The following is a 115,239-nucleotide window of genomic DNA, read 5'->3' on the forward strand; positions in this document are numbered from 1 at the left end:
ACTGCAGAGTTGCTCACAGCTAATAGTGGAACACCTTAAAACTCTCAGAAGCTGGTGGGCTAAAGGCAAACAACCTGGGAGTTAACACTTACTGGTGGAAAAAGTAAGAGCTGACATACAGTGTAAGCATAATCTCAACCAATAAAGAAAAAAGGCTTCAAGGTGGTCACTGAAAGCCCCATGGAGCTGAGCAAGGCATCAGACACCCCTACAACACAGAGCATCCAGAATCTGTTGCATTTGTTAGACACCTGCTTCTAGTCCCATTCAGTGCTTCACTTACTCAGAAATATTTTCTGAGCAATAAAGAGTTTTGAGGAGTTAAATAAGCTCCAGGTAAATAATACAGCCAAAACAACTCCAGAAGAGCCAACAGCTGTACTGGTCAGTTAAATCACCTTGTCTGTCCACGCCTCTATTTGACAGATGACCTGTCACAGCAAAGACACGTAACCCTCAACCCAGACTCCTCAGACTAATGCTGTGGCACGTTCCACAACTGCTTGGAAGCCACCCCACAGACGCCATACCCTTGCTGCTGTTTCTGCAGCACTCGAGACAGAAAACCAGAGTAAGGCAAGGAAAAAACTACAGAAGTCTCTGAAAGAACAGTAAATAGACACTGAAATATGACCTTCCTATAACAAGGTCTCTTCTGATTCATCGGAAATTAAATTTCTTCGACATGTAGGGGCAGCGTGACCTATCCATCATTGCATTCCCATCCTGAGCCATGCTGAATAAAGTCGTGCATTTTTGCCATGGGAGGCCCACCACATCTGTTTGTGCTCCACGCTCCTGGAAACCTCCTGCATAATTTAGAAACCTTAGAAAATACTGGAATTTACTCTCAGTTCAGGGCGAGGGGGAAAAAACTATCAAACAAAAGACCTGTGTTTGGGTATTTAGTTCCTTCCCCCCACAGGCAAATGTCTCACTGATGATGCTTAAGACTTGGACTGAGACACTGCATCTTTCCCCATCCCTTTGTTCCTTTAGCCAAAGTAAAGGAAAACCCACAGCGGTAACTTGGCATGTAGTGAGAAAGAAGAAACCAAGAGCAGTGTCACTAAGCCCGAAGAAAAACACGAGGCAGATGAAATGCAGGAGAAAAGGGGATATCCATTTCAAAGGCTGAATTCAGGTAAGCTTTGCTCAGCCCAGTCCGGGTCACAGCACCTGCCAGCCTCAGCACCGAGGCTTCTTTCTACTGAGCACTGGAACTGTGCTGTTTGGCTACATTCAAAATAACCCTCCGGGATGTGGAAAAATTCTTAGTTCTAATGCGCAATAGGAACTAGATAAACACTACCAGGGCTTTTACATTTGAATACACAGATACATCTGTCCTGCAAAAACTACAGGTCAGTGTGGTCTGAAAACACCAGTTCCTGCACACCAGCTCAGCAGGACTTGGTAAAAGCTTACAGTACAGCCTGTGAACAACTCCTACTTTCCGTATTTCCCTATAGGACTGCTCCTCTAATGCAAACATGGAATCATAAAGGAATATTAAGTCACTCTTCTCTCATATATTATATATATCTAAAAGAATAGTGGTTTTCTAAAAATGTCTTTTTTTTTTTAGTTTTAATTAAATTCAGAACAGTAATGTAACACTACATTACAGCTTTACTCACTACAGATTGTTGCTGCCACTCATTCTTTTTTCTTCTTGTTCTCAAAGTGCCTTTCCCTACACTGTAGTCTCCTAGTCACACAAGGAAATCACAAGGATTGGGATGGATCAAGGAGCATGAATTCTTTTCCTACTAGAGACAAATCAACCTCTGCAGCGATAAGCACAGAAAGGAAAACAGTACCTTGCCGCAGGCAAACAAACCTTGCAAGGAAAATCTAACCCAAACTTACTGTGTTAAACTTGGCAAGGTGGCTCTTGAGTAGTCACAAACAACTTCAACCTTAAATTTTAGCAGCAGCCATCCTGTAAAATGTTACGAAGAAAGAACGAAAGCCACAAGAGAGAGAAAGGTCTAAGTTAGCAGCGATCAGAAGCACCAACTCATTATTGTAACACAGCTTTTGCTGCGGCTTCTACACACCTTAATTAACCAGACTTATATGACCATACAGTATTTCACTACGGAAACACTGATTTTTAGGAGTGTAGACTGGTTGTTCAGCCATGCCTACTTGCAACAGGTAGTGCTGAAGTCACTGCAGGAAGAAACTTAATTCAAAAATATTTCACAGAGCAGCTGATCATCAAGAGTACTAATGGGAGGTGAGGACACGAGCTTTGTGTTAGTGACCATCACAATACTACGAAAATGATCAATACCTTTTAAGACGAGAAAGGCTATGGACTAGTTTCACTTCCTACCATCTGTCTTTAAAGGTGTGATTATGTTTTAGAATGCAAATCAGACTTGAAACCCCACAAGAACATATCACAACAGTCTTCCCATTTAAGATCTTTACAAACATTAAAACTCAGTCTATTAATACATGTAGAACTAACACTATTAACAAGCTGCTGCTATGGAAGTCATATTTCTAAACATCCATTAGCACCCATAAGCTAAACCAAACCTTTTATATAAATGTGGGCAAAAAGTACTTGGTAATGTACATTGGTCTTAAGCTAACTGGTGCACTTGCAGCTGTAGAGCTGCTGTTCTGACACATTTTGTGAAGAATCAGGGAAGCACCAGTTGCAAGCCCAATGCAGTTTGCAGAAATGACACAGTAATCTGGATGCACACATAAATGTGCTGTCTCTTTACCCTCATTATGCAGCAGTCTCATTAAAAGACACTTGCTGCACAAAAGGACTTAGTTAAAGGCTTCACAATCTGGTCTAAAAGTGTAAGAGACAGAAATCAGACGCCACTGTAGTTTTAAAATCAAATACCTTTTTTTTTTTTTACACTATGGATATTCCAAACCCTGTTAAAGGTACATGTATCAGTTGCTAACTATATCTCAAGTATGAAAACCTCAGAATATTATTCCCTTTTCCTCCTCGAAACACTTTCTCTAGTTACCAGAAGATTATCAGGCAGTAGTAGGAGACAACTTGCATCACCTCAAAGGGCAAACCAGACAGCTGTAAGAACCAACACAGACATGTTTTACAAATGCCCAGCACAATACCCCATTTCTGTACGCACATAACCCCACTCCACATTAAACCACTAGCATCATCTGTTGGTGGAGCTTCAAAACTGCAAGCAATAATTTTTAAGTAAACATACAGCTAGGAAAAGAACTGCAATTCCCTAGTGAAAACAGAGGAGTTTTTGAATTAGCTACGGATCTACAATGCGTGCTACTTAAAAGCAAAACCAAGACCACTCTATAATATAAACATTCTAATACACAAGTTGAATTTGTACCTTATTGCCATTTAATCACTGTGCCATTCTTGTACTCTAAGCAATTGTATTAGAGGCACTATCAACACTGACCAGTGTTTACACCAATGCCAATATACTGGCAGTGTAAAAGAGAAAGAGAGACAGCACTTACACTTCAGGGTGGTTTTCTAGGGCTTTGTTATTACTGTTTTTTGGTTGTTTTTTTTTAAATACTTCATATGCCATTTCATATAAATCTGAAGCATTAAGCAATTCTGCTCCAAAGAAAAGATTAAAAGCAATTTCAGCAAGACTAGGAAACCTACATGGAAAATAATATCCTCACCCGTTTATTGTTGATTTTACCACCTGGTAACGCGGCTGTTTTGAACTCAGTGTGAATACAATTTTTTTGCAGGAAATCACACACCTGTATTTTTCACATGTATCAAACACATTTAAAGTTTAAAATTTGTGTGTCTTGACTTGCTCCTTTTAATGTCTCTTTAGGGTTGTCCGTTGTCACTGATCCGGTAAGAGTCCAACTCAGTCTCTCAAGTCAGGTGACATACAAATTCAAAAGGTGTAGATTTCTCAAAGACGGTCTTCTCTGTAGTGCATTGTGCTAGTGCATTCAACCAGTGTGTCAGTATTCAACCATATAAGCTTGGGGGTTGTTTTTTTTTTAACTACACAATACAGAAATATAATTTTACATGTAGCTTTGCATGCCTTATGGCTGCTTGCCCTACTATAGGACAGTGCAATAAATACAAATATATGCACACTAGAAAAGATTGAACTGCCATGATCTACATCTCATTTATGAGTACAAATTTACCTAGTCAACAATATGACAAATTTAGCAGAAAAAGTGGCAATGGCAGCAATATTCTACTACAAAAACAAGGCTAGAAGCAAAGTGTTCTCAAGCTACAGGAAACTTGCTACCTCCTAATATCTGATGTAGGGCCCAGTTCTGCCAAGTGCAGAGTCATGATCAGTAGATTGCATCAGAACATGCTTTTCCCCCATTTAACAATGAATACTTCTACAATTTATTTGGTTTTGATAACTGTTTATAAATAGCACACTATAATGACTATTAAACTATACAGCAACATGACATTTATAGCCTAATCCTGAATACAAAGTTCAAAGAACATGACTACAAAGGCCAGAGAACAAATGTCATCGGCTAAAAGCGTTTCCACTTCAGAATTTATTGAATGTTCTCTTACACAACCACTTCTTGATGGTGAAACCAAAAGGAACAGGATTTCCTATTCCCTCTCTGCTCCAGTAGTAATTTAGCCACACATCACCCTTATAAATTAGCGATGGATTTTAACAGGTAGCCCCTTGGGGCTATATATTTTATATACTTTATATATATGCACATTTATTTTGAATTCTATGTAAAAGTTGAAAAAAATGTTTGAAAGAAACTCAGAATATATCACAGCTTTTTCAGCGAAAAAAATACAAATTAGTTTTATAACCACTATCTGATTTATCAAACTTTTTTTTCTGAAGTATTTACCTTTAATTATGTACACATTACAGGAAATAAAACTTTTTCCACAAACATTCTCTAAGGTGACAGTTATCAATAGAATGATAGAATAACAGCAGGAAAAATATTAAACAAATGGGGGTGATCAATTTCTGCTTTTAAAAAGTAAAAAGTCAAAAGTCACCATATAGTTAAGTACAAAAACCTGCATTGAATGACAACTGCTGGTGTAGTAACTTGATCAGGTATGGAGACCAAGAGTATAGTAAAGCCCTATGGTAATAATATTTCTGTAGCATTTCCACTTGGTATGTATATACTAAATGTTGGCAAAGTTTCTGTAGCATTAGCTTATACAAACATAGGAGTCCTCAGTCTGCTGCATAAAACGGAACAAGTGTGTTTTAATTCTCCTGAAATGCACCTGAAATCCAGAGTGTCACTTACAAACTGCATAATGAAACTTTTCTTCAGAAAAATATCTGTTTCGCATCTCCAGGGCTCTGTTCCATCGGACAATAGGGGCATTTTAATCTGGGGACAAAGACAACGCATTACAATAGTGGTAACATGCGACAACTGAGCATTAAATGTATCGAGTTTGCACTGACAGTCCTTCCACTCTTCCCCCTCCCCATAGCATCAAATTACTCTTAAACTGTAATGCTTTACTTGGCTCCATTAAAAGTCACTTTTAGCAGCTCTAAGAGACCTTACCATGCTTTTTCTTCTATTTATATTCTTCCTCACCTTTCACCCACACACCCCTCGAATTATTAAAGAAATTACTCTTCAGGATTAATTTATTATTTCTACTTCTGAATTAGTTTATTGCATTTAGTCATTTTAAAATAAGCTAGTAGCTTGCATTTTGACTTCCTCGGTATCCAGTGCAGTTTACTGTCTGATTCCCAAAATGCCCTGATTTTACAACCCACCTAAATCAGCTCCTGCAGCCTATGACTGAAGAGGTCAGCCTGGCTTCCTTGCTGAGGTCTCTGCTGATATGATTCTACCTGCTTACAATATTTCTTCTAGCACTGATCCATTTTTCCCCATCTCTATGTTTGGACCTTTGTCCTCGCCCCCTGCCCTACCCCCCCGGTTAATATTGTCAGAGCTGTGCTGTCACTAAAGCCAATCAATGAATGCACCAGGAGTAAGTGATCAGGTACAGAAATAATGCAACAGCAAGTTTACTGACTTAAATGTCTACAGTCACCCACGAAGGCATACCTGTAGGCTTTTCTAACAGGGCAAAAATTGTAAACACCACTTGACATTTTCATTCATGGCATCCCTTATTTTCACACTGGATTTTACAGAACAACTTACGGCTCTAAATTAAGCTGACAACCCTCCACTGAAGCTGCATATGTTCAGTCCAAATTACCACTGGTTCTTCCTCCAGTAAATCTGTATAGCTCATTCTATCCCATTTCCTCCTTCCCAACAGCCTGTAGGCACCCCACTGATATCTAAGGAGTATTTCCACAGTGATAATTCAACTAACTCCTCAGTTACTAAGCCTTATTTCCCCCAGAGGTTATTTTTAAGGGATGTTTCATGCATTACTAACCTTTCTCCCAACAAAAAAACCTGTGTGCGTAAAAGCCTCTGTTTTGAATTTAAGACAACACAACGGTACTTAAAACTTGGAAAATTATTTTGCTCATTGCATTCCTTCACTTAATCTCACTATCTACAACATCAGAGGGTTTACTACGCTTTTCTCCAGTGCATCAACCCAGCTTTATCTGGCTTTCAAGTCATTCTCCAGGATTAACAACCTTCCACCAATTATGGACTCAGTTTCCCCAAAACACAGTATTCTAAGATTTGTCCTTGTCTGTATGTTGCTTGAAATAAAAGAATGGTACTTACTTGCTGCCATTAAACATTTTATTCAGAGCATCTCTTGATATAATATGACCACAGACTAACTTCATAGGTGGATTATTATCTGTTGTTTGCTGACGAAGAATGGGACAGGCAAATATCGAATGATACCAGCACTTTTTACCAAGGTCCACTTCAATCTGTGAAAGAAATTTACATAGCAATTTATCTTGGGAAACTACATTTCCAGACAATTATCCCTTTTGGTCATGGCCTTTACTTAATGGATTTCACAATTCAGCCATGAAGGCAGCAAAACCTATTGTGTGCATGCCTGACAATTCCCCAGCCAAAAATACTTAATTGTGATCCTAAAATGGTGATTTATGTTGCTTCCCCCCATCCCCAAAGCAGCAGAGTATTCTGCCAAGGAACAAGTGGATATTTTAGTGCAGATCTATGCCCTGCCAGGCAAACTGAGCTGATGACCCAACAAGACTTTCTGTATTTCCTAGCCAGTGATTTCCAGAGTGGTTCACAAAACAGATCTTATTGGGAGGGGAGGGTAGGAGGGGTGTTGTGAAGAAAAACTCTTGGATTATGTTAATGTTCTATAGCTTATTGAAAGACTCTCCCAACACCTACATGTCGTGTCAATAACAAAGTGTATCAGAATAATTAATTTTCAGTACCAACACAAAAGACACTGGTACAGCACAGCTTTTGCCATCAGGATAAAATGATTTCAGGAAGGGACATCTTACAGATAAGAACAGATCTGTAACTTCAGGAATCGACTGAGAACTGCAAAAAATCACAGCTTCTGTACTGGAAGCAACTCGTTCTGACCAGTATTGAATTTTGACATGTTTAACCTTCAATAAAATCTGACAACATAATCTTATCACGCTACTTAATCTCTGTCTTTGCATGATCAAAATAAGGCTGCCCATCCCCATACTGCCTTAGCAGTACACACTAGAAACCCTTCAGTTTAGAGGGGTCTAAACAAGGTCTATGCAAGGATGAATGTACATATTATTAACTGATCTGCATCTGACAGCAATCATTCCCAAATGCTCCCGAGCTAATCATTCTTGTCTGGACACAGGGCATGAATCTGTCACACTTGGAGGTTACACTCTCAGTGTTACAGAAATCATAGCCAGGAGAAACTCAACACACATGCTTACACTATAAATAAATCTCTTCCAGCTACAATCAAAGAGGCTAACTCAGTTCATGACCAGTTCGCACTAAATAGGTTTTCTTTCCAAATCAGGAGCAGGCCACTGGAGAGCTGCCCACACATAACAACAGCTATAAAGAGAAACTGGGGTTTCGTAACAACTGAACTTTATTTCAACTGATACAAATAAGTTGGGCTGGAAACATAACGCACTGGATTCAGACCAATTCAGTTCCCGTGTCCCCAGATGTAGCACTAATTTTTTCATCTCCTATCTGCCTGACAAAGCATCAATGCAAAGCAGCCCATGGACAGAACTCAAGCTTAGTTAGCTAGAGGAAGTTAATGTTACTCAGTGGGATGCATTGCCCTTCCAGTTATATAGAAACATCTCATACATTGACTGTAAGTTTAAGCAGAAGGTGAGAGCATCTGTTTTGTTAAGGTCATTTGATCAAAAACCTTTTCAATGCAAAAAGGGGTAACAAGTGAAGGGGGGGAGCAAGAAACAAAACCAAGATACACAAACCTGACAAGCATAACAGAGACAATAAAAACCAACCTTGCCAGTCAGACTAACTGATAGGTCATGAAGAAACTGCAACAAAACCTGGACTTTGCAACAGGTCAGAATGCAAAACTGAGGGTCTCCGAGGAGAAGGGGTCAGTAGAACTATATGAACTGCAGGAGGAAAGTGCAAGGAAAGGGGATTGAGGAAGAATGGCCAGAAAGGGATATAAAAGGGGCCAGAAGGGCCATGCCAGTATTTGAGGGTTCATGAGCATGCATTTTGCTTGTGAATCTAGAGTGGGGGGGGTGTGTGCTTTCACCAGTGAATTTTAATCTTCACCAGCCAAAGAGGACGACAGGATCTTGGCTGTCTACACTTATGTTCTATGCCAGTCCTGTATATGGGTGCTGCTGAAGGCAACGCCTCATCTGTGGTAGCCTGTGCAGCCAGTCGTATCAGCGTCCTTTGTGTGTGTGCGTGGGCGAGTGTTTGCAATTCATGTACAGCTTTGCTACTGGTTGAACCTACAAACAGGAAAGCAGCAGGTACACCCGTTGGACTGGGATGGAGACCCCCAGGGTCTCTGTATAGTAGGAAGCCCCGAGCCCCAGAGCTGGTGGCCACATCTAACATCCTTAACATTCAGTGCAAAAGAAACCTGAAAACAGCATCTGCCATTAGAAATCTGCCCTGGGATAGCTCAGCATCGACTCACCGGTAGCTCATCCTTCTGGTTCCAAACACCCGTGCATTGCCTTTGTTCAATAACTGCCTTGATATTAATTAGAGCTGGTAATGCTACACAACCTGCTGAAAAACTGCAGAAAAAGGAAATGTTAACCATAAGGTGCCTGTCTGGAAACCAGCTTTTTTTGTATTTCTACTTTAAATGTTAACTGGGACACAAGAATGTTGTGCTACTTCATTCAGTTCTTGTCTGTACCTCTAAGCTCCCTTCAAGTATAACAAGGAGGAGTTTTAGGGCACGTTTTCAGTTACTCTGTGTCTTAGGCTAGGGCCCTTACGTACTGTATTCTAGACTAAAAACTACTGTTAATCCCTGCTCCGAGTCTTATAATGAATTGATTTTCTGTACCACCTACTTTAATTTTGAGCTGTACAGGAGGAAGACGTCATGTTAGCTTATACAGGTAGTTGCTCTCAATCATGGAAGAGTACATGCAGCTTAAGAGTTTCCATGTAACACACACACAACCCATAAACCTTTAATTATATGCAATTACCATGTAAAGAAACATGTCTTTCCACCTTTGCCTTAATTCAAGAAAAGAAATGTAGAAAAAAGCATTGGAAGGCAAGCAAAGGAAGGAAAACCACAGCCTGTAACAAGAATGTCAGTATAGAACTGACCAAAGTCAGTGTCCCAACAGTTCAGCCTGCTCTGGGAGTCACCCATTACCAGAACTTACCACATTATTTTGAAATATTTTACTACATTACAAAAGAAAGTATGACACTGAGTTTCCACAAATCAACAGATGTTTTGATGGATTTAAATCTCATGGCAATAATATAGGCCTGGAAATCAGCAGCAACAGAAACAGGATTTGACCAGCTCTGGTTTTTTGGCAGATTATTTTACTATTTGTGCAAATTTTATTATCTACAGAAGTCATGACTTTCCTCTCCACTGTGCCCCTCCAGATACTTTGTTTTCATGTTTCTGCAGGAACATTCTGGCTAGTTTACTTAGGAGGGAGAGACGTGCCTGAAACCTATGGATCTCTTGCCTAAGCTATAAAAAAAAAATATCATATTCCTCACCTTTAACTGGCTATTTTAATCCTTACGCTTTGCTTTTTGATTATTTTGGCCCTGAGTGTAACTTGTGTAAACCATGTGGAAAGTTTAGACAAATAGTATTTGCAGAAATAAAAGCATTAAGGCTTTAATGGTTCTGTCTGAAAACATCTCCGGAAGAGCCCTTTAAGAGTATAACAACTGAAGTAAATAGTAAATTCAAATGGTGTCCTGTAGTCCTCCAAGGCCCTGAACCGCAACCTCCTTAATACACCAAGAGTCTTCCCACTGACTCTACTCAGTAACTCAGACCACAAGGTCTGTACAGGATTAGATAAATACTGGAGAAGCCAATCAGCCTTAAAAAAAAGGGATCGCTACTCACATTCTAGGAAGTAATATATTTTACAGCAGGGATTTAACTTCAAGCTGGTTTAATTTCTAAAGGATTTGCAGCACTCAAAGGTCACACCAGTTTAGAACAGTCTCATTTATGACAAGAATATCGATACCACCTATACAGTAAATATATTTCAGTGCAACTGATTTCACACCAGGCACAAAACAAGCACCCAAGCAATCCAAACATCACTAACAGGGATTATCCAACTTCACTGAAAATCTCTCAGCTCTTTGCACTGAAAATCCCATTGCAGCGTCAGTGTGTGAGCAATTAAAATGTAAAGGGCTGCTATTAGTTTGACTGAAACAGGAAAAAGACGAAAAACAAAAAGAGAGACAGAACTTTTAGATATCTTTAAAACCTACAAACTGAAATTTGTAATGTTTGTTGTAGAAAGACAATCTGAAAGTGCTCCCTTTGTTGCTTCTGTTGTATTTTGTGACAGAGGTGAAAACAGGAGAAGCAGAAGGTCTGACAATTTAAGAACTCAAAACTAAGCACAGAAGTCTAGTAATAATAAAATGTAAACAATAAAAAAGCCAAACAAAACAAACAACAAAAAAACCACCAAAAAAAGAAGAGGTAATGAAGCTTATGCTAAGTACCAAATCTAGCCTAGAAAGATACATATGATTTTTTTACTTAATCTCTGAAATGAAAATGAGAACATCACGTTAGTGTATTGGGGGGAATTGACATCCAAAGGCTAAACATCAGCTAATCTGTTTTAGCTTCAGAGTAGCCAGAAGGAGATTAGGTTGGGTTTTTTTCTTCACACTTCCAACAGCCTCCTACAGATTTGCATTTTGTCAGATTAGCTACTGAGCTTTAAAGTGCCTCTCTTCTTTGCAAATGAGGTCCAGCAAACAATTTTAGCAGCTGAAATCACTACATAACTCATAAGCATTCTTCTAAGGAGAAGACAGGTAAAGTAATGTGTGGATTAAAACCCAAGATGATCAAATGCCAACAGAATCACAGCCACAGTTTTGGGTATTTTTCAGTTAAACAGCAGGGACAGTTTTCATACACTTGCTGTGGGGAAAAGTCTGGCTGATTGCCATCCTCATCTTTCACAGCAATGCCTAAACTATGGAAGCCAAATTCCATCCACAAATGCTTCCTCTTGAACTGCCAAGGTGCAGAATAAAGCAGAGCACACAAGAACCTCCGATTTCTAATCTTTCCAAATCTTGTTAGGGCCAATTGCAACTGTACCCTTTATTTAATAGAAGCTAGATGAGACTACTTCTCAGAAGCCATTTATTTTGTCCTGAACAAGAAACAGAAACCAAAACACTGTGTAAGTGAAAACCAGCATACCTAACACTGAGAGGTGATTCAACCGACAGACCCAGAAGAGCACAGGCATCTCTTGTAAAGATATCACAGATGTCTGCCCACTGGTTTGCATCTAACAGATGAACGTACGGAGAGTTCTCTATACCTTGCCGCAGATACACCAGGCTGCCCATCAGAACCTGAATATCTGCAAGGGATCAGGAACAATTAGTTATTTTACACTACAAATGAAAGCTAGCATCTACAGGTTTAGCTTTTACATAGAAAACGGGCAGACATACCAAATCAATAATACACATCCGCACCTTCACAAAATACAGTTATAGCCATCACAGGACAGATGTCCACAGGCTATGGACAGATGGGGGGGTGGGGGTGTCATCTGCCCCTTACAAGCACACCATGCTGCCTGTTAAATTTCCTTTGAACAGTTTTACTTTTCTTTAAGCTTTCTGACAAACACAGTACCCTAATCATTAGGCTTTACTGCATTCAGTTTGGGATGGTTCACTTAACTCATGTATTACACATTTTTCAGAAGTTTCATTTCTCTTTGTATTAGCCCACGCAGCTGAAAATAGCAGATGACTATACCAAGAACACTTCCGTGCATTTTTAACGCTTTACCCTGGCAGCGGACCTATTCTAGATGTAATCTATGTATTATTTAAAGAGCCAAACCCCTACATTTAAGCAAATGCACAGACATATTAAAATATAATTTTGTGCCCTCTTTAACAAAAAAAACCCAAAAGCAAACAAAGGAGTTAATTCAAATTCTAAGTGTTCAGGCTATACACGTTAAAGAAAAAAATAAGAAGCCTCTAACAAAACAAAAATAATGGAGTAAACCACATTTGGAACATGACTTGTATTTTACTACAAGGTGCCACATCAAGGTGCTTTAAATCCCCTTAGTAAGACAAAACACTTACCTTTCTGATGATTTAGGGCAAAAGGCTGGAAGTTTTTCGCATACTGAAGCGCTTCTCTTTGATTTGCTGTTCCACCCATCAATAAACTAATGAAATATAATCTGTGTAGTTTAAATTCCAACGAACTATTCTGTGCCATAAGCATTTCTCTGTTGGATACCGCCCACCTAGAAGAAACAAGGAGGTACAATAGGACGGATGTGACACACACAAGGGTAATAAATGTCAGCCTACACCATATGAAATTATTACAATTATCAACCATCTATTTCAAGGAGAATATGCCTGTTCCCTGAACTTCTCAGAGGCTATACAGAGCATGGAAAATGGCAAGACCCTTTACAAGTAACGTTGCTACACAGGGTGCACATGTGAATGATGGTATTTCTGATGCTGCTGTACAGGTTAACCTCTGCAAAATTCCAGCACCCACTGGCTGGAAGGGAAGACTGAATTAGGCACAATATAAGACAGAAATAGCTAGAATCTACTGTATTTGGATTAATACCACTCAATCTTAACAATTACAGATAGTCTTCAGCTGCATGTTGAAGAAGTTTGACCAAGCCTTTCAAGAACATATTTTCCAGCTTCTCCATTCAAACATTTTCTCTAAGCCACTATGTTTATTTGCATATGTGCGTTGCCCTGGAGAGGGTAAGTGCATCTATGGGGGCCTCAAAAATAAGACATTATCAAGACCTTAAAATAGGGGATAGGGGGAAGGGAAATCAGTTTAATTATCACACTTTACCCTGTTTAAACTTTGCCTTTGGTGTCATTTTCAACTTGGACAATAAAAATATTCCTCACTTTCTGGGTCTCATTCACCACGACAACACTAATATGTGGCTCCTAAATAACATATAAGAATTCTTAAACACACAACAAGTAAAGTGAACTGGAATTTTCAACGCATTTCATAAAACGTTCCTTTCTTGCGTTTTTGTGGGTTGGGTTTGGATTTGGGTTTTTGGTTTTTTTTCCTTAATTCAGTCATGCCTAAGCCAATCCAATCTTTCTCTTACGAACTTCAAGTTACAATGTTCTTCAGTACATCTGTTTCTCATTAGCGTTAATTAGTTATACCATTTTCACTGGGGGGGCCCCATTATGCAAAGAGCTTTTCACTTTTCAGCAACAAACTGAGGTAGCCTCCATTCCTTAAAAAGAAAGGGTATGCGAGGCTTCTGTTCTTTTCAACCAATACTAAAATAAGAAAATTAAGCACTCTTACAGCACTGGTAAAGCTTTCCAATGCAAGTTAGCCTTCTACATTAAGATGCAGTGTTAATGAGCAAGTATCTACTTTCAATTTGTTGTGGTGAAAGTGTCAGGAGTCTGACTTTACTGGCAAGCCTTTGTAATGACAGCAGTAACTTTTCAGTAGGAAACAGTGAAAAATGCAGCCTTTGAACTAAGAACAAGCCCTACTGTTCCTAATTTCAAGCAGTTTCAGATGAGCAGCCTCAGAAAACTGTCAACACTGTAAGCTCCACTGGGAGGGAAGGGTAACGATGGGTGGGTGGTTGGGTTGGTTTGGGGGGTGTGTGTGTGTCTTTTGTTGAGTTTGTTTTATGACCACAGTCCATGGTTTAAGTCAGGTATAGTGGCAATAAAGCTCACTCGCAACTAAGAAAACAAGAGCCTGAAGTTAACAGTGATAGCCTAATAAGCAGCTGAAAGACAAAAAACTGTTCTCAATAAACAATAAGACTAGTCCACAGTCCCATTAATAAGGTATTAATCCATATTGCATCAAAAAAGCCTTCATCCTCTCCCTGCCAATATTTGCTTCTTGCGGTACTCCATCTTGCTGAAATCAAGTCTATTTTTTCCAAATTAGCTTTTAGGCAGGCTTTCCATTTTTATCTCTTTGAGTGGCAGCACAGATTTGTATCAGAAGAAAGCAGCCACAGAAGCAAGGCCTGAGGTGTTTGGTCTAGCACATGCTGTTCCTACTTCCAATGGAAAGACAAAAACCCAGCAAGTGAGGTTTAAAACATTCAACCCACATATTCTCCACCACTGTCCAATATCCTTAGTAATTGCAGCGCCTATCTTCCTGCCTCCTCTCAAAATAATACTTTCAGAGTGTTTCCACTTTCAAGACTCAAATCCATCTGAATTTTTTGAAGTTTACATTATACCATTCAAACCACAGGTACACAGAGCTCTCTTCTAGCTCCCACATGGAATTTAGTTAAAATTAATTTCACAAAGCCTAGCAAAGTTTAAATTAAATTTAAACCATACCCCAAAGGTCCCAGCAAATACCAGGACATGCGCACCTTGCTGCTTTACAGATAGAAGACAGTATCTCTTCCCTAGGAGATTACAGTCAAAAGCTTTGAACCTGCAAGTCATTCCCACCAGACCTTCACATGGAGACCCACCTGAGCTCACAAGGGCCAGAATCTGCCCAGAAAGAACCTACAGATTTCCCTCCCCCATCACCAAACCACAATGAGAAGAGTCACTGGAAATTAACAGGATCCTGTGGAGGTAAAGATTACACAGTTTAGGGTGCAGGGCCAGGCTGGCCATCTACAAAGTCACATTACACACCGCATAAAAAAAGAAAAATGGTATGGCCAGTCATACTATGTTTAATTCTGAAGTATAGTATTTTTACATGTTAGAATATGTATTAGTAAGAAAATCTGAAAAAACTAATGTTAGGGTCTTTTTTTTTTTTTTTTTTTTAAATCAGATATAAATACTAACTTTTCCTCTACCACCACAGCAGGGCTTTGAAAATATTTTCAAGAAGTCCACCCAACAGCTCCTTTTCCATAGCAGCGACCAGGAGCCACCTGTGTTTGCTTCATTTCCAACACTGACTTAGGCCGAGCACTGACAGAGCCAGAGAGACTGGTTATTGCTTTCATCCCAACCTTCCGCAATTTTGCATGAGTAAACCCTGCTATCCTCCCCTTCCTGGTTTGTGAGGCTGTAATTCATTATCCTTGTGAAATACCTCTTTCTGCTTCAACACCACTGTCAGTAGCCTAACCCTAGAATGGGCCAGTTTGGAACTGCTTTTATGCACCCCAAAAGCTGTTTTTACTAATGCAAGTTTTAGCCATTCATCAGCTTTTCATCCAAAGAGCACAGCGCCACCCCTCCAAGCCCCTCTCACACCACGGCAGTCCCTCCAGGAGCGGTTTCTATCCCTTCTCCTGAACACCCAAGTCTCCTGGGAAATAATATGGGAAATATCTTCACTAGTGTCAGCAGTTCTGTGTGATACCTGGGCATTTAAGACACTGGTTACCCCCTAAACTGTGTAAATTTGCCACATTTTGATCATCCTCACTAGCCACCATGTTTTTTACATAGGCTTCACTATAAATAAGGACCCAGCATACAAAGAGAAGCAGACAGCTTTTGCACTGAAGAGTTTAAACAGAATAAACATTATTTAAAAATGAGACAGGGTGGGGGAGGGAGACCAGCATATAAACTGCTAACAATACACCCTATTCTGTGTCCATTCAGCTGTCCTCCTAATAAGAGCTCCTTTGAAGGACCATGCCTTCTCCTTTGTTTGGAAAATATTTAACACATTGCAGGAACTACAAGATACAACTGAGGAGCAATAAGTAAGGCATAAGGCCTAGCAAACTGCAACTAAAACGAATGTAGTGACTTCAAGTGAATTGACATTAAAAGCAAGTTACTGTTCCTCTGAGAGTATTTTTCACAACAGCTATGTTACTACTAGAACTACAAGAAATACGTGGTGTAGCTGACAATAAATCCTGTTTCACTGGTGACACCAGGCATTTCAGTATTGCTTCCCTGCAATTAGCCAGTTCAATAGCAATAAACCATCTGAGCAACTATATTCAAAGACCAACTATTTAGGTCAAACTCCACATGACCCTGAGGCATAATCCAGGATTTAGTTTATGAACACCACAATTCGAATATCAGAGTATCTCTGCACTTGGTTTAGATGCCAATAAGCTCTGAATTGACATACCTGCTTTGGTTCATGTTAAAGGGAAAAGAAAACCTTTGTTAATATAAAACTGTACTTAGGTATCTTAAGTATATGAATTATGCTCTGGAATGAAACACAGAAATTTTGAATTTGCTTTGGTTTCATTGTTTCTATTTTTAAAATATCACTTCAAAGCTGGTTTAGGGTCTTTCTGTTTGTTTTTCGGGTTTTGTGTTGGGTTTTTTTGTTTTCTTTACTTCTGAGACCAACCTAAGCCTACGAAAGTTCTTGCAACTTGCAAAAAAGGAAGAAAAAAAAAGAAAACCCAGGCTGAGGATTTGTTTGGGGTTGTCTTATTTTTAAAATAAAAGCTATTCAGAAATGGTACTGTGCAGTTACATACCCACTACTGTAAATCATAAAGCAGTAGCTCACGAGACATTTCATCACCTTTCCTCCTCACTGTCACTCTTAGCACCAGCTTACACATCTAATGTTGTAAGGTCAAGGAACTATGCTGGTCTGAGGTTGATTGATAGATCTCAGATACTCCCAGACTTGGTTTTCACCTGAGCATTCAGCATTATCCACTGACTTGCATGAACTGAATTGGTTTGTTCAGAAGAAATCTCACTAACAGATCTCACTGTCAGTCCAGGCTCCCAGCAGCAACTCACCTCTCACCCAGCATTAATCAACAGCTACCTGGCAGCAGCAAAGCACACACCTATCCTTTCACTCCCTCTTCCCACTCTGTGGTTCCTTATCTGGAAAGGGAGAGTGACTTGAGGAAAAGCAAGAACTTCGATCCTGAGTCAATTTCTACTCACTCCAAAGGCTTCATGAACCTAAAAAGACTTGGTGGTACACAACACCTTTTGTAAGTCCTGGTACCCTTCATAATTGGGCCTTTTAAAATAAGGTTCACTACCGATTCACTGTAAGACTAGGTATTGTCATGGCACACAACTGTTTCTCTAAGCGATGTTTCTTCCCAAAACTTTAAGTCAGCATCACAAATTATTCAAGTTAATTCTTAAATCAAAGAAAGAGACCCTTAGTTAAGGACTGCCCATAGGAAGGGACACAGAGGGGACAAAACCAGGAAGGGATTCATTCAGTAACTAGAGCTCGCAAAGGACAAACGGGGACATGTCAAAATATACTAAAGACAATACTTGATGTGAAAAACTAAGGATTTGTTAAAAGTGTTCAAAAAAAGGCAGGAAAAACTGAGTAGACTCACTCTAGTGCAGGTCTCAAAACTCTCACTTTTAATGCTTCCAATATTCGATTTAACTCCACAAATGGTTCTTTTTGACTTTGATCTATTGATAGCCCAGATTCCTGAGGGGGGGGGAAAAAAAGGGCAGTTTTTAGTTAAAGCATAAGAAACAATAGGATTAAACCACTGTTTTTCTGACAGTTTAAATATTCACCTGGAACATTCAAATAAGGACACAAACACAAAGCACAACTCTCCAGGGTGGATAACATTAAACATCCACACTTATCATTACCTGACAAAGTTCCTCAGCTACATCCAGCATCCCCTGACGGAAGAAGTGCTCCACCATCACCTCATTGAGGATTCGCTGGCTGTCAGCCTGCCAGCACCCATCGATCCCCACACTGCTGATGTCAGAGTCAAAATTCTGAAATGTACAAATTAACAGTCAATAGGCTAGAACAAATCATCCCACGTAATTTTTCTTTAGTTACACAGGGCACCTATATCTCCACCCTGATGTCTTCTGCCTATTACTCAGTTGGCCCTCAGTTACCTCCTGTTTAAAGTGAAAAGTATGTCAGATGTTTTCATTATGTCCTGTGTACAGGAGAGAAAAAATTCTTTGGCGTCTTCAAGTTCAAGGACTCATTTCAAGTCTGAGTACTATTCATTATACAGAATTACACTGACATTACAAGTCTAGCTAGCAAATTGGAAATCTAGTTAACTAATAAAGGATTTCCAGACCATGATGTGTTTTTGAAGGAAGGATCTGCAGAAAATGCTTTTGCCATATGTGAAAACTGAAAATGCATAGAGAACAGAAAACTAAATCACCTACACTAGAATCAAAATAGCATACCAATGCATCACTGTCACTACAGTGCACCAAATTAGAAGTAAAAGCTTTAACTCATTTTTTTCTTTGTACGTAGCTGGCAGGGCAGACGATTCTGAAAAACGAAAATGTCACTTCCCCCGCGCCCCCCCCCACCCCCCCCAAAGAACAATGAAATTCAAATCTCTGAAGACCTCAACATCCCAGCAACAGGATGAGCTCTGAAGATGAGAGATCTTTTACAGATCTAACCCCGATGGTCCTACTGCCGTGTATTTTTAGGCCAGTGGCCTAGAGACATATTCCAGGAATAAGTAAAAATATTGTCACAGTGACTCTTCAGTAACACTTGGCACTGCTTGGCATCGTGCCTCCTGGCAGTGGGAGAGCAATGCTTCTCTAATCCAAGATATTAAACAGGATTTTAACTGCTAACATGTTTTATGATTGGGGCAGACGGGTTAATTTTCATAAAATCCTCACCCATTGCTTAAATCAAATCTCTTGCAAAAGAGTCTAGAAGTTAGTGCATTGCTTGCTGCCTGATCTGATGACTTCAGAAATCAGAACTTTAGTGAAAATAGGAGTGCTTCAGCTGCAGCCCTGTGAGAATCGATACCCCGGCGCAATACGGGAACAGCAACCTAGCACAAATCCATGCTTCTGCCAAGGCAGGCAGAGCAAGTAACACAAAGCCGGTACGAGCGATCTTCGAGTACCCTGCACAGCTCAGCTTCATAGTGTGTCTTCCTTTTGTTCGCAACTTATTAATGTCCTTCATCAGCCACCTCCACATCTCCTTTGATGCTGCTCTGTGTCATCAAGAGAAAGGGGCTGCCTTCTCATCCCTGCATGTGTGCCGCCTTCAAAACCACTTCATTCAGGTCTCTTCGCAAACTTTCAGTAAAACCTTAGGCTAGCCAATTGTCTCTTTCATCTTTCAGAGGTGGGTGATGGAGCAAGATGAGCATTTAAGTTATTGTCACCGCTTCCAAGTCTCACATTTAACAACATTTTCACTTGGGTCTCTTAACCTATGAACCTCCTTGTCATGCTGCTCATCTTTAAGCTGTACCTTGAAAAAACTTAAGCATCTTGAAAACTAAATACTGTTCTTAATTGTGCCAACACTTTGAAGCCTTTAAGGTTCACCACCGTGGTGGATTCTGGTATCACTGTCCAAACACCACTAGCAGGTAACAATTCCATTGACAATGCATTAAGGAAGTATCAGAAGCAGTATTAAGAACCCACAAGCTTGCTTTTGTTACTTAGGATTCCGGAGCAGGATCACCAGTAATATAAAAACAATCAACTTTAAGTTACTCTTCATGCAATTTTAGGTGCTAGCAAACATAACCCTGTAAGAAGAAACTCTATTCTTCTGGGCAGTTCCCAGCCATTACAGCTGAACTTATGCCTTAAATGTTGTCACATCCTTCTCATTGCTTGGGGGCACAGGTGGTAAAGCCACTTACCTTATTAGTTCCTTCACAAAATCCACATTTTGTTCTGAAACAACAAACTATGAGCCTTGAGAAACTTTTCAAAACTCCACTGTAAATTAGATGTTTTTTTAAGTTCCACAAAAGGTGACAATGATAAGTCTTATCAACCTAGATGAGCTGTAAACTGAGGACCTCAAGTTTTTTTTCTCCCCCCTCAGCCATTCTCCACTCAACTCAGACTTCACCAGGTTCTCACTTCAGTAACTTCTTAAAAAAAAAAAAAAAACACAACATTTTTTGAGGTCTTTATTATACGTGGGATTCTACAGCTCTGCCTTTTCTGGGTCCTGAGGAACTTCAAGAACTGACTGCACATATTACAGTGAGTGACTGTCACATGTCAGAAGAAATTAGTGCTTGCCTTTGGCTCACATATTTCATAACTGTCATGCATGCGTGACATGCTGGTGACTACACATCACCCAGTTTTGCTTTCTAAATGCTAACAGTATGCTAACTGATAGCATGTGGGTTTTAATAAGATTTCAAAAGTTGAAATAAATTCTGTAAGTTACAAACTCCAGGAAGATTATTTTGTACTTTTCAGGCTTTAGCTTCGAAGTGTCAGTTAATATTCTGAAGAAACAAATCTTTTAAAAGCCTAACTAGTAAGCCTAGCACTAAAATGTAGGCTATTATGTGCTAAATATACCGATGATAACAATGTAAAGTACATTACGGGGAACTGCTAGAATCTGAGGACTTCAAGATTCACACACACACACACAAGATGGACCACTTTAATAAACACACAACCTCCCATGTTATTAATAACAACATGATATGAAAAAAATGATGATTAAGGCCAGTTTTATTCCTCAGTTTCCCAGTTGAGATTATTTTGTGCACTTCTCCCTTCTTCTGAATTCAGACCCAGAATACAAAGACATTTGTTTACCTTCTCTGTCGAATTCATTTGTTCATAAGATAGAGCTCAACTTGCAAAGACTGTATTTATGCAGCCCCATTCTTCACAGTAACATAATTAAATTATACACAAACAAACTAAAAACAAACTAAAAACCTTTACTGAATGTAAGTTTTTAAATGAACAAACACTAACTTAGGGTAAAAGTTTGCTTTCCCAAAACAAAGATTGGATTAAAATGCCGGCCCTTTAAAAAGAGGCTTAAAATTCAGGGGGAAAATGGAAAGAGCTACCATTTACTCCACTTACTCTCCTGAATGAAAGCATTTAACCAGTACTCACAACAGATTGCTGCTAGAACGAAAACATTTACTACCCCCATCAAACATGCTTTGAGATGATTTCAAATCATTCCAGAAGAGTTGATTGATTTACAGGGAGACTGATGAGTGAGCTACCAGAAAACAACTTGCTGAGCAACACTGACCTGAGTTCTGGAAGCAGAGCAAACGCTAGAAATGCTAGAAAAAAACTGGACACAAACATTTCCTTTCAAAGGGCAAAATACTCTTTGGAAGAAAGGGTAACCCTTAATGGATCAGAAGTATGCAATCCATGTAGAACTACTACGAAAAAAGGTTTAGCTTATTAGAAAAACTCTCCAGGAACTAACTAAAAGCAACACACAAAATACTGGCATTTCAGACTTTAACGTGATTCCTAACTTGGACTTGTTTTTCAAATGCTTAGGAGCTTCTGTTCTCAGAGTGAACTCTGCAGGTAGACCAATCTAGGTCCCATGCACGCCCATAAGCAATGAATACACTAGCTTAAAAACCAACCAGACTAAACTTTACATATAGATATAACCCCGCCTCAACACTGGGGAAAAAAAAAAAAAAAGAAAAAAAGAAATTTAACCTGAAATTTGCCACAAGCAGATAATACAGCAAGTTTTTTCAAAATCCAAGTTTGTCAAGTAGGAAGCTTATTGAGTGTACAATCAACAGCTGTAACAACAGCTGTCATTTGGATGCGTCACAAAATTGGTACCAATATTAGCATGTTTCCTAATCTCAAGTCAGGCAATAAAATAATGAGTAACATTTATCTGTGCCTGAGCATATACAGCTAGGAGGACCATAAGCATTGTTCTAGAGATGTTAATCCATCTATAAAATAAATGATGATTTACATGCAACAGAAAGAAAATTCAAATCTCATGAATCAGGGCAAGGGCTGTGCTCCTTTAAATTCTAATGAGCATTTGTTTAGGAAGCAGCAGTATTTTGCACAGAATGTGTGGAGAATCAATTCACTACACCAATTACACTTAATTACTTCTTCTGGTTTAAGCTTAAGTATATTATAGTGAAGGGATGGAGGGAGGGCAATTTCAACAGGTTATGGGACTCCATGCCAACAAAGACTTTGTTGGCAGGTTTCAAGCATACACTCCAGCAGCACAGGGAAATCGCATTATATATGTATCGAAGAATTTCCTTCAAATGTCACTGTCCAGGGAAGAATTCAATTCCACCTGGATTTAAACATTACACATATTCATCTGACAAGCAGGCCAAGACTACATGGTACATTTTTAAAGTAGTCCCTTTAAAATACTACAGTCAGTGAAAACTAATAAAATTCAAACTACCTGCATTTAAAAAGTCCAACAAAGTTCTTATTTAAGGAGACAATCCTAACCGATGCTCTGGACTTCATAGAAACACATCCCTCATTATGAGCAGAACTGGGTACACTCCTGCAGTTCCCACTGCTTCTAGGTTTTTGCTGTAAACACCACAGACACTAAACTTGATTGGTAAACTAAACTAAACTAAACTAATCTTGGTAAACACCAAGATTGAAAGTGCAGCAGAATAAGCACACTGAATACAGCACGTTGAGCTAATTTTTGAACACCTCACTGAAACAGCCTTTCTGACACTCAGCAGGCACAGAGCAAACTGGTATCCTTTCTACTGTTTCACAAAACCACACACTTGAAAGTAAAAAAAAACTTTTTTATTTACAGCTATCCTTTTTCAAATAAGAATAGCAGATGAAACAGCAGGACAGAAACAACATTGGGAAAACTATGCACATGACAACTGAAACAGCTATTTGGGGATTAGACTCAAGCCTAAACTTCATTAAGATTTCAAGTGTTGCTTTCTTTGGCTTCTAAGAAATAGTACCACCAATTTCCATTGAATATTCACACCCTCTATACATGACCTAGAGCTGCTCTATTTCATAGCATATAAATGAAAAAGGTATAGCCAAACCTGAAAGCTTATCTATACAAAGTCCACTTGCTAAAGTAGAATAGAAAAGTTTGAAACTTAGGACAAGATTACACAAATTTATTTCAGGCTTCAAGCCAGTAATAAGGATGGAATTTTACTCTAGTTAATTGGTTTAGATGCAGCAGCAAGGATTAGAGACAGATGCATCCTTAAGCTTTGGATAACAGTGACGCTTGGATTAAAGCTATTAGTACAAAGTTTGAGCTCTCCATGATTATCAGTCATAGATATAAGTAAAAAAATATAAATTGCACAGATGTACTGCCCAATAATACAGTACTGTGTACTTCGCTGCTTCAAAGCACTACTGTTAATTTATCCTTTAACAGATTATCATTACTAAACAAATTTTAAATGAGACTCCCAAGGGATGAATGAGTATTTCGTAATGCTGCAAATGTCTTTGTCCACATGAAAACTTACTTACTAGTGTCCTTCTGAGTAAGATTATAAGGTGTATGTCAAACCAAATGTTTAGACCCATCAACATAAGCATATTCTAATATGAAACTATCACTTAGGAATATCCAAAAAAGCAGCTGAAAGACTCCTTGCATACAGGACTACCTTATGTGAAAGAACATACAGATGGAGAAAAGCACAGCCGGAAAGTATACATACGGCACCACTTACTGCAAAAAAGGAGTTTTAGCATCAATTCAAAGAATTGTTAGTATCTACCTTCAAAAATATACTTGGATCCCAGTTACTCTTGAACCTGGATTTCATATGAAAATGTCTCATATGCAAAGCTTCAAAGATATGCCACCCTATCTTATTATTTGTTATGGCATAGGCACAGATACTATGAGAAGCTAAATTTACTCACATTAAGAACACTGTTAGAAAGAACACCGCATGTTATAAAATTAAGCCCTAAGAACTGACAATACACCTGAAATACATACAAAATGTCTTAAAAAATTCTGGTTTATAGTCTTCTAGAACAAAATACCATTTTGAGTTATTTGCTACTAACAATTAAATAGAAATACAATATACATATATATAAACCCCAGTATTTTTTTTATTGAGACAGATATTGAAACAAACGTTTAGCTAATCTGATATAACACACACTATTACTAAATCTAATAATATCTATAGGGCACGTTCTCTCTGAAACTAAGAGATCTGAACTGCCCCAGAAGGAATACTCTGTATGCAACGAGTTCTGAAACCAAGTACTGTACACCCACCCTTCTGTGTTGCCTCTGCCCCAAGCCTAGGCTTCTGTAGTTGACAGGAAGAATTAATTAATTGTAGTATAAATCCAAATTTTGTAAAGCAGAGTACACATCACAGAATATATGCAATAACACAATCAAACCACAATATAAATACCTTATCAATGGCTTTTCCAACTCGGGATACGCTGCTGTGAATGTCTTTATGATCAGAGGCCAGTTTTTGAACTGTGTCTTTTATTCTTTTACAACACTGTGTCATAACAAGTGAAATTGTCCCCGACAAGTCTCCATCTTGATCTAGACAAGACAGAGGAAAATTACTAGTTTTGTTACAAACAAATCATAATATTAAATCTCTTCATATGCAACAACATATAAAGACAAGAAATGGTATTAAAAGAAAGAAAAGCAAGCTAGAGAGCATTTGCAAAGCTAGATCAGTTTAAATGAAGGAAGATGTACAGGACATGGCTCACCCATGGAATCAGGAATCAAGTTGGGTGAACAATAACACTGAACAAGTGCAGCAGTTTAAAAAAATTAATGGACAGTTCTCATGTGTCTGATTACTAAATACATCTCAAAGAAACACCCCAATCCACAAATCTCACAGGCTATAATATTAAGCTACAGAACCTGCTACAGGATCAGTTTTCTTTTAGACAGTTACCAGAAGATAGGTCAGAACATCATGTTTAACTTCAAAAAGGTGCAAGCAAAATTTGGGTTAATAAGAGCCCAATTCATTCTTGTCCCGCAAGCTACCCACTTGTATCAGACCCTGCTTGCATTTGAGATCTATGCAACTTGCTTCCCAGCTTGTGGAAACAGCTCTAAACAGTTCAGCCAACCAGTCTCCAATTCTCAACAGATGAGAAGCAACCTGTAAAAGACCCAACTGCAGATATCAGATCCACTCATTCTTGTTATAAGACTTATTATCTAGAAACTGTCATTTTTAAACTGATGTCCAACCAACAGCTGCAATGCTGTATGACCTGTTCTGCAGGCAAAACAATAAATACAGAAGGTTTACAAGCCCCTGACCACATCACCACACTTCACAGTTTACACCCTTCATGCCTGGACTCAAGTATCACTCAGTAGCTTCAGCTGGAAAAAAATTACTTTTTTGTGCTTTATTCCAGCCCCTTCTTCCAGCTTTTGATTTCAAAATACAAGGAGGAACTCTTTTCCAGTCTTACCTCTGAAGGCCTCTACTTCCTCAAATTTCATTCTACATGAAGAATTTTTCCTTTAAGGACACAAACTTAACCTTCAACTCCATGGGAAGTCTAATTTAAGCAGGACAGCAGCCCAGAAACACTTCCCTAACATTCCGGATCCAAACCCTTCATGTGAAAAAATAACCCCTGCAAAATATCTCTTTAGAAGAAAGATTTAAAAAGCAACCACATTTTCCATAAAGTTTGTTCCTTTCTCATTTCATATTTCAACACCCCTTTGGTTTCAACGTCACATTAAGAGTCCAGTTTCTGGTATTTCATGGAAAGCAAAATGCAGGTGCATCAAACTGCTGCTGCAGGACCAGCAACCTGAGACCCAAAGCAAACTGTCAGTGTACCCTTAACAATATCCCTCAGAGAGCAAAGGAAATCCAGAAAAAAGCTGTAATCCTAAGGGGTAAGTCATAATTTACCAGCCACTTATTCTAGATACCTTCCTTCATGCATCCTAACTCCTGACTTGCTGATGTCAACAGCGACAACAACCTTCTGTTGTTACATACTAAAACCAGCTTGTCTTTAGAAAAGCAAATAGCTCCTATTCAACCCCACAAGCCCCGGCTGAGGAAGCTTTAATAACAATTTTGCAACAGCCATAGCTTTTAAGAAAAAAATTTTTTTTTTTTCTCCCTCCAGTCCCAAGAAGCTAATGATCACATCCCAGGCAAACAGCTAATAGGGCGTACTACATAAAGTTCACTTCCTAAAGTTATTTCAAGAATAATCATTATTTCTGGGTTGCTATTTAATTTTTATGACAGACACTTAAAATCACATGAAGGATCTTAAGTAACTCTCATGACTTTCGCCAAGACAAAATGATCAGTCAGAAATTATGCAACAAGCTAAATGGAAATACTCATTCCCCAATAAACAGAGAGATTAAAATATGCTCTCTTAATAGCCTTTTTTTCCCCTAAGAAAAACCATTAAGCTAAAACCCAAACAGCTTACACGCATAACTGTTTTTACCCCAAGCAAAAAAGTGAATTACTGGCCCCTAACACTTACTGTAGCAGAAATCAACTACAGTAAAGCAATGAAAACATCTACACAGGAAAAGCCAACAAAGTCATCATAGAAAAGTTTCCCCCTCTGCACCCATCTCTTTCAACTTTAATTAAACTATGAGCTTCTTCTAATAAGGCAGCAGAAGAAAGCCTGCAGACAGCTATCCCAAAAGCTGACAGTTTATCCCTGTATTGTGTACAGTCACAATTTTAAAAAAATAAATATATTAGCGAGCAGACACTACACACAGAGTCCAAAGCCAAGTTTACTCAGCCAGACACATTTATACTGTCCAGGAATATGCAATCATGCCTCAGCTGCTCCAGGAGGCAAGATACATTAGGGGAAGAAAGAAAAACTTTTTCTTCCTATTCACAACCTTCACATAGGGCTGTTCTGTACTTCTGCTTTAATAAGAAAGCAGCTCAAGGAATTTTGAGACTGTATGTGTGGAGAAAAAGAACCAGTTTAGAGGCTGAAACAGCTTCTAGCAGTTTCTTTTTCTCCACCCGCTTCCTTTTTATATCCACTGCCTGTTTAAGGCCTTTTCATACATCTTGTCCTACAGCATTAACTTCTTCTTCAGCAGTCAAATTTTTCTTTTCTTTTCTTCCTTCAAGATGATATATACAAGCACATTTCTGCAGTTCATACCGCTGAATTACAGAGCTCCACATTAAGATGTTTCGCTACTTCCACTTCCATCAATTTTCAAAAACACTCTGGGTACAGTATATAAAAGCTGCAAATACTTGTCCTTATTAGAAGGTTATAAATAACATGTTAAGGAAGAAAAAAAAAAATTTTTGCTACCTATGAAGACACCTTACTTTCAGATGCCAAAACTGAACAGACTCCCCAGATGTTTGAGAGTGCGCTAGCAACATACTGGCTTCATTCTAGAGTGCTTACTAAAAGAAAGCTCAATTTAGGGTGTACTCTGCTGGGACAGCATCACTACTTATTTGGTAAGTCCCAAAAACTGTTAAGCCAAGGCTGGCAGGGAAACCCAATGAGGGCCCTGAAGGAACTGCACACTGGAACCTTTTAATTTTATTACAAAAAGTAAATAAAAGCTCCAGACCTGCAACAGGATTCTCAGTGACAAATCTTTACAGCCCAACAGAGTCCTACAAAGATCAGTACAACCACGAAGGTCACACTGCAGCTTTCCAGGCAAGGTTAGCATCTCAGTTTGTGAAGACATGCATTTTATTGATTGTCCTTAACGTGCAAGCCCAAACTGTTTTAAACAGCATAAAATAGATTTATTGAAACACATTTCAAAACAATGACAAAAAGACCAAATGTTATTTCGTTCCAAATAAATGCCTCAAGAAGTGCAGTTCCGTGTTTCTCTCTATGGAAATTGCTGTGTACACACACGGCAACTCTTACTACACTCATGTTTATCTTCCTGGAATTATGCGCACTTGTGAGTGAGCTTTGCCCCCATATTTGTACAAGACTACCGCAAACACATTTTTCTCTGAACCAAACAAAAGCAGATTCTGCAAAGCAGTGAAATAGCACAGCTTGCTCTCAAGTTTGGGCTCAGGAGACTGCAAATTCCTATTTTTAATCCCTGAGCCATCACTCACTTCCTGCATGGCCTTGGGTCAATCACTTCAGCTGTCTCACCACTCCCTCCCACTCCATCGATAAACACTGCATTACCTCCATCTCAGGGATTTCGCAAGGTTTAAATATCTCATGTTTATAGTGCGCTTTGGCCATCTAGCCCGCCTGCGTAAGTGCTCAACATCAGCTGTAAAACACAGTCAAGTCAGGAGGCCGTGTTTACTTCCTGCTGAAGAGTGGCTTTACCCTAAAACACTTCCAAACCTAGCCACATCAAAAGAAAACAACAGTGACTTAGGAGGAAAAAGTAAAGAATTAAACGGGGGGGGAGCAAACAGGGCAGCCCTGCTGTTTATTTCCCCTGGGGCTGACTAACCCCATTGTAACTCAACATAAAGGCGCAAGAGGTACCAACACGCTGACCAGGGTTCATGCCGTACCTGCTGATAGGGAACAAACGCTCCTCTTCAGCAGCCCACACAAGGCCCGAGGGCCGATACCTGTTCCTACCTTTTAACTTTTCTCTGTCAGAAACGCACGCAAAACTCCGACTCCCGGGGGGTGAGGGGGGAGGCCTCCAGCTCTGCTCCCCCCGCGCAGAGACCGGCCCTGCGCCCGGGGCCGGCCCGTAAGCTGAGCACGACGACGACCACCACCACCAGCCCCCCCGGGGCCGGGAAAGGGCTGTTCAGCCCCGGGGCTGGGGGTGGGGGCTCTCCCTGGAGGGGGGGGGGGTCTCCCCGGAGAGATCCCCCAGTCCACAAAGGCCCAAAGTTGTGGGTCTTTTAAACCCAGAGGAAGGAGCCGGGCCCGTTTCCTGAGGGAAAGGGGGGTGGGGAACGGGGGGGTCTCCACGTACTCTCGGTCTGGAGGATCTCCCGACGCAGCCCGCCCGCGTACTGGATGAGTTCTTCCAGGCTGCGCTCGCAGAGCTGCCCGTAGCCCGAGAACTTCTGCAGCACCTTCTCCAGCTCCCGCTCCACCGTCACGCACTGGTCCATAGCGGCCGGCACCGGGCCGCGCTGCTGCTGCTCCTGCTGCTGGTCCTCCTCGTCCTCCTCCGCCGCCGCCACCGCCGCCGCCGCCGGGCCCCCCTCTCTGCCCGGGCCCCCCCGCCTGCCCGCCCCACCCTCACCGTCTTCCGCCAGCACCGTCTCAACGGCGCGGCCCCGCTCGGCCCGACCCGGAGCGCCGCTCGCTCCCAACTTCCCCGTCTCCTCCGGCTGCGGCAGTTGTGCGCAGGCAGTGCCGCGGGCAGGCGGGGACCTCAACGCCGTTTCGGCTCAGGCGGCGCCCCGGACACCTCAGCTGGGGACCTACCCGCAGCCCGCGAAGGGCGGGGCAGGGATTATTAACAGGCAGCGCGGCGGGCAGCCCTCGCCTGCCGCCGGAACCAGGCCGGGGGCGGCCAGGTGGGGGTCAGGTTACTTCTACCGGGTGCCCTTGGGGGCCCCGGGCGGCGCAGGGCTGTAGACTTTTCGATTAGGCGGCCCTTGGGGCAGGCGGTGGGGAGATCAGCCTGGGGCAAGGGGATGCTTGAGGAGTTATGACTCAGGCAGGCAGGTAGGTAGGCAGCTAAGAACGGGGGCCTGAGGGAGGCCGCTGTTGCCGCGGCGACGCAGAGGCGGGTGGGGGTGCCCGGGGAGGGGGCGGCGGCGGCGGCCGGGTGGTCCTGGGGACGGCAGCTCCCCGGCCCCGCAGGAGGCCTCGCGGGGCTGGGGCGGCTCCTCTCGCTCTCGGGGCGGGCAGCGCCACGCCTTGGCTGGCGCCCAGCGGCGCGCAGCGTCTGGGACGCGGCAGGCTGAGGCCTGCGCTAGGGCCGCTGGGGGGGGGGGTGTAGTGGCAGCGCTGAGGTAAAGCCCCGGGCGGCGGGCAGGCGCGGTGGGGGGTCAGCGCAGTACTGTGGCACCGGGGGCGGAAGGGGCTTCGCTTCCGTGCAGGCTGTGGGGGACGCATCTGGCAGCAGCCCCAAACACTTCACAAGTACATACCGAAGAGCAGCTTTAAACAGAGTGAGGGCTGTGGTAAGAAGCCTGCCGTACAGGACACAGAGCGTTCAGCCTGTTATTACACTGTTAACTTGGTCAGTAAACTTCCTCTGGAGTTTTGGGTTGATTTACAGACTGAAATTACACAAGTCATTTACAAGATTGGCAAGCATCTTGTAAAAATACACTCAAAAGAAATGTCTTGGTTCGCATACCATCCAGTTAATGTAATACAACTTTGGATTTGGAAGCTGTATCAGAAGCCAGATACAACTATGGGATTTCTGTGCCACTGCATAATCAAAGCTCCTAATAAACTGGGACAAAGTTTACTGCAAAAAGCAGCATTTGGTCTGAGTCTGGGGTAGTGTCTATACTGCTAGAACAGGACAAGAAAACCAAGCAATCTGTATTCTCACAGAATACATTACTTCGGTAGGTGCTTACAAGTCATTCCGTCAGATTTAAGCCCAGTCTGCTCCTTGTTTGTGTTCGTCCTCTTTATGTATTCATAGATGATGCTTAGACATGCACAGATCTTGTTTCTTAGGTCACGAGCACAGTGGTTTAAGTTGTTTACCACTATGGGCTACTTGGTCATCTCAGCATATTCAAGAAAAAGTCTGCTAATTTTTATTTTATTATTTTATTTTGTCATTAAACAGAGCCTGTCTTCTCCAGGGGCAACAGATAGTTTTTCACTGTTACAAAAAAAAAAGAAGAAAATACCAACTGCCCAGGAAAAAAGTGTCTTTATCCTCAAGCTTTCATTAAATGTATTGTGCTCCTGTAAGTTGGTTTGGCCTTGATTGATGTACATTTCTGTGCTGTTGACTACTGCATGTTTGTAGGCAAGGAAGATGGCCACAAGGGGGGAAGGGGTGACTGTTATAAAACTGTAGACTGCATAAAGCCCTGAGCAACCTGCTCTGATGTCACAGCAAACCCTGTGCTGAGCAGGAAGTCAGACTTCATAACCTGCTGAGGTCCTGTCTGACCTGAATTGCTGTGAATCACTACCTGATCACATCAGGATTGCCTCACCCAAATAGCTGGTGCTTTTAGCTGAGGTGTAGATATTGGCCACTGTATTAAACAATAACACCTATGTATTAAATCTGTTTCCATTGGGCCACTTGTAGATAGTAGGAAACAACTTCTCATTTAAAATTCCTCTACACACAACAAAATAGTGTCTGGGCTGCTGTTGTCACTCTTCGAGTCTCTTGTACAGGCTTGTTGGTTTAGTTAATATCAGAAAAAAACAAGTAGTCATGGTTTCATATTACACAAAAAGGTGCTGAGATGCACCTATGTTGTTTAAGAAGTACATCAAGAGACTAGTTAGTGAACTACTAACAGCTGTGTTTATAGAGTTGGCTGGCTCATGGGAAAACTGGGTTTCAGGTAGTTTAAGTATTTGTTTGCTGAAATTTATCTTGATACATGTCAGCATTAAAACGGTCCAAAAAAAAGGGTATGATAATATGTTAACATGGTAAGGGATTGAATTAATATTTTCAGTCCTCAGTTTTGCTGACTTCAAAATGACAATACTTTCCTCAATGTTCCCCACAGAAGTCTGGAAAGTGGATTATTATTGGTATTCCCAAACTGTGCAGTCAGCAACTGCTCGTAGGAGAGGATGGGGGAGGAGGGGGAATCCTTGCCATTTATCAACGGGCAACAGAGACTTCAGATTTGGCTGTCTGACAGGAAAAGATGGCTGTCCCAGTTCTCTGGATTTGTTCTCATTCTCTTATAAATCACAGTAAAATATTTTTGCTGCCAAAATTTTTTAAAAGCAGTCCCCTGCTTCAGGTTTTTGTTTAAAGGTGGAATTTATATTCTTCATTCTTTTCACAGTTGTAATACTTGCTCTGTGAGCACAGGTCTGACGGATGACTGTTTAATGTTGTTAATTAGGTAGAGTTAACCCTGGGGTCTTTAAAAATGTCAGCGTGTGTCATCTCTGTCTTTAGCCCAAATTAATTTTAATTCACTGTTGAGATATTTAGAGTTTCCAGATAATTAAAGCTCCCTGAAAAATTGTTTGCAGGTGACATGTCAAAGATGTTGTGAGTTGCAACTGGAAACCAAAAAATAATGGCTGTTATCTAGAAAATACACATTTTCTGCTAGGGTCAGCTTAGTAAATAAAGGATATAAAGGTAGGGAGGAAAGAGAGAGCCAGAGAGCCTGGGAAAGGAACTGAACCTGTTTAGGTTTACTCTGCCAGGCCTTTGGTCAACTCATCACCTGCAGTTCTTGGTCATACCCGTCCCTGCTCTTCATTTGCAGCTCTGCCCCTGCCTCGTCTTGTTGCCTGGCTGCTTCTGTGTTGGTAGCTGTGTTGCTTTTGGTTGTTCTGGGGGGGGTTGAGTAGTGGTTTCAAATACTATTTTTACTTTCTTGAAATGACTCCAGGGTTTTTGAGTTTTGGCAGATGATTAGCTTTATCTCTGCAGGGGACTCGTCATCATTTACCACTGGGCAATGTTAAGAATTGATTTAACTCAGCCCATGAGCATTAGGAAGTGACACATTGGTGACAGCCTTCCCAGCAGTTGGTATTGCAAATAGTTCAGCTGTGAGCATGGACTCGTAATTGTTGCTAGGTGCTTTCCTGCTGGAGGAAGTGAGGGCATCCCCGAATGAGTTACAGGGGAGAAGCCCAGGGATGGGGTCGAGAGGGTTCTATGGTGCAGAAAACTCTGCAGAAAAAGAAACCAAGAAACTCCCCCAAAAATATGTTTTCTAACTGAAACTAAATATACATTGTTCCTCTTCAAACACCTAACTCCCATCTCTTCCTCCCACCCATCGCTTCGCATACACTCAAGCGGCTCACTTGAAACAAAAGGTAGAGAAATCGGGCAACTTCTTGCACGTGACAAAAGAAATGGGGCTTTGTAAAGCTTTTTCAAAAGAACTGTGCTCCTGGGGTGTGTTTTCAGGGCTCGGGGAGAGCCTGCCTCTGGCCTCATGACAGGTGAAGTTGAGTGTGGGTGTTACTGAAAGTCCCTTGGCTCTGCCAGCTGCAATAACAAAGCCACTCTCTTGGTTTTTGCCAAGGGGAAAGGATTCATCTTACTGATGCTTTGCTGCTTTCTTATTATAGGGTGATGGGCGCCAGCTTGTTTGAAGGGGGAGTTTACCAAACTGCAGCGGCTTTGAAGGAGAGAGCAGCACTTCATCCCGGCCTCCCGTGAGCTGTGCCTCTGGTACGTTCTGGCCCAGCTGGACCTACTGACCAAGGCTCACTGCAAACCCGACGGAACTGTGGAAATCCCTTTGTATTTAATCAAGCAGCATCAGCAGAGATAGGGTTTGCCATCAACCTCTAATCCTTTCCACATAAAAAGTCTGAAGAATAAAGTTTTATGTGACTCCCAGTGTAAGGCACAACATTTTCCAGCCCGTAAGGGCTTAGTCTGTGAGCAGCTACTTATGCAGTCCCTCTGCTCTTCCCCTTTCAAGAAACAAAATGAGCCCATGGCTGAAGAAAACAGTGCCGTGATTTTTGTTCTTAAAGAGGCCATGGTGGCTGCCTGACAAAACAGGCTGAACCTGTGCTGTTTTGTTTTGGGGTTTTTTCCCCCCTTTTAAAATCATATCAGCATGCTGAGATCCCTGTAAATGTGTTTTGAAGGCTTTGAGGAGCATGGCCATTTGAATCTAGAAACAGGTCAATATTAATGTCTCTTTTTGAAATCCAATAGTACAAAATTATTTCAGCGTGTACACTCTGGGGGGTTGTCAGTGTTTTTAAAATTAAGCTGTGCTATTTTTGTGCTCATCTGTATGGGCTGGCAATTTTCATGCAAATTATGGATTCTTAAAATAACTGAAGATACAAAAGAAATGTTGAGTTTCCTTTGGAGGAGAGCCTTCGTCTCAAAGAAGCATCTTGATTTTAGTGGTTTTTTTGCAGCAGACTAAATTATATCTTTGCAGCCTAACACTTCTTGTATAGCCTGGGATGATTATTTGCGTGATCCACTTAAATGAGGATTCACACCACTCTCCACATGCTTCCGATGCCAAGAACAGCCGCGATTTAAACCATTGTCAGAAGTCGTGGTAGTGGTTGACCATGACCATGACCATGACCATCAATGAGCTGCCTGCCAGCGCTCGGGTATCAACTCCAAGCCGCAGAATGCGAGTTTCAATCCATGCCGATGGATTTCACTTTATTATTTGCTTTAGCAGCAGCGAAGGGCTGGGAGCAGGGCTGGTGTGTGGGAATAAGTTGAGAGGGGCTCATACCTACACCCACCAGCTTGCAGCAGCCTGAATCCCAATAAACCATGTCCGTTAGGCTGGCTTAAAACTGGGCAAACACATCGACGTGATTCCGGCTGGGTAAATATTTTTCTTCTCGGGAAAAACGCCGGCGGGGCTCGCATCACCCCGGTAACTCGTACCCGAGGTACCGGTACGTTATTTTTTTTGCAGCGAGAGCGCAGCCGCTGGGTCCCAAGTGGATGCCGGGGGCAGGGACGTAACCACAGCCAAGCCCGCCGGCCCGAGCTCGGCCCGAGGTGCTGAATCACGGCGGGGGGCGGTGCCGGTCGGCGGGGCAGCACCGGGCGCCCCCTCCCGCCCCCCGCCCCGCCCGCTGCCGCCGTCCCCGGCTGCACACGTCACTTGTTATGTCTCCACCGGCGGCCGCGGCTCCGCCGGGGCGGGGACAGCGGCGGGAGGGAGGTGGCGGGGCCGGGGCCCCGCGGCACTGACAGCGCCCCCCCGCCCGCCTTCCCTTCCCCTCCCCTCCCCTCCCCGCCCCGCGGCGGCCCGGCCCGGCCCGGCCCTCCGGCGCGGCTCTGTGGCCCCGCGGCGGGCAGCCCCCGGCGGGAAGATGTGGGTGAAGCTGTGCTGCTTGCTGCTCTACTTCCTGGCGCTCTTCGTCCTGGCCCGGGTGTTCGAGGCCGTGGCGTGGTACGAGAGCGGCTTCTTCGCCACGCAGCTGGTGGACCCGGTGGCGCTGAGCTTCAGGAAGCTGCGGACCATCCTGGAGTGCCGGGGGCTGGGGCACTCGGGGCTGCCCGAGAAGAAGGATGTGCGGGAGCTGGTGGAGAAGTCAGGTACGCGGAGCGCCCCCCTCTCCCCCGTGACCTCACGCGTGGGGAAGGCGGCCGCCGGTCACCCCTCCGGGGCTCCCGCTGCCCTTGGGCTGGAGAGCGGGGCGCCGCTTCCCGCCTTGGCGGGGCCGGGCTGAGCAGCCACCGGCGTCCCCCGCCAAGGACCGGGACGCCGGGGCGGTTAAATGGAGGAAGGCGGCGGCGGAGCTCGGGGATGGCGACGTTAAAAAACCGCGGCGGCGGCGTGTTAAGCCCGAATGGGCTGCGCGGAGGGAAGGCCTTGCACCGGGAAGCGGCCCGGCCCGCGGAGTTCAGCCGGGTCGCGGCGAGCAAACGGGGTCAGGGGTGGCGGGTGGCGGCCGCGCAGTGCCGGTGCCGCCTGCCGTGGGAAGCGGGGCGGGGAGAGCCCCCTGCACGCAGTGGGCTACGGCTCACAGCCGTGGCGGCCGTGCCCCGTGTATGCCTCTCCCTGCCCGTTTCCTGGTGTTATTACGGGTATTGCCGCTAAGATAGACACCGAGGGGGGCAGTGGGTCGATAGCTGAGGAGCAGAAGGGATCGGGTACCGAGGAATGCGGTGGTTTTGTAGAAGAGGACCAGAAGTAGATCCTACGTACAAAAAAATGGCTTGGAAAAAGGCAGGGAGGCGTTTCAGAAGTAGGGAAGAGCAGGTGAAAGAGGTGGACTTTGCGGGGAGCGATGGGTAGCGAAGGATGGAGAGCGGTGCAGATGGAGGGGGTGGCAGAAGTGTCTTGGAAGTAAGGGTGCTGGCCTGGAGCAGCTGGAGGGAGCTGGCCCCAAGGACTGGGAGATGGGGCTGATGTAATAGCTGTAGTGCCAGCCAAACAGGAAAATGTGAGTAGCTGCTTTTAAATCAATGCTCGAAGGGCCGCTGATCCAGGAGAGAGAAATCCCAGTGATCGGGATAGGCAACAAGGGGCTCATTTGTCCAAGCAGAAAGAGGAAAGGATTTGGACGAATACAGTGAGCACCATAACCTTAAAAACGCTTTTTTAAATAATTGATATTAATGCCGCACATTTAAATCTCATTTGCTATTATTGTTCATTGTTTATTTATGTTGTTTATTTGCTTTGCTGCTCCAATGGTAAAAAGCATCAGGCGATTTCACTCCTTGGCTGTCAGGTACTTTCATGATGTCATGATGTTTGGGTTGCAAATGCTGCAGGGAAGTGTTTAACTCCAAACAGACTCTATTAACCGACTTCTTCAAATGCCATGGAAACACTTCTCATACCAACAGGCTTTGCAGCATTTTTCCAGTTTTGTTTTTTTTGTTGTTGGTCGGTTTTTTTTAAATTCTATGAATACTTTTGAAAACCCCTCAAGGGTTTCAGCTGTGACAGTTGTGGGGGTTTTTATTTTATACTTTAAAGGAAAGAGCCTTTTTGTACAAGATTTCATTTCTTCAAGCTTAATGCTTACTAGAATGCTAGTTGTCATTAACAGCGTTTGTAATGATTGTGAAACAGTACTTGGGAACAAAATGAAATTACAAACGAAACATTATCAGATGATTTTACTGTGAGCTCTTTACATTGCTAGGATTGGAGTTCAAGGGAACTTTTTCCTACTGTACAAACAGAAGCCAACAGCTAAATTATTCTACCTGAGATTTTTACAGGCAATGGGACAATCAACACGGGGGAGGTTTGGTGCAAAATTATTGACTGAAATTTTGGAATTCTGTTTGAATTATCAGTGTTAAGAAGTTGGCTGCTGCAAAATTACTATTCTGTGAAATGCAAGCAAAGATACGTTGATTAAAATTGCTCTTGGCCACTAAATATTGTTATTTTCAGACAGTGAGGCTTAGAAGATGTTCATTTATTCTATTGTGTGCTTGCTTGCATGTGTCGTACATCTGTGTAGTCAGAAACATAGCGTTCATGTCTTCTGTGGTCTGACAGCTGAAGTCAAATTGTTCATAGTCATGTAACTATAGACAGAATTATAATAACTTTAAAGTTTAGCTGCCTTTGTACCAAAAAGGTTCATTGAGCAACCATGCAAAGTATATAGCTAGTTAAATAGTTATTAGAATTTATGAAGTGATCCTTTTCAAGTGCTATTTTAATTAAATTTCTCCAATTGTCTCTCTTTCAGGAGACCTCATGGAAGGAGAGCTTTATTCTGCTCTTAAGGAGGAAGAGGCCTCTGAATCGGTTTCCAGTACAAACTTTAGTGGTGAAATGCACTTCTATGAGCTTGTAGAAGACACAAAAGATGGGATCTGGCTGGTACAGGTATAGAAATTTGATAATTTATTTTTCTGTATTTATCACATCCAAAATGTGTTTCAGAGGAGGAGTTTATGAGGTTAGCTAACTAGTAGTAAAAGTGTGTAACAGAGAGATGGTGACAAAGGTAAACTACATCAGGGAGATCACAAGGCATGAATTTGTTCGAAAAAAACAAGGAAGGCTGGAGGTGACAGAGTTCCTACACAGACAGGAAGAAAAAAGCCCTGTTATTCTGTGGATTGCTTTTGAAAAACCAGGTGCTTCAGAACCAGAAAACAAACAAAGCAGCACACACTTAAGTACACAGACTATGCAAGTACTTGGCCCTGGTATTGTAAGAGCTTGTGTAATGTCTGAAGTAGGTGCATTAGGTATAGATGCTCCCAGCTGGCACAGGAGAGGTGCTTCTGGTGTTGCTCTTCCTTTTGTTTGCGTGACATGCTCAGTTCCAACCAGTTTAAATTTCTGTTTATCTAAGGGGCTTAGAGCACTTTTAAGATCTCTGTTGCCTCTTGACAAAGGCAAGATCTCAGTGCGCTGCTTCCCAGGCTAGCAGGCTGCTTCTACAGCATACTCCAGTAGCTTAAAGTTAGCCTTCCCCCAAACCGTGTGGGCCTGCCAATTTTAGGGCATGCTTCCCCAGGGCTGCATGAGAATAAGAAAACACTTAGGGAAAGAAAGACTTCTGCAGATAGGATTCAGAAACAATTTATCATCACTCTTGAGAGCACAAGTAATCTAGACCAAAATGTAAAAATGCTTTTTTGCATTGACTTCTGTATTGGTAAGAGGGTTTTTTTAAGGCATAAGTTCCCTACTAACAGCTACATCAGGCAATCAGAATTCTTCTCCAGTTAATTGTTCAGTTGACAGCTCTCCTGCCTGGTTTGTCTGGTCTCCTCACTTCATGTTTTCTACTTAAATAGATGATCGAGATTTATCAGACCTACGCTGTCACCACATCAGGCCTCACTCTAAAATAGACAATGAGAGGAAAGATTACCTTCACAGTCGAAATGGCATTTGTGTTTTGGGAAAGATGTATTTGGAGTTTATTGAATCTTAAGTTTCAGGTTTAAATCATACAGAAGGGCATTCTTCAAGCAGAGAGAGTGTTGAAAGGAAGTTTACACATCTCCAAGCTAGTTGACAAATACCAGCATGAATATGCCATGAAAAACCCTCCTTCCTCCCCCTGCAGCTCAAAAGAGTAAAATATGGTAGTTCTCTGTTGTCTGTTGCTTGCAGAATTTTATTCATAATGTATTTTCACCTAGCTTTGTAAGAGCAGATCAGATAGGATGTGTTTGATATCTCTAGTGTGATGAATGTTGTCATCATTCTGGGAGTATTTGCACAGCTATTCAGTTGGTCACAATAACTGTGGAGAAAAAATTCAGTGGAATTTACTGAATAATTTACTTGCTGAACATTATTTGTCTGTTTTTCCACAATAAAACCCACTAGACATGTCAAATTTATTTTTTTCATGCTTGCTTTTTGACTTTTCATCACTTTTGAGTTTTCATTTGCTCCTTTCCCCACCGTAAGTCCTGCCTGGGTAACTTCTGTGCTGGATTCTTTTGAGTCCTTTCAGAGGTCTTCCCGTGTTTTTTTCTAGACCTCATTCCTGCAGAGCTGGGTTTTTTTTTTATCATAATTTCTCTGTTCTGATTCTTGATTACCCTCCCTTGCCCATTCTCCTTCACCTGTTAGGCAACTGTGGAACCTGTACAGCTAATTAATCAGCTCGATGGTTAGGCAGGGGACGGTATGAGAGTAAGGATGCCTCATGGATGGGTTTGGTGACCACAGGCAGGGCTGGAGCATTCCCCTGCTCTGTTGTTGCTGGCTGTGTAGCAGGAAGGACCCTTTTCAGGTTCCTGACCCTGAATGTCTGTGTGTCTGTTCCATGGGGGCTGCAGGGAAGCAGCAGGGGGAGGGATACAGTTCTGGCTCAGCTAGCACAAGAAGCTGTTGGTTGAGTTGGTTTTGAACACTTTATGATGATGTATGGGAGCACAGGGACTCTGAAGATTATTTTTATTTTCCAGTGCCTGTAAATGAAATTTATGGAGTGGCATAAGCTGGTAATGTGATAGCCACCACTGTCAAAGGAAAAAGAGGATACAGTTATTATTTCTTTATATGTTTGACATAAATTCAGATGTGAATTTGTCATTTAGAGCCGGCAAGATCAATTCCTTGAAGAAAGCTAAAGTCCATACATAAGGAAACAATGTTTTGTGGCTTTGTTTCTTTATCTTCTGGAAATCCACATGCAAAGCATCTAGGTTCAGTGGTAATTTGTTTACCAGTGTAGGTGCCCGCTACTCCTGTGTGGAGCTTCTGTAGAGCCATAGACAGCAGCATGCTCTTTCTCCTATTAGCTGATGATCTCATCACCTTTCTTTTTCTGCCTTTCTTCTTGCTTGCCAGCTGCTGTTGTGCACTTCTTTGGCTGGCAAGGAGGATGAGTGGTAGTTTCTAGAGCTGCTTCGCATGTTGGTAAAGGAGTAACACGTAACGTTCTTGCTTTTCCAGACTCAGCTATGGCTCATGCTGTCTGGTCAGTCTCTAGACAGCTGTAGTAATTATGACTTTTAAAAAACACACCGTAAATGATCTACAAATGAAAATCCTCTTTGAATGAAGTTAAAATGTAAATTAATGCATATTTTTATTTTTAAAGTCACTATTGTAACATAGTGGTAGAGGTAAACGGAACTTTCTTCCTGGCATTGAAGCAGGATGACAAGACTTTTGATCATGTCTGGTAGAGATGCAAAGGACATTATTATGGACATAAAATGTTGCAGTATATTCAGCATCTCAGCTTCTTGTTCAAGTGGTATAATCACAGAGCAAGGGGTGTGCCTACAGGATTTTGGTGGTGGTTCGTTTGTTCTTTTTTGCTTTTGCTTGCATGTAGGATGAGTAATTTTCATATTTGCCTTTTTAATTTTGCCAGGTGATCAGCTGTTCTGACTACAAGGAAATTAAATAGAAACACCCAGTTCTTTTAAAATGCATTATTCAGTATTTGTGCCTTTTCCAGTAGCCCATCAGGAGTCCCCAGAGGGGACTCTCTTCCCTGAAAGTCTTCATATCCAGTCAAGGGTGCAGAATACCATCAGCTAGAATGTAATAATTCTCATATTGCCTACATATCTGTGTTTAATTCATTACAGAAGCCCATTTATACTCAGGCTCTGGCTTAACTGACAGCTCTGCTGAGCTGTTCAGACTGGTGCATAGATCACCCCACCTCCCTTGAGAAACTATTCGTAATTTTGAGGTGGTTAATTTTTGCATGCTATGATTGATGTAGTCTTCTGTCTTTGACTATTTTGACCTAATTTCTCATGGTCTCTTTCTCAGAAAAGAAAAGCAAAAAATTTCCAGAATTCTTTAATCCTTATGGATGGATTTTGAACCTGTTGTGAGTTCTTAGGAAAGAGCAACTATGCAGAAATTCAGTTTCATCAGCACAATGCTGAATAATAAACAGAGGGAGATGTCTCAGAATTAATAAAAGTACAGACAGTCATGTAGAAACTTACTGGTGTTATCTAGAGTAAGTCAGCTTTTTTCCATACTTCTAATAAATAACTCACCAGTCCATTTATAATTAATTGTATTTCTAAATGCGAATTGTCCAAATGTTTTTACTTCTGTTTATCTTTACTTCTGTTTATCTATGAGAGGATAGTTTGCAAACACAGCTGTTGATTATAAAGGGTTCTATGAAAGCACGTAGGTAGCTTAATTAATAGACCAGGGTTTTTGAACCTTTGTATCATTGTGGATCCTTAAAAATCTTCCAGCGAGTGCATGGATTCTTTACAGTAATATTGGGCTTCCTTTGCTCATTTACCCTCTACAGGCACTGTGGAGGAGTTTGTAGATCTGCAGGAGCCTGGGTGTCTCAAACTGGAAACTGCTGAACCAGACTAATGATTCTCATATGCACACTGCCTTCCCAGTTCATTAAAGAAGTTAAAAATCAGTGTTGCCTTTGGCAAAACCACAGTTTGTTTCCCCAAGTTGAATGTCTGCACTCCATGCAGAGACTGACTTTCTGAGGCTGGGCAAGGATTGACCACTCCCGAGAGATCTACCTGTATGTGTGTGTGTGCAGCAGGAAATGGTGTCCCTTACTTTAATAGGTTTTGTTCTTCCTGGTGGTTTGAAGCCTGTAACAGTGCCCTAGTGCACAGATTTTATGAGTACTTGGAGTTATTATCTTAGTGGCTAAGCTGTAAAACCAAGTTTTGACGATTCATGTGTACGCAAAATAGTGTGCTCTTGGTATGAGCAGGTGTGCCTGACACCTGGTCTCCTAGCTAGAACTGGTTAAAATAATGAGAGTTGAAATACCATGAAATGTTTGTTCTGCATTTGTCCATCTCTGAATAATTCTCATGCCTTGTGATATTTGAACATTTCTAGTTGTGAGTGAGCTTCAAAATTCACTGAAATGAAATCTTGTTACCATGGCCTGTTTTGAAATCTCTACATACCTGTCTAAAAGAGATTGAACAAGGTCTAATTTAAATGCACAGAAAATGGGAGAATGTTTAAATGAGGCTACTGTCGTGTCGTGCTCAGGTACTACAGGGGTACCAAAAAAGGAGTCTGTCTCTGCATATTGCATTGCTGCAGCAAACTCTTTAATGTCAGTTAAATTCCTTGAGCCTCTTCAGTTTCTGTCACATCTTTTACTTGCATTTTAAGAGTGTATGCTTTGTAACAATTTAAAAAAGAAATCCTTAATGATAACTGAAAATTAAGGAGCAACTGCATCAATGACAGTTATGAAGCAGTTATTGCAATATTGATGTGTCTGCCCAAGACACTTTTGTTTTAGATTAGGCAAGAGAGGCAAAGTGACTTGCTGACATTGTCCTGTTTTTCCAAGTGTTTATATCTTTCTGTCTCCAGGCTGTTTGCTTTTAAAGTTGGTTTGCTTTTTTTAATGTTGTAACTATGACTATCTTAACATAGAGATAAAAATCATTCTATTAATTACGTTCTTGATTGGCCTGTTTTGGGACAGTTCTGTCTAATTCAAAGTCAGGACAGCTCTTCCAATGCAAAAGCTACCTATTCAAATGCCCGTTGAAATCATCAGGATTTCAGTAGTTTCAGTATTACATGTCCCCAGAATTCTATTTTCATTTTGTTTTCTGTGGTATCTGAAAGCTACCTTCTTAGGTGTTCATGGAAACTAAACAAGAAAACTCAAAATGTGTAGAAATGAAGGATATTTCCAAGCCCCCATCTTTCCATTTTTACTTTGCACACCTTGGTGGCATAACCTACCTGCAGTATTTCGCAGCTGTCAGCTGAGGATCTCCTGTCCTTTTGGAATATGGTGTGGTCTTCCCAAATTCACAGATGGAGTACGAAGAAACTTGCGTCTGAGACTTCAGAGGAAGTTTGTGGATGGATGCTCAGTGAGGGCCTGGCCTTCTCTCCAGCATCTTCCACTAAACATGCTAGTAATTCATATGCAGAGATGGTAATTTTGACCCTGCAGTTAGAGCTAGTCCTGTGGCATAAGTTAGGTGTAGATTAGGGAGCAGATGATGTGGGGTTGTTAAATGGCAGGGTTACTTTGATCCTATTGAATTCTTTTAGCTGATTTAAGGTGATTAATGTATTAATTGAGTTATCTTCATTGTCTTATTTGTTACTCTGGCATAGGATATTTTACAGATTGTGAACACAGATAATAACAAGAAAAGCTTCAAGGGTTTGTGTTCCTCTGAATGTGGTGTTTGTTTCCCGGCTGTGCTGGCTGATCTCATAAAAGATACCTTCTATGAGCTTTCTCTTTATTTCTTTAAAATGAAATAGAGCATATGACTGAAAGGGACCTTCTTGATGAGCAAGCTCAGCTCTCAGCTAGGCTGTGGAATGTGTGTTTATAAAATACCTTGCTGTCTCTCTTAAATTGTAAATTGTGTGAGTGTAATACTCCTATTGACTGTTCTCAGTTGGAACCGTGTATCTGACTCCTGGCTTAAGCGTATTCATGGCTAATGTGTTCCCATTGCACTTAAATTGATGTCGCCCTTTAGTTTCACTGACTTCTGATGTTTACTCCACGACTCCCAATACATAAGGTCAATCAATCTGTTTGTTTTGTCGGGTATAATATATCCTGGGCTTTGCTTATTTCACAGCCAGTTAATATTGATGGCTCATAGTTCCTTTTGGATCAACTAATAGACCCAAGCTTTTTCTCCCATTGCTGTTTCTAACTGATGAACTCCCTGACTGTCCTGTTCATTACTGAATTCAATTTCATTTCTGACACACTGCATTACAAGATTTGTGCAAGCTCTTTCTTACGGCATTATAATCCTCTTTTGTACACAGACGTGCTTCCCAATTTTATGTCATCTACAAATGCCTTTGGGAGACTTCAAGTTTCTGCAGGAAGGGCTTTAATAGGAATATATGCTGAACTGAGCTCTAAGGTAAATCTATTAAGAAGTGTGCTAGACCTTTTTGGCATTTTCATGTTTTCTTGCCTTAGCCAATTTCTTACTCGCTTTAAAACTTTTTTTTTAACTTGCTATCAAAGCTTATTTCCAGTTCTCATGAAAATTTTCCATGTGGCACGATACTCTGCCAAACTACAGACAGGGCACTACACTCCCTTTGTGTTGAAACTCCGTTCTTTTCCTCCAGGAAAAAATGGATTTTTAACTCTCAGTTTAATCAGGAATTATACATGTTTAGTAGTTGTGTGCTGGAAAGGGGTGGAAAATGCAGCCATCTCTGCACCTTTAAAATTTGTTTGACAGTTTTGCATACTGTTGAGATAAAACTGGTGGGATAATTTTTTCATTTGCTCTTAAATATAGTTACTAACTTGTGATTCTCCTGTCAAAATGTAAATAGTCTGACAGGGGTTTTATAAGAAATTTTCACAGGTTCATCTGTGATTTTATGTGCTCATTGTATTACAGTTTTGGGATGGAGATTAGCTGCTTACTCTGATTTAAGTGCATTAAGTTATTTGAGTTTTGTTTCCATCTTCAGGTGGTGCAGTCTCTTCTCATAAATAAACTCACTAACCTGTCCATGGCCAGCCATCTCCTTCTCATTGAAAACTGAGTCAGAGCATTAATTTCATTTTAAAAAGAAAATTACCTTACGCTTATATCCTGTCTTCATTGTATGGTGATCCTGCTGCTTTTCCCCCTGTTCTGTTCTTACTCATATGATTGAAAAACCTTTTGGTGCAGCTTGTAGTATTCTTTGTGTGCTCTAACTCAAAGTGCTGACTCTTCCTGAAGTTTTTTTTTTTGGTTTCTTGCATATCTTTCTTTGTTAGCTCTTCCTTTTGACCTTTTTTTCATTCCGTGTAGATTCTCAAACTGTTTCTGACATCTTTTTGGAAGTGGTTGCTAGGAAGAAGTGCAGGACTTGACAACTTTTTTCCCCCTTGCTTGAAATACATAATCCTGATAGCTTTTAACACTTTGGACTTGAAGAACTTCCAGGCCTCTTCCACATTCACATTCCTGGTCTCAGTCACAGATTTTAAAGTTAAATTTCTTAGCTTATCAAAGGTGACACTTAAGTAAAATCTGTTACAAGTGTTTGCAGGTTATCTTTATTTTAAGCTTAATTACATTGTGATTACTTAACCTGCAGTATTTTCTCAGACTCCCTCATCCACAGACATGATGACTACTTTCCAAAATACAAACCCTTGCCTCTGTGTGGTGAACTCCCAATGTTCTAAGTGGGTGTTGCCTGCAAGGAGCAGCTACAATGGGGATGTTTATTTGGTTTGGGGTTTTTGCCATAATGACATAAAAAAGCACGAGCCCAAGAAATTTTACAAATCTTCAGTGTGCAAAACCATAGTAAGGTTCTCTCTATCTACTTACAAAATACAGACTGCTAGTTCTGTCATTGTCCTTCAGCATAAATAACTTTTTCAGTTATTTATTTTTAAGAGGAAAGACTTTTTCGTAGGAAGGGAATTAAACTGTTATTTAAAAATTCACCAGTACAAACAACCAGATGACAGTAAAAGACACCACTGACTTTATTTACAACAAATCTTCTCTTGACACTTAAAGTCAGTACTGTAATATCAGGCAGAAGAAACAGTTGAGCAGGATCGGTCCTCCTGCACATCGCATTAGCCTAGTTAAGAGCTGTGAGAGGCTTTTGCAGAACATGCACACAGAATTTTGGAAGAAACTGATCTCTGAGTAGTTGTACTGAAGAGTAATCCAATTATCAATGTTTTACTTCTATGCTTACTAATAAAGCATAGTGATTCCTTACTATGTTGGATGGATTTATCATGCTGAAGTAGCTCTGAAGATATACTGGCATTAAGGCGCCTTTAGCAATGTGGTGTCTTTTAGTTGAAGTACATGAAAGAAGTTTAAAATATCGAAAGTAATTGCTTCAGTTACATTGGGTGATGTAAAGAAGCCTCAATAATAGAGCAGATTTCCCGAGCTGGTTGTCTCAGTGCTTGAAGGTTGCATTTAGCTAATCAAAAAGGCTTTTCTATGTGATGTGTGTGTTTTGAGAATAGCTGGAAGGATGTTTATCTAGTCGTTCACCTCTGGTTTTATGTAAACATTTTAGGCTCAGTGGAATGGGGGTGTAATCTGTAACTTCAGTTTAACTCTGTTTCCCTGCGTAGAATGTTCTGCTTAGGGAATTCTCTTAAGTGTCTGAGAGGATGCTGCTTACCACAAAGCAGGCAGATTTTTTTGAGTCTCAAAGGCCCGACACGCTTTCCAGGTCTGCCTCTCAGCCTGTATATAAACTCTTAATCATGGTGACAACCAAACTTCCAGAGGAAAGCTGACATTTGAGGCCATTAAGTTGGGAAATGATTGGGAGAAGTTTAATGGTAGGTAAACAAATACCTAACAAATGGAAGGTTCAAAATCTTAATTTAAAATTATATAAGTGGTTGCCAGTAAGCCTGCAGAAGCATGTGATGCATTTCTAAAATAGAAAATGTGACGGCTCATGGAATAACGCATGATCAGTCATGTTATTCAGAATTACCTGTCAGCTGGAGGCAGGCAGGGTTTTCTTTTTCTTTTTTCTTTTTTTTTTTTTTCCCATCCCTGTACAGTTCCAAGTCAGAAGATGAATGCTTACTCTATCATTTGCATCTGCAGAAGCTTACGTCTAGGTAACCTGAAGTACTACTTTAATATACTAGGTTAGAACAAATTAGACTAAATCACAGTGAATTGCCATCCTGAAATGGCAGATGGGACAGTGGAGTTGGTGGAACAGTCACGTAAAGTTAAAGTGAGTCACTGGCAAAGCTGGAGGGAGTCAAGATTTTTAGGCATTACCTGGGGGTTTAATCACTAGTTTCCACTGCTTAGAAATTATGGTTGGCAGTCTGATGTAGTACCAGGTTCCAACTCATTTTACTTTCTCTGAGACAACATTTCTTTGTTACATTGTAACTTTTCATCGAGAACTGCAATAAAATAATGGTCTTTTTTTTGCTGCGAAGAAGGGGGACCTGCTGCATCCTCTTCCTTTCTTTTCTACTATGAGCTGGTTAATGATAGTTTTGTTATTTTCCCAGTGTTTTTCTTAACTACCACTGATTTTAGTATCTTAACAGGTATTTAAAATGATGATGCACTTTTGTCTTCCTGCAGAAACTATATTTCTGCTTTGGAGCTTCACTCTCCAAAGACCTTTAGTGTGATTCCTGGTTGTATATACCTACTCTATATTCTAAGAGAAGAGGAAAACAGTATCAAGGGTGACTAGATCTCTGTTTTCATGAAACTTGCTCAGGAAACTCAGGAAGCAAACTTGGTGTGATACTAAATTATTATTTCCTTTTGGTAATAGGTCATAGCAAACGACAGGAGCCCACTGGTGGGTAAAGTCCACTGGGAGAAGATGGTGAAGAAAGTATCAAGATTTGGCATACGTACTGGCACTTTTAACTGTTCCAGTGACCCCAGGTATATTCTCAAAGGATTATCTAAATCCCAAGAGTATCTTAAGGCTCAGCTGTGTTCTGGCAGCAGGGCTTGCTGTGTTGTAAATTAGCTGTGACAAAACATGGCTTTATTCATGGTTTTATCTCTACTAAAGCCTGTTCAGAATTCTCCATTACATTATTCACCAGCAGCATAAACACAGATCTGCAGCTTCCTAAAGCACCATGTGGGAAATACATGATTAGACTGTGTAGAGCATAATACAGCAGTGGAAGGGAATGGATAGAAGAGTTTGGCCTTATAGTCCAGGCATTCAGGGACAAGAACACTGCTTGCTTAGGACAAAGCCAAATATATATAGCCCATGTAAGAGAGCTGGATCAGTTGCAGAGTTGTTAAATTGCCATCTGGAAAGGAGGAACACAGGTTAGCATGAACCTTGCAAACAGTGCCTGCTTCTCAGGATTACTGACAAATCCTGTTCCCTGACAAATGTGTGTATGTTTATAGATAAACTTGCACACACCCTTTGACAACATATAGTGTGCTGTGCAAGGTTCACTGTTGTTTGCGTATGATTTTGACCAAGGAAGAAGAGCAGAGCCAAAGAAGCTATTAATAATTTTGTGCTGCTGGAAAAATAATTTTTTTGAACATTTGTTGGAAGCATTTGCTTCACGTGACAGGAAACTTTGTCAAGAAGTCCAGTGGCATGTATGGATGTGCATGTCTTGCACAATTTAAGTCCTAAATGTTTACATAAGTTTCAAAGTTAATAATAAGATCAGATTCTTAGACTTTGCAGTGCTTATGCAAAATAATCTTGTATAATCAAAATACTGGCATTTGAACATCTTAAATTTGGCAGTGTTTCTCTTTGCATAGCTCCTGACTATTATTAATGTTATGATCAAATACTATGTTTAAAATTAATTCATTTTTTCCTAATACAGGAAATGTTTTGTTGAGTAAACCCTCATGAATAGTTTTCATCATGTTGTAGCTGAAATTCAGAAGAGCACTACACGCTACAGTAGTCAGGATACTTTTGTTAGAAAGGAAACATCTTATGGCTCCTTCTAAAAATGTTACGTTCAGATTCCTGAGTGGCAGTTGTAATTGCCTAAATACATGTTGATAGATCAAAACCAGGGAGGATGTATAGGTGAGGTGGCTAGTGAATGAGGCTGATGGCCCCTGTTTCAGTGTGCAGGGTTCTCAGACACAGCTTGCCTGCCTGTTGGCTATGTAATGCTTCGATTGTTGAAACCTGCCAGAGGCTTCCTGAAAGGAGGACTAGCTAAATTGGGTGGCATAACAATGCTGGTAGGAGAGAGATGCATGAGATAATGGATCTTCTGAGTCATCAGACTCTTCTCATAGTTACTGGGGTCTTTAGCCTTGAAGAGCCTCTTTTAGGTATGGATTTGGAGTTCATCCCCTCTCCGCTCCCTGCCTGCCAGACAGCAGGGGTATGCTTTTGGCGCAAAATCATCCAGCAGCGTGTCTGCTTCCTCCTCCACTGGTCTGTGATGACCTCTCTCACCAGACCTCTTAGCCTGTCTGCATCCTTCCTAAATGGCCCCAGCAGGAGGTGGATGCTTGTCAGCTTTGTTAAAGCAACTGTGAACAGGCCAGTGTCTTGTTAACTTCACCCCACTGCTTCTTGGCAAAACTAGGATGGAAGGAAGCACTGGGAAGGTTACCTGCAGGCTCAGGAACTGTGTGGGACATTGAGTTACGCTGTAGTGGTTATCATCTTAGCTGGAAGGCCAAGAAAAAATAGCTTCTAATACTAAAGCTTTATAATGAAGAGTCAGCTTGTGTATTTTTAAAATCCAGTTACAAAGCATGAATATACAGCCTTGTTTACTATAATGACCTATGAAAATTAATGCTATTCCTCTTCCTGTTTTATGAATACATATCTCTCTACAAGATTTCTGTAAGATAGATTACAGATGTATTGTAAGAATAAATACACTTTGCCAGAGACTATTGGCTGCCTGTATTTCCTACTACTATATATAAATGTTCCCAGGTGCTCAGCATGTCTCATTTTTGGGCTCGTAACAGAAATTCAAGGGCTGCAGCACCAGGGTTACGAAACTTGTCATCTAACCTGCCATTTTCTTTGTAGATACTGCAGGAGGAGGGGTTGGCTGAAGTCCACCCTCATTATGTCGGTTCCACAAACCAGTACCTCCAAGGGAAAAGTAATGCTTAAGGAATACAGCGGGCACAAAATCGAAGTGGAGCATATTTTCAAATGGATCACAGCCCATGCTGCTTCTCGGATCAAAACCATCTACAACTCTGAACATTTAAAAGAAGAATGGAACAAAAGTGACCAGTACCGTGTGAAAATATACCTGTTTGCCAACCTTGACCAGCCTCCGGCGTTCTTCTCTGCACTAAGTGTAAAATTTACTGGAAGAGTAGAGTTTATTTTTGTGAACGTTGAAAACTGGGACAATAAAAGTTACATGGCAGAAATTGGTATCTACAAGACACCATCGTACATACTTAGGACTCCTGAGGGGATTTACAGGTATGGAAATAACACTGGTGAATTTATTTCACTACGTGCCATGGATTCTTTTTTGCGCTCATTACAACCAGAAGTGAATGATTTATTTGTCTTAAGCTTAGTTTTGGTTAACCTGATGGCTTGGATGGACCTGTTTATTACACAAGGTGCTACTATAAAGCGTTTTGTGGTTCTTATAAGCACTTTAGGGACGTATAATTCATTATTAATTATTTCCTGGCTCCCTGTGTTAGGTTTTTTGCAACTACCATACTTAGACAGCTTTTATGAGTACAGTTTAAAACTCTTCAGGTACTCTAACACAACTGCGTTGGCTTCTTGGGTAAGAGCTGATTGGATGTTCTACTCTTCACATCCAGCCCTCTTCCTCAGCACATACCTTGGTCATGGTTTACTAATTGATTACTTTGAGAAGAAAAGAAGACGCAATAACAACACCGATGAAGTAAATGCTAATAATCTGGAGTGGCTGTCAAGCCTGTGGGACTGGTACACCAGCTACTTGTTTCACCCTATTGCTTCTTTTCAACACTTTCCTTTTGACTCGGATTGGGATGAAGACCCGGATCTGTTCCTGGAGCGGTTGGCTTTCCCGGATCTCTGGCTTCATCCTCTGATACCAACTGACTATATAAAAAACTTACCAATGTGGAGGTTTAAATGCCTTGGTGATCATTCTGATGAGGAAATATTGGAAACCTTTCAAGACGGTGAAAGTGACTCTGACAGTGAAAACAAAGAGGTCTTCAGTAGTGAAAAAGAAGTCTCGGAGGACGATGAGCTAAACACATTTCATAGGCGCAGTGAAAGAGAGCCTCGGTGCAGTGTTGAGACCTGTTTGTGTGCCAATAAGTATTGTCATCATGAGCCCTATGAACGGAGAGTGAGGTCTTACGGCTCATACAGCACCGCAGGTGACATGGAGCCGGACTGGTCAGCCTGGCCCTCCGACATGTTGCACTGTACAGAATGTGTTGTGTGTCTAGAAAATTTTACAAACAGTTGTCTGCTGATGGGCTTGCCATGCGGCCACGTGTTCCACCAGAATTGCATCGTGATGTGGCTGGCTGGTGGGCGACACTGCTGCCCCGTCTGCAGGTGGGCTTCATACAAAAAAAAGCAGCCATACACACATCCGCAGCCTTTGTCGAATGACTCCGCATCTTAGCTGTGTGCTGATGTCCTTTGTAAGCTTTCAGGATATTACTGCTTGCCTTTTAAATGTTAGTCACTTAAACGTTTATGTGGTTTGAAGTTTTAGTTTAAATGTTAGTGCAGTGAACTAAAATATACATGATGCTAACGTTAACAGAATCATTTGGTTGCCTTGTATGTTGAACTGAATGCATACTTATCATAAGTACAATAACTTTTTCTTCTCAACATCTGGAAACTTGATGCTGTTTTTGTAAGCACAAAAATCAAGCCTGCAACAGAAGTGTATTCCAGCAAACATTTACAAGTAAGGATGTGGGTGAAATTGAAATTCTAATTGGAGACAATTGCTTAATTTAAGTGTTTCTTATTTTAGAGTCTGTTCAGCACATCTTTGTTGAATAATGTATGTTGTAAGACAGTACCATTTAAAAATAATTCAGTGAAATAAATTATTTTAAAAGGAGATTTGTAATGTTAATTGTTTTGATAAATATTTTGTGTGTATGGTTACAGATGTCTTGCTGGCCTGATTTATCTGTGAAGACAATAAAAATATAACACAACTTTTGTGACTTAATAAATCATCTCCTAGTGATGCAGCATTGCTCCAGTGTTAGCTACTGGCCAAGCAGAAGGTGGTGGTGGTTCACTGGGAACGACTTCCTTCATTAAGTCCTCTGCATTGTGAGGTGCTTCTCTGCTTGAGCGGTGTTTTTCCAGTTGATTACAAACTGCTGTATCAGACAGACTTTCTTTTACCAGCTGTCTCTCCAGCACCCTCATCTGCAGACATCTAGGAAGACTTAAGAAATGTTTCATGCCTCCAGGCACCATCTGTCCTCCCAAGTGGATATTCTTGTAATTATTGGAAGAGCTGTTTTTAATTGTATTTTTTTCCTCTCTTGTTTCCTTTTTCCTATTGCAGTACTGAAGCAGGCAGGTAGAAGGGGCACAGTATCACCAGCTCTCTTGTGGTCCAGAAAGTAATTGTTATTCCAGTTGATGCCTGCCAGTACATGCCCTTTATCTGTCATTACAGCCACAGCAGAGCAGCGGAGAGGCATAATGAGGGCAAAGATCACTTCTGCTTCCAGTTTGTGTGGCAGTGTGATGCTTAGCCTATGTGCTTATCATGAGTAGCTGGGGTTGAAATCCACGTTGTTTCAGGCCTGTCTTGAAACCTGCACTGCACTGATGCCTCACCATCCCAAAAGGGGAAGTGGCAGTGAACTTCTGTGGATATAAATAAGGCTGTAGTTGATACGCTGAAGTGCACAAGCCAGCTGCTGTATCACAGTCCGCTGTTGCCTTTTGCTGGTACCTCGGCATTTTGCCAGTGAGCAGTAAGTTCAAGCAATGCTGTGTCCTCAGGGCACCATGTGCTTCTGGAGCGAAGCTCTGCTGCTGACAGCTGACCTCCAAGTACAAAGCCTAAGCAGCTCCACTTCTGTGCACAGGTTCAGCCTTATTTGCAAACCATTATGCACATCAGTTTCAGCTGAAGACTTGTTTTAATGACCTCAGTTGCTCTACTACTAGTCCAATTCTTTTGATGAATGACACAAACTGCTGTTTAATTAGCAGGAGAGCCACAGAGGGCACATCCATATAGGCAGATAATTATGATCAGTAGATGGCTGTGACTGAAGGTTCGGTCCCCTTGTGTCCCTTAGCCTGGGTTATATGAATTGTTGTGATCTGGTTCCTGGTGATGCATCTGTTTCAAAATCTACAGCAGCTGGTGTAGTGTATCGGTAGTCCCAGCAGGAAAGAAACTGAAAAAAAAGCAGTTGGATATATTTATTTCATTAAATGCTCATGTCAGTAGCAGCAGAAGCATCCAAGTAGGTTTGTTTTCTGTGTAGTGCAGAATCTCAGAAAGCCCTTACTCAATGCGTTGACAGTTTAAAATCCGGAGAACAGAGCAAAGACTGCGCCTGTAACAAGGTCAGCAGTTTCGTTGCTTGCTTGTTTTGCCTTGCTGGGCTGGGTTGTGCTAGTACTTGTAAAGTGTCTTGAGTTAACTGAGATGCTAAATGTTCTTGGAAGTAGTGTTCTATTCTCTGGCATCTTGTGCCTGAATGCTGGAGACCAGCTGTCAAGAGAAAATGTCAAACGATTGATGTGAGATTACTTATTTCAGTAGGTTTAATGAGGGCAATCAGTGTTTTGTGCTATTTAGAGAGGGCAGGTTTAGATCATTTCTGAAAGTCTTTGCCAGTCTTAATTTCAGCAGTAGCTGTTTTGTTACACCGCTGGTACCCAGTCAGAAAAAAGAGCTCTCCTTTCCAAAGCGTATTTAGACCTGTCTTTGTTCTGCATTGGTTTTTTGGTAGGAGAGAAGACAAAAGATGAACTGTACGTTTTTGTACCTGTAATTTAAAATGTCTTCCTCTGGGAACTGGATGATGAGTGTAAGTATAATTGTATGGTATTAAGAGTTAGATTAATCTAATGCCCCCTCTTTCTTCCTAAGCTTGTGCACTCCTGTGCATGGGTGATGATTTCTGGCCCTCTGTGTCTCCACTTGTGCAGCGGGGCATAAGGAGATGGTGTGACTTGCTGGAGCTTACCCCGCAGCACCCAGCGGGGTAGCTCCAAGCTGTCCCATTGTTTTGGCCAGGTGACCCGCCGTGTGGCGGCGGGTGGAGGTGATGGCCAGGAGACTCGCCGTTTGCGGGCGAAAGTGGCGGCGGGTTGGAGGTGAGCCCGGCCCTGCGGCAGGGCCCCTCCGAGGCAGGCCTGGCAGCTGCAGGGAAGCAGGCACCACCTCCGGTGCTAGCGGCCTGGCTCTCCCGCGGGTCCTCCTCGGCTGCGAGGGGGAGGCAGGACGTGTCGTCTGAGCGTCCCCTCGCACGAGCAGGTTTTACAAACGCTCTCACAGCGCCTTCCCGCAACCTGTGTGACCGGCCCCGGGCGGGTGGGGCATACCCCGCCCTGGCGTCTGCTCTGGTAACTGCAACGGCCCAGCACAAACCCCTGCCGGTCCGCTATGCAGTGCCACCGGCCTGCCGCCGGAGGGGGTGCCCGGGCTCTACGGGCCCCGGGGCCCAGGACCGTGCGGCCCCCCGGGGCCGGTCCCCGCCGGCCGCGCTGAGGGGCCGCGGGCGGGGCCGCGTGACGCCCAGCTGCGCCCCCGCCCGACGAGCGCTGGGAGCCGGCGAGGGGCGGGGCTGCTCGGGCTCCACCCACCCCTCCCCGCCCGGCGCGCACGGGCAGCGGCGGCGAGAGGAGCCGCGCGCGTGCGCAGTGCGGGTGCCCAGCCCCTGACGGCGGGCGGGGACGGGAACCCGGAAGGGCCGGGCGGCGCGAGGCGGCGGCCGCCATGGGCCTCTTCGGGAAGACCCCCGAGAAGCCGCCCAAGGAGCTGGTGAGGCGCTGGCGGCGGCTCCGCCCGAGGCGGCGGGGGTCGCGGCTCGGGGGCCGCGGCCTAGCGATGCGGCGTTGCCAGGCGCCGGGCGGGAGCGGCGGAGAGGCCGGCCGCGGCCCGAGCGAGGTGTGGCGGCACCGGAGGCCTCGCCTGGCGCCCTCGGGCTGAGGCGGGGCGGGGCGGCCGCAGCCCCGCGGCCGGAGGATGCGGGGCGGCGGGGTGCCCCGGTGAGCCGCGTCCCGCGGGGCTGGGCCGCGGCGGCGGCTGAGGAGCCCCGGTGCTCCATCCGCGAACGGGCCGCGGCACCGCGCCCCCTCACTGCCGAAACGCAGCGGCTTCTTCCCGCCCTGGAGTGCCGGCGGGACGCTCCCGCGCCGCGGGGTGTGCAGGGCCGTGAGGGCTGCGCCGGCTGCGCTCTGGGCGCCGCGGGGTGGGGTGGCTGAGCCAGCAGCCTCTGGATTTTTAGCTGGGTGTTAGCCGCCTTCCCTAACCTGTAGGTCTCCAGCGTCGTTAGGGACTTCTAGCTCCTGTTGCAAAGTCAGGCTTAAAAATATGAGTTGCTGAAGTATTGGAACCCGGGGTTGCTTTATTTTTGAGTCCACAGACAAACTGTGTAAGCCTTGCTTCTACCCACAGTTTTCTAATGTCACAGTAAAATGCAATATTCAAGATACTGACGTTTTCACTGTTGTCTTTTGTACATCACTACTACTGTGTTAATACAGAAACCTGCTGTTTGGTGAGGGGAAGCATCAAATACGTTGTTGTCTGTAATCTTTCTCCCTGTTGCGTTTTTTAGTACCTCCAAAGTTGAAGGCTTAGAAGAGCTGCAATGTCACAGATATTCCCTGCTGCTTTATAGCAACCAAGTCCCAGGGGAGCAGGTTATAGTCATCACCTGTTGGTCAGCGTTAGATAAGGAATGTACCTTTGATAGCGTACTTTCCCTTCCTTCTCTACTTGTGTCGGGGCACCATGCAGGTTGGCTATAGCTTCCTCCGTCATCAGTGGTGTTGGAAGATAATGCAGAAAGAACTGAGATTTGGAGACTGCTGCTCTCAATGGTGGGATAAAGCATCAGGCAACTGTTAACCCGCATGATGTGGTTATACTGCACTCATAACTCCTTGTTATTTCATATCTGATGGCCACTCTTTCACCTTCTGTAACTGACAGACTTGTCATGTTTTCCAGTAACACAGCGTGGCTGTGGGTTGTCTTGGAGCTGTTTTCAGAAAAGCCTACAAAGGCACTAGAAAACAGGCTCGTCTGACCCATAGGGAGAAGTGACGTGGGTTGTCTTGCTGTCATGAGCATGCTTTTGGGTTGCAGGCTGGCGTGATGACTTCAAACGCTGCAACGGTGATATTGAGAAACCAGTAACAGTGAGAAATTTCTTTTCTCCTGTATCTAACTGCAGCTTTAGAAAGAAGTTACTTCTGCTTACTAGATGATGGGGAAACAGCACCACTTACCTCATGTCTGCCAGCAGCTGTAGACAAGATCCTGCCCCTGAGTAGGGCTAGGGAAAGCAATCTGAGCACCACAGGAGGTGGCTGGTGATGGGAGGAGGTTGAGATTTTTGTGGTGGCAGTGGTTCGCCCTGGGTTCATTTGTATACTTACTGTTGATGGGAGAGAATTTGTTTAGGAATGATACAGGGCAAACATCTTCAGTCCTCGTGAGGAGCTGCTGATACACTTCAGCCTGTCTAAAGCTGGAAATCTACTATACATTTTAATGCCATGTTCAGCTTAAAAAGCGAATTTTCCTCCAGCGTGGTCCAAGGTTTATTTCAGCTTGGTGTTTTGCTGGCTGACTTTCCGGTGTGATGCAGTGCTGTGAGAAGGATGTTTTTGTTTATGTCAGAAGTGGGAGCAGAGTAGCTTTGTCAGCATGGAGTTGTGCTTTGAGTAATTAGCTTTACTTAGTCGGACAAAGTACTCCTATTCCCAGCATTGCTACCTCTGTGGTTCATAGCCCTGTCCCTGGTGTCCTGGGTGAGATTGGCAATACAGCTTCTTTACTGCTCAGTAGGTTGCTGTGTCTCATGTAACTGGAAGCGTGCTGCACTCTAGATGAGAGTCAGCAGAATTCCCTCCTCCTTTTATACACAAAACAGGTGATGAGCGTTGGGTAGACCAGGGAGTGCAGAGGCACGCAGCTCTGCCTTTATGAGGACAGTTGTGTGAAGCAGCTTATTCCTGTGCAGTTCGAGGGATGAGCTACCAAAGAGTTTTCTGCTGTCAGAATTAGCAGGGATTGATGACAACATACAGCTAGTTGTGGTTTAATGGTGTCTTTGTGCTGTTGTGCATCACAGAGACAGCATCTGTAGTTCATTTGACAATTGCTGACTGTGCTTGTACATGAAGGCTTAGTATGTGTTGGTTGGTTTTAGAATGCAAGTTGTAGAGCAGATCTCTGGAAGGTGTTAGGTTTGAGACATGACAGTGAGCCAGCCAGAGTTAAATCGTGTTTTACCTTGGTCTCTTCCCCTCACTTTTCTCCCTCTAGCATAGGCATACTCGAATGAGGGACCTTCTTAGCTTCTTATTGGGGTGAGGAAGCAGTCTGCAGAACGTATTCTGCTCTTTTGTGAAGAGTAAGAGGGGAGACTTCAGTCCGTCCTATAAGAGTTGTTTCAATTTGGGGGTTTTTCCTCCTGTAATAAAACAGGCTTCACCTAAAGGTGCAGGAGCTTTCTGAAACCCCTTCAAAACTTCTGGACACCCATAATATGTATGCATAGAGCTTTGCAGAGCTCTCAGGCTTGGGGTTTTGTGCAGCACATTTTGTGCTTGGGCATCCTGGGTGGCAGTTGATGCCGGTAGTCAAAACATGGTCTTGTTCACTGTGACTGAGAGCATTGCTTTTGAGACCATTAAAAGTCTAAGATGGTCTTGCTCTGCTGAACTCGTGCACTGAAGAGCGCTCTTTTTACAGCTTTGTTATAAAACATATTCAGGTAGATGGAGCGTTTTATTTGAATTAAAAAATCACATAAAAATCAGGGTGATTTTCATATGAAACTATTCATGCAGCCAACAACTTCTTGAATGGCCTGTGCACTGGCATGTACGGTGTGCAGGTGGATCCATGAACCATAACTCATCTTAATGCTTATAGGGTTTGTTTAGGTACTGTGCAAATCTGTGCTGCTAATAATAACAGTAGCATCAGAGCTTTCACTCTGTATTATCTTCTGATTCTTGTGTTCTGCAGCCCCTTTCTGCTTCTCAAGTTGCCAGAAATGCTTCCAGTTCTTGGTTGAATGTCTGTCAACTGGAGTCTGTCTGATGTCTCTGCTTTCCCCAGAAGGATGGGTGGGGCAAGTGGTGCTCCCCACATCCTTCAGCGCCCTGTGCTGGAGGAGCCAGGAGTGCTGGAACAGAGATCTTGGCAAGTCCCAGCAGGGGGGCTGTAGAGGGGGTGGCAGTGTTTGAACCCTGCCAAAGGTGGGGTAAGGGAAGCTGGAGGGCAGAGCTGCTGTGTAGAGGGACACTGAGCAAGCAGGGGGAATGGGCCAGCAGGAACCTCATGATATTGAGCAACACAAGGTTGTGCATGTGAGGCAACCATCCCTGCACGTAGGGGTGTGCAGCCTGGGGCTGGCTGGGCAGCAGCTCTGTGGGAAAGGACCTGGACTTCCCATGGATAATAAATGTGAGTTAGCAGTGCATGTGTGCAGTGATGAGGGCAAGCTGGGCTGTGTTAACAAGCTGTAATAATCACATTAAGGCAAGTGGTTGTTCAATTAACTCTGCTACTTTTGGCATTAATGAGGCCATATCTGCAAAACAGTGTCCTGGTTTGAGCACCCAGTTCAAGGGGGATATCAACAAACTGGGGAGAGTGTGGCAGAGGGCTCAGCAAAGTGGTGGAGTGGAGCCCATGACACAGGAGGAGAGGCTGAGGGAACTGGGCTCATTTTAGCCTGGAGAAGAAGGGGCAAGGGCCTAAAGCCTTTCACTGCCTCTAATGGGGCTGTAGTGAAGACAGAGCCTGTTGCTTTTCAGGTGTGCCCAGTGACAAGAAAGGGCTACAGCCACAGGTGGCCAGAGGAGAATTTTGAATTGAACATGAGGAAGGGTCTTCACCACAGGAGTGATTGCATGCTGGAACAGATGTCTGGAGTGGCTGTAAAGTCTCTGCCCTTGGACAGTATTAAAACTCAATGGATGAGGCCCTTGAACAACCTGAACTTGGTCCTGCTTTGAGTAGGAGGTTGGCTTGGGGTACCTTCCAACTGAAACGGGTAGTAGCACTTTTGGTGCTGTTGTCCTGTCCCAAAGTTCTTATCTTATGCTGAAATCCCCTGTGGCAAGTCCCCTCTGCACAGTGATGTCGATGTGATATGGGAAGTTAGCCAGGCAGTGAGTGCCTCTTTAACTCCTTGTTTTAATGTTAAGAGGAGTGCAATAATTGGTTGTATCTCTGCAATGTTTCTGTTATTATTATTAGAATAATGAAACATTTAAATGTCACTCATAACTTAAATCTTGTGCATTTTGAAGTGCTTCTTTTGATATGGAATGTTTAAGTTACATGAAAGTATTAAAAGCGTAGTTTTAAAATTGGAATTTCAAGTAACTCTCACTTTCTCTTTTTAAGGTCAATGAATGGTCCTTGAAGATAAGAAAAGAAATGAGAGTGATTGATAGACAGATCAGAGGTTTGTACTTACATTTCATTTTTCGTTTTTCCTTTCCCTGTCTGCCTTCAAGGGTTTTTTTGCTTTAATTGGGGGAGGCTGTGAAATCTAATAACCTGGGATACTCTTATCACATCTGGAATAAAGGAAGATGAATGTGATCCTGGGGCCAGAGTCAGTCAGTGTTACAAAATGATGTCACTGTGAAGTTCTCCAAATAAAATTTTCTAAAGAATCTGGATATTGTATGCTTCCAGTAGGACAATGCTCTTAAATCCCCTTTGATAAGATTAATTAGACTTATTCTCCAGAATTTCACCCATATTGATTTAATGAATAGTACTGGTGTGGTATGAAATTTCACATGTAGAAAGTTCTGTGGGTATGCACTGGCGTGAAGTGCACATGCTAAACAAAAGTAGCTTGCTGTCAGCTTAGGGAAATTACAAACAGAAGGAGGGGGGGACCAAAACACTTTTCTCAGTGGGTGTTTTGCTATTAAATTACAAACATCACACTTCTGAAGATGTCTTGAAAAGCAGAGTAGTTGCTTACTATTATACTGCTGCTAGTTCAGATTTTGTTCTCTCTTATGCTCTTCCCAGAATCAAAAGTAGGTTTGGGGCTAGACTCTTATTTTCCCTTTTTCATCTTCTGCCCTGCCTGCAGGATTGGTCCATTGGATGTGCTGGTAAAGGATATTTTGTGCCAGCGTCTGCTTTTTAGGCACATGCGTATTTTGAGTGATTCCTCAAGGTATACGTTCTCCCTTCCCCTGTCCATCTGCAACAACTTCTGGAGTAAACTGGCAGGGTTGATGTACAAATCAATGAGTGGGAGAATATGAGTTCGTTGGAGAGAGATGTTTGTGCAGTACAAAGTCTGTCTTTGTCTTCATCTGTAAAATGAGGAACAGGGTTTATGCCCCTTCCAGGAAAACTGATGTACAGTGATGCTCGTTTTTGTTTTTTTGATGATTTGATGAATTGCTTTGCATTCTCCAAGGCACTTTCTGTGGCTGTATCAGGCACAGGGCAACTGAAACATGGCTGGTCTGGTTAGCAAAGCTTGTTTTAGAGGTCACATCTCCATGGGAGGAAACTACCCATGTGTTTGCTGTCAATGGTTTCTTGAAAGTTTGGTTTTCTTTCAACTTTATTTGTGCCCTAATACTTCTAATGGCCTATATAGACTTTGGGTTCTGTGGTAGTCTAATATTTTGATGTGGATGTAAATCTAATTATTATAACAGCTCTAAACATGTCTGTATATGTATTTCAGAGTGTTACATTCAAAGATACAGTTCAGCTTGTGCGAGCTTAGACTAACCACCAGCCATCTGCTATTCTGACAATTCCTGTTAAAATAAAGTACAGGGTATCTTTGTAATGCCCATATTGTGCTAAGATTTCACATCTTGCCAAGTGTCAGCTGTGGAAGTATGTGGTTGTGCTGGACGCTTACCGGGCTGGCAGGCTGCTGCTGAAAGATGATAGCCATGTGCCACTAAGGTTTTTCTCAAAAATCACCCCCTGTAGTTGGATTCTGCCGTGGTTTATTATTTCAGTTGAGAATTACACAGGAAATTGCTGCAATCTTTGAGTAAGGATGCTGAGCTGAGACCTGTCTTAGTTTCCCTGGGGGAGGCTGTGGTAGATTTGTTTTGATACGGCAATGCTCGGATCCACCTGGGATGAACTGAGTGGGCTTGGATCACACAAACACTTGGCTCGTCCAGTCAGCGCAGTTACTGATATAGCAACATGCTGTTTCAAACCATCTGTCGTTGGACTCTTGCTGCTGTAGTGGTTTCTGTTTGGTGTAGGTTGCTTTTGAGGGCTTGGAAGATTTGAAGAAATGAAAGGTATCCTTGTGACTTCAGAAATGAAATTTTCAAGTTAATGTAGTTGGAGTTATACAGTGACTTTGTGCTTTACTGAGTTCACAAGTTACATTCGCAGGTGCTTCGCAGGACTGGTTTGTGCCTCTGTTGTGCATGGTAATGCTGCAGAGGGATTGGTGTAGTGACTTTGGCTCATGAGAGCATATAGCTGGCATTGACCTTCAGAGACGGAGTTGGCTGCTCTTGCATAGTTATGCCACTAATCTCATATTCAGCACTTCATCTGTGAAAGCATTCACTTGAGTACGGGGCCACCCTACGCTAGTTTGGATGTAGTAACACAATACTTGTGGTTGTTTTTAGCTTGACAAAGTGGATGTTGTAGTTCCTGAGTCCTGCTGGAGTACTCCTGGCGCTTTCTATTTTCTGCTGTACTACTTCAGCTGTTTCTTACCTGTTCTGATATGCTGGGGCTCAGCTCACTCCTGTGCCTGACATAGAAATGTCTTTGAGCTTGTGACATTTCTGCAGATGATAGTGGGAAAGCAGCAAGGAGTGTGTTTTTCTGATTATGAGCCTACATATTTCTGCCAGTACTTTAGGATAAAAATGCCATTGAATGATATTGAGAGAATGACTCATCTTGAGTACAGGGCTCATTAACTCCCACATGAGAAGCTGTGTCAAAGTCTCCAAGTCAGCCTGTGCCAAAAAGTGTGCATTGATGCCTTTGTTTTTATAAAAGGGCACTGATTCTTGCCTACGTGTCTGGTATAAATCAAGAAGATTCGAACAAAACCAAATTTGAATAAAGCCTTTGCTAGAAATAATTGTTCTTGTGGTTATTTCCTTCAGCCCTTTCCAGGAAGGTGAGCCTAACCCTTACTACATGAATTCTCTATTTACTTTAGGATAATTTTTTGTGGATTCTTAGGCCCACATTTCATCAATGGCTAATTTATTGCTGAGTATGGAAGAGGGAGGAGGTTGATAATGGAATCATAGAATATCTCAAGTTGGAAGGGACCTATAAGGATCATTGAGTCCAACTCCCTGCTCCTTGCAGGACTGCCTAAAATCGTATGAATTACGAATGTCATCACTTGTTCCTGCATTTCTTACTCTGTGAGCTTTTTGAGGTACCTGGCTTCTGCTGTACAGCCAGCATCATCTGACAAGGCAGACATATGAACAGTCACATCAGATTTGCTAGAGAAACCTGTGTTATTTAAGAACTCCCATTTGGAGTACAATGTTTCAGATCCAGCTATTTGGTGCTGATTGAGTATAGTCTCAGTTCAGTATTCCTGCTCCAGTATGCACATATAAAAAGCTGTTGAACGAAGCTGGGTGCCAGGAGAGTTTGAACAGGCTGTTTTAAGTTATATCTAATGATTTACCAGCATACTAGGTTTTCCTGATAAATTAATCCATAGCTTTGGTGCCAGCCAGCCAACTTGTAATGTGAATGTGCTGTTTAAATGAACACCCAGTGCATGTGTGTTTGAAGTATGAGCAGTAGGAACTCAGGATCTTAACTCCTGAAGTACAAGTATAGATTTGGTTGGATATCCAGTTGAGGCTCAATGAGTTGTGCCTGATGGAGGAAATAAGTCTGTCTGCAAGGATGAAGGCCTTTTTTGGCAGTAATTTAACAAATGTGTGGTTCTAAGTAACTCTTAAAGTCGTGGATGTGCCCTTAAAAATTCACTATATAAGTGGTTATGCTTTTTTTTTAAAGACAATGTATATCTAAAACTTTCTAGTCTCTGTGAGAGCAGCCTTCTGCAATCTTTCTGAATTAATTTTTTTCAGAAAAACACAATTCAGAGATTTAGAAACAGTGACAATTTTGCATACAGCAGCCCTCAAATTCACCTGAAGGTGGGTTAAGCTTTGGGTGGGTTAAGTTTAACCACATACGGGTTAAGCTTTGAATGTAGTCTGACAGGTAAATGTTTTACTAGTAAAATGCTTGTCTGTCTTCTGAGACTACTAGTTTTTAACTCCTTGTGACAGCTTTGTTCCCTCCTGGTGAGGTGGGGTTACCTGGTGATGAACACGAATGAGGTAATCTTGTAAGCAGAAAGTCAGTAGTCTTAAACTGTGTGTGTATGTATTTATATATATATATATATATTTATGTCAGGCTGGTTTAATAGTTGGGAAGTTACTCTGAAGCTGTAAGTCAAGTAGTGATCTCAGAGTACTTTGTTCTTACTGGACCTTTTTTACTTCTTAAGAATTCATCTTAGTCAGCTCACCTTCATGTAGAAATATTCCTGGACAGACCTTTACAGTACTCTTAACTGCAAAGGAAATTAGAGCTGGATGTTCAGTAATGAGAATTTTCCTATTCATATTTATTTGCATTAATCAGCTAACATGTAAATCAGCCTAGAACAAGGCCTTTGAGTAACAGAGGGAATCTGAAATCAAGCAGAAACAATTCTTTGTGTTGAAAATACACCCCAACAAATGACTGGTTTATCTTCCAAATTCTTAGCAGCTTGTCACTGTTTGTTGTGTTTTCCTGTGCCCCAGATATCCAGAGAGAAGAGGAGAAGGTGAAGCGGTCAATAAAGGATGCTGCCAAAAAGGGTCAGAAAGACGTGTGTGTGATCTTGGCGAAGGAGCTGATCCGCTCTCGAAAGGCCGTAAGCAAACTCTATGCATCCAAAGCTCACATGAACTCTGTTCTCATGGGGATGAAGAACCAGCTTGGTAAGAACAACTTCTGAGCCCAAGTACGATGACTCCTCTAGCATTAGAAGTGAGGTCTGGGTTTCCATTTTCAGAGTCAAGGTCAAATGCAGGCAGAGCTTGAATTTGGAAGCAATCTGACTCTTGTGAAAGGCAGCGCGTTCCAGTGAGCTTCAGGACCCAGGGAAATTCCTCCTGTAGCTGGCCCAGAGGTGTGAGGCTGCTGCAGTTCCATGCCCCTACATCCAGCTAGGCTGAGCACCTATTCCCAGCAGGCACATACACCCACACATGCTCACAGCATTGCCTTTACCAGCACCCGTGTAAACGCACGGCTTTCACACAAAGATGAACAGCACTGACAGCTCAGTCCTGGTCTTCCTCTTCAGCTGATCAGGACTAAGGTCCACTAGTAGAACGCATGTGTATACATGCACACAATATATGGGTTGTTCCAGGCGCTGCTCTCGGATGCTTGGCTATCCAGCAACTGGCCACAGATCTCCGCCTCTGCCTGAGCTGCAGTAGGCCTCTGAGGTTTGTGTGTTCCATGGTCCACTTCAGTCCCTCCCATTTTCTACCTTTGGCTGTTCTCCTAAACATCCCATAATTAAGTTTCTCATGTTCGGTCATGTTGCTGCAATTCCCTTAAAAGAGACGTAATAATTTTTTTGTGAGTCCAAACATGCTCTTTTCCCTTGTCATACCGAAAAAAACCAACAAAAAGAAAACCGTCTAGACTTCACTTTGTAAGTTTAGAAGGCAGGCATTCTTTGTTGCAGCGCTGGGCACATGGAGATCAGCATTTCAGATCATGTGCGCCTATCTGACCAGCATTCCTGAATTTATTGCAACAAAACATATGTATTCATCCTATTTCCCTGCAATCTAATACATATTACAGCTACTTCCCCAAAATGATATATATATATGCATAAGGCACTTGCGTATGCACATTTTGCTCCTGGGGGTCTGTCTTAGCATATTTTGAGACCCCTGGTGGTCAACAAGTTGGTGAACTTCAGCTAAACTTCCTTGGGGAACATGCACACTGCCTGTTCTTTTATGACTTGGTTTGTTCTCTGTGCTGTATGGTTTTGACTGCAATGTTCCATTACCCCACTTCTCTATTGTTATATCCCAGCTGTCTCGGAAAGCTTGTTACGTCCTAGTGAGCTTTTTCAATAGGTAGAGTTAATCATTGCTTTAGTTTCAGCCTCTGTTAGTGATTTCTGTTATCTTAATTATATTGCTCGCATCCCATGATGAGTCCTGTGTCCCTGTAGGCAAGAACCCCTTTCAATCCGGAGGCCATTTCCCTGCTGCCCTGTCTGGGTGGGTTTCCCACCCTGAGCTGTGAAGTAGTTGGGGCACTCCCAGTTAGCTTCCTGGCGTTCCCACCCTCATTGTTCCCTGCAGCCTCGCTGGCTCTCTGTGTTTTGTCTGATTAGCTGCTCAGCAGATAATCTGACACCTCTTCTCAGCACCTGAAGGTTGCAGTGACATGAGAATCACGTGCTCTGAAACGGTGATTTGGGGCACGCTTTCAGTGTGTGTTCCTAAACAGTTTGGATGAATGCCTAATGTCCCTGTGTCCTTGTGGAGCCTGTTGTTACAGATCCTCTCAAAATCTGTAATAGCGAAGTTTGTTTCCTTCAGTAGAATTCCCTTCATCTTGTAAACTGTTGTTCATCTAGCAAGTGTCTTAGGACACTTTAAGTCCTAAATGGAAGTGAGGGAACTGCATTTTTCTGTGGTGGGTTTGAATCTATTTGCCCTGTGGCTTGATACCTAGCTCTCTGTAAACCCTGCTTTGTCCTTCGGGCTCCTCCAGTACCCAGGGTATTTGCCTCATTCCTTATCCACGTCAGCAATCTGTTGTCATAGATTTCCTGCAGTATTTTCCATACCTTAGAGTGTTCCAGCATAACAAGAGCAGAGCAGAAAGCATTAAAGACAGGAGGGAAAGACTTGGTGGAGGTTAACACGGTACTGAAATGTCAAAGTACTTCCCCCCCAGGCTAGTATCCAAGCCAGGTGCTAGTAGATTTTAACACTAGATGAGTGATGAGCCTGGAGTCGTGATGTGAACCTTAAGCCCAAAGTTATGACAGGTCCAGTATGCGTCCAGTATATCTCCCCACATGCCTCATTCAGGAAGGGCCATCCTTGCAGCTTGAGATGTCCCTTAAAATGAACACTCAGAGCAGCCTTCACCTTATTACTGCTACCAGCGTCTTCATCTTACTGAGAATGTTCCCTTACGCTTACCCAAGCAACAGGAAGGGATCTAGAATTCAGTCTGGGGTTTGTATTAACTTGCTTCATCAGGGGGAAATGACCGCTAGAGGCAAGATTTCCATTTATTAACATTGCAAGTGTAAGGCTCTTAAATAAATTATTGAAATGAAAAATAATATATGCTGTGCCTTCATTTTGCTTCATTAAGGAGTGACCATTTTATACACAAACAGGTAAGTTCTCCGTGATTAGGAAGCTGCAAAGTTAGATGGCAGAATTTAAGAACCTCAGAGTACCCTTAATTACTGCGTTTTGGTATTGATGTAACAACATGTATGAGGAGAGTTTATAAGCTATGTTATGAGAATAGCCTCTGGAAAGAGTATTGTTAAATTCCATTTAAACTACACTTATTTCCAGGTTATTTGCTTCAGTATTAATTTTCTAGCTTACTTTTTGCTATAGAGCTATTGGATTAGAGTTTCTGCCAGAGTTAGTTTCCACTACCCAGTGTTGGGCAGAAGGTCCCTAGTTTGGGCAGCAGGCAGGCGTGGAGCTGGACTGTAGCTCTGCCGGTGAAACCCTCAGCCAGACCTCTGGCTGCTGAGGGGCAGAGGCAGCAGCTCCTCAGAGATCTTTTTTATGAACTGGGTGCAAGGGGGTTGAAATCTCTCTGCAGGCCAGCTGGATTGCTCCAACTAATCATACAGGACTCTTACCTTTGCTGTAAACATAGTTATTTCAACGTGGGTGGAAGCTGAGCTTTTCCAGGAAGGTACACAAGAATGAAGGAGCGGGATACCCATTTCCTTTTTAAATTGCCTAAACATACACAAGTTTTTGTCCATGTAGGGAGCATGTAATTTCTCCACTTATGGTGGTGCAGGGATTGTTCAAGGTTTTCTATACCTCTCCTTCACAGCTGTCCTAAGAGTAGCGGGTTCATTGCAGAAGAGCACAGAAGTCATGAAAGCTATGCAAAATCTAGTAAAAATCCCTGAAATCCAAGCAACGATGAGGGAGTTGTCCAAAGAGATGATGAAGGTAAGATCTATAACGTAAATAAGACTTGGGTGAACAAGAGGTGGTCATTAGTGTGCTGTGCAATCGCTTAGGTGGCCCCTTTGTCGGAGAGCTTGTGTAAGCTCTAACCAACAAATTATAGCAGCATATTAATAACTGGGGACTTTCTAGGAAGTTATTGTATGTGGGGGGAAAACTCTTGACTCAGTGATGCTTACAACATGTTCGGTGTAAGGCTTGAAGCCGAAAAAAGCTGCTCACGTTGATGATGGAAGGAGGAAGATCAGTCCCCAGGTAGAGCAGTGGCAGCTTGGTCATCCTAGTCCAGGGGCTGGGGGAGACCAAGGCTCACAGCAGGATTCACGCCTGTGCCCAGGGACCGTTGGTGTCCTGAGGGAGATTGAGTTCCCTGCTTTCAGGGATGAAAACATTCATGAAGACCTACCACAGCCTGTTGTGGAGTGTCAATCTGGAAGTCCTGTCTTAGGTGAGATGGCCAGCCCGATACTGGGTTTAAAACACCTAGCTTCGCGTCTTCATGTGATGAAAGTGATTTTAAAGTATTTAAAGTATTAAAAATTCTCTGTCATGGTCATTATCTTTCCAACTACCAAAATTGCTTTGCTTTTTCCCTTGCCGCTTTAGACTGTTTAGTTCAAATCAGTTTATATCTTAATAATTTTACAGTTGTGCACCAGAACAATTTGGCCAGATCTAGGTTGCAGGCCCTGCAAAAAGAACTGTTTTCAAATGCAGGTAGAAAAAAGGAAAGCCATGCCAAACACTCAGCTTACAGCATGTGACACGATTGGTACCTCATGACTGAAGTTCACAGTTGCATTTCACGTGCTTGGAGCAGGCTGGCTTGTCAGTGTTTGGACACGCAGCAGCAATGAATATTAGCTTGAGGGTTTCAAAGCGAGAACACCTGTATTTAATCCTCAGTTTTCTTACTGCTTTTCCTGTGCACCAGTTGTACAGATGCCTGCTTAAATTGTGGGTGGGTGTGTTGGCCACCCTTATGTGACAGGGCAGCCCCAAACTGGAAAGCCCAAGTAGCCAGCAAGCAGTTTTTAAATGCCTCACTAGGCATAGCTTGATCTCGAAGGTAAGGGGTGCGTCCTCTTACCCTGCTGCTGCCTTTTTGTTTTCTGCCAGGCTGGTATTATAGAGGAGATGCTGGAGGACACCTTTGAAAGCCTGGAGGATCAGGAGGAAATGGAAGAGGAAGCAGAGATGGAAATTGACAAAATCCTTTTTGAAATTACAGCTGGTGAGTGAGTTTGTGCGGAGAGCGAAGCCTTGCCCACTCTATTCAGTAAGAGGCGGCAATCTAAATCTTCATCTATTCTGCCTTAGCCGCGTGCTCCCAGTGGTGTCTTTGCCTTCGCTAATAGGCAGAGGGCTCTGACAAACTGGTTTCTCAGGGCATACTGGCGGAGGAGGCCAGTGCGGGTCAATACAGTATGAGTAATGCGTGTCAGCTGATGCCTGTGCAGTTCTGTAACTGAGGCTTTAACAGAGCAGTGTTTGCACAGTGAATCCTCTTAACAAGGTGAAATTCATATGATTGACTAGATATACTGTTATTCATGAAGCCAGGAGCTAAACTTGGCTGCATTGCCTTGGGTGTTGGGCTGTGTTGTGATTCCTGGCTGCAAAATGCTGTTAGTGTCTTGTTGGGGGGAAAACAACATCAAGCAAACAAACCCTAAACCAAAACCCCACCCAAACCCCCAGCTTCTGCCTTACAGCTCATGAAGTAATGATCTGCTGGTTGAGCTGTTTGACTTAGTAATGCTTGTTCTTGTGACACGGCGTGACGAATGTGAGTACCGAAGCTGTGCTGAGCTGTAACAGGCTGGAAGCGCAGCTCCCCGGCTCCTGCCCTGCTGGTACCTCATGCCCAGCCGCTGGCTTGTTGCCCTCTGGTTTCTCATGTCCTGTTTTCCTTCCTGTTTCCTGGCTGGGCGGGCGGTGGGAGCCCCCAGGTGAGCAGTAGCCTCCACCCCAGCTCCCCGGCAGCACAGAGGCTTGGGGAGGGGTGGACAAGTGTCTGTCACCGCATCAGCCAGCAGCTGATTGAGTCAAACATTTTTTGTGTGTGATCTCTATCAAAAGTGACTGAATTATTTCTGATGTGCCCGAAAGCTGCTAATTATTAAATGAAGACCTGATGTGCACTAATGAGCCTGTTTGTTGTTTGCAGGGGCCTTGGGTAAAGCACCCAGTAAAGTCACAGATGCTCTTCCAGAGCCCGAACCCATGGGAGCGGCCGCTGCTGTTGACGAGGAGGAAGACATCGAAGCGATGCAGTCACGGTTAGCTACCCTCCGTAGCTAAGGACGAAACGAATGTGTATAGTTTGCCTTTCGCAATGGGATATTCTGTCCTACCTTCAAAATGCAAAACTTAATATGTGAGAATACTTTATGTAATATGTATATATATTATTTTTTTTTTTCTTCCTGGGGATTGTTATTCCCTAAGAAACTGCTGTAATATAATTCTCGGGGAGTGCAGTCTATAGAGATTATCTTACTGCTTTCTGTTCAGGCTGTCTCCCCTGTGAGAGGCTGCGGTGAAACGATAATAGTGGTGTAACGTTATGTATTTTAAGATATGAAGTCCTGAAATACATTCTTAGCTCCAAGTAGCATCTTTCCCTAAAAGGCACTTCGGCTTAATCTGCTCCCCAAAACCTCCAGTGGTGTAGTATCTTTGTTTTTCGAAATCACTACGAATTTTATTAAAGCTGCTCTTAACATTCACTCCTGTGCATCGGTTTAATCTGCATCACTTTAAGCTCTTTTCACAAACAATATCCACCAATAGCAGTTCCCTCTGGTTTTCTAACACCACTTTTCCCCCCCCCCCCTCCTTTAGCACATAGTTAAAGAAAAGCTCTCAGTCAGAGCAGCTGTTAAATAGCTGCTCTGTCCAGATAGCTGCTCTGTCCAGGTATGGTGTGTTCCAGGGAGAGATGTGAAAGTGGTGGCTGCTCAGCAGGTGGAGGCGGGGGGTGGTGAGCAGTTTTGCCAGCCCTGGAGGCAGCGGCCGGCTTCCCCTGCCCTGGATCAGAACAGGCCCTAAGACTGATCCTGTGTAATAACCTCCTTCAGTCTTTCAAGATTTGTAAAAATTAAGCGAGGTTCCCCCCGGCCTTCTGAGAGCAGCTGCAGCAGAGCAGCATTTGTTACCCACTTTGCTCCTCTGCGAGCCCAGTTAATGGAGTTCAGTGGTTTTACAGACAGTTGCTACACGGAGGTTTCCAGCCGGTATTTTGTCAGTCACTGGAGCACGGGCCCCAGGGGAGGTTGCTGCAGCTATCCCCGCCTTTCCTTAATCATTCTGGGTACTATCACCCCACTGTTGCCCAGCCGCAACTGGTGAAAAGCCATCTGCTGCCTAAATGGCACCTTTTTAGGGTCAAAGGAGAGGGGTGTCTCTTCTCAAGGAAAAAACTTAATGTGAAATGATAAATTATTTTGTGTTGTGAGTCACAAAAGGCAGTTTGCAAAGCAAGTATCTGCTGTGTCAATGCCACAAGAACCTCATCGGCAAAATGAAAGAGTTTATAATTTTAAGGAAGATTTACCAAAAGAAAATGAAGCCTGTACCTAATTGTATTCCCTCAGCAAGGGCAGAGGAACAGGCAAGGCACACACCACCCCCAACTCCGGCACAGGAACCCTGGTGCTGCAGGGCTGGGCACTCACTGGGAGAGCCCTTCCATCCTCACCCCAAACGCAACAGGCAAATGGGACAGTTTGTTTCTTGTGGTCTTAAAAATCCAGGGAGGACAGATCAGAAAAAAATTAAAATCAGTTAAGAGTCAGTAAGATTGGGTAGAAAACAGTGCAAGAAACCCAGGCTGAACCGCAGCACATGGGTGAGAAAGGCCAAAAATCCAACTTCAACAACAGGTCTTGTCATACACATGTGTGCACATCCAAGATGGGTGTGACTCCTTTCCTTCAGAGGTGACATCCAGCTAACGCTCTGCCTTCAGGGACCCTTCACTACTTCAGGCACAAAACGCCAAATGAAGGCTGTGTTGCTCTTCCCTAGAAAAGCCAGCTGAAGCAACTACAAACAAGCCCCACTACTGTGCGTTGAGTTGGAGGGAGGTTTTGGCTAACACAGGCACAACTGAAGCTAGCAGCGCCTCCCTTCCTCACCTAGCATTATGGATCTTGGCACAGGCAAAGCCAGCTGTACATGTCACCTAAAAGACCTGCGGCTCTGTCCTGCAAAGGGACTGCCCTGGGGGCAGGGCCAGGCTGCTGCACATGGCACCCCCAGAGCCAGAGGCAGCCACCTCGCAGCTGCTTCACTGAGGGTTTGTTCTGCGGCTGGAGTTGCGCTGGGTGCCTGCTTCTTGAGGGGAAGGAGGCAGAGGCGCCTATTTGCAGTAGACAAACCTCCTGTCACACTTTATGCTAACTGAAGAGACTCCTACAAGTCACTTCAGATCCTGAGGGATAGGTAAGAGCAAGTTTCTTTTTTGGGGAGGGGAGCTCAATGTAGCAGGTGAAGTAGGATGGGGAGGGGAATTTGCACAGAGGTTGTCAATTTGTTACATAGAGTTCAGAAAAAGTAATTTCTGGTTAAGGAGGAGGTTCCCCCTCCTACAGCTACCCCTGCGCATCGCAGTGCTGGAAAGGACGCTGAAGGACAGAAAGGTTCATTTACCTCCGCTGATCTCATGAGCCCAGAGATACACTTTTCCACTCTTGACCCCTGTGACTCTTTATGAAGATGTTTTCAGTCTTTCTCCAAGCAATTTTGGAGCAACATGTGTGCCACTGAACTGCAAAACTGACTTGATGCAGACCATAGTACTGGCAGAGAAGCAGCAGTCAAGCTAAGTCACACTTTGGTTACCTAAAAAAAAGCTATTAACAGGTCTGGCGCTGCATTCATACCCTAAGTCTTCAGATGCTTTTAACAAACAGTATATGATACATAATTTTCTTTTGCATTTCAAAGCACTGCATCAAATTAACTACATTTTTAAGAGGCAATTGAAGAAGCCAGGCAAGGAACAATATTTGAAATAGAAGAATTTTATGTAGACCATTCAGTGTTAAAAACCAGAGAATCAAACATCAGTTCAAATTAAAGAGCAGTTTCAAACAGAGGACATTTGATTAAAAGCTTTTTTTAACATTTAGAAATTTAAATACATTTACCTAAAGATGGTTAACCCCCATCTCTATGTTACTATACAATAGCTTAAAGCTACTTTTAAATGCTAGTTCTATGTTAATGTGAAATTCCAGAACTGCATTCTTATTTTTATGTAAATTGGTTATGAAACTGGGTGACTCCCTACTTCCTCCCACCCCAAAATAAATTTTAAAAATTGGAGCTTTACAATGTCTTGAGTAATATTTTTCAAATGAGTAATTTGGAATAGTTTCTGACAGTTTTATAGGAGGTATTTTGTACAGTTCGGAGAGCAACTCCATATAAAGTTCTATTGCAACCGAGCATTCACAGTATGCCACAGTCCATACATATTACTACATATACATATCAGGTTTGTAAACATTGGAAGAATACACAGAACATAGTACCACGATCCTCTGGTACTGCTGAAAGATGAGGTAACATTCATATAATCTCAAAGTCCACAGAGGTCCTGACTGAGTAGTTAAAACAGCTGCCAACGCTTCTGTTTCATAGTGTGTGGTTAAGGCTTTCTACCTTACGGTCTGCTAAGGCTGGATTCGTTAGCTCTCAGTATCCCAACTGCATCTTTAACAGCATGGTATATCACATTCTTCACCTAGGAGGAAAAGGCAGCTGCTTAGTTTTACGAGTAACAGCATGGTTAGGGTCACATCGGAAGACTGACGTAAAGAACACACCTGCACAGCTTTCCCACCTCCCCACAGCCTACGCAGCTCCCTTCCAGCTTAAACACCCTCACCTGCACGACCTTCACGCACATCACTAACTTGTGAAAATAAGGCTCATCCTAACAGGGTATAAACTGACACCCTGTAGGCCTGAGTATTGCGAGTTCAGCTCAAGGGAAAACAAACTGAAGAAGAAAACAATTCGAGAGAAGCTTCAGAAGGCTTCCTCAAAACTACTAAAAAGCTGTAACAACTCAAAAAACTTACTGAAATTCCTCTTCGAGACCCAATGCATCAAAGCTGATCTGAACATGAAAGCAACTTGGGTTGTGTGAACACGTCCCCTTACAGGTTTGGTGAGGGTTGGTTGTTGGTGGGGATTTTTTTTGAAAGGGTTAAGAGGAGCAGGGGTCATCTGGAGCACTGGTGAGTTACCTGCAATTTATCTTCATGGTTCGTATGCGTATGCGACAGATATCTGAATTCCTGAGTAAGCCAGAAGCAGTGTTTGACATGCTCTGGGGATACAAAGTCTTCTGCAACTTTAATACAACTGTACAAATTATGCACCTAGAGAGAACAAACAAGCATTAGCCGTGTGCTCAGAAGGCTGCCCAAGTGGCCAGGCTGTAACAGTCTCCCTGGTCCTTGCCTGATGCGGAGCTCCTGCTGGAATGAAAACTACGTCTCCTAGAAACTGTACAATAGCCCAGCCTTGAACTCCATACTCTTGATGAAGGCGTTTTCTTAGTGATCGGTCCAAGTACCAACTCTGATCATGAATGGGATCATGGTCGACGGGGTTTTCTTGACCTTGTTCTTCTGCAACCTGGAAAGTCAGAAGTTGACAGGTATCACCATATACCAGTCTTACTGGACAATCAAGACCTATCCGTGGTGTTCCACATAGACACGTGCCAGAGTGATTTGCACCATGGGTTCAGGTATAAAAGAGTTACACAACGAAAGCTCTGGATTCCTGTTCTGTCCTTACTTTGTCAAGGCTTCATCGTTTCTCAGCCCCTCTCGCTTTACAGATGCGTTGCAAATGCAAACGCAGGAAACGCAAGTAAACCCAATTTACAGCGAGAAGAAACAGAAGGGCAGAGTGACTCACGTGTTCAGTGGGAACTACCATCATATATGGATCAATACTCTTACACTACTATAGCCTGTAGCTGGAGGAAACTACCGAGTGTGGAATTCAGCCCCGAGGCCAGCACAAGCCAGTGTGCTTGCTGACCAAAACAGAGGATGCAAACTAGATTTTCAGGAGATACAAGGCTAGGAGGCACAACAAGCACTTTAGAAGGGAAAACTGAGGGCTGTGGGGAGAGATTTCTGCAAAAAGTTCCAGTATAAATCCAATTTACTGTGGCAATCATTTACACCCAGGACTATAGCCCCAAAACTTATTGGGCAGGAGATAAACAGCTTGCTTCTACTCCCAGACAAGCTGCTGAAAGCCTCACACCTGCAGGTAAGTATGCTACAAGGGACCAAGAAGAGGTGTGAGGCACATCAAAACTCAAAATGCCAACACTTGCCAAATTTGGTATCATGTTTTATCAAGTATAAAATTTGTTCTTTGTTAATACTAGATCTGCTGTAGCCTCTCTAAGCTTCTGCCCAAAACAGCTGTCAGGCTAACAAGGCTGACTGTTGTTCAGATCATCCCATTTATTCTTTTAAACATCAACGTACTAGCTCTTTCCACTTCTACAGCACCAAAGATGTCCCAGAATTAAGACCAACAAGAACTCTGGACCATTTTTTTTCCTGAATTTAAACACTGAAACAAGCCCTTTTGGATACAGTATCCCATCTTTACTAAACCTTTAACTCCCATGAAAACATCACTTGAAAATTCCCTTAATCCAAGCCTGATAAAGGTATGGGGAAAAAGAAATGTAGGAAAAGGGAGAGAACAAGGAAGAACTTTATGTACCACATATTGTTCTGACACATCCCAAGAACATCTCCCATGCATGCTTTTAAGAAGGATCTAGTTTAAAATTAAAACTGTGGTTTTGTTTAAATCTACGCCAGCTATTTGTTTGTTACATAACATTACTCGTGCTATAAGAAGTGTAGGCAAAAGTGATGCATCTACACAGAGGATAACTTCAAGCTTCAACTCCCTACCCTCCTCAGATCCTACAAGATTCATGGCACAGTAGTTTTGCATTGAATACAACTCAAGTACATTTGTTTCCAGAACAACTGGGATAGAAAGGAGAAGAGTTGTCCACGGATAGGTATTTGCAAGCCCATACAGAACGGCTTACCTTTTTAAGGAATTCACGGATCTTCTCTGTATCTTTAGCAGCATAAATGTGCCACAGAGCGCCAGGTTTTTCTCGACTTTCAGTAAAACGCTTAATTGTCAATTCATCAGAATCGCCATCTTGTATGGTTTTAAGTACTTCTGTGGAGAGTAAACATGAGCAGTTACACTAAAGGAGATTCCCTCCAACCACAGAAATACCCTCCCAGAACATAAAGACTTTACCCTCTTCTTGGTCAGCCTGGCCTTTGGGGATACCCACATAAACCATAACATTAGCAGCATCAGACACATCCAGATGGAGATTTGTTGTGCCGTATTTCCTATCCTCTGGTGTTATTAAGCCTGGGAGAAGGAAAAAGAGAAGAAAAAAAAAAAGCAGGTACATTAGTAAGACAGAAAGAAACCTTATGCCACTCTCAGCAGCACTATTTCAAAGGACCAGAGAGCTTTTACTTTGATCAGCAAATAATTCCAGTACAGCAATAAACTTTACATCCAGAACCTTGCCCCATCTTGTTTGTGTCTTCCCAAGTGATCTGTATCTTATATATACGGGCTAGGTATACAGTTATGTTTAAGTCCTGCTAGAAAAGGGTTTTACAGCAGTTTAGAATAAAGCATTCTCAGAAAGCATTTCTGTTTCACTCTAAAAGGCAGCTGCTACAGCGTTTACTAGCCAGGATCTCTTTACTGGCCATGATCAGGCTTAGTTTTAAATGCCTTCTGAGTAACAGCAGATGAACTAGCCATAGAAAGAACTGCTGAAGAAGAGATTAAAAACTAGGCGATACAGCCCAAAAAGGAGAATTAACGAAAGCAATACAGCCAGAAACAGCAAACAACAGATATATGTGGCCAGGAAAGAAAGGCGGTGTATGTACATGTGGAGCAAGTTGCTTGGAAGACTGGAAATAAGTATTATTGACTTGAAACCACCTGGACAAAAAACATTTAATAAAATCATACAATGCTCTGGATATCACTAATACCTGTAAGTAAGCCAAAGTTTGGTTTTCATATCAATGGTATATTATCTACAACAACAAGGATTCATTTAATTCACAGTAAATTGTAATTTGAATGTGTGGTCAACATGACCTTTGGAGTGAAAGAGATTCCTTACCATATGCATTGTACATCTTAGGGCCCAAATCTGGTCGTACAAAATAGTTGGGAAGTCGAGAGGCAAGGTTGAGCTTGCCACCTCTCCTAGTGTATTCCGGCAATGGAATATTTTTCATCAAATCATCAAACCTAAATTAAAACAGCACATTTCATGTTAAGAACTGATTAAAAGCAGCAGACTAAAACAGACTGCAACAAAAGCTTTCTCCAGTCAAAAACCTGTACTCCTTCCACCAGGGGTTTTACTGGACACCATGAAAAGGAACAGAACAACCAAGATATAGGAATATAGCAGATAAATAAATGTAACTGCTCTGGAGTAATGCTATTTCCTTGTGTAATTATCTCAACTAATATCAAACAGAGTAAGTCAGAATACTTAAAAACGTTTAGCAAAAAAATAAGCTTCAACAGAACCTTAGATTTCAAAACGACCGAGGCTTTTGGGAAGCTTCCAAAGTTTAACCAATCATTAGCAATTTTAGGTACTCACTTTACCTGGCAATAAATACAACGAACTATGTAAAAATTTATCATAAAACTTGTTTAGCATTTCAAGCTATGTCAGGCATCTCACAAAATTGTTCACACGCGACCAACTGCTTCTCAAAGCTGAAGCAGGTGTCAAAATGTAACAGCATTCCATTATTCTGAGGGTGTACCACACAGATGAACAATTTCTTTGTGAATTCATACCGGGAAGGCATCATATCTCTGAAGTCTTCTCCTGGAGGCCAGTCTTTAAGCTTCAACACCATTGGCTCTCCTTCTTCTGTTCTCAGGCGACCTATTGTCAAATATTAACAAGTCTTAGGTTTTAACAGTTGTACAACTCAAAAATCTAAAAGATCAAAACAAAGAAATCTTTATCTTAGTTTAAAATCATGTTCATTTCACAACTATGGATTTAGAACTAAAGACAAACAAGTTCATCTGACACCACAGTTGGGTATTATTGCCGTGACAAATGTGTGATGACAGGAGGTTTCAGACTAGACAAGTAGCCTTTGCCAGCTCCCCTGCCCAAACACTTCCTACAATTTAGCTCAGGCAACGGTCTTGTATTTGATGTTAGAGTAGCTGATGACAGAACCAAATCTTTTCAAAGATCAAGTAAAAGAAAGGTGCAAGTGAGCCTTCCAGCTCCCACTCTTCTTGCCTCAAGTACCAAGTTCCATAAAGTTTGCATCACACAAACAGATGAAGTAGAACTCCAGAAGCCATGGCAAGTATTAGTGCTCCTGAAAAAAGTTTGTTTCCACCTACGAGTGAAAACAGCACCAAACCTCATGCTCATCTCCTTTCCCCTGCCTTTGTGGTTGTGGTTTTGGGTTTTCCTTGGGGGTGGGGTGTGTGTGTGTTGCAGGGTTTTTTGTTGATTTTTTTTTTTTAAACCAAGTAACTTTAGTTCCTTAGGAACAAAGGACACATGTAAATTAAAAAAGCAAAACCCAATTATCCTGTGAGCAGCAACCCTACACACGCTCTTTTATGTTTCAGTGAGGTGGGCAGAAAAGCTGACAGGTGAACCTACTTACTAGGAAGATCCCAGACTTTCCCAGAATGCTTCCCCAAAAGACTAAAAGGCAGCCAAACATACTTTTGAAGGACAGTCCTCTGTAGGGCTGGCAGTTTCGATCCAGTCCACCATCCCACATACATGGTGAGAATACATTGCAGACACACTGTCCAGGATGAAAAAAAAGCCTGGAACATCTTTTACACTGCTTAAAGATGACAAATTCATGCTAGGGCAAAATTACTGCTGCTGAAAGTTTTACATGGTGGAACAAGAACTCACAGTACTTACTTGAAATATCTTCAAATCCATCCCAGAAATCCCCTACAGTAGCTCCAGTGATGATTTCATTGGTCCTGCAATTCACCAGATCTACTTCCTGTTGGCCAAATTCCTTCCTAAAGGACTCAGGTCTCCAGAGGTCTGCATTTAATTTGTGATGCACTCCTGACACCATTACAGGCTGTGAAGAAGAGTAATACATTCTGAAGAATTATTAAACACCAACAATTCTAATTCCAACCAGAACAGGGTAATGCATAAAATGTACTGAGCATGTGAACACAGGCACTTTGCAAACATTGTATTTTCCAAAATAAATCCTCTTACCAGAATTATGCCATGCATTTGATCATTCTTTATTTCAAACTGTGAGACAGCTTTTTATACAAGCTTTAAGTTCAGCAGAATGCTTAGAAACTGATTTCAAATAGTAAAATATACATCCTTTTATCCAAGGATTTAACTGTTAGTGTAGTACGTTTTATGAAGGCTGAGCATTGCTTATCATTGCAGTAAATTTGTACCCACACTTCAATTAAAGGGCAAAGCACATGAACTGAAAACCCAGAAAAATTTACCTGTCCCTGCTTCCAGCACTCCCTGAAGACATTCCAATTACTTTCATTGTTGGGATCTTGAAGACATAGCAAGCGGTTATCACATAACCAGTAGTGAGGCGTATCAAAGCCCATTATTGTAGGCTTTATAGTCAGTCCTTGAGGCTTCTTAGGCAAGTCTGTAATGGTTCTATTTTGCACCAGAGAAGCAAAAATGTCATCAAGGATTTTGGGTGTAGTCTTGAGTCCATTGTCTGTCTGGTTTAAAAAAAAAATAAAAAGAAAGAAAAAATAACAAAAAAGACAGTGGTGTACTTTTCTGTTGCCTGGTCCTGCAGACTTAAGATAGTTGCCACTTTCAAAATTTTTCACTTGAGCTCACAATCATGCATAGAAACAAAAATCTGCAGAACTTTGCTGCCTAGAAACTCACCATCATTAAATGCCAATGCCATTGCTGACATTCTGGCATAAGAAGTTCTGCTCCGATTTACATTTCACCAACACTGCAGAAAACCATGAAATACAGCATGGAACAGGACTTTCTTTATATCAAAGAACTGAAATGCAGTTACACCAAGGAACTCTCAAAGCCATGTTTTACCCCACCATTTTGAAGTCATATCTATAAGAGCAAACAAAGCCCAGGAACATCTGAAGTGAACCAGTCTGCAAATGAACTATGAGAAAGTCACTCACCCACCACAAAGATGGAGGGAAAAACATTCTAAGTTCCTTGATGCTTATTTTTTGAGTCAAATGGACATGCCAATTAATACACCTGCCACACACTAGCCTAAGTAAATTAAGCTGCTTTATCAGTCAGTCCCCTGTCCCTCAACAAGCAAGACTTGCTGATAGTGCCACTAAGCTGCTACTCCAGAAAGCACAAACTGGAGCAACACAGAAACTAAATTAAGTCCTTTTTCCCAAATGAAAACAGAATTTTACTTACTGCAATAAACATTTGTGGTAATTGTTCACAGGTTTAGAACAATAGTCTAAGGCTGGTATCAACTCAAACCTGTAAAACGAAATTTTTCACATACCTTTCCTCCAGAAGAGTTTAACAGATTCCGGAGGAAACCTGTGTTATTGTTGCTCACAGGTGTTAATATTGCACTGTTGAATGTCTGCAGGGCTGCAGAAGGCTTGGCTAAAGTAGGGAGTGGCTGAAGAGGTTTATTTTCATTCTTTGAAATAGGTATGAGGAGTTTCTCTGAAATGAAGAAAAGAACACATCTGAGAATGAAACAAGAATTAATCCTCTGAATGAGAAGTATATGATTTGGATTAATTTTATTTAAGGTAACGAGATACTTCTATATGCATACACATAAATATGCACATATATATATTTATAAAAATAAACCCCTCCCCTCAATACGTGTGGATGAAATACTCCTTTTACTTTCTTCAATACTGCAAAGTTTTTAAAAACACGTCTGAAAACACATTCTCAAATTGAATTTTCAAGAATACTTGCACGAATGAGGTATTAATTCAGCTTTCAAAAAAAAAAAAAAAAGCGCTAACCCTGTCAGGTTTTACTCTAAATCATTGCCATGGACCAGTTTTGCAGCTGACAGGCACTGAACACCCATCCCAGCAGGCAGATTATAACATTCTCAACATAAGATATTGCTGGGTCTGATCTATAATCTTCTGACAAATAGCCACAAAGTGTTTATTCTTCACAGGTTCTGCACATACCTTTGTTCTCTTTATTCACGTTTCCACTTGTTAGATTTGATAACCAACTTAATGAAGGAGAAGTATTCACTGAAGCAGTTTGTTTACTTCCAACTGGTGACTTCAGAGGAGGATCATGTGTAGTGACTTGTGGGCTTGGGGCGAAACTGTTATGTGGAAGGCTGGTCCTCTCTCCAGGTACCAAGTTCTGAAAAAACAAAGCAAAACAAAACCACAAATCAAAACTCTGTTAGATACAAACACACTCAGAAAGGGGAAGCAAGCAATAACATCCAGACTCATTTTTTTATTCCCCCCCCCCCCCCCCCCCCCCAAAAAAAAGTTTGTCCCTTCTAACAACATGTGATCTCCACAAGAGGTCAGCATTGCATCCCAGTTTCAGCCAGAGATGACAGCGCAGCAGGATTCGGGATCTCCTGACAAAATTAACAGCAGGCAACAGAGACATCACCCCTCCAGACAAGCTCAGAAAGCTGAGTTTCCCAGATGCATTTTCTGGGACTGCTTTGGGAACCAAATGTGGTTTTAATAGCATGCACTTGCAACCCTAGGGATAGCCAACGTTCAGATCAGGGCTAAGCTGGAGGTCTAGCTCAGTAGACGGAAATACATAGTGCTCCTAAATTTTTACCCTGAAAGGCAGCAGAAGTCCACTCACCTGCCAGGTCTAAAATACGCACACATATGAGTGCAGCACCAGCTAGCCAGCGCAATCCAAGCACAGGACTGCTGTACATCTCCTGTGCAGCTGATCCACCTACTTATTTGGAGATTCTAGGTAACAGACTAAGCAGAACTACTGCTTTGGCCTGGGATCCTTGCGTGACTGGCTAGATTTCTTCTGTCTGCTCAAATATTACCCAGTCAAGAAATTATTCTGTACCTATGTCTGCTTATTGCTACATTCTTTATTTCATCTCTTAATAAATTCTAATGCTTGGTAAGGATTCCAACTATAATATAACATAAAATGCTTCAAACTAACAAGCTTATCCTCACACAACCAGTGCAGTACCTAATTTTACAGAGAGGTATAGATAAATTTCAATGCAGCTCTTTGTCCAGGGTCACAGAGGAAATCTTGAGAAACAGAATACTGAAGCTAGTCAGTTGTAGGCTAACTTTTGAATCATGTAAGCATCTTCCTCACTTTTAACACTTAACAGTATCTTTTATCTCTTCTGTTGATTACCAACACCAAAATCAGGTTCAGCCTGCTTCTCACATTTAACATATTTTCCTCAAAGTAAGTTTACAAATAAGCACACAGCAAAATTAAAATTACTTAATTAAAACTGGTTTCTTGCAAGATGCTGCAAAACTAGGCCATTAATTTGTGCTCTGTTTTCAAAAATGAAAAAATACTAGCCATTAACAAATAAACATATGGTGTTGGTTTTGTTTGTTTGTTTTTTAAATATAATGATCAGCAAACTTTCTACGAGGATTCTCAAAGAAATCAGCGCTTCTCCTCACTGCTCTACCCCTCACAATTTTATTCATGGTTTGTTCTTTTATGAATTTCAGTGGTCTTCCACCCTGCATATTCTTTTAGATGCTGTATGTATTGCATCTCCAGGACCCAAGGGATACTTCACAACCATTCCCACTAGTCTATTCTTAAGACTCCTCTCTTAAGGGTTCTGTCAATCTAATCCTATTTTTGCTCTAAAAAAATCCTTACTGAGTGTTTTTCAAGAATAGGTCACTTACTGAGGCATCAGCATGTCAAAGGGACACAATGACATTTTCCCCAAAACTCAAAAAAACAAACCAGAAAGACAAATACTGAATATAAATTTTGAAGTAAAACCTACATGGTGGGGTTATCAGTAGCGGTCAGGATTAGCATGCCTACAAAATCAATTACCGTGGGCTCCACATATGTCAAGTAGGAGACTGAGGCAAACCTATACTACACAGACATAGCACGAGGCAGTAGCAATACCTGTTTTGAATCCTCCTTTAGAGTTGGCTTTGATAGCGCCTTGAACTGCTTATTTGCACAAGGACAATTTGCTTTTATTCCCCATTTTGTTCTTACGGAGTGAACAATATCACCAACATCATAGAGAGCTGAAGGAAAAGAGTCATTAGTGAGCTCACATGTAGTCAGGGCATCCAGCATTCAGTAAGACTTTTTAAGAAACTGTGTAGCCTATGGAGGTAAACAATAGTACACGAACACAGTTCATCATTAAACAAAAAGTTTAGCTAAGTCTTTGTAAAGGTCAAAGATAAAATATTACTAAGTACACAGGCTGTTTCCAGTCCTTGGGCAATAAACACTAAGCTTTTACTAACTTTATTACTAAGAAAACCCACCCCCTCACTCAGTACAGTATCAACAAGTTAGAAAAGACAGCAAAAGCCTACAGAATTTTTCATATCCATCAAGTATATGAAATACCTTTTCCAGGAATTATTTGCGTAGGCATTAGATTCTCTGGTTCATGTACCTGCCCCTTCACACATTTAAACCAGGAGAAAGTATCCGAGTCATCATCTGTAAAACAAAACAATTTAATTGTTTTATTAGTGCATCTTTCATCCTCCTCTGGAAAGTTACATATTTTGCTGTTATTGATATATGAAACTATGGGCCTACAACATGTTCTTTTTGTTGGGAAGGCTTATCGTCTTGTTGTTTCAGGTTGTTATTGACTTCCAAGTTCAAAACACAGGTTTTCTTTTCTTTCTCCACTCCTTCGTTTAAAGCAGCAATGTGCATTCTCACCTTCATGTAAGCTTTTTTTCTTCATCCTGTAACAATCCACACACACGCCAAAGCCACACTTAGAGCAGACCCAATGAAGGTTGAAGATTGTGGTGTCACAGACATCACACATTTCTCGCACTCCACGAACTGCCCGCTTCCAGGCTACCTGTCCTGCAGTAATTGACAGATCAGTCAAAGTTAGTTTAAAGAAAACAAAGTATTTGAATGTTAAATATATCTACATTAAAGTAATTCACTAATACAAGACTCGGACATGTTTTTGTATAGGAACTCCAAAACAAAGCCTTTGCTCTTACGGATTCAGAAAAGTAGGTCCAGAACAGAGTCTAAGCAATCAAGACCATTTTGCCGTTTCCTGTGCAGCGCCAACTACATCTCTTCTAACATGTATTTGCCCAAGTTAACATGCACACTGCCAACATTCTCCTATATGGAAATTCCACAGCTACTGTAGAAAAAAGAAAAATAGGGTGCTACTAGCAAGCTACACTTAATGCCTAGCTTGCCACAACTAGCTTGTCCTTGTTCTTTATTTAATAGCGTAGTGGGCAAGTAGTTTTCTTCCTTTTAGTAGGTTCTCTATACATTTATAGGTGCATATCAGACCTCAGAATGGTGAGCTGTTCTTGTCTGAAGAACTGATTACTGCTGTTCAGGTTCCTTATGCACCTGTTATATTCCACCTTTCCTCACCCCAAGTCACCTCTTGCTTTTGAGCAGAATATCCCAAGTGTTGACAGTAATTTCCAAAAAAATTACAAGCCCTTCCAGAGCTGTATTATGTGCAGATTATTTCTATCTGATCTTCATTTCACTATGTCACAGCTAGAAAACTAGATTAGACAAAAAGCACACATCTGCCTCCTCCTACCTGCTTCCACGCTTATAACTTCTCCAAAACTTCTCTGCCCACAACACTTCTTACTTTTAAAAGAGAGTTATGAGAGACCATGTCCTAACGTATGCTAAAAAACCCACACCAGGATCCAAGACATCTGTTGCTTTTTATTCTGTATAATGGCCATGAACTATGTATGGAGAAAAACTAGAATAACTTGGCACAATTTGTTCTTAAGTAGGAGGCAAAAATTGTCTATTTGCTTCAAAATTCTTCTAGAAGACAGAGGTCTAAATATCACCAGCTCCATTCTTCTCTGCCTTTTAAAAACATGCACTATATTTACCATTTTCTAGGCCAATCCTCCGATTTCCCCCAAACAGGATAAAGGGGTTTTTGGTTATCTTTTGCATGTCACTTCATATTTTGGTTTTCTGAATTATGTTCTATTCTACTTTTCCTATTCTTTTGTTTCCTTTCTGTAGTTTGTAGTAGAACCTGCCTCCTCCTTCTCTAGGTCTCCTTTTGGTACTTGGTGGCCAAGAAGTAATGTGATCTAAGAAACTGTTCTTTCTATACTAGTCAATCTTTTACTACACAGGGATGATTTCACTCATGCTCTTCTACTAATCCCTTAATGAACTCTCTTTAAGGAAGTTCTCCCAAATTATTTTCTCCACACTTGCCATGTGGTTCTACCTACCAGTCCAATAACTCACTGGTAAAAAGAAAGGAGGGCTAATCCTTAAGACATACTGTGGAGTACAAAAATAGGGAAACATAAATGATCCCCTGGCAAGTAGCATCAGCCCAAAATACTTTGACATGTTGGAAAAGTTCAGTTTACCAGAGGCAGAATTTTTATGAAAAGGTATAATTTGATGTGAACTCTGCCGCAGAAAGTTTACCATAACTTCAAATTGTGGTGGCAGAAGAATCTACCTTTTTCCCATGCCAACTGAGTGAGCACTCTTACACAGAACCATTCAAAGAACAAATATCTAGACTGTAAATTACTTCTTTCCTACTGAGGACAATAAAAATATCTTCCATTTTAATGAAATTAAGTTCCCTTACTCTCACCAGCTGGGGCAGTAAACAATCAAAGAAGAATCAATGACATTTTGTTCCTTTCAAACCAACTTCAGAATTCACATGTGTCTTGGTTTTTTTTTTAAGCAGAGGATGTTTCTGGTAGGTATGTTAACAGATGGACCCTCTGCTATTAATAAACACCACACTTCCCTTTTGTTTCATGAATTTCACCCAAAACTTCATCCTCCTGAAAGCATTTCAGTATTCCAGTCTGTACCTCTCACTGGCTCCACAAGCCTAAGCATGCTCCAGTTCAAGTGAAGAGCAGAGCTTGCAGAGCCCAAGCAGCCCAGGCTAAGACCCCACAGCAAGCATTTCTGAAGTATCTCAAGTCTTCCTTCCCCTTCTGAGGGACGTTCAAGCCTACTTATTTTTTTTCCTTCTATTCAAAACCTTGGAATGACTAGTAAACCAAAATGATCTTTACATAACATCAATACTACCCAAATGCAGAAGGCCTTGGGTAGATTGTCTTCTAAACTGTCCGGCATCTCAGTCACATACTTAGAATCCAAAAAACAAACATGGTTTTAAGAGTCATTCTACTCTGAGAAGCAATTATGCAAGATCACAATCTTCCCCATTTGTCTGCTCCCGTTTGCTACAGAAAGGTTCCGATATAGCCAAAAACCTGTGTTCAAGGATGCAAAGTTTTCCTTGTAACTGACAGTACAGCTTCATCAGTGCAGACTCCACCACCACCACCTCTCTGGTCTGTTCCCAGTAGGGCTGTATGTATTGCTGGAAACAGTCCTACTGGAAACTTCCAAGTTGAAGGAAAAAGATTTCTTCACTGACCTAACAGGCAGCATTAGGTCCATTACACAAGAACAACAAAACAGGACCAAAGCAACCTAACAGAACCTGTGTGGTCAAAATGACAGCTTTTTCATTTAAATGCTAAGAACAGGGGGTTTTGGTTGGTTTCTTGGTGTGGGTTGGGTTTTTTTGTTTGGTGGGTTTTTTCCACACATTTTTTTTCATAACAGAATTACACTCTCTGCAACAGGAAAAATAACTTGATAAATTTAGAATTCTTTTGACAAAGAAGGGTAGCATTACTCTTCCCTTGCCCCCTGCCTGTGAGCAAAGAATTGTTGACACTAGTTTACACTGGATCTTAACCATTACCTCTCTGAGAAGACAGGGAAACAATGGAGTCTTATATGACATTTCTAAATGAACGCAATATATTCATACACAGGTTAGGAGCTTAAAGTTTCACATAAAGCTATTAACATACAGATTATTTTAATACAAAATGATCTTACTGTGTGGTTCAATCGTAGACATAACTTCCTTTTCAGATATCACTAGCTGACAGAAGTGGTCTCCAATGTTGGCTAGGATATACTTTGCTGTGTCAAGATCTAAACCCACAACATTTTTTGATAAAGGTAGCCACAAGCTAATAGCCTCAGGGTCATACTTATTTGGAGTTAAGAAACCTTCCTCACGCAGTATTCCATGCTTATTAAACTGCAACCTGTGGAAAGAGGGGGGGAAAAGAAGAAAACCCCATTATCTCAAATGTTTTATCAGTTCACGTTCATTCCAATGAATCAATGCCCAAATTGTAAACATGTGTACTGTATGTCAATGAGTGTAACCCTTAATGATTACAACAGACATGGGTAAACATATTGGTCATTAGTGTTAAGCTTAATGTATTGTTAGTTAAAAAAGCAAACAAAAAACTCAAAACATCAGGTTTTTTTGTAGTAAGTTCCTAAAGATTTTTTTTTGTTCACACAAAATCAAATCAGGTTAACAATTTAAAAAAATGCACTGGCATTAAGGATCACATCTAGAGGAGGTAACAGTAAGAACTTAGTAAGTACAACTCACAAGAGAAGTTATAACACCTTAAATACAGAAGGTATTTCAGTAACAATTAATTTGGAAGTAGTTGCCGAAAAAACCAAACCTGAACAGAACTTGTGTAAGTTACATTCTTGAGTGATTCTGAGCAGGCAGAAAACCCGATATCAGTATTGTTAATAGTTTATTAAATAAAAACCATCAAGAGTTCCGCTCATGTTATCAGGAACCTTTTTACTAAATGCTGTAGAGGAAGTTGACTTCCGATGACAACATGCGCTCACTATAGTGTTAGAGTGTGGCAAGAAAACACATGCTGGCAAGCAGTATCACCAGACAAATGCCATCTTCAGACTTTGCAGATTTCATATTCAGTAAAAAGGGATGGTTTCGTTAGCTTCAAGTTCTAAACAGAAGGATTCAACTGCTTTGAACTGCAAGTCAAAGTACAAGTCTGGATTTTTACCCTGAGAAGATGAATTAGCATAGCCTGTTGTTACTCTGGTCTTACGTGTTTTTGAACATTTCAATTAACATCAGATTATCCCCAGATTTATTATAGTAAAATCTCTAATCTGACGTTAAATAACACATTAGGAACACTTTTTTAAAAAAAAACCTTTCAGCTAGAAAGAGTGCAAGGGGGACAGTGTTGCAGTGAAAGAATAAACTTCAAGAAACAAATGAAAGAGTGGAAGAGTATTTTTTTCGTGATCTTTGCAACCTTTCCACTCTCAGTTTTCTCTCTTCAAAAGGTCTTCGGGCCTATAGCTTCCTTTTTATTCTATCTAGAAACTCAAAAGAAAGTAATTCCTCTGAAAATCAAAAGGAAACCGAAAATAAACAAGCTTTCCACTTCCCTTGTGATAACTAGTATTTTTGCTTTTCCCTTCTAACATCACAAACATTACCTTCTTCCCATAAAACACAGTCCATACCTCAAAGCTTAAATGGGTGTGGGGAGAAATAAAGAGAAGCATGCAACAACATCTGGACATGAGATCAAACAGTTCATGGAAAAAATTTACACAGCTTGAAAACAAAGGAAAGGGCACGTTAAAAAACAACCAGACACTGCAGTTTGACAACATCCACCCTGGCCTTACAGACAGGCTTCAAGTAACAGTTTAACACCCTTTTTGAAAGGGTCCCTCATAGTGTCTTAAGAGCTACAAAGATAAAACATCAAAAGACTTTGACTGTTCAGCTCAAGAATCAGGCTCTGGGGGTGTGTAAAGGATCTGAAGCTGCAGATTAGGTCTGGAAAATCAACCACCACTTGGCAGTCACTGGGTTTTCCTTAAAGTTGTCTTGCTGACCCTCCCCATCTGCCCTCCTGAAACCTAATAAGCATACTCATTAAACAGTTCTATGGCAAGCTTAAAGTAGCAGCACAAACTATCAAGTGTAAAATGGAACAAAGAACTGAGCAACATAGTTTATTATTTTGCCCATCACTGTTCCATGACTCCAGCTGAAAGCTCCAGCCACTTGCTGCAACTCTTCTGCAGCTGTGGATGTATGTCTAACATTCCATGTGTCCAACTGCTAAACTTTGGGAGACATGCACAGAATCTACCCTCTCACTAGTATCTCCAATACTACTGAGCTGTAGCACTCAAACTAAACTCACATTATCCCGTTGGCACTCAGCCCAGAATAGCAAAATAAAGAGCTCAAAGTCCTGCCAAAATATTTTCTATTCAAATTACACAGTTATAAAAATTTTAAGGGCTAAAAAACACACAGGCAACCTCTCATTAGTTAGGTATATTAGCCTTAAAGTTTAAAAGCTACACACTAACATCTAGCAGTTCCGAACCAGAAACCTAAATGAGTTATTTTGATCAAATAACTGGTTTTTTTCATCTATCCTGGAAGGTGAAGTCCATGTTACAACTAACTGCAAGTACTCAACAGCCCCCCTTTTAGAGAAGGAAAAATGGTCAGATGTCCAACTCTGACGCAGGGCATGTTTAAACAACATCAAGGTCTATACAGAGTCAGAATTTTTCCTACCTTCTAAAGTGAAAGAATCGACAAAAGACAGTGGAGTCTCTTTGCTCTTTGTTCTTCCGATAACTGTCCAAACGGCATTCCCTGCATTTATGCAAGTGAGGCGCGATATTATTGCAGGAACCATCCTGTACAAATGCTTCTCCACTTTGCTGAAGCTTCTTCACTTTAGAAGCATCTGCTAAAATTGACTTGCGAACAATTACTGCAGGGAAGAGTAGCATAGATTAGACAAACCTAAGTTTCTCACATAAAGGTGCAAGCAAATATATTTTACTGAAAGATTCATGTCAACTTATAGGAAAAGTTTCACATTACATTGAAACAAAGTTACACTAAAACATATGCAGGTGGCAGAAACCTGTTTTCAGGTCAGTAGCAACTTTCTCAAGCTATAGTTCCATTGGAGTCATAATCTGTGGGCTCAAGTTTAACAGCTCCTTTTGCTCCTCCACATGGGCATATTCTGAAAGAGCACCTGCTTTTAATGAAAGTTCTTCAGCTATCAGGGCTGGAGTATCTGAGCACTGAATAGACCATGGTATGAAGTGCCCAGATGTCCCAAGTAATAAAGACAAAAGTACAAACTGGCCATTTCTCAGTCATGTTTTCACCCTAGTGATGCAATGGTTTTCAGCATCTTAGCATAACAGATTCCAAACACCTCTCTTCCTCCCACATTGCGGGTGAGGCCTAGCAGGGCCCAACAGTGACTGCTTGGCTGACTCTCTATCTATGTTAATTATGGAATAGCAGATAGTAATCCAAGACGAAGCAACATGAGATTGAAAAGAAAGAGGTGGGTGTGTAGGCAGATTCCCAGAACCCTGAATGATTAGCACCTGATGCACAGCACAATATGTAGTATCAGGAGTCCAGCCCTTCCCCTTCTGTCCCATGTGGAAGGCTCAAAGAGCATGTCAAGTGGAACTGGGCCACAAAAAGCATAGAAAAAAAGGTGGATTTTTTGGGGGTTGGGTGGTTTGGTTTTGGTTCAGGGTTTTTTTGGGTGGGTGGTGGCTGTGGTTTTTTGTAGTTGTTTTGGGGGGTTGTGTTGTTTGTTTGGGTTGGTTTCAGTATAGTTACTAAATGAAAGACCCTCTTAGACAAAGCTTTATTGAGAACTACCACCATCTCTCACCCCACTTACAAAAGTTCAGACCAAAAAAAGCAGTCTCATCATACCATCAGAATTTGTATTCCAAACAGAGCCCTGGGTTTGTAACCTATTTTGCCATTCTGTTCTGGCATACATTTCCTAACAATTTATTTCTAGAAATTATTATTGGTACTTTTCCTTTATCAGGAAGGGACGTTCTTCCTCAAGTTTATTGCAAAAGAACCTACAAATTACTCAAGTTCCAGAATCTCTCACACAAAGTAAATTACTAATTTTGCGTATGTTACAAAGGACCTATTTCTATGTAATTCCACAGAAACTACAAGGACTTCCAAATGACAGGAAGCTTCAAAAATACTTACTATTGTCCTGGACCTTGGCACTTCCAGTCCAAAAGCTTTCATTTTCATTTCTGTCATAAAGGATCTCATTTGAATTTCTTCTAATAAAAAATTCCATGTCCATAAGTTCATCAATCTTGTTTCCTTTGTGGCTGTTTTGGCTATTGTAATTGCTCTGTGATTTAACTCCAGACTCAGTAAAAGAGAGAAGATGAGCATCTGAGGTTGAGGGTCTACAATCTAAAGTCCGCTGCAGTTCAACAGTGCTACTGACTCTGGGTATTGCTATGGAAGAGTTAAGATGCTGCAACTGTTTTACAGAAATGCATTCTTTTGAAAAGTTTGTTGTGGGCTTCAGAAGAGGTTCATTGGAATTTTTCAGGTTGGTTCTTTTTTCATTAGTTGAATCAGTCAAAGATGAAGATCTTGAGGTTGCCAAAGAGGTGTATTTACCATTTTGATCATCAAGATTTTGCGTTTGTTCTTTAGATATAAACCCCACTTTAGGAAAGGCCATCAGATCTTCCTTCAATGGTTTAATTCCAGTATTAAGACAAGAAGGATGACTTTCTGGTAAGCTTCGTCTACACGTGCTGAAACACACGACATACAATAATTAGACAAAGAAAAAGGTGTCAAATGAATCAGGATGTCAGCGGCTCAATTAGTCACATTTAAACCTTGAAAGAAGAAACTAAGTTGTGTACTTTGAATTGTGACATTGCAAGATTTTTAATTTTGTGGGAGGTTAAATAGGTTTGTGGTTTTGAGCTTGGTTCTTTTATTTAGGTTTTTTGGGGTTTTGAAAATATCAAAACCCAAGGAACTGAACAAAATGATAAAGCTGTACACACATGTAGGCACACACAAATTTAGGTACTGCAGCCACTCCACTACCTTCTCTCAAACAGGTACTTACATTGTCTCCATGCAACAGCTGTATAAACAAAAGCATTTCACTTGCATGTCTCTGTGAGAAGATTCTAATGCTCAAGGAAATTCTGGCTGGCACTAGAAGTCTAGATTGGAGACAATAGAAGTGTTCCACGCAAAAAGCTCAAATAAAATAATCATCTTTTCCACATTTATCTTGTGAGATATATACACAAAACTAAGTGGAAAAAAGTATAACGCTTTTTAAAGCTAATACACAAAATTTGAGTTTTCCTGTCATGCTGTTTCTGCCATTACGTTCATTTTTGTGACAGAGTTGGGGGTAACAAAGGAGTTTGAAGGCACTGGTGTTCAACAAATATAATTGAGAACCTGTACTTGATCTTCAAAAGAAGCTAGTGTACAGGACACCTGCCTGAACGTGTTCCATTTTTCTTGGGGCCGGGGAGGAATGTGTCTGACAAAAAGTAGGCACCACATCAGTTTACAGATGGGTACGATGAAGCAGTAACATTTGCTTGTAACACTGAAGGGCAACTACCTAAAGGTAGAAAAGAATATGGCGTAAGTAAATTATGTATTCAGGGCAACCGAGCCTAACACTTTTCTAAGCCAATATTACAGAAGACTAATTACTTGAGTTCTTTAAAAAGACCTCCAAGTTTGTTTTGCTAAGAATTGGAGTTATTTTGGGAGCAAAAAAAGTCTGCACGAGTATAAACAGATTCCTTACCCCTGAGGAGTTTCTGCACCAAGATTGGGTGGCGAGTTAGCTGGCAGGGGTAGGCCTTGGTGCCTTTGGTCTTTATTAGCAGGAGTACATCCTAGCAATGCTTCACCCAACACAGTTGGTACTGACTGCACATGTCCCTGACTGGGAGAAACCTGTAAGGGAGGTTTTAATGGTTAGGAAAATTCAGGATAACAGAAATACTGCTTCGCAGAGTTCAGCTTAAAAAGAAAAATACACTAATGCCCTTCCCACCACATTTAATAAAGCTTGAAACCCAGTCCCCACTCAGTCCATAAGATGGAAAGGCTTTACTGTTCTTTTAAACTTTATAGGTTTCATGAAACACCATTCACATTAATTCATTTTCACCCCAGTTAACAAACTTTTTTGAGGGAAGGAAGGTGTATTACGAAAGTAGAAAGGAAGACAGAAAGCTCTGCCCTTCATAACCTGCCAAAGCAATAATCTTTCTAAAATAATTGCAGTAATCAGAATTCAGAAATAGTTTTCAGACCTCATCTGAAAACTGTAGAAAAAATTAAAACCGTGAAGTTAGTCTGACAACATTACCAAAAATCTAGATGTGAACTTCCTTGTGGTGAGAAAATTTCTATACTAGGATTCTAGAAAGTGTTAAGTAAAGAAATTCTGTGCTGATCATAAATCTACAATTCTTTTCGGAATACACTGGCCTACCAAATTAGCAAGTATCTTTAGAAACAGTAGTTTTCCATGGAGCTCCTTCCTCTGCTCTAACATCCATATTCCACTCCCACATGCTCAACTTACTGCTGGAAGTTACACTACAGACCTATTACCATCAAGTCCAAAATATTTCCTTTCTGCTTTGGTGTAACACAGCTGTCAGGCATCAAGACAAGCTCTCAAAACCACACTGGAATTAATTAACTCCATATTAGAAATCAAAGTACTATCAGATACTAAGTTAAAAAAAAAAATGGCTTCAGCTTATCATTCCCCTATATTCACATCCATCAAAACCAGAAACAGAGCTTCTGTTTTCCTCATTAGAAAGTACACTCACTTGTAACCATTTTGAAAAAATAGTTGCAACACATTTCCCAAAGAGTACAAAAGCGGTAAAGGATCCAGTCCTTTGAAGGAAAGCAGACTAGAAAATTAGAAGTAAATAACTTCACTACTTTAAGGAAAAGCTATGGTGAAAAAACAGATCATTATAACTCTTCTGCAGGACATTTGGAATGTGAAATACATGCAAAGCTGGTTGGTATCAAGCAGACTGCTCAGTGACTGAGTATGCAGAAAGCTAAAGAATGTCAAAATGAGCACCCAAAAGATGCTAAAGGTGCTCAAGCACAAGTTATAGAAACATCAGTAGAGTATGACTGCAATGCACTAGCTACTTCATTACTGATTTGCTGCATGCTCTTCCTCAGCAGTAAATACAAGGCAGATGACTCTTCATTGAGGAATCATACCCCGTACTTGCTACCTCATGTTGTGTCTTTGTGAAGCCCTTAAAGATTTCTAATAGCAGTATCTAGTCACTAGCTAGATCTACACAGTTGACTTGGCACAGGACTGCCTGCACAGAAGCCAAGAAATGAAGCCAAAAACCTGAAACAAAACTGAACCCTCCCCCCACCACCAGTCTAAAGCTTCCAGAAGGCTACTCCTTTCTAAAATGCAGTTTTTGTTCTGAAACACTGGGGCAAAATTATAAGGCAAGTTTGAAGTACTGGTCTTCAGCCAAACCATTATTTTTTCATTTGCATTTCTATACTTAAGTTACCCAGATCATCTTCTGACCTTTGAGACAGTTTTCTTAGGTCTCAGTGACACTTGGCAGGTCACTCACAAAAGAAATAAATGTAAACATGCAAGTAATAGAAAAGTAGTCCTATTCCTTTTTTCTACTGGAACAACATTCTTCCAGACTGCTGCTTGTGCAGCGTGAATCCCCAAAGTGTGCAACTGTAGCTGAGGTGGGTTTTTTTTTTCAGGTTTAAGTACAAAACAGTTAAAGAAAGAAAATGGAAAGCAAAGGTTATAGACTTGAGAACTGCTTTGCGTTTCCTCCCGCTACAGAATACAGGACCAGACAGGCTAAATCCTAAGCAAAAGGAGTGGGCAAAAAAGCACAGTAAAAAAAACAAACCCCAAACACACCACCACACCAAAAAAAACCCAACCAACATTAGCTCAGTAACTTCTTCTCTGATTATCACAAGGCAAGACGTTTTACCCAAGCCTAGACAAGTTTCAAAGAACTCACCACACCCTCCCAGGGATTATATTTATTATTCCCCATTCCTATCTAATTCTTATTTAAGACTGTTTGGAGAAATGACATAACCATTATGTAACAATCATATATAACATAGTAAGACATTACCTCAGGAGAAGATTTTGTGTGTTTATTATCAACTTTTCCACTATTCTCAGGTAACTTCCTTTTCGTCCCCGCAATTCTTTTAGATTTATCTGGAAGAGAAGGTGATCAAGATTAGTGTATCACAAATATGCTACTTAGTGTTTAAAGGAGAAACAACAATAGGTCTTACCACATTTTCCATTGTTGTCATATATGATTTCAACGTGAATTAACTCTGGATCAAGAGTTTTTAAAGCTGGAATCTTGGAAAGGAACAACACAGAAGCAGCCATTTAGAGAAGTGAAAGCTAATGTTTGACTGTATTTCTCTTAGGTGCGTTGGTACAGACTGAGCTTAGATGCTTAAATTCTAAGTTTTTTGAATACCAAGCTGAATTTAACAATATATTGTTGTGACAGTGTCTCTGCATGAAAACACACATATAAACTGGTGCTTCAGAGCACTGTCTACACAGTACAGAAAGCAAAGAAACCAGGATCATACAGTTGCCTTGCTCTTCAAACAAAAATTCCAGGTTTCCCTCATTTTGCAAAGGCAGCCATTGGTTACTCTATAATTCTACCAGCACCATACAGAAACACTGTGAGGTAACAAGATTATTCTGCACTATGCTGATCCCCATTTTTTTTAAACTTATTACAGTAAGGACCGAATTAAAAATGGTGTTGGTGGGTATATAAAGACAAGTTCTCACCCATTCCCCATCTCAGTCTGTAAACCCACAGCAACTGGTTCTTACCTCCTGACAGTTGACTTCTAGAGTTCTTGTAGCTGGATTACCATTGACAACAACTGCCGTGAACCACTGAGTAGATGGATCCAGGCTATAAATTCTAATTTTTGAACCAATGATATTTTTTCCACCTAAAAAAAGAAAGAGAGCATGAAGATCATCACAGTTACCAAGACAAATTTCCTGACAGGACTGTATGCAAGATGCAAGTAAGCACAACAAACAGATTCTGAGATTTGAGAGTGGAAACTGAGACAATTTCCACACAGCTGAGGGGCAAGGGGTGGGAAAGAATGATAAAACCATATTACAGCCACCTCCTTCCTGCAATAGTTCAATGAATTTTTCTGCACATTAAGACACACAGCAGAGGCTAGAGTGACCTCCAGATTTCAGACAGTAAGACAGGTAAGTAGACACAGAAATGAAGATTCAATGATTAAATGTGAATTTTTCCTCTCTTTACAGTACTGGAAATGACAACCAAGTTGCAATATTTACCTTTCCATAAAGGTAAGATCTTCATGCATAAGCAAGCACATGACTAGAAATATGCTCATACAAACAACATAATTAAGAATTTGAAGCTGGCAAATCTAAAAATAACAATTTTAACATGAATAAAAAAGTAGTACCTATATAAAACTTTGAAGTTTTATTAAACAGCAGACTGGAGAAAAAAAAAAAAGAGGTACTTGAAGCAATAAAAAACTCCAAGTAGTTTCTGTGACAGTTGCTACAAATTTGATCTCTTTCACAAGCACCTGGTCATCTATATGCACCTAAATTATGTACTCACTCCTACAAAGGAAATATTCAAAACTCTATAATCCTTCACATTTTACGTTCACTGCTGCAAAGGAAAGTGGAAACAGTACTTTAAAAAGCTTTTAGGGATAAAAGAGATTACTGTAATTTACACCATCACTGCAAGGATTTCCCTTTTGACTGAAGTATTTATGGTCAGAGTTTTCCACTACAGAGTATGCTTGTACCTTGTACTAAGCGTGTTTCATCTAGATGTTTCTTAACCAAAGCCTGAATTTCTTCATTAACATTTTGATCATCCTTAAGAGGAAGCCTGGAACTGTCCACATCCTATTTAGGGGGAAAAAAAAAAGTCAGTATTAAGGGTAATGCTTTTGATTAACAGAACCACATAATATTTAGAAATGAGATAGCAGCAACTCATAGAAGTCCAACAAGTTTCTCATTACTCAGTGTTCCTTCAGCTCCTAGGATATTGTATTTGAGGCAGACATCGTTTCCTTACCACTAATCTAGATTGACCATCTGCAAGCCAGACTCAAGTGAGCTTTTCTTAATTTACAATGTTAATTTAGGATTTTAAGTTCTCAGAAGCAGTAATTTAGTAGTCCTGAGCAAATGTAAATGCCAGTATTTTAAGTTTTATGTTTCTACTTATGATAATGATGGGATCTGGTCCATCTCAAGATGACATTATAAAATGTTCATATGAATGAAAAGTCAGCTACATCTAAAATATAAATACATTATACTGAATAATTATGAATAATTTAGTAATAGAGAAAAAAAACCCTATCTAAAACAAGCTGCTTGACAACATTTAGAATTATTCTGAAATGAAAGTTTAAAGCAAGCTTTTACCAATGGTTCCAAGTGCTAATAAAAAGGGGGTTGGGTTGGTTTTTTGTTTTGGAGGGTGGGGTGGGGTGTCTGTTTGCCCCAAGCACTGCTCTGGTATTTGTAAGCAGAAGGCTGAAGAGCTAGTAGTCAAGAAACTGTTATTCACAATACCAGAGAAGCAATCTTCTCCATTGCAGTATTGAGATAAGGTTTCTACATAAAGAAATCTCTACTCTGTTGCTGAGCCAACACGGGCAAGACTACAATCTACAACTCTAATTTTAAGTGATTCTTCTATTAGTTTCTCAAGAGGAGCTATTTGCTGACTGTTAACATGTCAAAGTGGAATACTAATGACAGCACTACCAACAGTCTCAACATGGGGCATCTATTACTAGTTTCATTTAGACTGTTTATAGGTCTTGAGAGTAGTTTCCTGGAAAGGTAAAATATTTTATCATTGGCAGACACTATTCTTCAAAATACCTGACCAGTCAGTCAGGTGGGGCAGTTGTTTCAACCCATCTCTACCTAATTTTCACTAACAAACTTTCCTCCTGGTGCTCAATAGAGACTGCACTTCAACCATCTCATTTACATCCTGTCCAATTCCTTACTTGTTTAGGATTAGAAGTGATGTGTTTATATTAAATAGTAAGATCTATTCCAGACTTCCCTGCAACTCCTTTCATAGTAACGAGTCGTGTTCATGAGAACAAAGGAAACTATTCCAGATTATCCCCGCCATCAGCATGATGCAATTTCTGTCACCCCAGCTGAATAACTACTGTCCTAGCACACTCCCTCACCCCCTCTCTTAAGTGACCATATCCTGCATCAGCCTCAGAAGTTTTTTTTTTAATCAACAGACATATTACATTCAGAACTGATATTTATGAGTTATGGTCATAAACACCTACTCCCAAGTTTTTACCCATCTGAAGTTGCATTTAAAAGATATTAACTTGACATAGCTTAAATATTAAGAAAAAAATAATTATCTTCCATCTTTATAGTGCCACACAAAGTTACCTGAATGGGTGTCAAAAGGTCTTTAGAAAGAAAAACACATTTCTCTTCACCAAGATAGCGCACTGAAACCATTGATCCCAAACCAGCTTTGTCCACTAAGGATTTGTAAGTCTAGAAAAGTGATAAACATTTTCTTAGAAAGAGAATAAGAAGATCTCATGAGTCTTCATTTGCATTTAAAGTTACTTTAAATTTAATTATTTTTTTAAATTACCTCTTAAGATACCACTTCTAAATGTGGCAACTCTTGAAACAAAGTGACTTTCTAATAACACTTCTAATACATGCTTAATAAAGGAGTTACTGGACTGTACTTAAAACTAATTTCATTTATCAGAAAGATTTAGGAATTCAGTTCAGGTGGCTGTCATTAACAATCATTAATCATTCATCTCACCATCAAGAATTTACTAATACTAAGAGTTCTAATTGTGGATACGGTAATGAAAAACCATCCTTATGGTAGACTGGGGGAATAACGAGCAGACCAATGAAGGTGTGCTGCATGGCTTACAATGAAGTTTCAAAGCTCATGCAACATGGACAATATACTGAAGCCTTAGCTTAGGCAGATGTGACAATTTGGATAGCCTCATAGTTGTTACACTGCTGTAATACAGTGACGAAATTGTGTTCAAGCATGCCAAAGGATTCAACAACAGACAAGAAACAAAAATTTCCTTTAAAAGCTTCTGAACTCTTCCCAACATGGTCAAGGTTAAATACTGTCTAGTCTTGCAATAACAGTTCTGAGTGGTAGGCATAATGACTGGCAAGAATAACTCCTCCCTATGTGAAAGGTACATTTGTGCTCCATTTAAAAGAAAAGAAGTCATTCAGATAGGGTGTGTATTTGCATTTCCAAAGGACTGATCAAACGAACAAAGACCTTCTTCCCCTTTGTTGTTTTCACTTCAGTTAGGACAGCATTGGCAAAGGGGCAGTATCACCCTTAAGAGAAACAAGAGTGTCTCCAGGAGCAACTGGGCATTACAAGAGTTCTGCAAAGCTATTCCATTTATCACAAACACTCTCCTGTATACTTGAATCAGGAAGTTGTGATGAAGATTTAAATAATTAACCCACACACCTCTTTTCTGACCCCTTCTTTCCTGCCTTGTGTGGTGGTAAAGGGAAAAAAGTCTTTTTTGCCAAGGCAAGCTCCAGTATCGTGCTTTACTTTATCCTACACCATTCCTCTGCTAAATGAGCTTTGAAACATGTATACTGCATGAACTGACAAGTCAAACATATCATGAGGAAAACCTTATGCAAAAATTGGAAGACAAATATCCAGTAAGAACTGTTCAGATACTTGGAAAGGGACAACAGCTAGGTTTTCAGAACATTGTATCCACAAAATCTACTAGTAGAACTACTGATGTCAATGCACAGGTCAAGAAATAAAACTAAGGATTCATCTTTCTTCTTCCTCTTCCATCCTATTTGGCCTACTTCAATAAACATCTACTTAGGTTAGCTTTGCTTAAGAAAGCTCAGCTAAACTGCAGCAATAAGAATTACACTGCATACTTTACACCTAGCAAAGAGTATTAAAACAGACTACACCTTTAGCATAATTAATATTCAGCAAGTTTACACCTTCATTTATTTCACAACTACTTTTGAGCAGCAACATTAAAAGCAGTCAAGTAAAACTATACTGGCTGAATACATTAAGAAATGTTCCCTGTTAACCTCTACTGGCTAATTTGCCTAGCCAGCCATGCATGACAGTTACAGAAAACTTAGTTCTCTCCAGCTTCTACGATGCAGATCAGGTTTTCATATGCACAAAATCCAAATTTGACCAGTCATCTGTGCCAGGCAGCCATCACATAAAAGTCATTCAAATTATTTTTGTCTCAGATCCAGAATAACTGAAGAATTAACAGTACTCGAGGCAAAGAGTAAAACAAGAGTTTAAGACAAAAATACAGGCTATCCTTAGAAACCTATTATTTACCCTTTTTCTCTCTATTCTTAACTGCAATTTCGTGAAAGAAGGCAGAAACACGAGACTAGAGGGAGACTGAATTAACATTGTACAGAACAGTGGTCTGGGAAGGAAATAAAGTCATAAAAACACATTTGTATCTCCGGGCACAACATATCAACTTCAAATGCTTACAAGCTCTGCCTAGCTCTAGCTGTACAAAGAGATTTAGTCTCCCTTCAGATTGCACACAAGTGAAGCTATACTTGAGAAATTCACATTCGTAAAAGCACTGTCCCTAGAAGGTGGAACTGCAGAACCCAAGTTAGTTAGGTCAAGCATATACTTGCCATTGCAGGCCACTGGACAGAAGACATAGAACTGGCTTGAGATTTTCTTTCAGCCAGTACCAGCTTTTGCTCCACCAGGAATACTTTCATTTTATGGCTGTAGACTTCTATCCACCTTCTTTTTTCCCATGACTCATCATCAAATTCTATGCAAATCTAAAGAAGGGAAACAAAGCGAAGGAGTGACTAACCATAAAATTAAGATATGTGCAAAATGGAAAAGGATAAACACACACCACTTTCCTAAAAGGAAAAAAAAAATCATTAAAAGTACTTATAACACAAACATGATTATTGCCTTTCTGTCACACAATCAAGCAATCACTAAATTATGACATAAATAAATTTTATAAGTCATAGTCAACGTTAACTGGTTTGTCATCATTACTCTCATATAAAACATTAATATTGCTATTTAACTCTACAACCCTCCCATCTCAATGAGTCCTCTGCTGCTCAAGGATCGTTACATGTGTTAACTTTACCACCAGTGGTTACAATCTGGGAGAAAACATGCACCCCTTAAAACTCTGAAGAACTGCAAACACAGTGGCACATGCATTTTCCACAAACTCCTAACTAAAGTACTTGAATAAAATATTTCTGGAAAAACAGCTTGTTTAAAAGTAACAGTCCCAAATAATAATTTTAGTTAATTCATCAAAAGCACAAATGACATTAAGCCAAGTGATCAAATTATATAATGTGAAGAAGGTCATTTGCTGCCTGCTTTTAATTGGTATTTATCTTCACAAATCTCTGAAGTATCTATACAAAAGAGCAGTTATGTCACAGCAAAAATATGGTGGCTTGACCAATTTCTTTGGGATGGCATTACCCTGCTTTCACTGGCAACATGTGGAGATCAGCAAAGGATTGAGAGAGATCACAAATATAACTTTGCTTGAATATAAGAATTGGAATGTCTTGGTAGAGAACATTACTTTCAGAAAAATCACGCCCTCATTCCATAAAACATAACCATCTGGTCTAAATACGTTTAACTGGCAGCAGAGAAATCTAAGCTGAGTGACTCTTAGAAATATTCCCTTATGTTTAGCTTCCCTCTGAGGGGAAAGGCAAGTAAAAGCACGCACAGAAAACAGCATTACCACAGACAAGACTCTTAGAACTAATGGGTGCAGAAATTAATTTAGTCTTTTGGAAGTTCAAGGAAACAATGAAAGAGATAAGCAAATAACACAAGTACCAGAACGGCTTGTTTTGTCTATAGCATCAACACCTCACAAACAGGAAAATAGAGTTGAGAAAATACTATCAAAAGCAGTTGACAGCACTTCTATTCTGTAGCTTGTTCCTGAGGGTACACAAAAAAGCAAAATCTGAAAGACTAAACGTTTCTACTCCTTTAGAGATTTCTGTCCCCACCCCGCAATCCATTACTATTTTGGGCCTAACCAGACATTACTTTAACATAGAGCTGCGAGAGAGGAAAGGTGACGTGTGTTTGGTACAAAAGTTCGCTACGCCTTGACTGTCTACTTCACAACTTTAGCAACACTTTTACTGTAGAATGCATTAAGTCTATCATTTCTGGAAAAACCGTAACCAGTTACAATGTTCACAGTAAAGCCACTAACAGCACCTGCTCTTTTTCCTTTTAAGTCCCAGAGAAGGTCCTTAAGAACTTTCTGCAGCAGCAACTCCTCCTCCTCACTGCAAGTAAGGCACGGCCCCGCCGGCCAAAGATGGAGAAAGCTCCACCCCTGCCATAGATACACAACAAGAAGCTCGGCCTCCAACAACTCGGGACTCTTCATAACAAAGTTTACACTTTCAAAAAGAAGAGTTAGAAACACCTACGATTTCTTTTTGTTTGACAAAGGAACAAGTGCTTCTTCAGTTAAACAGAGAACACAAAGTTCTTCCCATTAAAGAAAAAAGGCAAGGGAACAGTTTTAATTGAAAGATTATACTGTTCTTGCTCTCATACAACAGCTTACCCTCAAACTCCCTTACAGAAACAAATAAGACCACCATGTAACAACACGCCATTACTACAACAGATTTGTCCTTAGCAAGTACTTTGTATACTATAGTAATAGCCCAGACCTGGTCAACTGTGAAAGTCGCTGGACCCAAAATACATGGTTAACAAATTACACTAAGGTTGCAATGATTGATTGTGTGTTTAAAAATCCCCGTTATTATAATAATCCTTATTACCAAGTGGTCACAGTCTAAGCAGAGTATGAGAAACCTCCAACGCCATACATTAATTTGGTACATCTTTCAAGATGGTAGAAGTGCTTGTTTATAGCCAGCTACTCCAAAGAGCAAGAAAGAAAAGTCACCAGTCCCAACAACCTAAGAATGTTTCCCTTTCAGCTCTTGGCTGGAGGTGGCGGAATTGTTCACAAGTGGCAAGATCTCGTATTATATTTAGGAAATACACAGAAATAAAACCTTGGCACAGCAGGTGCAAGAGAAGCCACCTCAAGTTTTCAAAACGCTGGTGGAAGAAAACATATTTATAATTAGTTTGAGGTAATTTCCGGCACTGGTACAAGCACACTGGGTGCTTTTGCCAGAGACGCACATGTTTTCAAGCATGTTAAGGAGGCAAGTTGACCAAGATTATGTCTCTCCCGCAACAACAGCGTGTATATACATTATGTGTATACACATGGCCACACGCACGCACACACATGAAGTTTCCAGGTCACAGGGTAACCACTCTCATTTTAGAAGGTCTCTTTCAAAGGTCCCAGTTACCTTCAGGTCTTGTTTGGATATGTCCGTGTGTGAAACCGCTCGGATCCTGCCTGACTTCCAGGGCCATTCTGAGATGCGGCTGGTGTCCCACGACCTGTCGTCTTCCTCCGACAGGCTGAGGAACCTCTTCCCCACGAGCAGCGACCAGCTCCCCTCGAGCCTCAGCACCATTTTAACTCATCGGGAGGCCTCCAAGGAGGAAACGGAGGGGAGGAGAGAGATAGGAAGAAGGGAAAAAAAAAAAAAAAAGGAAAGAAAGAAAGAAAAAAACCCAACAGAACAAGGCGGCGGTCAGGTGGCAGGCCGCGCTGCGAGGCGGGCCGGCGGGCTCGCCCCTCGCCCGCTGTTCCTCACGGGGAGCGGCAGGGGCCAGGGCGGGCGGGAGCGGTGTCGCTTCCTTCTTCCTCTCCCCGTCCCCCCCGCTCCCTCCCCCGCTTCTTTTCAAGCGGCTCAAGCCGAGCCCTCAGTCACCCACAGGACGCCTCCTTGCCCACGGTCCTGTTAATCATTGCCTCAGCGGGGGCGGGTGGAAGGAAATACCAGAAGCTGCTGCAGTGCAGCTCCCAGCCATTTCCACCCCGGCCGGCCGCCACCCTGCCTCCTCAGCCTGCCCCCCTCCGCCTCTTTGTTCCCTCCCTGCGAGGAGCCGAAGCGAGGAGCGGCAGCTGAGGGGAAAGCAGGGAAGAATGCGGCCGGGCCAAGCTCCTTCCGGACGCCTGTCCGCCTCACAAATACCCCCTTCTGCCCACCCAGGCAAGCCCTCGAGTCTTGGCCCCTACCCTCACCTGCTTCCCCCCGGCCCCAGCCGCCGGCCGCCACCCGGCACACCCCGCGGTCACACGGCGACCGGGCAAGGGGCTCCGCGAACGCAGCGCTTCCCCTCCACCCCCAGCAACAGCCGCTGCGGCGAGCGGCGCTACTCGGCCCCGCGCTCACGCACACACCCCCTCACCCGCGCGCCCGGCTCCGCTCCGCCCCGCCCCGTCGCTCCGTACCTCACGCCTATTGGCTCTCCGGCGCCAAAGGGGCGGGGCTTGCGACAACCCTCTCGCTGCGATTGGCCTAGAGGGCGGTGCCCGCGCGCCTGGCCACGCCTCGAAACCGTTGCTCAGCAGATGGCGGATTAAAAAAAAAAAAAAAGGGTATCCTTCCGCAAAGCTTCGAGTGAAGGAGTCCGCCAGCACGCCCACGTCCGCGAAGAGCCCAAAGGTGGGGCCAAAGAGAAAACCAGATGTTTCGGGCTGTAGCGCGCCTTCACGCTTATCTTTGTGCCTCAAGCGAGCTAAGCCTTAACGCCATAAAGGCCGCCTTCGGAGACGGCGGAAGGATCTGTGGGAGACAAGAGGCGTGAATCGGCCTCTTATACGTGCGGTTCGCGGCGTACTCAGATATAGCACAGGGGGAGGGGGCACCTGTGGGGTGCTTCTGCGCAGGCGCACAGCGGCAAGGTGCACCTGCGGGGGCGCTGCGGCCAGCCCTGTGCGCATGTGCAGCTGGGGAAGGGCCTGACACCTGCGGGGGGCGGGGTCTGCGCCTGCGCGCCGGCGGCTCGCGGCGCCCAGGGACGGGCGGGGTCAGGCGGAAGCGCAGCGTCGGCCACCATCTTGTTGGGCTGCCTTGGGGGCTGGGATCCTGTGTGACAGAAATTGCAGGGGGCAAAAATAATAAATAACATGCAGAAGAGGTTCCTTGGGAGGATGGCAGGCTTTAGAGCAGCTGTAGTTGCCGTTGACCTAGGTTATGTAGCTCTGTCTACAAGCAAATGTCTTCCACCACCCCAGATCCCTCATTCCTTTCGTGCAAGATTTGCGTCCTCTAATGGAAGACTGTAGCTAAGATCAAAAGGGAATCAAGTAGTTAAACCGAGACTATGGTAATGAGGTAGCTGATGGTGTTCTGCAGTTGCCTGGCAAGAATGCATACTCATCTTTTACTCCCAAGACTTTTGCAGCAGAGGATGTGGGAGGAAGAAGACCAAAAGTGAAGAAAGCACCCAAGGCCAAGAAGCTGCCCAGTCATCCAGTTTACTGGAAACGGGTGGTATTCGGCTTATGCTTTCTCTGGTTCCTCCCATCACCAGAGATGTCTCAGCACCAAAAGTCCCCATCAGACGGTGGCGTAGGCTCTGCCACATTCTGGTCTCATCCTTCATTTTTTTCAAAGAAGCCAGTCCCACACACATTAAATGCATTTTTAAAGCTTCTCCCACCAATTTGCTTCAGAAATTTCACCAACCACTCCCCTACTGCTACATTCAAACAAACATATCCACGTAGGAGCTCCTAAGGCACAAAAAATTCCTTTGTGTGCCACGATGAGGACATCGCTGTCCTTTGCACTGTGGAAATCAGGTAGCCCAATTTCCTTGATAACTTTAAGGCCTCTTCTGTGAACCCTGGCAACAAGATGAACCTAGTAATTTGTAGAATTTTCAGCCAGCAAAACAAACAAACATTAATAATAGAAAATGAGTCTAATACATCAGCAACTGCATGTAGTCTGAAGAAGTGCTCGTTAGCAGTCACTGAAAGGAAAAACAGGTATGTTTGCTTCTCATATTTAGATATTTAATATATAGACCAGACCTACAAACTGAAATTTGTGATAAGAAGTTGTATAAAACAGGCAATATTTGAATCTACCGATTTACTTGTTTCATTGTAGGTATTAGGCTCTTGTAACAGCCACCATACAATGTATGTCATACAATATAGGTGTTGTATACCCTCATTATTTAAAGCCCTTCATTCCGATGCATACTCAACACTTCACCTCAAAGAGTAGCTGATTAATACATACAGGAAGAGCGATGTTAGGCAATAAGGAAGCAATATTATTCAATACAATAGATCAAACTGTTGGTAGCACTTCAGTTGCCTAGTGGTAAGTTTTTTCACCATTAGCACCAGAATAAAGGAAAGCTTTAAAGAGAAATTTGAAATACGAAAAAGTGGGTTTTGTGAATGAGCAGCTCCCACCTGCAAAGAGTAGCATGAAGATTGATCAAAGGTGTTTTAAAATTTAATGGTTTGGGTAGTTACTGGCCTAGAGCGCCAAGAGTAAGAGAGCTAGCACAGGGTGATAGCTACAGTGACATAATCCATGAATGACCTTGAAAATGAATTTACACATTACATGAAATGAGGCTAAAAGAGTCATATGGTCAAAATGCAACATTCTCAATGCATGTGAAATAAAACAGCAGAGACCTGAAGAGAAGATTGTAAAGCAGACAGTACAAGTTGGCAGGGGCTTGGACAAGACTCAAACATTCAGGGTACAAACAAGTTTTCAGTCCGGAAAGAGTAGAAGTATTCAAAACCCAGGGGCTAGAAGTTGAAGCCAGGTAATTAAAGATTTTTTTTAGTTTTTTGTAAGCAGGAGAGATAAGTAGCTACTTGCTTCACTTCCCTAAGATTCTTCATTTCTTGAGGAAGTTAGATCAGAACCAAGTATCTTCAAATATCGTCTACCTTCTTCAAAAGCTATAAATTTGGGGTAACTAATAAAGTCCAGGGTCAAAAAGTCACAGACATAAAATTTTTAAATTGTGACTATAAACACCTCTGAATTTGTTGTATAGTTTTAGAATATATTTTCCAGGATTTTAACCATAAAATACAGAAAAATAAATACTATTGTTTTTCTTACCTGGTTATTTTATCACCACTCACAACAGTCTCCACAAAAAATAATATCTGCTGGAAAGATTTTGTGTATATATGCCCCCTCACTCACTCACACAGTGTGTCAGCAGAAATATCAAAACAACTAGCACTATGATAATTGCACAGGTGCAACTGTCTCACTTTCATACATCTCTCAAGAACAAAATGGCATTTGAAGCACCTGCAAAAACAAACTAGTGCTGTAAATATGCAGAACTGATTAAACTACAAAGCAGCAGATTTCAACCTGTTCTTCTGTCTTCTAGAAGTCTTGAATGTAATTTTTTACAGCTGGCTTTACCTACTGGGTTGAACTGCTAATAGGTAAGCCTTTAGGTCCTATTTAAGGAAGGAGTAATCTCTGCAAACAGGTGCTCTTTAAACAGTAATTTCAGAGCACACTTGAATATGTTCTTCCTTTCAGGCACTATAAAGTAATAGTACTTTTCTCTTGTACACAGTATCACTAGTAAGATGCTTTGGGTGAAGAGAATTTTAAATTTAACAATATATGTGGTAAAACTCAAAAGCCAATTTTATATCTATCAATACCATAAAAATACCATATTGAGACATTAAATATCTAATCTAAATCTTCTTTGCTTATAAAATCTGGATGTCCTATTCAAATACTTGTGCTTGGAAACTGGACTTCCACTATCTAAAAGCGTTTGGTGTCACCCATCACAGACACTTTGCAAGAAAGGGAAATTTTATTCACAGTAGGGCCAGTAGCTAACATTAACTGCCATGGCACTTTATTCTTGGAAGATGTTTTCTGTGGTAAGCAAGAGCAGATTGCTTATCAGGGCTCTCTTCCTGCATTTCCAAGAGAACCATAAAAGTTTGTGTGCAATTAGTACAAACAATGATCAGTGCAAAGTCTTACAGATACTGTTTTTTAAAATCTCTGCTGTAGCAGTATTTAAAGGTCTTGTTCTCAATCAAAGCCCTTTTGGATAGAATAGGTTGTACAAGCACAGAAATAGAATATAAAGTACTTTATCTTCTAATGATTAATGATGATGGTGTAAGAATGTGTAAATAAAGTTGAAAGAGCTTATGGTCGGACAGCAAAAATACCAGCCATGCTAACTAGAAACAGGGCCTTGGGAGACACCCAACAGTTTCATTTCTCCAGTATATTTTGAGATACAGTGCTAAAGAATGAGTGATAACAGACTATGAGAAACTTGCCTATTCACTAGCACCAAACTGATGTAGTTTAATTACTCCTTAAGTAGCTAAAGTAGATCAGTTACTGCTATTCAATCTAGCTTCAGTTGTAGCATGAAAAGATAAAAGCCTGTATAAGCTCTTTTCTCAGGTACAGTCATGTTACCTCAGCACATCTCACATGGATCAGCTTTGCAAGACTGGCAGAACTAGTTCTGGCTCTTTTTTCCATGCTTATCTCTCTACCATAAGTTAAAATAAAGTAATTTGTGTCTTACAGTAATGAATTTTGTCTCCCTGTCTAAAGCTAAAGGAAGCACATATTTTGACACAAAGTACATTATAATGCTATGCAATTACGTTTACTTGCTGAAGGGAAAATTTTTAAAAAATGCTGAACTTACTCCTTTCCGCTACCATACATATTCCACAGTGGGGACTGATTTGCTTTTCTTTTGCAAGCTGTGGGTTAGTGGGACTGACATTTGCTATCAGAACTGTCAAAAGAGGAAATTGTGAGAGGACTTTTAGAATGGTAAATCAGGATCAACTATTAAATTTTAATTGAATTAATTTAACATTTAATGATTTAATTATTTAATTGGATACTAAGTATTGTCTGGGGATTGGGATTCAATATTAAATTTTTCAGACTAATTCTAAAGTTAAGCAGGTATTTATAGATAGAGTGATGCAATAACCTTCAAAGAATAACCATGAACAAACATAGACATAAAGTGCGGTTAGTAATTACATACTGATTTTGGTATTCCTTGGCTGCTCCAGGTGGAGAAGACCTGTTCTGGAAGAAAAAAGCCTTTTCCCCTCAGGTGTTAATACATTGTCAGTTAATAATTCAAAGGGTTTGGGATATCATTGTTTAATAAAAGAATGCAAATCAATATTATCTTGATGGATATAGTTGAATCAAGTCTTAGAAACGACCAGCACAGCAGGAATGTCTTGTTGATGTTGCTACCTGTGTACAAAAAGAGCCACTGAAAATTAGGTAAAGCTATGCGGTGAACTTTAAGCAACATTATTTAATGAACTGAGGAACACTGGGGGTTACAATGTTGACAGATGAGGGAAAAGCAACTGCCATCATCTACCTGGACTTGTGCAAAGCTTTTGACATTGTCCCATGTGACATCCTTGTCTCTAAACTGGAAAGACACGGATTGACAAATGGACAACTTAGTGCATAAGGAATTGGCTGGATGGTTGCACTCAAAGTGTTTTTTGTGGTCAACAGCTCAATGTCCAAGTGGAGAATGGTGATGAGTAGTGTTCCTCAGGGGTCTGAACTCTGACCGGTGAGGTTCCACACCTTTGTTGGTGACATGGACAGTGGGATTGAGTGCACCCTCAGCAAGTTTGCCAATGACACCAAGCTGAGTGGTGCAGTTGACACACTGGAGGGACCTTGACAGGCTTGAGAGTTGGTCCCGTCATGCAGTTCAACAAGGCCAAGTACAAGGTCCTGCACCTGGGTTGGGGCAACCCTCAGTATCAATACAGGCTGGGCCGAGAATGGATTGAGAGCAGCCCTGAGAAGAAGGACTCGGGTGTGTTGGTGAACAAGAAGCTCAACATGACCCAGCAATGTGCACTTGCAGCCCAGAAAGCCAACTGTATCCTGGGCTGGATCAAGAGAATCATGGCCAGCAGACTGAGGGAGGTGATTCTGCCCCTCTGCTCCACTCTGGTGAGACCCTCCCTGCAGTACTGTGTCCAGCTCTGGGACCCTCAACATAAGAAGGACATGGACCTGTTGGAGAGAGTCCAAAGGGCTGCAAAGACAATCAGAGGGCTGGAGCACCTCCCCTATGAAGGCAGGCTGAGAGAGTTGGGGTTGTTCAGCCTGGAGAAGAGAAGGCTCTGGGGAGACCATATAGCCACCTTCCAGTACCTGAAGGGGGCTTATAAGAATGAGGGAGAGGGACTCTTTTAGTAGGGCCTGTAGCGATAGAACAAGGGGGAATGGTTTTGAACCGAAAGAGGGTAGATTTAGATTAGATATTAGGAAGAAATTCTTTACTGTGTGGGTGGTGAGACACTGGCACAGGTTACCCAGAGAAGCTTTGGATGCCCCATCCCTGGAAGTGTTCAAGGCCAGGCTGGATGGGGCTTTAAGCAACCTGGTCTAAAGATGTTCCTCCTCATGGAAGGGGAGTTGGAACTAGATGATCTTTAAGGTCCCGTCCAACCCAAATCATTCTATGATTCTGTGAGTCTATGAAACTGTTCTTTGTTAATTAGCTTTACCTCCAAAAGACTCAGAACAAACTGAAAGCACATCATGTTACTCATATTCTGCAACTCAGTAATGTCCAGGATCTTTCATCGTTGAAGTAACAAACCTGGGATTTGCCAATGTCTGGTTAGCCTTTACACCATTCCCTGCCAGTGCCAGAGAGGATCTTGAAGTTTGTTATAAGGCCTTCCTGCTGTTTCTTTTAAACAAATCTGTCTTGTGATTGAGCTTCTTCCCTTGGGAGGAAAGTTACACCTTCCTCTTGTGGATCTGCCAAGAAATTTCAGCATCTCAGGCTTCTGAGAGGTCAGTGAATGCTAGACTAGGTGACAGAAATTTTTCTAATATTGAACTAGCCTGCCACATGCTTTTCTAGGATTATTTGGACAAAATTCACAGTCTGCTTTTGATTTTCCAAAACCACATGTGTGTTCTTGTGAAAGTGTTCGGGATGCTTTCAGCTTTGATAATTTAATGTAGTTTTTGACAAAATAGTGAACAGGGGGAGAAGTAGTGATTGTTGTGAGTCACAAGTATGTGCAATTTGGACAAGAACTTTAGTTGTTCTTGAATGTGTATTCACCTAAAAAGGGGCTCAGCCTTTGGACTTGGATGTGAAGAAAGCACTTGAGAGTGATCCTGATGGGTAGGGTGTATGTGCTTGAGTCTTACCGATGCACTGCAAATCCTTCCACTCCCTGCCAACAGTGCTGGCTTTCTTAACTCTATTTTTTTTGTCCTGCCACTTACCAGTGCTCCCTGGAGCAATGGATATTTAGCAGAGAATATTGTATGTTTTCCCTGCTCGTGTACAAACTCTGATTCCAGGAAAATACAGTGTCTTTTCATGTCAAGAGTCAACTGAGAAGTCAGTCCTTTGTTGGTTTTGGTTTGTTTGTGGTTGGTTTTTTTTTTAAATTGTGCATGTTGTGCTGATACAATGTTAACAAAGCTAAAGGAATGTGATTAGTTTCAGTACCTGTGAAGCTGGAGGGAAAAAAAAAAAAAAAAAAAAAAGGGGTGTGAAAGGTTGAGATTCCAGATACTGGTGAACATAGAATTTTTAAAAACTGTACACTGCTAAATGTGACCTAGTTGGTATAGCACAGAACTGGGAGCCAGATCTGGAATCTAACACTAAGTGTGTCATTAGGCAGATAATTTAATTCACCTCCTTTCTCTGTAAGATGGGGATAACAATAATCATTCTTATGAATTGCTTTATGTTGTGTACGTGAAAGATGATGAGTATTATAGCCACTAATTAAACATTATTTTAATCTTAATATTTCCTTTTTCTTTTAAACTTTTATAAGTTCTTATGCTGTCTAATACCAGGGAGGAAAAGAAGCATGCATGCGAGGCAGCTGCTAAGAATTTTTCCCAGAAGATATTTAATATTAAGTTGGGATTGAGTCATCTGTTTCAGATAAAGAGACAATGCAAGAAATAATATGGAAGAGCAGAGATTTTGAGTAAAATATATTCAAAGGAAAATCAGTGCATCTGATGCACCTGTGCCTTCAAACTACCTCCCACCTTCCCTGTACTCTCAGTCCAAAAATTGGAAACGGGCATTGTGATTTCTGTGCAGTTTAATTAAAGCAAATGCAACAGTATCCCTTAAAAAATAGGTACAGCTGTAAATTACAGATTCTTACTGGTGCTTTTTCAGTCTCAGCTCTCCTGGCATGCACCGAGGCTGCTTCCTCTGCACTGCCAGCCAGCCTGGCAGAAGGGAGCACTGGACAGTTGCAGGGCCACTGGGGTGGCAGCTGAATTCCAAGCTGAAGCCTGCAGTGCAGCTGGGCATTAGTACTGGCCCTAGTAATTATGATATGGTTCAATGTATTTATCACTGTAAAGCACTTTGTCATTCCCTTCTCTCTGTAAAGCTTCCCAAGTAAACTACCTGTCAGTGAAAGTTCGTAGCGTCTTCCCTAACCATCTCTCTTCACAGCTGTCAGAAACTAACGGCTGTTCTCCAAACACTAGACTTTGGCAGTAGAGGTTTGTGCCTGAAATCAGAACAGTAGTTCTGAAGCAAATTCCTGACTCCAGTGAAAACAGGAATTTCACCAATTTTTTAAAGAGATCATATGTCAGCCTTGTCATCTCATAAGAGGAAGATAGCAGCCTGTCTTGTCTCTCATCTCTTCTAAGAAGCGTAAGAAGGCAAAATTGAACATTTCTTGCTTCCCAGTATCTAATGCCCTAAATAGCATAATTACCTAACTGCAGTTGTCCAAAAAATGGAAATGACATTTTCCAGTTTCATTTGCAGAGGAACTTGTGCTGCAACATATGTTTCTAGTGCTTCTTCTTACTCTTATTTCCTAAGCACAAATTATCAGAATAAAATTTACAGCTGCAGTTTTCTAATGAGAATATAAGAGACACAGCCAAGTTATTCCAGGCTGTCTCTGTTGTCCAGCAAACTTGGACACGTAAACTGAGGAGTAGCTTAAAACCTGTATGTCTGCTTTGGTGTGGCTGGAGATGGATCTATTTCATAAGCAAGTGAAAAAATATTTTAGGTGTTTTAAATAATTGGCAAAGCTGAAAGGGGTTCTATAAATGCAATGTTGGGGAAAAAAAAAAAATCAGTGGACTTTGAATTTTAGAAGGCATGATTCTATGTCATGTGGTAGTTTCCCTGACTCACACCACTAAGGTGATTAGCATTATGCCTCTGGTTGCAGCAGAGGTAGAATATGTCTCACTTCGTATAACATGTAGGTCACAAACTGCCAATACAACAAATATGCATTTAATGAATTTCATCCACCAGCAGGCATCTTGTTGTCTAGGTCTGTTCTGCATGGAATGGAGAGAAACATCCCCAGATACTAAAATAGGTGTCTACAATGAGTGGGACAAATTATCCCTGAGAGATGCCTGATCTTCTGTTGCAGCACAAGCAAACCAGTAGGCTGCAACAAGGCTTTACTGTTGGTCAGGTTCTACTGTCTGTGCTGTTTCTCTGTCCTCCTCCATCCAACCCCCTCTCCCACAATCCTCAGTGCTAGTTAACCACTTAGAGGGAATGAGCTACACCTGCACATCATCCATGTCAATCAACCCAGTGCCGCTGAGGCAAGGCCACAGCTGCATGTTATCAATGCTAATCAACCCACTGCCTTCATTCCTCTACAATTCCCCCTTTTTGTTTTTAACCAAAAGGGCCATGTCTGTCATCTATTGTAGGGCCCTTGGCAGGATATGTGGAAAGGCTGTTCAGGTTGAGTTAAAAAGGCACAAAGCTACATCTGATTCAGCCTCCGCATCAGGGTCACCCAGATATTCTGACTCCCCTCTCAAGGGTTCTGTGGAACAGCCGGTATCTCATGTCCTCTTGTCAATTCTAGGATCTAAAACAGGCTTAACACACCTAGCTGGAAGCCACCACGGCCCTGCACCTGTGGAGACACAAGCATACCCTCGTCCCCAGGTAATTAAATCCCACAGGCCTGTCCATTTTCCCGTTTGTAGATCTCACATTAAAACCTTTGCTCAGATAGGAGGATCACCTCCCTGCAAAGACAAGAAATGTGAGATAATCACAGGATATTCTTTCCCAGCCGGCACAGTCAAATAATTCAATGTATACACAGCTTTCCATAGACAAGCATGTGGAGTCTCAGAACCCATTCCCCCTTTTTGTTTTTCAAGAAGTAGCTTTAAAGTATGATGAACACATTCCACAGTGGCTTGGCCAGTTGGGGAATGCGGGTTGCCAGTAACATGTTTCACCCCCCAAGAGGCAAGGAACTTGGCCATGTGTGCAGATGAATATGCCGGTCCATTGTCTGTCTTGAGATGCTTCGGAACCCCCAGAGCAGCCCAATCCTGTCGAAGATGTAAAATGGCATCCAGAGCCTTCTCCCCAGTGTGGGCCGATGCCCATACAACTTTTGAGAAGGTATCAACGGAGACATGAACATACTGTAAATGACCGAAAGAAGGCACATATGTGACATCATTTTGCCACAGATCCAAGGACGGATATCCACATGGATTGACCCCTCGTGGAAATGTTAGTCCAGGACCCAATTGCTGACACTCTGGACAAGTGGCGATGATGGATTTTGCATCCACAGAAGATATTTTAAATTGATGGACCGGTGCCTGAGCCCCCAAAGATAAAATTGATGAGACATGAGGGCCTGTTATATCAGATACAGCACTGGAGGAGTCCAAGCAGGAGCTGCAAAAGCATCAACACAGGCATTTCCTTCACAGATGAATCCTGGCAATCCAGTGTGACTGCGGACATGCAGGATGTAATATCTATGTGTACGTTGACTCACTATTACCCATAATGTTTTTAATAAAAAAAATAGTTCTTCTGAATTTACCTCCTTAAGCAGCACACTGTCAATGTGTTGCGCAACATCTGCAACATAAAGAGTCTGTAACAATGTTTACAGCACATAGAGAAAACGTTTTAAAGGCAACAATGGCAGCACTAAGTTCAACCAATTGAGGTGATCCCTGTGTCAAGTGCATCAATTCTTGCTGTTGCTTCCCATCATGCCAAGTGACCACTGCCTTTCCTGATTTCCCAGAACCATCTGTAAAGACCGTAAGGCCTTGCACTGGGCTATCTGCTACCAGCAGCTTTTGAAGTATTTATATGTCCGAATAAGTTTATAATAATTTATGACTGGAAAGATGATAGGATATTTGTCCTTGAATCCTTCCAGAGCCAACTGAAGTGGTAAACTGTTTGCCAAGCACCAGCTTATATAATCACATCCAGTGGGAATTATAAAGTAATTGGGATCTTGGCCCAAGAGCTGAATGCACCGTGTGTGTCCTTTGGTGATGATTTTTGATACTATTTCAATCTGAGTGCTTACTTTCTTCCGTGGTTGTACAGATAAAAATAACCACTCTAAGACATGTAGCGGATCTTGCTGGCACTCATTCCATTGGCCCAACAATCCCATGGGATGATAGTTAGCAATGGCAACATATGAACATAAATATTGGAGTTTCTAAGTCTACACCGTGTACCCTTTTTCGTTGCAGACCATCAGCCACC

General features: G+C 41.8%; 3 protein-coding genes across 10 annotated transcripts; 1 reads left to right on the forward strand and 2 right to left on the reverse strand.

Moving 5' to 3' along the window:
• Positions 1 to 3,647: 3,647 nt before the first annotated feature.
• RMND5A (required for meiotic nuclear division 5 homolog A) lies at positions 3,648 to 29,728 on the reverse strand. 2 transcript variants are annotated; one of them, XM_055709350.1, is made up of 9 exons: positions 29,372 to 29,728; positions 24,828 to 24,970; positions 18,247 to 18,381; positions 17,973 to 18,073; positions 12,778 to 12,944; positions 11,864 to 12,029; positions 9,092 to 9,194; positions 6,721 to 6,875; positions 3,648 to 5,370 (listed from the first exon to the last, which is right to left on the reverse strand). In XM_055709350.1, exons 1-9 carry the CDS (start codon positions 29,511 to 29,513, stop codon positions 5,307 to 5,309), a joined length of 1,176 nt encoding a protein of 391 aa, XP_055565325.1. In that variant the 5' UTR covers positions 29,514 to 29,728; the 3' UTR covers positions 3,648 to 5,306. The 2 variants fall into 2 exon arrangements, with proteins under 2 accessions (XP_055565325.1, XP_005446436.2); XM_005446379.4 differs by lacking the exon at positions 29,372 to 29,728 and adding an exon at positions 25,443 to 25,479.
• Positions 29,729 to 29,840: 112 nt separating this feature from the next.
• LOC102058011 (charged multivesicular body protein 3) lies at positions 29,841 to 70,138 on the forward strand. 6 transcript variants are annotated; one of them, XM_055709258.1, is made up of 8 exons: positions 34,396 to 34,664; positions 34,962 to 35,590; positions 37,714 to 37,853; positions 59,518 to 59,578; positions 63,945 to 64,124; positions 67,267 to 67,388; positions 68,526 to 68,640; positions 69,577 to 70,138. In XM_055709258.1, exons 1-8 carry the CDS (start codon positions 34,597 to 34,599, stop codon positions 69,708 to 69,710), a joined length of 1,449 nt encoding a protein of 482 aa, XP_055565233.1. In that variant the 5' UTR covers positions 34,396 to 34,596; the 3' UTR covers positions 69,711 to 70,138. The 6 variants fall into 6 exon arrangements, with proteins under 6 accessions (XP_055565029.1, XP_055565088.1, XP_055564958.1 ...); XM_055709054.1 differs by lacking the exons at positions 59,518 to 59,578; positions 63,945 to 64,124; positions 67,267 to 67,388; positions 68,526 to 68,640; positions 69,577 to 70,138 and adding exons at positions 29,841 to 29,924; positions 33,622 to 33,724; positions 47,730 to 47,845; positions 49,965 to 52,096 and having other exon boundaries at positions 34,458 to 34,664; XM_055708983.1 differs by lacking the exons at positions 59,518 to 59,578; positions 63,945 to 64,124; positions 67,267 to 67,388; positions 68,526 to 68,640; positions 69,577 to 70,138 and adding exons at positions 29,871 to 30,075; positions 33,622 to 33,724; positions 47,730 to 47,845; positions 49,965 to 52,096 and having other exon boundaries at positions 34,458 to 34,664.
• A 2,282-nt stretch (positions 70,139 to 72,420) lies between these two features.
• KDM3A (lysine demethylase 3A) lies at positions 72,421 to 104,105 on the reverse strand. Of its 2 annotated transcripts, none has more exons than XM_055709548.1 (26): positions 104,087 to 104,105; positions 103,092 to 103,280; positions 100,356 to 100,511; positions 98,070 to 98,180; positions 96,425 to 96,527; positions 95,436 to 95,560; positions 94,865 to 94,937; positions 94,696 to 94,784; positions 92,319 to 92,470; positions 90,713 to 91,284; positions 89,234 to 89,435; positions 86,665 to 86,879; positions 83,458 to 83,610; positions 83,131 to 83,226; positions 82,669 to 82,796; positions 80,721 to 80,907; positions 80,057 to 80,226; positions 79,029 to 79,265; positions 78,460 to 78,631; positions 77,346 to 77,436; positions 76,648 to 76,778; positions 75,747 to 75,866; positions 75,523 to 75,662; positions 73,887 to 74,063; positions 73,670 to 73,804; positions 72,421 to 73,161 (listed from the first exon to the last, which is right to left on the reverse strand). In XM_055709548.1, exons 2-26 carry the CDS (start codon positions 103,260 to 103,262, stop codon positions 73,081 to 73,083), a joined length of 3,987 nt encoding a protein of 1,328 aa, XP_055565523.1. In that variant the 5' UTR covers positions 103,263 to 103,280; positions 104,087 to 104,105; the 3' UTR covers positions 72,421 to 73,080. The 2 variants fall into 2 exon arrangements, with proteins under 2 accessions (XP_055565523.1, XP_055565515.1); XM_055709540.1 differs by lacking the exon at positions 104,087 to 104,105 and adding an exon at positions 103,877 to 104,032.
• Positions 104,106 to 115,239: the final 11,134 nt, after the last annotated feature.

Source organism: Falco cherrug, chromosome 1, assembly GCF_023634085.1.
Source record: "Falco cherrug isolate bFalChe1 chromosome 1, bFalChe1.pri, whole genome shotgun sequence".
NCBI classification, from domain to species: Eukaryota; Metazoa; Chordata; class Aves; order Falconiformes; family Falconidae; genus Falco; species Falco cherrug.

Excerpts from the sequence above, each read along its gene's own strand:
- LOC102058011 (XM_055709054.1), top strand. The coding sequence starts at position 34,597 with ATGACCATGACCATGACCATCAATGAGCTGCCTGCCAGCGCTCGGGTA. Across the intron at positions 34,665-34,961 it reads TCAACTCCAAGCCGCAGAAT|CGAGAGCGCAGCCGCTGGGT; the intron begins GCGAGTTTCAAT and ends TTTTTTTTGCAG. Across the intron at positions 37,854-47,729 it reads ATGGGATCTGGCTGGTACAG|GTCATAGCAAACGACAGGAG; the intron begins GTATAGAAATTT and ends TTTTGGTAATAG.
- RMND5A (XM_055709350.1), bottom strand. The coding sequence starts at position 29,513 with ATGGACCAGTGCGTGACGGTGGAGCGGGAGCTGGAGAAGGTGCTGCAG. Across the intron at positions 18,074-18,246 it reads TAGCTGAGGAACTTTGTCAG|GAATCTGGGCTATCAATAGA; the intron begins GTAATGATAAGT and ends CCCCCCCCTCAG. Across the intron at positions 12,945-17,972 it reads GTTTTGAGACCTGCACTAGA|GTGGGCGGTATCCAACAGAG; the intron begins GTGAGTCTACTC and ends TGTTTCTTCTAG.
- KDM3A (XM_055709548.1), bottom strand. The coding sequence starts at position 103,262 with ATGGTGCTGAGGCTCGAGGGGAGCTGGTCGCTGCTCGTGGGGAAGAGG. Across the intron at positions 94,938-95,435 it reads TAGAAGTCAACTGTCAGGAG|ATTCCAGCTTTAAAAACTCT; the intron begins GTAAGAACCAGT and ends TTCCTTTCCAAG. Across the intron at positions 83,611-86,664 it reads GTCTACGATTGAACCACACA|GACAGGTAGCCTGGAAGCGG; the intron begins GTAAGATCATTT and ends CAATTACTGCAG.